Source organism: Apodemus sylvaticus, chromosome 3 (assembly GCF_947179515.1).
Source record: "Apodemus sylvaticus chromosome 3, mApoSyl1.1, whole genome shotgun sequence".
Taxonomy (NCBI): domain Eukaryota; kingdom Metazoa; phylum Chordata; class Mammalia; order Rodentia; family Muridae; genus Apodemus; species Apodemus sylvaticus.
The window spans coordinates 29,712,527-29,856,705 of record NC_067474.1 but is presented as its reverse complement, the minus strand read 5'-3'; the positions used below and the strand labels follow the sequence as shown (position 1 = coordinate 29,856,705).

The following is a 144,179-nucleotide window of genomic DNA, read 5'->3' as shown; positions in this document are numbered from 1 at the left end:
TGCCCAACAAGGCCTTCCTCTGCCACATTTTTGGCTGGAACCATGTGTACCCCTTGGTTGATGGTTCACTCCCTGGGAGTCTTGGGGCATCTGGGTGGCCAAAATCAATGTTCTTTCCATGGGGCTGTAAACCCCTTCAGCTCCTCTGGACCATCCTCCAGCTCCTCCATTGGGGACCCCAGGCCCAGTACAATAGTCGGTTGTTAGCATCTGCCTCTGTATTTGTAAGGCTCTGGCAGGGCCCCTCTAGAAACAACCATAGCATGCTCCTTTTGATATATACATCTTGTCATCCATAGTAGTGTCAGGGTTTGTTGATTGTTTATAGGATGAGTCCCCAGGTAGGGCAGTCTCTGGGTGGCCTTTACTTTAGTCTCTACTCTACACATTGTCTCCCTTACTGCTCCTGTGTCTATTTTGTTCCCTTTCTTAGAGGAACTGAAGCACCCTCACTTAAGTCCTCCTTCTTCTTGAGCTTGGTGAATTGTAGCTTGTTTATTTTGAGCTTTTGGGCTAGCATCTGTTTATTAGTGAGTGCATACCATGTGCATTCTTTTGTGATTGGGTTGCCTCGCTCAGGATGACACTTTCTAGTTCCATCCATTTGCCTAAGAATTTCATGAATTCATTGTTTTTAATAGCTGAATAGTACTCCATTGTGTATATATACCATAGTTTCTGTATCCATTCCTCGGTTGAGGGACGTCTGGGTTCTATCCAGCTTCTGGCTATTATAAATAAGGCATCTATGAACATAGTGAAGCATGTGTCCTTATTACATGTAGGAGCATCTTCTGGGTCTATGCCCAGGAGTGGAATAGCTGGGTCTGCTGGTAGAACTATGTCTAATTTTCTGAGGAATCGCCAAACTGATTTCCAGAGTGGTTTTACCAGCTTGCAATCCCACCAATAATAGAGAAGTGTTCCTTTTCCCCCACATCCTCTCCAGCAACTACTGTCCCCTGAGTTTTTCATCTTACCCATTCTGACTGGTGTAAGGTGGAATCTCAGTGTTGTTTTAATTTGCATTTCCATGATAACTAAGGATGCTGTACATTTCTTTAAGTGCTTTAGAGCCATTTGAGTTTCCTCAGTTGAGAATTTCCTGTTTAGCTCTGTACCCCATTTTTAATAGGGTTATTTGACTCTTTGGAGAGTAACTTCTTGAGTTCTTTGTATACATTGGATATTAGCCCTCTATCGGATGTAGGGTTGGTAAAGATCTTTTCCCAATTTGTTGGTTGCTGTTTTTTCCTATGGACTGTGGGTCCTTTGCTTTACAGAAGCTTTGCAGTTTTATGAGGTAACTTTTGTCGATTCTTGTTCTTAGAGCATAAGCCATTGGTGTTCTGTTCAGGAACTTTTCCCCTGTGCCCATGTATTCAAGATTTGTCTCTACTTTCTCCTCTGGTTTTAAGTGTAGATCCTTGATCCACTTGGACTTGAGCACTGTACAAGAAGATAAGAATGGGTCAATTTGCATTTTTCTACATGCAGATCTCCAGTTGATCCAGCACCATTTGTTAAAAATGCTCTCTTTTTTTTCCACTGGATGTTTTTAGCTCCTTTGTCAAATGTCAAGTGACAGTACCTGTGGGTTCTTTTCTGGGTCTTCAATTCTATTCCATTGATCTTCCTGTCTGTCTACATACCAATGCCAAACAGTTTTTATCACTACTGCTCTGTAGTAGAGCTTGAGGTCAGGGATTGTGATTTCCCCCAGATCTTTTGTTGTGGAGAATAGTTTTTGCTATCCTGGGTTTTTTTTATTCCAGGTAAAATTGAGAATTGCTCTTTCTATGTCTATGAAGAATTGATTTGGGATTTTGATGGGGATTTCATTGAATCTGTAGATTGCTTTTAACAAGATGGCCATTTTTACTATATTGATTCTACCAATCCATGAACATGGGAGATGTTTCCACTTTCTGAGACTTTCTTCGATTTCTTTCTTCAGAGACTTCAAGTTCTTGTCATATAGATCTTTCACTTGCTTCATTAGGGTCATATCTAGGTTTGACATATTATTTGGGACTATTGTGAAGGGTGTCATTTCCCTAATTTCTTTCTCCTCTTGCTTATCCTTTGAGTAGAGGAAGGCTACTGATTGTTTGAGTTAATTTTATATCCAGCTACTTTTCTCAAGTTGTTTATCAGCTTTAGGAGTTCTGTGGTGGAAGTCTTGGGGTTGCTTAATTATACTATCATATCATCTGCAGTGATATTTTGACTTCTTCCTTTCTAATTTGTATACCTTTGACCTCTTTTTGCTGCCCGATTGCTCTGTCTAGCACTTCAAGTACTATATTGAATAGATAGGGAGAGAATGGGCAGCCTTGTCTGGTCCCCAATTTTAGTGGGATTGCTTCAAGTTTCTCTCCATTTAACTTGATGTTGGCTACCAGTTTGCAATATATTGCTTTCACTATGTTTAGGTATGAGCCTTGGACTCCCAATCTCTCCAAGACTTTGATCATGAAGGGATGCTGGATTTTGTCAAAAGCCTTTTCAGCATCTAATGAAATGACCATGTTTTTTTTTCCCTTTAGTTTGTTTATGTAGTGGATTACATTGACAGATTTCCGTATATTGAACTATCCCTTCATCCCTGGGATGAAACCTACCTGATCATGGTGAATTATACTTCTGATGCATTCTTGGATTCGGTTGGCCAGGGTTTTGTTCAATATTTTTGCATCAATGTTCATGAAGGAGATTTGTCTGAAGTTCTCCTTCCTTGTTTGTTCTTTGTTTGGTTTAGGTATAAGGATTATTGTGGCTTCATAGAATAATTTGGGTAGTGTTCCCTAAGTTTCTATTTCATGGAAAAGTTTGAAGAGTATCAGAATTAACTCTTCTTTGAAGATCTGATAGAATTCCCTGATAAAGCCATCTTGTCCTGGGTTTGTTTTTTTTTTAAGGGGAGACTATTAATGACTGATTCTATTTCCTCAGGACTTATGGGATTATTTGGATGATTTATCTGATCCTGTATTAACATTGGCACCTGGTATGGTTGCCAATCTAGAAAGTTGTCCATTTCATCCAGGTTTTCAAAACATGTTGAGTATAAACTCTTGTAGTAGGATCTGATGATTTTTTGAATTTCTGCAGTTTCTGCTGTTATGTCTCCCTTTTCATTTCTGATTTTATTAATTTGGATACAGTCTCTGTGCCCTCTGTTTAGTCTGGCTAAGGGTTTATGTATCTTGTTGATTTTTTTCAAAGAACCAGCTCCTTTGTTGATTCTTTGTGTACTTCTTTTTGTTTCTGTTTGGTAGATTTCAGCCCTACATATGATTATTTCCTGCCATCTACTCCTCTTGGGGATATTTGCTTCCTTTTGTTCTAGAACTTTCAAGTGCATCGTCAAACTGTTAGTGTAAGCTCTCTCCATTCTCTTTTTGGAGGCACTCAGAGCTATGAGTTTTCCTCTTAGCACTGCTTTCAATATGTCCCATAAATTCTGGTATGGTGGGTCATTTTCATTAAATTCTAAAAAGTTTTTCATTTCTTTCTTTATTCCTTCCTTGACCAAGCTATCATTGAGAAGAGCACTGTTCAAAGTCCATGTGTATGTGTGTTTTCCTTTGCTTATGTTTGAGCTTAAGACCAGCCTTAGGCCATGGTGATCGGATAAAATACATGGAATAATTTCAATATTTCTGTATCTGTTGAAGCCCATTTTGTGACCAATTATATGGTCAATTTAGAAGGTACCATGAGGTTCTGAGAAGAAGGTATATTCCTTTGCTTTACAGTCGAATGTTCTATTCTTATCTATTAGATCCATTTGGTCCATAACTTCAGTTAGTTTCATTATATCTCTGTATAGTTTCTGATTCCATGATTTGTCTATTTTTGAGAGTAGGGTGTTGATGTCTCCCACTATTATTGTGTGGGGTGCAATATGTGCTTTGAGCTTTATTAAAGTTTCTTTAATGAATGTGGGTGCCCCTGCATTTGGAGCATAGATGTTCAGAATTGAGAGTTCGTCTGGGTAGACTTTTCCTTTGACCAGTATGAAGTGGTCCTTATGACAGTATGACCACCTCATCTTTTTTGACAACTTTTGGTTGAAAGTCAATTTTATCTGATATAAGAATGGCCACTTCAGCTTGTTTCTTAGGACCATTTGCTTGGAAAATTGTTTTCAAACCTTTGACTCTTAAATAGTGACTGTCTTTGTCACTGAGGTGGGTTTCTTGTATGTAGCAAAACATTGGGTCCTGTTTATGTATCCAGTCTGTTAGTCTATGTCTTTTTATAGGGGAATTGAGACCACTGATATTAAGAGATGTTAAGGAAAAGTGATTTTTACTTACTGTTATCTTCTTAGTTAAAGGTGAAATTCTGGTTGTATATCTATCTTCTATTGGGTTTGTTGAAAGATTACCTTGTTGAATTTTCTACAGTCTGGTCTGCTGGCTTGTGTTGATATTTTCAACCCATTATCCTTTGCAGAGCTGGATTTGTGGAAAGATACTGTGTAAATTTGCTTTTGTCATGGAATGTCTTGTTTTCTCCATCTATGGTAATTGAAAGTTTTGCTGTGTATAGTAGTCTGGGCTTACATTTATGTTCTCTTAGGGTGTTTGACATCTGCCCAGGCTCTTCTGGCTTTCATAGTTTCTGGTGAAAAGTCTGGTGTAATTCTGATAGGTCTGCCTTTATATGTTACTTGACCTTTTTCTCTCACTGCTTTTAATATTCTTTCTTTGTTTAGTGCATTTGGTGTTTTAATTATTATGTGACAGGAGGTATTTCTGCTCTGGTCCAATCTGTTTGGAGTTCTGTAGGCTTCTTGTATGTTCATGGGCATCTCTTTACTTACTGTTATCTTCTTAGTTAAAGGTGAAATTCTGGTTGTATATCTATCTTCTATTGGGTTTGTTGAAAGATTACCTTGTTGAATTTTCTACAGTCTGGTCTGCTGGCTTGTGTTGATATTTTCAACCCATTATCCTTTGCAGAGCTGGATTTGTGGAAAGATACTGTGTAAATTTGCTTTTGTCATGGAATGTCTTGTTTTCTCCATCTATGGTAATTGAAAGTTTTGCTGTGTATAGTAGTCTGGGCTTACATTTATGTTCTCTTAGGGTGTTTGACATCTGCCCAGGCTCTTCTGGCTTTCATAGTTTCTGGTGAAAAGTCTGGTGTAATTCTGATAGGTCTGCCTTTATATGTTACTTGACCTTTTTCTCTCACTGCTTTTAATATTCTTTCTTTGTTTAGTGCATTTGGTGTTTTAATTATTATGTGACAGGAGGTATTTCTGCTCTGGTCCAATCTGTTTGGAGTTCTGTAGGCTTCTTGTATGTTCATGGGCATCTCTTTCTTTAGGCTAGGGAAGTTTTCATCTATAATTTTGGTGAAGCTATTTACTGGGCCTTTAGGATGTAAATCCTCACTTTCTTCTATACCTATAGTCCTTAGGTTTGGTCTTCTCATTGTGTTCTGGATTTCCTGGATGTTTGGGGGTAACAAATTGGTTGCATTTTGCATTTTCTTTGACTGTTGAGTCACTTTTTTTCTATGGAATCTTCAGCATCTGAGATTCTCTCTCTTGTATTCTATTGTTGATGCTTGTATATATGACTCCTGAGTTCTTTCCAAGGTTTTCTATCTTCAGGGATGTCTCACTTTGTGATTTGTTTATTCTATTTCCAGTTTCAGATCCTGGATAGTTTTGTTCAGTTCCTTCACTTGTTTGTTTGTTTTCTCCTGAAATTCTTTAAGGAATTTTTGTGATTCATCTTTAAGGGCTTCTACCTGTTGACCCATGATCTCCTGTGTTTCTTTAGAGATTTTTGCGATTCCTCTTTAAGGGCTTCTGCATGTTGACCCGTGTTCTCCCATAATTCCCTATGGGATTTTTGTATTGCCTCTTTAAGGGCTTCTACCTGTTGACTCATGTGTCACTGTTTCCCGAGTGATCATTCACTCTGTTGTTCCCTGTGTACCTGGCTGAGCTGGCTGTTTGGTCACAGGAGCCAAGATGGTCTCTTGCCAAGATTTTTAACATGAATGGATGTTGAAATTTGTCAAAGGTTTTTCCAGTATCTAGTGAGATGCTCATGTGGGTGTTTTCTTTCAGTTTATTTATATGGTGAATCCATATATGAATCCATATGTTGATGGATTTTCAAGTATTGAACCATCTCTTCATCCCTAGGATGAAGTCTACTTGGTCATGGTGGATGATTTTTTTTCTTTGATGGTTCAGTTTGCGACTATTTTATTGAGTATTTTTGCATCAATGTTTATAGGGGAAATTGATGTAAAATTATCCTTCTTTATTGTCTTCCTGTGGTTTAGGTATCAGGATGACTGTGGCCTCCTAAAGTGAGTTTAGCAATGGTCTTTCTATATCTATTCTATGGAATGGTTTAAGGAATATTGACACTAGCTCTTCTTTGAAAGTCTAGTAGAATTCTGTGTTAAATCATCTGGCCCTGGCATTGGGGGTGGAGTGGGAAATACTTAATGATTGCTTCTATTTCCTTATGGATTGTAGGACTATTTAAATAGTTTACCTGATTTTGATTTAACTTTGATAGAAAAACATCCATCTCATTAAGATTTTTCAATTTTATGGAATACAGATTTTTTTGAAGTAAGACCTAATTTTTTTTAATCTCAGTATCTGTTGTTATGTCCCCCTTTTAATTTCTGATTTTGTTTATTGGAATACTATCTCTCTGCCTTTTAGTTAATTAGGCTAACTAGAAGTTGATTTTCTCAAAGAACCAGCTCTTGGTTTTGTTGACTCTTTGTATTATTGTGTTTCTAGTTCATTGATTTTGGTCATGTGTTTGATTATTTTCTGCCATCTACTCCTGGGTGTGTTTGCTTCTTTTTGTTCTAGAGCTTTCAGGTGTGCTGTTGAGTTGTTGGTATGAGATCTCTCATATTTCTTTATGAAGGCACATAGTGCTATGAAATTTCCTCTTAGCACTGCTTTCATTGTGTCCCACAAGTTTGGGTATTCTGTGCCTTTATTTTCATTGAATTGTAGAAAGTTTAATTTCTTTTGTCATTTCTTCATTGACCCAGTAGTCAGTGAGCAGAGAGTTGTTCAGTTTCCATGTGTTTGTATGCTTTCTCTTGTTTCTGTTGTTGCTGAAGTTCTATTTTAATCCATGGCGATATAAAAAGATTCAAGGGATCATTTGAATCTTCTTTTATTTGTTATCTCTGGTATTTGTTGAGACTTGCTTTGTGACTGAGTATACGGTCAATTTTGGAGACGTTTCCATCATATACTGAGAAGAAAGTGTATTTTTTTGTGTTTGGGTAAAATATTCTTTGATATGTTAGGGCAATTTGATTCATAACATCAGTTAGTTTCATCATTTCTCTGTTCAGCTTCTATCTCAAGGGCCTCCCCACTGGTAAGAGTGGGATATTGAAGTCCCCCACTAATAATATGTGAGGATCTTTGTGCAATTTAAGCTTTAGGAATTTTTTTCTTTTACAAATATGTGTACCCTTACATTTGGGGCATAAGGTTCAGACTGAGGTTGTCATCTTGGTAGATTATCCCTTTGATGAGTATCAAGTGTTCTTTCCCATGTCTTTTGATTATTTTGGTTCAAAGTCTATTTTATTAGATATTAGAATGACTACACCAGCTTGTTTCTTGAGACTGTTTGCTTCAAAAACATTTTTCCAGGTCTTTACTCTGAGGTAGTTCCTGTCTCTGTGGCTGAGGTTTGTTTCTTGTATGCAGTAGAATTATGGATTCTGTTTACTCATCAACTCTGTTAATCTGTATCTTTTTGTTAGTGAATTGAGTCCATTGACATTGATGTTGAGAAATATTAATGGCAAATGCGTGTTAGTTTTTGTTATTTTGATGTTGGTGGTGTGTGTGTGTGTGTGTGTGTGTGTGTGTGTGTGTGTGTGTGTCTGTTTCTTTTCTTTTGGTTTGCTGTGAAATTATATATTTATTCTGTTTTCTTGAGAGTAGCTACCTTCGTTGTGTTGCAGTTTTCTTTCTGGTATCTTTGGTAGGGCTGGATTTGTAGAAAGATATTGTTTAAATTTAGTTTTGTCATGGAATATCTTGGTTTCTCCATGTATGATGATTGAGAGTTTTGATGGGTATAGTACTCTGGGATGACATCTCTGGTCTCTTAGGATCTGTAAGACATCTGTCCAGGCACTTCTGGCTCATAGAGTTTCTGTTCAGAAATCAGGTATAATTCTGATAGGTCTGCTTTTATGTTATTTGGCCTTTTCTCTTGCAGATTTTAGTATTTATTCTTTGTTACATACATTTAGTGTTTTATTATGTGGCAGGAAGATTTTATTTTCTGGTCCAATCTATTTGGTATTCTGTAAGCTTCTTGTACTTTATAGCCATCTCTTTCTTTGGGTTAGGGAAATTTTCTTCTATAAATTTCTGAAGATATTTTTTGCACCATTGATCATGGAATCTTCTCTTTCTATTCCTAATATTCTTAGGTTTGTTCTTTCCATAGTGTCCCATATTTCCTGGATAACTTACATTTGAAACATTTTATATTTGGCATTTTCTTTGACTGATGTGTCAATTTCTTCTATCATATTTTCTACACCTGAGATTTTCTCTTTTATTTCCAGTATTCTGTAGTTACAGTTCTCTTTCCTAGGTTTTCTATCTCTAGGGTTGCCTCTATCTGCATTTTCTTTATTCCTTCTATTTCCATTTTCAAGTCTTGAACAGTTTTATTCATTTCTGTCACCTATTTTATTGTATTTTCCTGTTTTATTGTATTTCTTTATATTTATCCATTTCTTCTTTAAAGATCACTATCTGTTTATTGTATTTTTCCTATATTTCTTTATGAGATTTATTTATACAGATATTTCACTTGTTTGGTTAGAGTCACACCAAGATACTTTATATTGTTTGTGGTTATTGTGAAGGGTGTCATTTCCCTAATTTCTTTCTGAGCCTGTTTATCCTTTGAGTATAGGAAGGCTACTGATTTGCTTGAGTTGATTTTATAACCAGTAACTTTGCTGAAGTTGTTTATCAGCTGTAGGAGTTCTCTAATAGAGTTTTTTGGGTCACTTAAGTATACTATCATATCATCTGCAAATAGTGATAGTTTGACTTCTTCCTTTCCAATTTATATCCCTTTGACCTCCATATGTTGTCTAATTGCTCTACCTAGAACTTCAAATACTATATTGAAAAGATATGGAGAGAAGGGGCAGCCTTGTCTAGTCCCTGATTTTAATGGGATTGCTTCAAGTTTCTCTCCATTTAGTTTGATGTTGGCTACTGGTTTGCTGTATATTGCTTTTACTATGTTTAGGTATGGGCCTTGAATTCCTGTTCTTTCCAAGACCTTTAGCATGAAAGGATGCTGAATTTTGTCAAATGCTTTTTCAGCATCTAATGAAATTACCATGTGGTTTTTTTCTTTGAGTTTGTTTATGTAGTGGATTGCATTGATGGATTTCCATATATTGAACAATCCCTGCATCCCTGGGATGAAGCCTACTTGATCATGGTGAATGATGATTTTAATGTGTTCTTGAGTGTTTTTGCATCAATATTCATAAGGGAAATTGGTCTGAAGTTCTCTTTCTTTGTTGGATCTTTGTGTGGTTTTGGTATCAGTGTAATTGTGAAGAAGGAAAGAGAGGGCCCTGGTCCTGGAAAGGCTTGATGCAGCATTGTAGGGTATTACCAAGACAGAGAAGTAGGAGGGGGGCAGAGGGAAGAGGGCTTATGGGACTTATGGGATGGGGGGAACCAGGAAAGGGGAAAACATTTGGAATGCCAACAAAGAATATAGAAGAGAGAGAGAGAGAGAGAGAGAGAGAGAGAGAGAGAGAGAGAGAGAGAGAGAGAGAGAGAGATTTCCTCTTTAAAGGCCTCTATTGTCTTCATCAGATGAGAGTCAAGGTCATTGTCTTGCTTCTCAGGTGTGTTGGGATATCCAGGGCTTGCTGTAGTAAGACAGCTGGATTCTGATGGTGCCATAATGCCCTGGCTTTTGCTGACTGCGTTCTTGCATTGGCCTTTAGCCATTTGGTTTTTGATGTTGGATGACCTAGTGATAGCCTCTGGGACTGCAAGTAGAGCCAGTAGTCCCTAATGGTAGCAGGCATCTGGTTATCCTGGGTGGCAACAGACCTCCAGGACAGCAAGCAGAGTTAGCTTTCTTGGGTGGCCTCAGGCCTCCAGGGAGTCAGGCAAGGTTGTGTCCCAGGGAATAGAATGCAGATCTTGGATTTCATGTACAGGTATAGACTGGAAGATGGAGTGCAAAGGGGAGGCAGCACTCACAGTTGATGGACTTGAGGAAATCCCAAGAGGCAGGGGATTGAGGCATGGGTATCTCACCTCTTGTACTGGATAGCAGCAGGCCTACAGGGAAGCAGGCATAGCTATGGCCCAAGGAATGGAGTGCAGATCTAGGATTAAATATAAATATTCTTGAACAAAAAATTAGTATCTCCATTTTGAGTACCATTCTTATAGTAAAAAATACACACACAACATCATTTTCAATTTGTTTGACAGTATTAGCCTTTTCCCCATCACTTTCATAAGTTCAGACAAAAAGTCAACAAATTAAAGCCTACATGTGAAATTGTACTTTTTCTGGTTTACAAAGTAGTATGCTTCCTTATTGTATTTTTATATGCATGTGTCATTGCACTTCATGCATAGTCCACCCACTATGCTCCCCTTTCCTTCCCTCCCGTATCACTACCCAAATATAACTCTACCTTTTCCTGTTATGCACATATTTATTTGATGTCATATATATATATATATATATATATATATATATATATATATATATATATATAAACCTGAATACCTTCCTTCTCTACATCTACCTTTCATGCTTCTCCCCTTTTAGATTCTTTTCTTCCCCTACACAATCCACTTTTACTTTTTGTCTTAAATAAACATACTTTTAAAGTTAGATTCTGTTTATGAGAGAACATGAACTAGTTGTCTTTTCATGTCTCTGGCATTTAAACTTCTAAGTAAACTTTTACTGGGATTCAGACACACTCAATGTTTCAGTACTGCTATTGTTGGTTGAGAAGTGCAGAAGTTTAATAACTGTGACAAAGACTTGATGGTCCTCAGTCCTAACATATCTACTGTCTATTCCTTCACAGAAATGCTTTAGCACATTCTGTTCTCCTCACTTCCTCCCCACCTGGAAACTTTTTTTTTCATTATCAGATTGATACCATAAGTGCAAATATGTCTTCCTGGTTAATAAAATACCCCTTCTGATGCTATAAAACCTTCCTCCAATAGTTTTATGTCCTTCATTTCTTCCATAAAATGCTCAATTACATGTACTTTGGTTAAAATGTGAGGAAGTGGACAACATAATGATTTTAGCATAACTCTTGACTATTGGGTTCAATCTTCCTGTAGAAGAGTTTAAACTTCTTACAGCAAATGGAAACCATCAAAGACTGGACTCAATGCAATGATGAATGTATCATAAGGAGACCATTTCCCAAATAATAAATCTGCATCTCAGATCTAGCATCTATGGCTCAAGGAACATCAAAAAAGAAGTAAAAAGATCCTAAGAGACAGAATATGAGGACGGCTGCTATGAAACAACAGAGATGCTAACAGAGAAGGGGAAATTTTTCAAGGAATAATACCTGTAAGCAAAGGACTATAGATAATTATTGATTACTGAAAGAGAATTACTATATCCAAGAAATGAACAACCTTATCAGTCATCAAATGCAAAACAGTCAGTCTTGAAACCATATACCTACACACAACAAAAAACAAACTCAACAGGCTATATATATTTGTGTACATATACATATATACATGTAAATATATAAACATGCTTTTATGCATTTTTTTATATGGAAGGCCCCAGAGGTATATGCACAGTTTTATAGTGATTATATCAGGGTGGTGGGCATTTGACTTTGACTTGCTTTGTTTGTTTTTTGTTTTTCTGCCACATGCTTTTTTATTCAACATTATTTTTTCTTTTTTTTTTAATTAGGTACCTTTTTATGTGGAGAAAGAGGAACACTCCTCCACTGCTGGTGGGGTTGCAAATTGGTACAACCACTCTGGAAATCAATTTGGTGGTTCTTCAGAAAACTGGGCATGTCACTTCAAGAAGATTCTGCTATACCATCCCTGGGCATATACTCAGAGGATTCCCCAGCATGTAATAAGGATATATGCCCCACTATGTTCATAGCAGCCCTATTTATAATAGCCAGAAACTGGAAAGAACCCAGGTATCCCTCAACAGAAGCATGGATGCAAAAAATATGGTATATATACACAATGGAGTACTATTCAGCCATTAGAAACAATGAATTCATGAAATTCTTAGGCAAATGGATGGAGTTGGAGAACATCATACTAAGTGAGGTAACCCAGTCTCAAAAGATCAATCATGATATGCACTCACTAATAAGTGGATATTAACATAGAAAACTGGAATACCCAAAACATAGTCCACACATCAAATGAGGTACAAGAAGAACGGAGGAGTGGCCCCTTGTTCGGAAAGACTCAGTGTAGCAGTATAGGGCAAAACCAGAACAGGGAAGTAGGAAGGGGTAGGTGGGAGAGCAGGGGGAGGGAAAGGGGTGTATGGGACTTTCGGGGATTGGGGGGCCAGAAAAGGGGAAATCATTTGAAATGTAAATAAAAAATATATAGAATTAAAAAAAGAAAAAAATTAGGTACCTTATTTACATTTCAAATGTTATCGCCTTTCCTAGTTTCCCCTCCAAAAGTACCCTATCTGAATCCCCTACGCCTAATCACCAACTACCCACTCCTTCTACCCTTTCCTGGCATTCCCCTATACTGGGGCATCAAGCCTTCTCAGGACCAAGGACCTCCCCTCCCTTTGATGACAAACAAGGCCAGCCTCTGCTTGAGTTTTGTTTGGTCTGTGAATTGTATCTTGGGTATTCCAAGTTTCTGGGCTAATATCTACTTATCAGTGTGTGCATACCATGTGTGTTGTTTAGTATTGGTTAAGTCACTAGAGATGATATTTTCTAGTTCCATCCACTTGCTTAAGAATTTCATGAATTCAGAATCCCCACGGCCATATTCACTGCCGGCCAGGGCAGAAGAGCTTCACTAGGTATTGTATCACCCTGAGCTTTAGATCTCTGGGAGTACAAACCCCCAGGGGTCTGCCTGCACTCAGGAACTGAGCACATAGGAGGTTCATCTGCCAGACCTCTGGGTTTGGAGCCTGTGTCCTGCCTGGAGACCAGAACAGAGAGAGAATCCCCACAGCCATATTCGCTGTTGGCCGGGTGGAAAAGAGCTTCACTAGGTACTGTATCACTCAGAGCTTTAGATCTCTGGGGGTGCAAATCACCAGGAGTCTGCCTGCACCCAAGATCAGAGCACATAGGCAGTTTGTCTGCCAGTCCACTGGACGTGGGGCCTGTGTCCTGCCTGGAGATCAGCAGAGAGAGAGAATCCCTGCGGCCATATTCATTGCCTACCAGAGCAGAAGAGCTTCACTAGGTACTGTATCACCCCGAGCTTTAGATCTCTGGGGGTGCAAACTGTCAGAGGTCTGCCTGCACCCAGGACCTGAGCACACATGTGATTCATCTCCCAGCTGGTAGGTCATGGGGCCTGTATCCTTCCAGGAGAACAGCAGAGGGAGCAACTCCCGTGGTCATCTTTGTGGCCTGCCAGGGCAGAAAAACATCACTAGGTACTGTATTATCCTGAGCTTAAGATCTCTGGGGGTGCAAATCTCCAGGGGTCTGCCTGAGCTCAGGACCTGAGAACATAGGTGGTTTATCTGCAAGCCAGTCGGTGATGGGGCCTCTATCCTACGGGAGAATCAACAGAGGGAGTGACCCCCCCACTCACCATCTTTGCTCCATAGCAGAGCAGTCTGAGAACACCTGGTTTACCTTGACAACCCAAGTATAACATTTCTTGAGGCAAGACTGAGCAGGACTCCAAAGGCACAAAAGAGGAAGGCAGCATACCAATAATCTGTGCCAGAGGAAACCCAGTCATCCAGTGTCATGGAAATAGACCTAAAGGTTCACAATAGGTTGTGGCACCAGCCAGTGACAATAAGACCATCTAATACAAGGGAAAACTAGATGGCTAAAGGCAAGCATAGGAACATTACTAACAGAACCCTAGGCATTATGGTAGCCAATTTTCCAACAACAGCAAGTCCTGGATACCCCAACACACCAGAAAAACAAGAGTTGGATTTAAAAGCACTAGCAAGTATGCTGTTAGAGGAACACATAAAGGACAGAAATAAATCTCTTAAAGAAATTCAGGAGAAAAATGATGAAAAGCTAAAAGCACTTACAAGGGAAACACAAAAATCACTTAAAGAAATTCAAGACAATATGGGTCAGAAGTTTGTAGCCAATAAGGAAGAAATGCAAAAATCACTTTAAAAAATACAGGAGAACTTTGATCAATGGGTAGAAGTCATGAAAGAGGAAACACAAAAATCTCTCAAAGAATTAGAGGAAAACACAAGCAAGTGAATGACAGAACTGAGCAAAAACTTCCAGGATCTAAAAACAGAAGTAGAAACAACTAAGAAAGCACAAAGGGAGACAACTTTGGAGATAGAAAACCTTGGGAAGAAATCAGAAACCATAGATGCAAATATCAACAACAGAATACAAGAGATATAAGAAAGAATCTCAGATGCCGAAGATACCATAGAAACCATGGACTCAACAGTTAAAGAAAATGAAAAATGCTAAAAGCTTGTAACCCAAAACATCCAGGAAATCCAGGACACAATGAGAAAGCCAAATCTAAGGATTATAGGCATTGATGAGAATGAAGATTTACAACTTAAAGGGCCAGCAAATATCTTCAACAAAATTATGGAAAAAATTTCCCTAACCTAAAGAGAGAGATGCCCATGAATATACTAGAAGCCTACAGAACTCCAAACAGACTGGACCAGAACAGAAATACCTCCCGTCACATAATAATCAAAACACCAAATGTACTAAACAAAGAGAGAATACTTAGGGTAGTAAGAGAAAAGGGGCAAGTAACATATAAAGGAAGACCTATCAGAGTTACAACAGACTTCTCACCAGAGACCATGAAAGCTAGAAGCCTGGGCGGAGCTCATGCAGACTCTAAGAGAACAAAAATGCCAGCCAAGACTACTATACCCAGCGAAACTCTCAATCACTATAGTTGGAGAAACCAAGATATTACATGACATAACCAAATTTACAAAATATCTTTCCACAAACAAAGCCCTACAAAGGATAATAGGGGGAAAACACCAATGCAACGAGGGAAACTATACCCTGAAAAAAGCAGGATATTAAGCTTCTTTCATCAAACCCAAAAGAAGATAACCACACAAGTATAAAATTAACATCAAAAATGATGGGAAGCAATAACCACTACTCCTTAATATCTCTTAAAATCAATGGACTCAATTCCCCAATAAAGAGACATAGACTAACAGAATGGTTACCTAAACAGGACCCTACATTTTGCTACATACAGGAAACACACTTCAGTGTAAAAGACAAAAACTACCTTAGAGTAAAAGGCTGGAAGACACTTATACAAGCAAATGGTCTCAGGAAACAAGCCGGAGTTGCCATTTTAATATCAGATAAAATTGACTTTCAACCTAATGTCATCAAAAGAGACATGGAAGGTCACTTCTTGATGGTCAAAGGAAAAATCCAACAAGAACTCTCAATCCTGAACATCTATGCTCCAAATACAAGGGCGCCCTCGTTCATAAAAGAAACTTTACTAAAGCTCAAAGCACACATTGCACCTAACACAATAATTGTGGGGGACTTCAACACTCCACTCTCATCAATGAACCGATCAGGAAAACAGAAACTAAACAGGAAGACAGTGAAACTAATTGAAGCTTTAGACCAATTGGATTTAACTGATATATATAGAACTTTTCATCCCAAAGCAAAAGAATATACCTTTTTCTCAGCACCTCACGGTACTTTCTCCAAAATCGATCATATAGTTGGTCACAAGACAGACCTCAACAAATATAAGACTGAAATAATCCCATACCTCCTATCAGATCACTATGGAGTAAAAGTGGTATTTAATAACAATCGCACATATACATGGAAACTGAACAATACTCTACTCAATGATACCTTGGTAAAGGAAGAAATAAAGAAAGAAATCAAAGATTTTTTTAGAATTAAAAGAAATTGAAGGCACAACATACACAAATCTACGGGACACAATGAAAGCAGTACTAAGAAGAAAATTCATAGCTTTGAGTGCCTCCAAAAAGAAATTCGAAACAGCATATACTAGAAGATTAACAGAACAACTGAAAGCCCTGGAACAAAGAGAAGTTAATTCACCCAGGAAGAGGAGAAGACAGGAAATCATCAAACTCAGAGCTGAAATCAATCAAGTAGAAACCAAGAGAACCATACAAAGAATCAACAAAACCAGGAGCTGGTTCTTTGGAAAACTCAACAAGATAGATAAACACTTAGCCAGACTAACCAAAGGGCACAGAGAAAGTATCCAAATTAACAAAATTAGAAATGAAAAGGGAGATATTACAACAGAAACTGAGGAAATTCAAAAAATCATCAGATCCTACTACAAAAGCCTGTACTCAACACAACTGGAGAATCTGGAGGAAATGGACAATTTCTTAGACAGATACCAAATACCAAAATTAAACCAGGATCAAATAGATCATCTAAACAGACCCATAACCCCTAAAGAAATAGAAGGGGTCATAGATAGCCTTCAGACCAAAAAAAGCACAGGACCAGATGGTTTCAGTGCAGAATTCTATAAGACCTTCAAAGGAGACTTAACACCAATACTCTTCAAACTATTCCACCAAATAGAAACAGAAGGAACACTACCCAACTCCTTCTACGAAGCCACAATTACGCTGATACCAAAACCACACTAAGAAAGAGAATTTCAGGCCAATTTCACTTATGAATATCAATGCAAAAATACTCAATAAAATTCTTGCTCACCGAATCCAAGAACACATAAAACGATCATCCACCATGATCAAGTAGGCTTCATCCCAGGGATGCAGGGATGGTTCAATATAAGGAAATCCATCAATGCAATCCACTACATAAACAAATTCAAAGAAAAAGACACATGATCATTTCATTAGATGCTGAAAAAGCATTGGACAAAATTCAGCATCCTTTCATGCTAAAAGTCTTGGAAAGGACAGGAATTCAAGGCCGATATCTAAACATAGTAAAAGCAATATACAGCAAACCGGTAGCCAACATCAAACTAAATGGAGATAAACTTGAAGCAATCCCACTAAAATCAGGGACTAGACAAGACTGCCCCCCTCTCCATATCTTTTCAATAGAGTTCCTGAAGTCCTAGCTAGAGCAATTAGACAACATAAGGAGGTCAAAGGGATACAAATTGGAAAGGAAGAAGTCAAACTATCACTATTTGCAGATGATATGATAGTATACTTAAGTGACCCAAAAAAATCTATTAGAGAACTCCTATAGATGATAAACAACTTCAGCAAAGTGGCTGGCTACAAAATCAACTCAAGCAAATCAGTAGCCTTTATATACTCAAAGGATAAGCAGACTGAGAAAGAAATTAGGGAAATGACACTGTTCACAATAGCCACAAACACCATAAAGTATCTTGGGGTGACTCTAACCAAACAAGTGAAAGACCTATATGACAGAACTTCAGATCTCTGAAGAAGGAAATTGAAGAAGATCTCAGAAAATGGAAAAATCTTCCATGCTCATGGATTGGCAGGATTAATATAGTTAAAATGGCCATCTTGCCAAGGGCAATCTACAGATTCAATGCAATCCCCATCAAAATCCCAACTCAGTTCTTCACAGAGTTAGAAAGAGCAATGCTCAAATTCATCTGGAATAACAAAAAACCCAGGATAGCTAAAACTATTCTCAACAGTAAAAGAACTTCAGGGGGATTCAGTATCCCAGACCTCAAACTTTACTACAGAGCAATAGTGATAAAAACTGCATGGTATTGGTACAATATCAGACAAGCGGATCAATGGAATAGGATTGAAGACCCAGAAATGAACCCACACACCTATGGTCACTTGATCTTTGACAAAGGAGCTGAAAACATCCAGTGGATAAAGATAGCCTTTTCAACAAATGGTGCTGGTTCAATTGGAGGTCAGCACGCAGAAGAATGCGAATCAATCCATTCTTATCTCCTTGTACTAAGCTCAACTCCAATTGGATCAAGGACCTCCACATAAAACCTGACACACTGAAACTAATAGAAAAGAAACTGGGGAAGACCCTTGAGGACATGGGCACAGGGGAAGAGTTTCTGAATAGAACACCAATAGCTTATGCTCTAAGATCAAGAATTGACAAATGGGACCTCATAAAACTACAAAGTTTCTGTAAGGCAAAGGACACTGTCAAAAGGACAAAACGCCAACCAACAGATTGGGAAAGGATCTTCACCAACCCTAAATCTGACAGAGGGCTAGTATCTAATATATACAGAGAACTCAAGAATGTAGAACCTAGAGAACCAAACAGCCCCATTAAAAAGTGGGGTACCCTACATCTGATAGAGGGCTAATATCCAATATATACAAAGAACTCAAGAAGTTAGACCCCAGGGAACCAAATAACCCTATTAAAAATGGGGTACAGATCTAAACAAAGAATTTTCGCCTGAAGAAATTCAGATGGCCGAGAGGTACCTTAACAAGTGCTCAACATCATTACTCATTAGGGAAATGCAAATCAAAACAACCCTGAGATTTCACCTTATACCAGTCAGAATGGCTAAGGTTAAAAACTCAGGAGACAGCAGGTGTTGGTGAGGATGTGGAGAAAGAGGAACACTCCTCTACTGCTGGTGGGGCTGTAAGATAGTACAACCACTTTGTAAATCAATCTGGCAGTTCCTCAGAAAACTGGATATGACACTTCCAGAGGACCTTGCTATACCTCTCCTGGGCATATACCCAAAGGATTCCCCGGCATGCAATAAAGACACATGCTCCATTATGTTCATAGCTGCCTTATTTATAATAGCCAGAAGCTGGAAAGAACCCAGATGCCCCTCAAAGGAGGAATGGTTACAGAAAATGTGGTATATTTACACACTGGAATACTACTCAGCAATTAAAAACAATGAATTCACAAAATTTTTAGGCAAATTGTTTGATCTGGAAAATATCATCCTAAGTGAGGTAACCCAATCACAAAAGAATACACATGGAATGCAATCTCTGATAAGTGGATATTAATTAGCCCAGAAGCCCTGAATACTCAAGGCACAAATCACATAACAAATGACTCCCATGAAGAAGAATGGAGAGGGTCCTGATCCTGGAAAGGATTGACCTAGCATTGGAGGGGAATATAAGGACAGAGAAAAAGGAGGGAGGTGATCAGAGAATGGATGGAGAGAAGAAGGTTTATGGGACATATGGGGAGGGCGGATCCAGGAAAGGGGAAATCATTTGGAATGTAAACAAAGAATTTAGAAAATAAAAATATTTTTAAAAAATGTTCAACTTCATTAGTCATCAGGGAAATGCAAATCAAAACAACCCTGAGATTTTACCTTACACCAGTCAGAATGGCTAAGATTAAGAACTCAGGAGACAGCAGGTGTTAGCGAAGATGTGGAGAAAGAGGAACACTCCTCCACTGCTGGTGGGGTTGCAAATTGGTACAACCACTCTGGAAATCAGTCTGGCGGTTCCTCAGAAAACTGGGCACGTCACTTCAGTAAGATCCTCCTATACCACTCCTGGGCATATACCCAGAGGATTCCCCAGCCTGTAATAAAGATATATGCTCCACTATGTTCACAGCAGCCCTATTTATAATAGCCAGAAGCTGGAAAGAACCCAGGTATCCCTCAACAGAAGCATGGATGCAAAAATATGGTATATATACACAATGGAGTACTATTCAGCCATTAGAAACAATGAATTCATGAAATTCTTAGGCAAATGGATGAAGCTGGAGAACATCATACTAAGTGAGGTAACCCAGTCTCAAATGATCAATCATGGTATGCACTCACTAATAAGTGGATATTAACCTAGAAAACTGGAATGCCCAAAACATAATCCACACATCAAATGAGGTACAAGAAGAACAGAGGAGTGGCCCCTGGTTCTGGAAAGACTCAGTGTAGCAGTATAAGGCAAAACCAGAACAGGGAAGTGGGAAGGGGTGGGTGGGAGAACAGGGGGAGGGAAGGGGGCTTATATGACTTTCGGGGAGTGGGGGGCCAAAAAGGGGGAAATCATTTGAAATGTAAATAAAAAATATATCGAATAAAAAAAAAGAAATGTTCCACATCATTAATCATTAGGGAAATGCAAATCAAAACAACCCTGAGATTTCACCTCACACCGGTCAGAATGGCTAAGATTAAAAACTCAGGAGACAGCAGGTGTTGGCAAGGATGTGAAGGAAGAGGAACACTCCTCTACTACTGGTGGGATTGCAAGCTGGTACAACCACTTTGGAAATCAGTCTGGCAGTTCCTCAGAAAACTAGGCATGATACTTCCAGAGGACCCTGTTATAGCGTTCCTGGCCATATACCCAAAGGATTCCCCAGTATTCAATAAGGACACATTCTCCTCTATGTTCATAGCAGCCTTATTTATAACTTTTATTTATATCTTTCCAGAAGCTGGAAAGAACCCAGATGCCCCTCAATGGAGGAATGGACACAGAAAACGTGGTATATTTACACAATGGAATACTACTAAGCAATTAAAAATAATGAATTCATGAAATTCTTAGGCAAATGGTTGGAACTGGAAAATATCATCCTAAGTGAGGTAACCCAATCACAAAAGAATACACATGGAATTCAGACACTGATAAGTGGATATTAGCCCAGAAGCTATTGAATACTCAAGACTCAATTAACAGATCAAATGATTCCCAAGAAGGAAGGAAGGAGAGGGCCCTGGTCCTGGATAGGCTTGATGCAGCATTGTAGGGGATTGCCAGGACAGAGAAATGGGAGGGGTGATTGGGGAATGGGTGGAGGGAAGGAAGGCTTATGGGACTTATGGGGAGGGGGGAACCAGGAAAAGGGAAATCATTTGGAATGTAAACAAAGAATATAGAAAATAAAACAAAACAAAACAAAACAAACAAAATAAAACAAAAGAGGTAGATAAACCCTTAGCCAGAATAACAAGAGGGCACAGAGACAGTATCCAAATTAACAAAATTAGAAATGAAAAGGGAGATACAACAACAGAAATAGGGAATTTAAAAAATGATCAGATTCTCCTAGAAAAGCCTATCCTCCACAGAACTGGAAAATCTGGATGAAATGGACAATTTTCTAGACAGATACCAAATACCAAAATTAAATCAGGGTCTGATAAACCATCTAAACAGTCCCATAACTCCTAAAGAAATAGAAGCAGTCGTTGAAAGTCTCTCAACAAAAAAACAAAAAGAAACAGTACAGGACCAGATGCAGAATTCTATCAGACCTTCAAAGAAGACCTACCACCAATACTCTTCAAAATATTACACAAAATAGATACAGAAGGAACACTACCTAATTCATTCTACGACAACACAATTACACTAATACCAAAACCACACAAAGATCCAGCAAAGAAATAGAACTTCATACCAATTTCCCTTATGAATATTGATGCAAAAATACTCAACAAAATCCAAGAACACATCAAAATGATCATTCACCATGATCAAGCAGGCTTCATCCTAGGGGTGCAGGAATTGTTCAATATACAGAAACCCATCAATGTAATCCACCACATAAACAAACCCAAAGGAAAAACACCACATGGTCACTTCATTAGATGCTGAAAAGCATTTGAAAAAAATCAGCATCCTTTCATTTTAAAAGTCTTGGAAAGAACAGGAATTCAAGGCCCATACCTAAACATAGTAAAAGCAATATACAACAAACTGGTAGCCAACATCAAACTAAATGGAGATAAACTTGAAGCAATACCACTAAAATCAGGGACTAGATAAGGCTGCCCCCTCTCTCCATATCTTTTCAATATAGTACTTGAAGTTCTAGCTAGAGCAATTAGACAACAAAAGGAGGTCAAAGGGATACAAATTGGAAAGGAAGAAGTCAAATTATCATTATTTGCGGATGATATTATTGTATACTTAAGTGACCCAAAAAACATCATCAGAGAACACCTACAGCTCATAAACAACTTCAGCAAAGTGGTCAGACATAAAATTAACTCAAGCAAATCAGTAGCCTTCCTATACTCAAAGGATAAACAGGCTGAGAAAGAAATTATGGAAATGACACCCTTCACGATAGCCACAAACAAAATAAAGTATCTTGGTGTGACTCTAACCAAAAAAATGAAAGATCTATATGACAGGAGACTCAAGTCTCTGAAGGAAGAAATTGAAGAAGACCTCAGAAGATGGAAAGATCTCCCATACTCATGGAATGGCAGGATTAATACAGTAAAAATGGCCATCTTGCCAAAAAACAATCTACAGATTCAATGCAATTCCCATCAAAATTCCAACTCAATTTTTCACAGTTAAAGAGAGCAATTCTCAAATTCATCTAGAATAATAAAAAACCCAGAATAGCTAAAACTATTCTCAACAATAAAAGAACCTCTGGGGGAATCAGTATCCCCGACATCAAGCAGTACTACAGAGCAGTAGTGATAAAAACTGCATGGTATTGGTACAGTGATGGGCAGGTAGATCAATGGAATAGAATTGAAGACCCCAGAATGCACCCAAACACCTATGGTCACTTGGTCTTTGACAAAGGAGCTAAAACCATCCAGTGGAAAAAAGATAGCCTTTTCAACAAATGGTGCTGGTTCAACTGACAGTTATCATGCAAAAGAATGCAAATCAATCCATTCTTATCTCCTTATACAAATCTCAAGTCCAAGTGGATCAAGGACCGCCACATAAAACCAGATACACTGAAACTAATAGAAAAGAGCCTCAAGCACATGGGCACAGGGGAAATTTTCCTGAACAGAACACCAATAGCTTATGCACTAAGATCAAGAATTGACAAATGGGACCTTATATAAGTACACAGTTTCTGTAAGGCAAAGAACAATGTCAATAGGAAAAAATGGCAAGCAACAAATTGAGAAAAGATCTTTACCAGTCCTACATCTGACAGAGGGCTAATATCCAATATATACAAAGAACTCAAAAAGTTAAACTCCAGAGTACAAAATAACCCTATTAAAAAAATAGGGTACAGAGCTAAACAAAGAATTTTTAATTCGAGAGCGGCGGTGGCGGTGGCGGCAGTGCAGCAGTAGCTGGTCCAGCTGAAGGGCCATCAGCAGTGGAACCAAGGCGACACAGGGTCCAGTTATGCCCTGCGCCCACGACAACTGACCTTAGCTGACCAGCCGGGCTGCAAACAGCTGCGGATTTGTGGCACCTCTCGCTACACGGAAGCCACTTCAGAACTCAGCCTCCCGCCAGTCAGGAGAGGCTCACCTCCATCTTGGTTTCGAACTCCAGAGAGATCGCACAGACTGAGGTACACAAACATAACCCGAGGCCAACACCGCGGGGGTCTGAGCCCGACCGATGGGCGTTGGCCTCCACCCAGGCCCTGGGCTGTTCGGGGGGCCATCGGGGTGACAACCCAGCCAGGAGGTTTTTTTGCCCGCGCCAGCGCGTGCGCTGCCATTTTGTCTACAGGACGCCAGAGAGCTCTGGCGGGCAGAGCCAGCTAACAGGCATAGCCTGAGGCTAACAAAGCGGGGGTCTAGGCCCCAAAAGGCCCTGGACTGACCCTAAGAACTGGGCGGCTTGGTGGGCCATCTGTGTGTCAACCCGACCAGGAGGTTGTTAGCCCAGCAGACTCTCCCGGCACTTTCAGGGAGCGCGAGCGCACACGGCCGCCATCCTGGCCACCGGACAGACCCAATTAACAGTCATAGCCCGAGGGGAACATTGCTCGGACCTTGGCCTCCCAGGTTTTTACCTAGACTCAGGGCCTGAGCAGCCAGGCTAGCCTTGTGTGCACCAACCCGATTGGGAGATCTGCTGCCCAGCAGAGTGATCAGCAGGCAGAAAAGGTCCCGGCAGCATACACAATCAGCGATCCCTGGGGGTGCACACGGGCTCCTTCTGGTCCACAGACACAATCTGGGGCAAAGCACACTAGACCCGCAAGGGCACCCAAGAGGAGGACAGCACAGCAGCAATCTGCTACAGGGTAAACCCAGCCATATAGTGTTGCAGTAATAGCCCCAGAGCCCCTCAGGAGGCCCAAACACCAGCCAGGGACAAGACCAACTAAATCCAGAGAACAAGATGGCAAAGGGCAAACGCAGGAACACTACTAACAGAAATCTAGGCAATATGGCAGCATCTGAACTAAACTCTCCAACATCAGCAAGTCCTGGTTATACCAACACACCAGAGAAACAAGATTTGGATTTAAAATCACTGATCATGATGCTGCTAGAAGAACACAAAAAGGACATAAATGAATCTCTTAAAGAAATACAGGGGAACATGAATAAGCTAGAAGCCCGTATAATGGAAACAGAAAAATCACTTAAAGAAATGCAGGAGAATAAGGCTCAAGAGATAGAAGCCAATAAAGAAAAAAAGGCAAAAAAAACTTAAATGCAGGAGAACTTGAGTCAAGAGGCAGAAGTCACGAAAGAGGTAACACAAAAATCTCTTAAAGAATTACAGGAAAACACAAACAAACAAATGATGGAACTGAGCAAAACCATCCTGGATCTAAAAACAAAAGTAGAAACAACTAAGAAATCACAAAGGGAGACAACTTTGAAGATAGAAAACCTTGAGAAGAAATCAGGGGCCATAGATGCAAATATAAACAACAGAATACAAGAGATGGAAGAGAGAATTTCAGATGCTGAAGATACCATAGAAACCATTGACTCAACAGTCAAAGAAAATGCAAAATGCAAAAAGCTTGTATCCCATAACATCCATGAAATCCAGGATACAATGAGAAGACCAAACCTAAGGATTATAGGTATAGATGAGAGTGAAGATTTACAACTGAAAGGGCCAGCAAATATCTTTAATAAAATTATGGAAGAAAACTTTCCCAACTTAAAGAGAGAGATGCCTATGAATATACAAGAAGCCTACAGAACTCCAAACAGACTGGATCTGAGCAGAAATACCTCTTGCCACATAATAATTAAAACCCCAATTGCACTAAACAAAGAAAGAATATTAAAGGCAGTAAGAGAAAAAGGCCAAGTAACATATAAAGGAAGACCTATCAGAATCACACCAGACTTCTCACCAGAGACCATGAAAGCTAGAAGATCCTGGGCAGATCTCATGCAGACTCTAAGAGAACACAAATGTCAGCCAAGACTACTATACCCAGCAAAACTCTCAATCACAATAGATGGAGAAATCAAGACATTCCATGACAAAACCAAATTTACACAATATCTTTCCACAAACCCAGCTCTACAAAGAATAATAGGAGGAAAACTCCAATACAAGGAGGGAAACTACACCCTGGAAAAAGTAAGATAGTAACCTTCCTTCATCAAACCCAAAAGAAGATAATCACTCAAATATAAAAATAACATCAAAAATGACAGGAAGTAATAATCTCTATTCCTTAATATCTCTTAACATCAATGGACTCAATTCCCCAATAAAAAGACATAGACTAACAGACTGGATAAGGAAACAGGACCCTACATTTTGCTGCATACAGGAAACACACCTAAATGTCAAAGACAAAAACTACCTTAGAGTAAAAGGCTGGAAGACAATTTTACAAGCCAATGGTCTCGGGAAACGAGCCGGAGTAGCCATTGTAATATCAGATAAAATTGACTTTCAACCTAAAGTCATCAAAAGAGACAGTGAGGGACGCTTCTTGCTGGTCAAAGGAAAAATCCACCAAGAAGAATTTCAATTCTGAACATCTATGCGCCAAATGCAAGGGCACCCTCATTCATAAAAGAAACTTTACTAAAGCTCAAAGCACACATTGCACCTAACACAATAATTGTGGGGGACTTCAACACTCCACTCTCCTCAATGGACCGATCAGGAAAACAGAAACTAAACAGGGACACAGTAAAACTAATTGAAGCTTTGGACCAATTGGATTTGACTGATATCTATAGAACATTTCACCCTAAAGCAAAAGAATATTCCTTTTTCTCAGCACCTCATGGTACCTTCTCCAAAATCGACCATATAATTGGTCACAAGACAGACCTCAACAAATACAAGAAGATCGAACTACTCCCATGCCTCCTATCAGATCACTACGGTGTAAGAGTGGTTTTCAATAGCAACAAAAACAACAGAAAGCCCACATACACATGGAGGATGAACAATACTCTACTCAATGACACCTTGGCCAAAGAAGAAATAAAGAAAGAAATCAGAGACTTTTTAGAATTTAATGAAAATGAAGGCACAACATACGCAAATCTTTGGGACACAATGAAAGCAGTGCTAAGAGGAAAACTCATAGCCCTGAGTGCCTCCAAAAAGAAAATGGAGAGAGCATATACCAGCAGCTTAATGACACACCTGAAAGCCCTGGAACAAAAAGAAGCTATTTCACCCAAGAGGAGTAGAAGACAGGAAATCATCAAACTCAGGGCTGAAATCAATCAAGTGGAAACAAAGAGAACCATACAAAGAATCAACGAGTCCAGGAGGTGGTTCTTTGAGAAAATCAACAAGATAGATAAACCCTTAGCCAGACTGACCAAAGGCCACAGAGAAAGTATCCAAATTAACAAAATTAGAAATGAAAAGGGAGATATTACAACAGAAACTGAGGAAATCCAAAAAATCATTAGATCCTACTACAAGAGCCTATACTCAACACAACTGGAGAATCTGGAGGAAATGGACAATTTCCTTGACAGATAACAAATACCAAAATTAAATCAGGACCAAATAGATCATCTAAACAGTCCCATAACACCTAAAGAAATAGAAGGAGTCATAGAAAGTTTTCCAACCAAAAAAAGTACAGGACCAGATGGTTTCAGTGCAGAATTCTATCAGACCTTCAAAGAAGACCTAACACCAATACTTTTCAAACTATTCCACAAAATAGAAACAGAAGGAACCTTACCCAATTCCTTCTACGAAGCCACAATTACGCTGATACCAAAACCACACAAAGATCCAACAAAGAAAGAAAACTTCAGACCAGTCTCCCTTATGAACATCGATGCAAAAATACTCAATAAAATTCTTGCCAGCCGAATCCAAGAACACATCAAAACGATCATCCACCATGATCAAGTAGGCTTTATCCCAGAGATGCAGAGTTGGTTCAATATACGGAAATCCATCAATGCAATCCACTACATAAAGAAACTCAAAGAAAAAAACCACATGGTCATTTCATTGGATGCTGAAAAAGCATTTGACAAAATTCAGCATCCTTTCATGCTTAAAGTCTTGGAAAGAACAGGAATTCAAGGCCCATACCTAAACATCGTTAAAGCAATATATAGCAAACCGGTAGCCAGCATCAAACTAAATGGAGAGAAACATGAAGCAATCCCACTAAAATCAGGGACTAGACAGTGCTGCCCCCTTTCTCCTTATCTTTTCAATATTGTACTTGAGGTACTAGCTCGTGCGATTAGACAACATAAGAAGGTCAAAGGGATACAAATTGGAAAGGAAGAAGTCAAACTATCATTATTTGCAGATGACATGATAGTCTACCTAAGTAACCCAAAAAACTCCACTAGAGAACTCTTACAGCTGATAAACAACTTCAGCAAAGTGGCAGGTTATAAAATCAACTCAAGCAAATCAGTGGCCTTCCTATACTCAAAGGATAAGCAGGCTGAGAAAGAAATTAGGGAAATGACCTCCTTCACAATAGCCACAAACAGTATAAAGTACCTTGGGGTGACTCTTACCAAACATGTGAAAGATCTGTATGACAAGAACTTCAAGACTCTGAAGAAGGAAATGGAAGAAGACCTCAAAAAATGGGAAAACCACCCATGCTCATGGATCGGCAGGATCAATATAGTTAAAATGGCCATTTTGCCAAAAGCAATATACAGATTCAATGCAATACCCATCAAAATCCCAACTCAATTCTTCACAGAGTTAGAAAGAGCAATTCTCAAATTCATGTGGAATAACAAAAAACCCAGGATAGCTAAAACTATTCTCAGCAACAAAAGAAATTCCGGGGGAATCAGTATCCCTGACCTCAAGCAATACTACAGAGCAATAGTGTTAAAAACTGCATGGTATTGGTACAGTGACCGGCAGGCAGATCAATGGAACAGGATTAAAGATCCAGAAATGAACCCACAGACCTATGGCCACCTGATCCTCGACAAAGGGGCTGAAAACATCCAATGGAAAAAAAGATAGCCTTTTCAACAAATGGTGCTGGTTCAACTGGCGGTCAGCATACAGAAGAATGTGAATTGATCTATCCTTGTCTCCTTGTACTAAGCTCAAATCCAAATGGATCAAGGACCTCCACATAAAGCCAGACACTCTGAAGCTAATAGAAAAGAAACTGGGGAAGACCCTTGAGGACATCTGTATAGGGAACAGAACACCAATAGCATATGCTCTAAGATCAAGAACTGACAAATGGGACCTCATAAAATTACAAAGTTTCTGTAAGGCAAAGGACACCATCAAAAGGACAAATCAGCAACCAACAAATTGGGAAAAGATCTTCACCAATCCTACATCAGATAGAGGGCTAATATCCAATATATATAAAGAACTCAAGAAGTTAGACTCCAGAAAACCAAACAACCCTATTAAAAAATGGGGTACAGAGTTAAACAAAGAATTCTCACCTGAGGAACTTCGGATGGCAGAGAAACTTAAAAAATGCTCAACTTCATTAATCATTAGGGAAATGCAAATCAAAACAACCATGAGATTTCACCTTACACCAGTCAGAATGGCTAAGATTAAAAATTCAGGAGACAGCAGGTGTTGGAGAGGATGTGGAGAAAGAGGAACACTCCTCCACTGCTGGTGGGGTTGCAAATTGGTACAACCACTCTGGAAAGCAGTCTGGCGGTTCCTCCGAAAACTGGACACCTCACTTCCAGAAGATCCTGCTATACCACTCCTGGGCATATACCCAGAGGATTCCCCACCATGTAATAAGGATACATGCTCTACTATGTTCATAGAAGCCCTATTTATAATTGCCAGATGCTGGAAAGAACCCAGGTATCCCTCAACAGAAGAGTGGATGCAAAAAATGTGGTATATCTACACAATGGAGTACTATTCAGCCATTAGAAACAATGAATTCATGAAATTCTTAGGCAAATGGATGGAGCTAGAGAACATCATACTAAGTGAGGTAACCCAGACTCAAAAGGTGAATCATGGTATGCACTCACTAGTAAGTGGATATTAACCTAGAAAACTGGAATACCCAAAACATAATCCACACATCAAATGAGGTACAAGAAGAACAGAGGAGTGGCCCCTTGTTCTGAAAAGACTCAGTGAAGCAGTATAGAGCAAAATCAGAACAGGGAAGTTGGAAGGGTTGGGTGGGAAAACAGGGGGAGGGAAGCGGACTGATGGGACTTTCGGGGAGTGAGGGTCCAGAAAAGGGGAAATCATTTGAAATGTAAATAAATATATCAATAAATTAAAAAAAAAGAATTTTTAACTGAGGAATATCGAATGGCTGAGAAGCACCTAAAGAAATATTCAATGTCCTTAGTCACCAGGGAAATGCAAATGAAATGCAAATCTGCCCCTAGATTTCACCTTATACCAGTCAGAATGGCTAAGAACAAACCTCAGGAGACAGCAGGTGCTCAGAAGATGTGGAGAAAGAGAAACACTCCTCCACTGCTTGGTGTTTTTGCAGGCTGATACAACCACTTTGGAAATCAGCTTGGCAGTTCCTCAGAAAATTGGGCATAATATTATCAGAGGACCCTGCTATACCACTCCTGGGAATATACCCAGAGGTTTCTCCAGCATGCAATAAGGTCACATGCTCCACTATGTACTTAGAAGCCTTATTTATTTATTTATTTTTATTGAATATTGTCTTCATTTTCATTGCCAATGGTAAACCCTTTCCTGATATCCCCCCTCCCCTAAGACCCCCCAACCCCTCCTCCTCCTTCCCCCTGCCTACATGTATATGCCCCTCCACCCAACACACTCCCCCCTCACTCCTCTTCGGTTTTCCTTTGTTGGGACCTCTGTTGAACCTTTACCTGACCAAGGGCCATTCCTCCCACTGATGCCCAACAAGGTCTTCCTCTGCCACATTTTTGGCTGGAACCATGTGTGCCCCTTGGTTGATGGTGCAGGCCCTGGTGGTCTTGGAGCATCTGGGTGTCCGAAATCATTGTTCTTCCCATATGTCTGTAAACACCTTCAGCTCCTCTGGACCATCCTCCAGCTCCTCCATTGGGGACCCCATGCACAGTCCAATAGTTGATTGCTAGTATCTGCCTATGTATTTGTAAGACTCTGGCAGGAACCCTCCAGAGACAACCATGGCATGCTCCTTTTGGTATGCACTTCTTGTCATCCATAAAAGTGTTGGGGTTTGGTGAATATTTATAGGATGAATTCCCAAATGGGGCTGTCTCTTGGTGGCCTTTTCTTCAGTCGCTGCTCCACGCATTGTCTCCCTTATTGCTCCTGTGAGTATTTTGTTCCCTTTCCTGGAGGAACCAAAGCACCCTCACTAAGTCCTCCTCACTTCTCACTCCTGGGCATAATACCCCGAAGATGCTCCTACATGTAATAAGGACACATGCTCCACTATGTTCATAGCTGCCTTATTTATAATATCCAGAAGATGGAAAGAATCCAGATGTCCCTCAGTGGAGGAATGGATAAAGAAACTATGATATATATACACAATGGAGTACTATTCAGCTATTTTAACGAACTAGCTATACTTGTATTCTAGTTCATGATATGAATTCATGAAATTCTTAGGCAAATGGATGGAACTAGAAAGTGTCATCCTGAGTGAGGCAACCCAATCACAAAAGAACACACATAGTATGCACTCACTAATAAGCAGATGTTATCCCAAAAGCTCAAAATAAACAAGTTACAATTCACCCAGCACAGGAAGCTCACGAAGCAGCCTTATTTATAATTGCCAGAAGCTGGAAAGTATCCAGAAGTCCCTCAACAGAGGAATGGATAGAGAAGATGTGGTACATTTATACAATGGAATACTACTCAGCTATTAAAAACAATGAATTCATGAAATTCTTAGGCAAATGGATGGAATTAGAAAAATATCCTGAGTGAGGTAACCCAATAACAAAAGAACACACATGGTATGCTCTCACTGATAAGTAGATATTAGCCCAGAAGCTTGGAATACCCAAGACACAATTCACAGACCAAATCAAGCTCAAGAAGAAAGAAGAACAAAGTATGGATAGTCTGGTCCTTCTTAGAAGGGGGAATAAAATACCCATAGGAGGAGATACAGAGACATAGGGCGGAACAGAGACTGAGGGAAAGACCATCTAGAGACTGCCCCTCCTATACAATTACAAAACCCAGACACTATTGTGGACGCCAACAATTCTTGCTGACAGGAGCCTGTTATAACTCTCATCTGGGAGGCTATGCCAGTGCATGACAAATGCAAAGGGGGACACTCTCAGCCAACCAGTGAACTGAGCACAGAGTTCCCAATGGAGGAACTACGAAAGGAAAGGAACCAAGAAGCTGAAGAGATTTGTAGTGCCACAGGAGGAACAACAGTTTGAAACAACCAGTACACCTAATGCTCCCAGGGACTAAGCCAGGGACCAAAGAGTACACATTGAGGGATCTGTATATGCAGCAGATCCAGATGCATATGCAGCAGAGGATGGCCTTTTTGGACATCAAAGGGAAGGGAGTTCCTAGTCCTGATAAGGCTAGATACCCCAGTGTAGGGGGACTCCAGGACAGGGAAGTGGGAGTGGGTGGATTGGTGAGCAGGAGGGAGGGAGAGAAGGGCTAAGGGATTTTCAGGGGGGGGGGGGGACCAGGAAAGGGGACATTTGAAATGTAAATGAAGAATATATCTAATAAAAAATTTAAAAGAACAAAAAAATCTACAAGAGAAAAGACCAAATAATATATAAAGGCAGACCTATTAGAATAATACCTAACTTCTTAACTGAGACTCTAAAGGCCAGAAGGGTCTGGGACCCTCTAAGAGGCCAGAGATGCCATCCCACACTAGTATACCCACCAAAACTTTCAGTTACCATAGACAGAGAAAATATGCCATGATAAAGTTAAATTTAAACAATATTTTTCATAAAATCCAGACCCACAGAAGGTACTAGAAGGAAATCTCCAACCCAAAGAAGTTACCTATACCCATGAAAACACAGGAAATAATGTCACCAGCAAAACCAAGAAAAGGAAGTACACAGACCCATACACACACAAAACACACATTACCAACAGCAATACAATAACAGAAATTTACTTATATTGCTCATTAATATCTCTCAATGTCAATAAACTCAATTCCCCACTAAAAAGACGGGGCTTAACATTATGGAAACAAAAACAGGATACAACTTTCTACTGCACACGAAAAACACAACACACTATCAAAGATGGACATTACCTCAGAGTAAAGGGTTGCAAAAAGATTTTCCATGCAAATGGACTTAAGAAAGAGTCTGGTGTCATTATCTTAATATCTGACTAAATATACTTCAAACACATCAGAAAGGCATCATCCAGTGACTGATGGGAGCAGATGCAGAGACCCACAGATAAACATTAAGCAGCGCTTACAATCCAGTAGAAAAAGAGAAAAGAAAGGATTATAGAAAACAGAGCGATCAAGGATACCACAAAAAAAGGAAAAAGGAAATGCGCACACGCGCACACACACACACACACACAAAATCAACCAATCAATCAATCAATCAATCAATCAACCAGGGCTCATAGGGTCTTACAGAAACTAAAACCAACAACCAGGTAGCTTGCATAAGTCTGAGTTAGGTCCTCTGAATATATGTATGGTTGTGTAACTTGGTGTTCTTGGTGGGACTCCCAATAATAGAATCAGGGACTGTCTCTGGCTCTTTTTTCTGTTTTTAATGCCCTTTTCCTCTTACTGGGTTGTCTAGTCCAGTCTTAATATGAAGGCACGTGCCTACTTATATTGCAACTTGATTTGCCATGTTTGGTTGATAACCCTGGAAAGCCTGCCCTTTTCTGAAGAAAAATAGAGAAGTGGATCTGGGAAAGAGAGGAGATGAGAGTGTGTGTGTGTGTGTGTGTGTGTGTGTGTGTGTGTGTGCTTTCCTTTTATATTTTATATTTTATATTTTATATTTTATATACAATTATGATGGAGATGTGGCTTAAAAATATTTTTAGGTTGTATTTATGTATTGAGAAATTAAACTATTGAGAGTTGGAAAATACACATATGCAGTAGCAACTAAAAAAAGTTATCATGACAAGAAGTGCTTACCAAAAGGAGCATGCCATGGTTATCTCCAAAGGGACCCTGCCAGAGTCTTATACATACAGAGGCAGATGCTAGCAGCCAACCATTGGTCTGGGTGTTGGGTCCCCAATGGAGGAGCTGAAGGGGTTTACAGCCAGCCCCATGGGAAGAATAATGATTTCAGCCATCCAGACACCCCAGGTCTCCCAGGGACCAATCCATCAATCAAGGGGTACAAATGGTTCCAGCTAACAATGTGGCAGAGGAATGCCTTGTCAGGCATAAGTGGGAGGAGTGGTCCTTGGTCAGGTGAAGGCTCAATAGGTGCCCCAACAAAGGAAAATGCGGGGGTAGGGAGGTGAAGAATTCAAGCTACCAAGGGGTTAGAGTACCAAGGGGAAGGGGTGTTTTCCCAGAGCACTTTGAACATTTGTATATTTTGTTCTACCAGCCTAGATTCATTCACATAAAAGCAACATTCCTCCCCCAGCAAAATACAAGTCCCTCCCTGTTCAGTAGTCAGTAAACCCAGGGCTCTCCGGTTTTGGAGAGCAAATCCTGCTAAGGAAGTTATCTGGTGTTGAAGAGACTTGAGGCTGTCTGTAGTTGAAGCCATTGGCTGGTCAAGCTTGTCTTGTGAGTGACTAGCCAGATGTTGTGTTTGGACAAGAGATGCTCCAGAGGTTCCTGTCACACCCAGTGAGAGAGCAAGACCTAGTCCAATGAGCACAGGGATGAAGATCTTGCTTTCTCTCATCTGCAAGGCACATTCTTCAGGTTCATAGAGATAAACCTGGGGGACAATTATCACAGGGGTTCAGGAATCTTGAAAAGTTCACTCAGTGAGAAAGGAACATGTACTCTAACAAAACCATCCACCCTAGCAACTTCCCTTAGAGGAAAGGCCAATGCTGGGTCAGGTGTCCCTGGAAGAGAAGGACCTGGGGGGTTGCCTATGGCCTTAGAGCATGTGGTAGGAAGGGTAAAGGATGGTGCCAATGCAGGGTGACTGAAGTGACCTGCAGCTGGCACAGGAGTAGTGAAGGAGTCTGGCGAGGTCAAGCTAGTAGGCTCTGGGGTGGTGTCCTGGTGAAAAGGAGAAACTGAGAAGCAGTTTGGGTTTTCAGTGGTGTGAAAACAGGTGGGAAGGATGTGGTTTGTTAGCCGCATCAAGGGTTGTAGAGTTATCTAGTAGACATTGTGTAGGTTTCATGGCTAGGAGAAGTTGGGTTGGGGAACAAGCAGAACACATAGACAGGTGGGAGCGAAGACAGATGACTGCCTCACATAAGGAACCTCTTTCCATTCACCAGACCGCTGGCAGTATTATGAAGATCCCTTAAAATAATTGGATCTAGTGTGCCATTAAGTACTCATTTGGAGCTATTATTATTATTATATAATTATTATTAATATTATTATATTATTGGGTATTGAATCTAGACTTTATTGCAGAGGTATACTAGTTTTGATGCCTCCAAGTCAGGCATTAACTCCCAGTGGGGTACCTGAGGATACGTTCAAAAGCAATTCAGCACCCATTGGGTGATGGGGATATTACTGAACTATTCATTCTTGAGTCCTGAGAAGAGTTCAGTAATAGGTTATGAGCATATAGCCAGGCTGGATGTTCAGGTCATCATGTGAATATCCAGAGTCTACAGCAAAGTTCCAGTCTTGCCAGAAAGCAGTCCAACCTAGATCTAGGAATTTCAGAATGGCTGCAAGAGCCCAAGGAATTGATTATGAACTGCTTTCGAGAAGGGAAGTCATTCAAGGGTCTAAGTCTTATCTCATAGGTCAGCTAGGAGGCCTAGCATAAGGACTGCAGCATTGAAATGCCAACCCCTTAGCACCCTCCCAAAAAGGATGGTCAGGCCCTATCTGGGCATTTAGGGTCCCTCCTGCTGATTGGTGAGAAAAGCCTCACCAATATGCTGGTGTGTATTCGAGGGTTTTTGTTGTCTGGTAGCAGGTATGGTTGGTATGGACCTGTCCGACTGCATAACCCACATGGCAGCTGCTGAACCCCTTATTCAAGAGTCAAAAAACTAATATTGGGGTTGCCTATAACTGTCCTCTCTTCTCATAACCTCTCACAGCTCCTAACTTACAAAGGCTTACAGACTCTACCTCCAGGGTTCTTTCTCTTCAGGTAGCACTAATAGAAGACTCCACACTCACCTTCCAATCATGCCCACCTCTTAATATTTCCAATCTTCTTCTTCAACCAAATACTAACCATTCCTTATCCCATTCCTGCACTGAAACTTTAGAGGAACCATTACCTCATCCTTCACACATACAGGAGGGCACATTACCTCAGGCCATCTATACCTGGTACACAGATGGAAGCTCCTTTCTATATGAAGGGGCCAGAACAGCTGCCTATGCCATAGTGTCAGACACCCGTGGTATCTGACACACAGGCCTTTCCTGCACGCACCACTAATCAACAGTTTTAACTAACAGACCTTACCTGTGCCTTTCAACTGGCACAGGGACAATCCCTCAACATCTACACAGATTCCAAATATGCTTTCCATATCCTCCTGTCCCATGCCACTTCTGGAAGGAGCTTGGGTTGGTTTTTGTTTGTTTGTTTGCTTGCTTTTACCAAAAAAGAGCATCAGTAACTAATACAAACCAAATTATGTCCATGCTAAAGGCTTACCACCTCCCCACAGCTATTGGGATTGTTCACTGCATAGCCTACCAGATGGACAACTCTATCGTCTCCAAGGGAAACAACTAAGCCAACAAGGCAGTTAGAGATAAGGCCCTTATCCCACTACTTTGCCACCTCCATTCTCTCCTATGGAACTTTGCTAACCACCATCTACTTCAGCCACACAGTCTCCTGTCCATTAGACTCGTCTCACCCTCCCCAGGACATTCTTACACTGCGACCCACATCCCCACCTTTACACTCTGACACTCATCAAACTCTGTCCTAGCCTCACCAACTCTTTCATCCTAACAGCCGAGGTGTCTTATTTTATTAAGATCCACCTACAGCCTACTGCTGAGGACTTAAGTTTCTTAAGATCTATCACTGCTTCTTGCAAAATCTGTCAAATGTCAGACTCAAACTCAATGTATTGTAGCACCCCTTTTCCTACCCATCAGGCTAGAGGTTCCCTTCCTGGAACTGACTGGCAACTTGATTTACCCGCATGCACACTGTTAAACATGCCAAGCACCTCCTGTTCTTGGTGGACACCTTCTCAGGGTGGGTGGAGGCATTTCCACAACTGAGTAAAGGGCTCAGACAGTCTCTGATCCACTCCTCTGAGAGATAATTCTCTGATTTGGTGTCCCAGCCTCCCTCCAGTCAGACAAGGGTCCTGAATTTACTTCCTAAATTTCTCAAATTCTATTTAAGACCCTAGACATCCCCCTGGCATTTTCACATTCCCTACCACCCTTAATCTTCCCAGAATCCACTTGGTTCACCTCCTAACTTTATCTGTGTGTGGCTATGTCACTATCCAAATAAAAGGCAGACCCCTCTGACATCTCTCTCTCCACACCCCTCTTCTTTGCCGCCATCTTTGCTCTCTTACCCCACAATAATCCTCTGCCACATGGAACTGCTTTGGCCTGGTGTGGTCTGTCTGGACATGAGCCTTGATTCTAACATAACATATTCTTCATCTCAGAAACTCCTCATAGTCTTTAGCAGTCCCAGCTATGTTCAAAAGTCCAAGTCCTTCATGAGGCTCAAGACAAAGTCTTTGTAAAATAAAAAACTCTAGTTATATATGTCTAGTATACAATGGTGCAGATTAAGTATTCTTATGAGAAAAAAATAGAAAATAGCAAGGGAAGATTAGAACAAACAAGACTAGAATCCTGTAGAGCAAACATCAATTGCTGTAGGCTGCATATCCTGTATCCAGTGTTCTTGGAAGCATCATGTGGCATGGGTAGCCCTACCTCTCCAGTTACTTTCATGGGCTGACTCTACTCCCTGCCTGTAGCATCCTCAGCAGATGCTCCAGTTGTAGCATCTCCAGGATCCTCTGGTCTCCACTGAAACTTGAGCATCACTTTCACAGCATTCATGGGCTTTATAGCAAAAAAAAGAGCTCCAGAAGTTGATCTATCTGCTGACTTCAGGCTCAGTTCTATCAAACTTCAGGTTAATGATGTAAACTAATGACATGACCACTGCATGATATGGATAAGGGATAGGTTTTTATTGTGGATATATATGTAGATATGTGTGTGTGTGTGTGTGAGAGAGAGAGAGAGAGAGAGAGAGAGAGAGAGAAGGGAGAGAGAGAGAGAGGTGGGCTGTGCGCACATCCCTCTACTTTTCCCATAACTGTCAATAATTAAAGGCAATGCTTCAGAGTGTTGACTAGGAGCCATTAACATTTTCCTGCTCAAGGAAAATACCTTCCTTTTTTTTGCCATTAACTTCTTCCTCTGATGACTCCTTTTCTTGTGAGCATACAAATGATGTCATTGCTTTGTTTTTGCTACTACCTTTTCTCTCCCATTTTCTTATCCCTCTGACCTGCACACCTGTACTCCATCCTTTACAACAAAACTCCTAATGTACAGTTCTCTGCAGACAGGAACTCCAAGTCTGCACGCATTCTTGCAATTCTCAGCAGCCAGAGCCAAATGCTTTCTTTAATCAAGAGGAAATATTTCCTTCAAACACAGTTGCTGTGTTCCGTGGGCACTGAGTCCTCACTTTGGTGCAGCAGCAGCAACAGCTGAAGCGCTCACTTTTCTTTGAAGCACATGTATCACTGGGCTGCAGGACACCACATGGAGTCAGTTCTCTGTATCGCTTAGTGTTGTGGACCATTGTGCATATATCCATTTTCTTCACCCATTTCTCTGTTTTTAGACATGTAGATCCATCCCACAGCATAGCTATTGTGAATAGTGCTGCAATAAACTTTGATGATAATGTATTTTTGTGATATGTTGATTTGGTGAGTCCTTGGGGTAAATACCCAGGGATGATATAGCTGGATTATATGGTAGACTAATTTTAAGTTGTTCCCAGAGGCTTCCATATTGATTGCCATAGTAGCTACACTCTGTGTTCCCACCACAGTGGTCTGTTTCTCCACATATGTGCCAGCATTTGCTGTTCTTTGTTTTCTTAATTACTCCCACATTGAGATGACAGAATGAGAGAGAGAGAGAGAGATATGCAATTTGTTTCATTGTTCATTTCATCTCATTGTCCCATTCATTGATGAGATTGTTTAAGTTGTTGTTATTCAAACTTTAGTGTTCTTTTTGTCTTCCAGATATTAATCCTCTGGCATATATATATATATATATATATATATATATATATATATATATATTCTACCATTTAGACTTTTTCTTTACTTGATTAACTGTTCCTTTTACTTTGTAGTGCTTTTTAACTTTATGAGCTCCACTTTGTCAGTGGCCAGGATTATATCCTGAGCAACTGGAGTTTTATTGAAAAACTACATCTTAGTTAGGGTTACTATTACCCTGATGAAACACCATGACCAAAACTAACTTGGGCAGGAAAGGATTAATTTCACTCACAATTTCATATAACAGTTCATCTTCAAAAGTAATGAGGGCAGGAACTCAAGCAGGCTAGGAACCAGGGGGCAGGAGCTGATGCAGAGGCCATGGAGGGGTGCTGCTTATTGATTTGCTCCTCGTGGCTTGCTCAGTATGCTTTCTTACAGAAACTACAACCAAGGTCCCAGGGGTGGCCCTTCCACAGAGGGCTGGGCCTTCCCACATCAATCCTTAATAATAAAATACCCTACAGACTTGCCTTCAGCCTGACCTTATGGAGATATTTTCTCAGTTGAGCCTCCTTCCACTCTGATAAGTCTACCTGGGTCAACTTGACATAAAATTACCCCACACAAAGACCTTAACTATCCTGAACAGTGTTCCTTACTTTTTAATCTAAGTTTTAATTTCTCCCCTAAGTATTTCCAATCCACTGTATCAATGACATTCAATAAAATTCACCAGTCTGAAGTACTCTATTTTATGAGTTTACAACAACTAAGAATAAAAATTCATATTTTCTTTTCCTTTTGTAGTCAATCCATTCTCTGTCTCCATGTTTGCTAGAATATTACATAAATGGAATCACATGTTACATAATATTTTGATAATGGGATCTTTCGCTCACAGAATAGCATATTATTTCTTATTTTACCGAGTAGAACTCTATGCATAGATGTACAACTTATGCATTCTTAGTTGAGGAACATTTGGAATTCTCCTGAGGCTTTTGGACTTTTGTTGTTGTTATTGTTTTAATAATATTTATACTAATTCTTTGAGAATTAACACAGTGTATTTTGATCACATTTACTCTTTGGCCAACTCCTTACAGATTCATCATTCTGAGTCTCTTAACACCCTACCCATCAAATTTAAGAGCTTTCTTTTTTTAATTATGGAGTCCATGCATTACCTATCTACTCTTGGGGGTAGACCCTGTTCTGGAGTGTAGCCAACTTACCTAGGGTCACACCACTAAAGAAAACTGATTTTCCCTCTCCCAGCAGCAATCATTTGCCAACAGCTCCTTAGATACTGATGGGATTCTGTAGCCATTCCCCCTCCACTTCCATGATGAAATTCTCCCTACCATGAACTTCCATGAGCATGCTGTTACAATTCCCGTAAGTTCTTATATGCAACTGCACTGCTGTGTCCAGAAAAACTATTTCCTTGAGGTTATATTTCTCTAGCTCTTATAACCTTTCTGCTTCCTCTCTGGCAAGATCCTAAAGCCACAGAAAAGGGTTGTGGTATGAATATTCTATGCATACTCCATGAACATTCATGCCACTGTTGTACTAATTGGATGTCTTGTCAGGCCATTCCTTGTCATAGCTTGCAAGGTACACAGCAGGGTAAGATTGATGATTACTTGTTCCCTCTGGTAGCAAGCACACACAGCATCTTCCCAGCACTAGGGAAGCTATCTAGTAAACACGAAGCATCCAGGAGAATACAAGCTTCATTTCTTCCTATTCTTTGACTCGTGTGTATGATTTCTTCAGCAATAGAATCTTATCATTGATTTCTAGAAGATAACCAAGAGTAATCACAATAGACTGTAATACTTTCTAATCTATATGATCTCAATGGCCAATAAGTAAAAATTAAGTAAAGCATTCTTGGTAGTAAGGTTCTTATTTGCTAGAATATGATGTCTACCTGAGATAGCTATTAAAAATAGAGCCAAAAAGATGGCTCAGTAATACTTGCTGCCAAACCTAACAATTTGAGTTTAAATTCTTAGACACAAATGTTCGAACAAACTACTACATTATCTTGGAAGCTTCATCCACATGCTGAGGCTTTCATATACATTCATGTATAATAAATTAATTAATTTAAAATATAAAAATAGTCACATGTCCCTCCTTAGTAGAAATACCACTCATAAATTTGATTTATTCTTCCTTAATAAACAACTTTGTATATCTCTTCATATCCTTATTTGTTGTTCATACAGTTTATTAATAAAATCTCTACAATTTTTTTCAAAATCTGTTTTTGCTACCAGATGTTTATCATTTATATTGAACTACAAGTTCTTTTTATATCATAGACATATCTATTATCAGATATGATTTTCCAAAATATTCTACTTTTGTATGTAGTATTGTATTTTGCAGGACAAATATTCTCTACCTAAATTAACTATTCTTTATCATATATTCCTCTATGATCCATTTACTAGGTAATCCCTAAGAAATAACAAGGTTGCAAAAGTATTGCCTATCTTTTAATCAGTAACAATTAATTTGAGATGAGAAAATTTTAGTTTCAAATTAATAACACATCTCAAGTCAAATGTTTCCAGTGTTGGGAATACAAGGATCATCTGATTCTGGTTACAAACGTCTGTTCTTTTTCTGCTTCCAGAGACTGTAATTGTATCAGCATAGGCTGGGATCCAGGAACAGGCATTTTGCAAGCACCCAGGCAGTTCTAAATGTATAATTGAAGAATCAAAATTCAGATGGAAAAAAATTCAGACAGCACTTCCAAGTTCAGATTGCTCTCACCGGGGTCTTTCTGCTTCCCCATCTTCATCTTAGGCATCTTCTTAATAATATTCAAAAGATCGTATGTATAAATGCAAAGCTCAAACCAACCACAAATGAAATTACCTGAAGAAAAATTATCTTCTGTCTATTCTGAATATGTATCCTCTTTATCCTCTAAACTACACAATACCCCAACTATTTACACAACATTTACACTGTATTCAGCACTCTAAGTAATCTAGAGATGCAATAACAGAGCAGGATGTGAACAGATTAGTGCAACTACTACATTGTTTTATGTGAGGCCTCACTGATCATGTGTGGATTTTAGCAGAACCAGTCCCCACAAACTCAAAGAGATAATTGCACATTCAGAAGAACCAAATTGAACATATACTATCCAGCATATATATTGTGAGTTCAAAATGAACTATTTGAAAAAACTCAAATAAAAACTTGAGAAATTAAATGGGAAAGTGCACCCCTCACCTCAACTACTTTAGCATAGCGTGGACTCTGAGAACCCTTTTGATTAGAAAACAGTGGCATGGGAAAACACGGCTTGCTGGGGGTTTGGGTACTTTTCACAGGAATTTGCTGTTTGGTTGTTTCCTTTCTTGCTTACTTCTTAAATATCAGAAAGCATCCAAGCATGCTCTTTATGAATGTCAGTCATAGGAGCTTGCATTTTATTTCAAGAACTCACAGGAAACTGCTCTCTTGTGCCACTCCCTTCTTCAGATAAACTGTTGAGTTCAAGATTGGAAAGAACTGATTCCATCAATCATGAGAACCACCTACTAAGAGGCTGCAGAGAAATGCCCAAAGGTGGACAAAAGGCACAGCATTTGGCCAGATTGAAACAGACCTTCTCAAACAGCCCTCTCCCCAGTACTCCTGTGAGCAGATGGCTCTGTGCTATGGAAGGCAAGCAACCCAGTGCTTGAATTTTCTGTATTCCTTGTGCCTCAGGCACATTTTCATCTGTGGCTCCAATCACTCTTAGTGCTTTGGGAGCCAGAGGAAAGACTGCATGTCCTAACAGGACTGGAACTGAGGACCAAGATTTCACATCTTGCCTGAGTGGGGCTACAAGGGTGATTAGTGAGTTCCTACTGGGCAGAGGACACAGGTCTTATATGTGAGGTCTTCTAGTCCCTCCATTCACTGAGCCTCCCCCACCTTCCTCCCAGCAGGAGAGAATCAAACTACCAATATAATATGAATGCATGTATACCTTTTTTAGAAGCACTGGTATTCTTGTTTTCCTCAAATTTCTAAAGACTTGGGGCAACATATTTGTTTCTTCAGTATCTTCTCTGTTTTCCACAAGATCACATTCTTAATCTTTAAAGGAGGAGTGGCCCCTGGTTCTGGAAAGACTCAGTGAAACAGTATTCCGCAAAACCAGAATGGGGAAGTGAGAAGGGGTGGGTGGGAGGACAGGGGAAGAGAAGGGGGCTTACGGGACTTTCGGGGAGTGGGGGGGGCTAGAAAAAGGAAATCATTTGAAATGTAAATAAATTATATCGAATAAAAAATTTAAAAAAAAATAAATAAAATAAAATAAAAAAAAAAGAAAGAAAGAAAGCAGAGCTTTTCCATAGCCATTCAGGTACCTTAATCCTGTGAAACATGACCTGAAATTTATCCTTATTCTTTCAGTTTTTATTAATTAATTTATTTACTTTATATACCTATAAGAGCATCCTTTCCCTCCTCTCCACCCAGTCCCCACCTCTCACCTCATCTCCCCCAATGCCCACCTCCCTTTCTCCTCAGAGAAGGGGAGACTTTCCATGGAAATCAAGCCTTGGCAATCAAGTTGTTGTAGGACTGGGCACATATTCTTCTATTGAGGCTAGACAAAGCTATCCAGTTAGGGAAATGGATCCAAAGACAAGCAACAGAGTCATAGATAGCCCCTGATCCTGTTGTTAGAGATCTCACAAGAGGACAAGGCAATATACAACTGTTACATATGTGTAGGGAGCCTAGGTCTGTCCCATGAATGCTCTCCAGTTGATAGCTGAACTCTATCCTTTACTCTCTAGTACAGGCATACCAGAGAATCCAAAAGACAATCTCATTATGATCCCTAATTATAGAGTAGCATGTCCAAAACCTACATTTGATTTTTCATGATTGGAGGATTTAAAATCTAAGCCAAAAATAATAAAAATAAAAGCCTGAAAACATGTTGTACCAGGAAAATAAATCTTCACAAAAGATGTCAACCTATAATTTAATGAGCTCAAAATTACTCTAATCTTTTTTTATCTCCAAATATCCTTCACTATTAAGACTATGAAAGTACGTATATGAATCAGAAGTGATTCACATGGGCACCTAGAGAATGTTGGATTTCTACCAGCTTCCTTAACTCTGTAGCTTTATTTTCTTCTCTATTCTTGCATAGAAATGAGAGTAAGAAGAAGTCCAGTATGGTTTTTGAGTGTTATTGCTGAGACTGAACTGGTTATAAATGTCTGGCCTCTCTAATGAGTCTCTTAAATAATGACTTTGGAGATATATTATTCATTTATTACAGGGTTGTAACTATTATAATATAAAAACATTTATTGTAGAACAATACAGAGTAGTCATGACACACAATGGAGGAGCTGGAGAAAGTACCAAACTAGCTGAAGGAGCTTGCAGCCCCATAGGAGGAACAACAATATGAACCATCCAGTACCCACAGAGCTCCCAGGGACTAAACCATCAACCAAAGAATACACATAGAGGAACCCATGGCTCCAGCTGCATATGTAGCCGAGGATGGCCTTGTTGGACATCAAAGGGAGGAGAGGCCCTTGGTCCTGAGAAGGCTCAATTCCCAAGTATAGGGGAATGGCAGGACAGGGAAGCAGGAGTGGGTGGATTGGTGAGCAGGGGGAGGGAAGGATGGGATTGGGTGTTTTCTGAAGGGAAACCAGGAAAGGGGATAACATTTCAAATGTAAATAAAGAAAATATCTAATAAAAATAAATAGCCACAAATGCAGCTTAAGGAAGGGTTTATTTTGGCTCACACTTTTAAGAGTACACTGTGTCATAACAAGGAAGTTATTTTAACAGAAGCTTGAAGGAGCTAGTCATGTTGAGTCACTATTCAAAAAGGAAAGAGCATTGACTGTGCTTAATTTACCTTCTCCCTTTTATTCAGTCTAAGACCCCAGCCTAAGAAATGGCACCACCCCCTTTGATTGGGGCAGAAAATCCCTCATGAGAATATCTAAAGGCTTTTCTCTACAAGAATTCTAGATTCTATCTAGTTATCTACTGTTCTAATTCACGTCCTATTTCACTAATAAATGTCATGACCAAAAGCAACTTGGTTGTGAGTGTGTGTGTGTGTGTGTGTGTGTGTGTGTGTATTTGGGGGGGTGTTGTGTTACAATCCATCATGAAGGGAAGTCAGGGTAGGAACTCAAGACTGCAGCCTAGAGGGAGGAAGAAAAGCAGAAACCATGAGGGAATGTTTCCTGCTTACTGGCATGCTCACTTGGCTTGTTCAGCTTGCCTATTTATATAACCAAGGGCCACCTGCAAAGGAGTAGTGCCTACAATAGGCTGAGCCCTCACACATCAGTAGTCAAGGAATGCTACACACACAACACACACACACACACACACACACACACACACACACACACACACACACACAGACTTCCTTGTAGGCCAATCTGATGGAGTTACTTTCTCAATTGAGGTTGCCTCTTCCCAGATGATCTTAATTTGTGTCAAGTTTACAAAAACTAAAGAACACAACTACCAACATTAACTGCCACAATTGTATATATGAATCTCCTTTGAGTATAGGAAGGCCACTGATTTGCTTGAGTTGATTTTATAACCTGCCACTTTGCTGAAGTTGTTTATCAGCTGTAGGAGTTCTCTGGTGGAGTTTTTTGGGTCACTTAGGTAGACTATCATATCTTCTGCAAATAATGATAGTTTGACTTCTTCCTTTCCAATTTGTATCCCTTTGACCTCCTTATATTGTCTAATTGCCAGAGCTAGTGCCTCAGGTACAATATTGAAAAGATAAGGAGAAAAGGGGCAGCCCTGTCTAGTCCCTGATTTTAATGGGATTGCTTCAAGTTTCTCTCCATTTAGTTTGATGCTGGCTACCGGTTTGTATATTGCTTTTACTATGTTTAGGTATGGGCCTTGAATTCCTGTTCTCTCCAAGACTTTAAGCATGAAATAATGCTGAATTTTGCTCCTCTCTGTTGCAAATTCCTTTATTAAAGTGGCATTGCAAGCCACCGGGTTTGCCCAAACAGCTTCATGTGCGAGCAGTTATTGCAACAAGTCATTGGCCTGATTCAAGGGTTCAGGTAAATGCTGGACTATTGCTGAGACTCATCTAGGGCACACTTGTTGCCCAGTGTCGGGGTGATCATACAGCTGGGGCAGGATCTGTGTGAGCTCCTGGCCCCTGTACACCTCCCTGCACTCAGCACTGGCTGCCTTGCTGGTCTTGGGGTGATCATGGGGGCAGTACCACAGCCCTGTGCTCTCCTCTGTGCAGCAGGGTCATCAGGACAAGCAACAGTTCAGTGCTGCAGGCTGGGCCCACTTGGCAACCACATGCTTCTTTGTCTGCTGCAGCTGTGCTCCTCTACCTCATGCTACTGCCACAACTCTAGTTTTTGCTTTTCTCCTCTTTGTGGGACTTGGTTCCATCATCTTCTTTTCCAATTTTATGAAGCCACATTTTTAAAACATCTTCCCATATGACATAACTTTTGTTCCAGAGATACTGCACTCTGTAGACTCATCCTCTGCTGCTACATCTCCCCTCCATGAGTCTCTCAGTTTCCTTGGAGTGACTTTGTGTGCCTTAGAACCCATACCTGATGCCATCTTGAATACACAATGGGGCAGAAAAACTTTTCAATAAAATTTAAAAATTTAGCCAGGCAGTGGTGGCGTACGCTTTTAATCCCAGCACTTAATCCCAGCAGAGGCAGGTGGATTTCTAAGTTCCAGGCCAGCCTGGTCTACAGAGTGAGTTCCAGGACAGCCAGGGCTACACAGAGAAACCCTGTATCAAAAAAAAAAAAAAAAAAAAAAAAAGAAAGAAAGAAAGAAAGAAAGAAAGAAAGAAAGAAAGAAAGAAAGAAAGAAAGAAAGAAAGAAGAACGAAAAATATTAAAAATTTAGAGAAACTGAAAAAAAAACCAATGACAAAAAAGAGTGCCCTTTTGGGAATCATACAGTTCTGACAAGTTCTTCTGAGGGATACCCATTCTGCACCAGTTTTTCAAGAGGCAACATAGAATATCTGAAGTGCCTTACTAGATGCTGTTGTCCAAGTAAAATTGATCTCTCTGGTACTCTCATATAACACTAAGCATATTAAGTTAAAAGAGAAGTGATTAAAGCTCTCATCTTTGTATAATTTCCTAATCCCTAATGCTACAAATATGTGCGTACCAAAAATAAATAATACAGTATTTTTCTGTTTTTAAAATTTTTAGTATTATATTGAATCATTAAAATAGTGTGCTGGAGGTACCAGAATGAAGGGAAAGAAGTAGAACTTCTTTGTAATATGAATATTTGCAATGCATTAAGACAAGGAAGCTTAACACATGAAAAAAATTGGACCGGGTCTAAAAAGAGGGGAAGAAGTAAAGGAAATTCGACACAAAGATGTAAAATTCAGGACTGTAAGGCACAGAATCCAGGGACAGAATCCAGAGTGCAGAAGAGACAACAAATGGTGTCAGGAAATGTGGAGGCACTTTCCCTAGCCTGCAGAGAGGAAAACTGTCCTTATTTCACAATCAGAGAGGAGACTAGGTACGCAGAAATGACTTAGCAGGGAAGGAGCACTTCCTGCTCTTGCAAAGGACCATAGTTCACCTTCCAACACCCATACCAAGTAGTTCTCAATCACTTGTAAGTCCAGCACGAGAGTCCTGAGCCCTCTTCTTTTAACAGACAAAATGTGAGAACAGAATCATTGTGGTTGGATCCAACAGACTTAAGTGTGGACACAGAATCCTTTAGCCCTTTGCTTGGTTCCAACAAACAAAAGGCCATACAATCATATCCTGCTGAGCCACAGTGACTCTGCCACAGTGACTGGAAATGCCTCTTATTCTTCTCATGGCTGTCAATCCATCCTACTCACAAAATCCTTCTTGATGTGTCATATCAGCTCCTTACAGTAAGTCTTTGTTTTGGACAGAATCAATTTTGTTCTCCAGAAAACATCTACATTTGGTATTATAAAGTAAAAATTAAAATAAAATAATAAAGCTTAAGTTCCCTTTATTTTAATCATCTCTTAAGTTATTATAGCCAGCCTTCTTAAGAAATTGATGTCAAATTTGTATTGTTTGAAATGGCTAATGAGTAACTCTATAACATTCTACACTAAATTACTTTACAAAAACCAAGATTATAGAGTTAACAATGCAATTCCAAAATATAACTCTTTCAATCCAGAGAAATCAACAAATGGTATCTTTTTGCCATCTTTCTTTGCCAGAGAACAAGAAAAGAGCCCACAGATTGGGAAGTATAAGAGTCAGAGAGTCAAGTCCAACACATCTGATTTTTATAAAGAAACCACAAAAACATACTGGAAAAACAGACAGTACCTTCAACAAATGGTGCTGGTCTAACTGGATATTTATGTGTAGAAGAAGGCAAATATATATGTACTTACCACCCTGCACAAAACTTAAGTCCAAGTGGATCAAAGACATCAATATAAAACCAGAAACTGAACCTGACAGACAAAAAAGTAGGGAATACTCTGAATGCAATGACACAGGAGACAACTCCTATCAGAACACCATGAGCACAGGCACTAAAATCAAAAATTAGAAAATGGGACCTCATGAACCAACAAGTTTCTGTAAGGCAAAGGGCACCATCATTCAGACATGGTGGTAGCCCACAGACTGGGAAAATATTTTCACCAATTTCACATTAGATGGAAGACTCATATCCAAAATATATAAGAACTGGAGAAACTAGATATCAAAAATCCAAATAATCTAATTAGCATATAGAGCACATATTTAAACAGAATTCTCAATAGAAGAAATTCAAATGGCTGGGAAACACTTAAAGAAATATTCAATGTCCTCAGCCATCAAGAAAATGCAAATCAAAACTACTTTGAGATTTCATATTACACCTGTCAGAATGCTTAAGATCAGTAATGCAGATGGCAGCTCATGCTGGCAAGGATGTGGAACAAGGGGAATACTTTACTATTGCTGGTGAGAGTGCAGAATTGTCTAGCCCCTATGGTAATAAATATGGTGTTACTTAGAAAACTAGGAATAGATCTACCTCAAAGTCCAGCTGAACAAGTCTCAGACATATACCCAAAGGACACTCCAACCTATCACATTGATTCATACATTCTATGTGATCAACCACATTCACTGTAGCTTTCCTCACAAAAGCCAAAAACAACCTAGATGTCCCTCAACAGAAGAATGAATAAAGAAAATGCAGTACATTTACCAATGGTGTAATACTCAGCTTTAAAAAAAAATAGCATCATGAAATTTATAGGCAAATTAACAGAACTAGAAAAAAATAACCCTGAATGAGGTATCCCAGGCCCAGAAAGACAAATATCATATGCACTGGCTTATAAGTGAACATTATCCACTAAGTACTGACAACCACGCTATAATTCATAGACCCAGAGAGGTCAGGAAAATAGAAGGGGTCTAAGAAGCATGCATGAATCTTCATGGAAGGAGAAAATAAAAGAGATTTTATGGGTAAAATAGAGGTGGGTGAAGACCAGAGTGAGGTGATCAGATATAGGGAGAGAGAGGTGGAGGGATAGTATAGAGAGAGATGGCTGGAGTTGATGAGAATTTGAAGGACAATATGGAAACCTAGTGGAGTGAAAACTTCCTGGAATGTAAGAAGGTGATTCTAATGAGAACCCCTAGTATTGAGAGATATGGAGTCTCAACTTGCCATCTCTTATAGTCAGGTGAGACTTTTGGTGACATTACTGGGTTGCATTCACTTGGTTTGTTGATTAGGTGTTCCCATGGAAATTCCAGAATAATCCAGACTGTTGCTACGATAAAGGGTTGCTTTCTGCAAATGAACATCACGGCCCCATTGCTGAGGAAAATAGCCACATAACACATTGAATACAGAAAAGTTGAGTTGGTGCCTAGATGGAACCTTCACCCCTAAGTTCTAGTCATTTTGGTGGGAAAGGTTCTCTACAGGCTCCCAAAAGAGAAATGGGGACATCAACCTAGTTACAAAACCTTTACCTACAATCTGTACAAAATATGCTAGGAAAATGGTGACACAGTACTTGTAGAAGTGGCCATCCAATGTCTGACTTGATTTAAAGGCCACCCACAAGAAGGAACCCATACCCAACAACACTGCCTGGAAAATCAAAAACTAGATACTAGACAATCCAGAGACCTAGGGTAAAATCCAATACTACTGGTCTAATATATATATATATTTGGATGGATAGATAGATAGATAGATAGATAGATAGATAGATAGATTGCTAATGGTATTCTGCTATACCCATAGTTTCATGGTGTATTAATTAGCCTTCCTATTGCTGCAAGGAAGCACCATGACCAAAACAAGTTGAGAATGAAAAGATTTATTTGCCTAACACTTGAGTTCATCATTGTAGGAAGTCAGGATATTAACTCAACCAGGGCTAGAATCTAGAGGCAAGAGCTGATACAGAAGCCATGATGGGGTGCTGCTTATTGGCTTGCTTCCCATAACTTGATCATCATGCTTTCTTATAGAATCTGGGGCCACCCACCCAGGGGGGACACCCCCACCAATAATCACTAACTGAGAAAATACCTTACAACTGGATATCATGGAAGCATTTCTTCAACTGCAGCTCCTTATTCTCCAAGGATTTTAGCTTGTGTCAAATTGACACACAAAATCAGCCAGTATAAGCACCTTATCCAGTAATATCAGAGAGCTCCTCCAGCAGCATATGGACTTAAATCCAGAGACTCATAAACATTTATACAAAGAGAAAGTCTAAATGGGAGGTCTCCATAAAATCCCTCCTCTCCCGGAGCTCAGAGAATCCTGAGGAAGAGAAGGTGAAGTAAAGGCCACCTAGAGACTGCCCTACCTGGGGATTCATTCTATAAATAGTTGCCAAACTCCTGACACTATTATGGATGACAAGAAGTGCATACCAAAAAGAGCATTCCATGTTTGTCTGGTGGGGGGAGCTGCCAGAGCCTTACACATACAGAGGCAGATGTTAGCAGCCAATTGGTCTGGGGAAGAGGCAGATGTTAGCAGCCAACCATTGGTTTGGGCATGGGGTCCCCAATGGAGGAGCTGGAGGGTGGTCCGGAGGAGCTGAAGGGGTCTACAGCCCCATGGGAATAACAACGATGTCGGCCACCCAGATGCCTCAGGACTCACAAGGACTAAACCATCAACCAAGAGGTATACATGGTTCCAGCCAGAAATGTGGCAGAGGAATGCCTTGTGGGGCATCAGTGGGAGGAGAGGTCAGGTGAAGATTCAATAAATGCCCCAACAAAGGGAAATCAAGGGGGAAAGGGAGGGGAAGAAGGTGGGGGAGGGTCATATACTTGGAGGCAGGGGGTAGGAGGAGAGGTTGGGGGGTTTTCAGGGAGGGGGAAACCGGGAAAGATTTTACCATTTGAAATGTAATGAAGATTATATTTAATTTTAAAAAAAAACGGAAAAAAGAAGAAAAGGAAAGATAAAAAAAAAAAAAGGCTAAACCTGAAAAAAAAAAAAAAAAAAAAAAAAAAGAGCCAGAGGGATTGAGGACACCAAGAGAACAAGGCCCTCAGACTTAACTAAGCAAGGTGCATATGCGTGCACAGAGACTGAAGCAGTAAGCACAGGGTCTGCATAGGTCTACTCCACACCCTCTTCATCTATACTATATATTTTAGCTTACTATTTTTATAGGACTCCTCACGATGATAAAAGTTGGTCTCTAATTCTTAGGCCTACTCTTGGGGCTCTTTCCTCTTGTTAGGTTGCCATGTCCAACTTCAATAGGATAGTTCTTGTTTCACCTTTTTATATTTTATTTGTTGTTTGGTTGTTATCACTTAGAAGTCTATTCTTTATGATAAGGGACAAAAAGGAGAGGATCTGTAGGGAAGAGGAAGTGGGGAGGAACTGGGAGAAGAAGAAGGAGGGAAACTATAATCAGGACGCATTATATGAGAAAAGAAAATATTTTCAATAAAAGGAAGATATGGAAGCAAAAACTACCTTGAGAATAACAAAATATTAACAATGATTATCTTAGCAGCAGTTCAGAGTGAACCTGTAGGAGACTTTAGAAAGGTGTGCCTATGAGTGTGTTTTTTTGTGCATAGATGTGACCCTTTCTTACAAAGGAATCCACATTGCCCCACCACTTGAAGAATTTATGCTGTAATTTCATGAATTTCTTCACTTAGAGAATCTTCTCAAGAAATTATCTGCTACTTGAAAATAATTAGGACAAAAGATGAGACATTATATAAACTATCCCTAGTATTTAAGGAGCCATTTATGGACTTGATGGGCATGCCTCTTTGTGGTAATTAATGCCTCCAACCTCCTCTCAGCTGCCCCAGACTCACGCCTCACAAGCCCATGAGAGCAAAAGCAAAAGCTTGCACAGGGAGAGCACTGCTCTCTGTTGTCTATTGCTGTGTCTCCAACATCTCCAAGGACACACAAGGCACAATGTGTGCTCTGTTTAAAAATTTTCCTTTTGGTTGCACCAATAACTGCCTTTGCTCTCTCCTACAGAGTGAGGGGTTTACACAGATGGACACATGACTAAGTCAATTGCTCCAGTTCAGAGATGAAACCTAATACAGTCACTGTGGCTGAACTCTTGAGCCAGGTGTTCTGGATACTTTTCCCCAGCACTAAAGCTGCTTTTTCTTTTCTATCTGCTATAAGTTTATCCCTTTCTTATCTCTAAGTTCAAGAGAAGATACTGATTATTGAACATTCTCAAACCCTAAAATTTTTATCATGAAAACATTTTATTTTATCTAAGCATGGTGCTATATGCCTCTTCCTCCCAGCAGTCAGAAGCCTGGGGCAGGAAAATTACAAGTTCAAGTCTAACTTGAAGTATAAAGAATTTCTTCCAAACACAACCAATTATTTTCAATAGATATTTTGTTGGAGAAATTTATCTGTACTTGTATCACACTCCCCCCCCCCAAAAAAAAAAAACAATGTACATGGTAAAACCTAACCCCCAGTGCATATCATAAGCCAGGGCCTTTGAGATTTGCTGAAGACATGTGGGAGTGTTCTCATGAGTGAGATAATCACCTTTATAAAAGAGGAATGCTGTACCCCATGACAGCAGCTAGAGAGCAGTACCAGTGATGACAAATGCAGGTCCTATGCAGACACCAGCACCTCGTCTATGTCTGCATCACCCTGACTTCCCAATCCCCAAACATGAGAAGTAAACTTAATATTTGTGAGTAAGCAGAAATTAGAAAAATATCAAACAACTAAATGAGAAGTGTAGATTATATGGTGTGTGTGTGTGTGTGTGTGTGTGTGTGTAAACAAATACCTGAATGATTATGGTCTGAATTTTCTAATCTAAAGACAACATTAGCAGACTGTATTAAAAAAAATCTGGTTATTGCCTACAAAAAGCATATCTCACAGACAAACTGAATACAGCCTTATGGTAAATAATAGGGAAAGATATTCTAAGCAAATGAACTTAAAAAGTAAGAAAATGTCACCATCATAATATCTAATAAAGGAGACAATTAGAAACATTAAATAAGGTAACTTTGTGTTGACTAAGAAAATACCGAGAACTTATTTTACATATATCTAATATTAGAGTACCCAATGTTATAAAAAACAAATTACTGCATGTAAAGGGACAGATAGGCCTCCATACAGTAAGAGGGGGCAACTTCAATACCACAGTCCCACCAGTAGATATGTCATCTAAGCCAAGGGGGAAAAAATCAATGAGAACTGTCAAAATTAAAGCTCACCATATATCAATGTCATTAAACGAGACATAAAACTGCATAAAACTAGACAAAACAATCTTAGAACTTACATAGAGATGTAAAATCCCAAGACAGCCAAAGCCATTGAGAGGAAAATAGAAAACAAAACAACAACAAAAACAAAACCCTCAAGAATTACACCTGGTTTCAAGTTATATAAAGAATATACCATCAGGATGATTTCACAAAAACCGATAGTATAAAGTAATGGAGAAAGAAAACAAACAGAATTGAATCTAGATAACTAACTAAGCCAAATGATTATTTCCAGGGATGCCAAATTCATACATACACTGGAGAAGAAAATCTTGCCTCTTCAACAAATGATGTGGGAAAACTAGAATCCACAGAAAGAAGAATTCATCTTAGTTCATATTTCACCCTGAACAAAACCCAACTCCAAATAGATCAGACATTTACAAACTCTAATAATCTGAAACTGTTAGAGGAAAGAGGGAATATAATACACTTTAATAAATAGGCATAGGCAAGTACTTTCTGTGGATCTCAAAAAGTCAGGAAATAAGACTAAAAAAACAAAAAGACTAAAAACTGATGAATGGGATTTCACAAAATTAAAGAGCTGTGCAGTAAATGAAATTATCATCAGAGGTTAAGGGATAACCCATCAAATGGAAGAAAAATCTTTGCTAGCCTTACTGTATAAAAGTTACTCTTGGTTGTCAACTTGATTGCATCTGGTTCAACTACATGTCCTGGAATGTCTGTGAGGTTATTTCTCAGGAGAATTTACTGCAGCTGAAAGACCCTCCATCTCCCAGAGACGGCAGCCCCTTCTGGCAGCAGCTACCATACAAACGGAAGCTTTGCTGTTTCTGCTCTCTTTCATTTGTTGCTGGTAAGTACAAAACTCTGATGCGGGTGCTGACCTTTGCTGATACCAGAATCCAGCTTCCTCAGTCTCCCACTATGGAAGGAAGACCAGTGACTCTTGGTGAATCTTCTAGGTTTCCCGTTCCAGATTAGGACTACTGCAACATACAACTTCATGGACTGAGAAGCTACCATGATTTCAACCTTTGCATTATGCAGATAGCCATTGCTGGACTAACTAGCCAATTAATAAATACCCTTTGTAATAAGTATAATGTGTTCATTCTATTGGTTCTGTTCTCCTAGAGAACTGTGACTAATACATCAAAAGCAGAGGAGGACAGGTCTGGAAATCTTCAGACTTGGAGGATTCAGGATTCCTTCCTACCCCTCCCCCACCCCATGGTCAGGGGCTCTGACCAGCCTGGCTTCTTGACATCCAGACTCTGCAAGTCAAGTAGAGAACACTGAGTTGCAGCTTCTGGGAGCTGTCACCCATGTTGGGGTAAGAATTTTGTCAATGTAGCTACAGTTGAGTCACCCTGCTGCTGTAAGGAACCCCAATAAAAATGAATTGGTTCACCAAAAAAACTTAAAAAAGCAAAAGCAAAGTTGTGAGTGGGAGGGAGGGAGGTTGTGGGAGAGTAAAGGGAAAATGGAAGAGGAAGAAAGATAGGGATCATGATGGCCAAATATATGTGATCATGTGATTCCCAACTGCCACCCATACAGACAAGTGAAACATGAGGTCCAGGACGACGCTAGAATTTTCACCAACATGTCTTGGAATGGCTTGTAGAGTCCTGGTATCTACTGTCTGGATCTTTTGCACAGATGCTAATAAGCAGCTCTATGTTTCTTTCAAAATGACACCAGGTTACCACACATGAGAAGCTAATTTAGACTACCACTGACCTCAGGGGTTATTCATAGCCTTTAAAAGAGAAAGGGTCACATCTCTGTGAGGAAGTCACTGGTTTTATCTTCCCTTCTTCCTAGAGCCCTCAGGCAGCAGGGCCACATGCCATGGACAACATTCAAACTAAATAAAACCTGAAAGACTACCATTGTTACTACAAGGAACTGGACATGTTGACATGAGGTAAACAGGATGAATTTACCTCTTTTCTTTTCCTAGCGGTCCAAACACTGCTGTCTAATGACTAGATCCTGCTAGACAGGTTAGACTCACTTACTCACTCATCTGAAAGCCAAAAATAAATAAATAAATAAATAAATCCCAGCAGTATATCCACAAGCAACAACATATCAACAAGAAACAAAATTACTCTTTAGAAGTTGTATGCAATTCATTTTAGATGTATTGTTAGCTAAATAGAAACCTGGTGGTTTAAGAAACTAGAATGATATCTAGTTATGTTAACCTGTAGCTTGAGCGACATAAACTTCCTGATTTTTAAATTATCAGATTTTATAAAGGTAATATGGCCTTGATATATATTTTAATGACCAGTTGGGCTAAAATCTGATTTAAACAATTAACCACATGCCTGAGTCCCATAGTGGAAGGGAAGAAACAAAACATGAAGAAAAAAAAGAAACAAAATAACACATACACACACAAACACAAAGACAGACAGACAGACAGACAGGCAGGCAGGCAGGCAGGCAGTCAAGAAGTCAGGCAGGCTGGCAGGCAGGCAGACAGACAGACAGGAAGACAGATAAGCTGGCACTCTGATAACCTAATGAGCTTTTAGGCAGCAGAAGTCCCTCCACATTCCTGAGAGCTCTCTTCCATGACGTAATTCCCTTTGGCTCTTGTCTATGTAGGACCCTGCTATCGCCCTGTAAGTGAATCATCAGTGTTCTACCAAGGCCAGGCCAACTGCTGCTTTCCACATGATCCTGTCTTGCTATTCAGAGCAGAACAAGTCACAAAACCAGTATTGCCTCAGAGATAAGTCTATGCCAAGTAGGCCAATGGCAGGAGATCAGAGGGCCTAGTATTTTAGTATTTAGAGGGAGTTTTATTCACCCATAGTTTGCTCATGGTTTATTCATCACATGGAGAACATCTATGTGTATATAAAGTTGGCTTTGATTTCAAATTCAAGCAATGACACATAGTGGCTAGGAGTGTAAATTTTGTTAGACAAAGCAAGAATCTGACTGGTTGTGCCACTTGTTAACCTGCACCATACTGAGAAAATATCTAAGTGCTATATACTATGGTGCTGTCAAAGTGCTGTAGTCAGATTAACTCAATTACTACCAGAAAAGCCCCATAAATGGGGTGGCAATATGGAAAGAGTAAATAGCACACTCAAGATCACAGAACTAATAAGATAAACAATTGGAATGAAAGTAGTTAGCTCCGTAATGGGAGACAACATTCTTACATTTCATTGGTGGTTTAAAAATCTTTAACCCATTGTATGAAATAGCAGGAATTATTTTTAATACAACCCACTACATAAATACATATTAACAACTATTATATACGTACTATCATATGTATACTTGAAACTAAAATTTTACGAAAGCATACCTACTCGTATTCCATGCAATGAACTGGTTATATCTCATGCTATTTCAAATTGCTCATAACTCCCCACAAAATTGATGAAAATCTTAATGAGCCATGACCTGACATTTGAAAAACACACGATTTCTTTTGACCACCATCAGAATTTTGACAGAATTAACTAAGACAATATATTCAAAGCACTAAATATAACCACCACACATGCCATGTGCTCAGTAGATGTTGATCTTGAAAATTAGCCATAGCTATGAGGAAATGGGGAAACCCTGGCATGGCTGTAGATAAACCTATTGCCAGTTAAGGTCTGTGCTTGGCAAAGGAGTGGGAATTTCCACAGTATTTTGAACCTGTACTTCAATGGAATCCAAGTCAGAAAGAGAACATGGTTGTGGTTAATCTGGTTTCCTCTTCTGCACTAAAAACAACCAGGTAACAGCTACTAGTCTTATCTGCTAAAATCCTTAGTTTCAACATATTGAATGGTCTGTGTTGACACCCAACATTGACACCACAGACACTGATACACAGAAAATTGATCAAAAAGAGTCTTCCTAGGGAGAAATAATAATGTCCTGTTGATATTCTTTCAAATTTTCACAAGCCTGCTGGTTTAAAACAATGTACTATCTTACTATCTTATAATTAATTCTAGCAGTCTGAATTAGGTTACAACATACTAAAATCAATGTCTTAGCAGGTGATCCTTTATAGAAGTCACAAGTAGCATTCATTTCCTTGCTTTTCTCTCCTCTTTTCTGGAAGATACCTTCAGTTCATGTCTCTTTTTCCTTTTTCTTTTTTCTATGCTGAAAGCCAGCAACAATAGTGGGTTGAATCCTTTTTGCATTTAATTCCCCTATCCCTGACACTGACACTGATGTCATGTTTCTTGCTACCTTTCCGTTTTGAATTCTCCATGTTTGAAAGACCTTTGTGATAATGTAGGGTTGAGCTGAATAACCCCAAATATCAGACATCTAAAAGATGCTTGACATAACCTCATCTTCTAAGTCCCCTTTCTAGTAAGATAAGAGGTTTGGAGGAGTCAGAAGTAAACATTTTTTTACTAATTCAGGAGAAGAGTTAAGCAACTATTTTGCAACACAGAAGATGAACCACAAAAAACAAAAAAAAAAAAAAAACAAAAAAAAAAAACAGTAGAACATATAACAGCAGAAATAACAAAGAACTTATCAAGCAGGTGATCTATCCAATGTGTCTCTTTCCTTCATTTGTTTCCCTGGCAAGAAATCAAAACTTTAAGAGATGTGACAAGTTGCTCAAAATTACATAGACAGGAGGTGACAAACCCAGATCTTCCTGACACCAAAAGTCATGCTCTCACTCTACATGGGTCACCGCATACAATGAAGTTCCAAATATATGCACATTTAATGATCCAAAACTGTTATGAATTATAATTTATTGTATTACTTTAAAAAAGCAAATATCTTATTCTGAGCAAAATCATGTATTTAATTATATTTTTATGAATCAAAGACAAACTTCCAGCCAAGCAGTTGTTTGGAGCCACAGACAGACAGATCTCAGAGTCTAAGGCCAGGCTGGTCTACCAGATGACTTCTAGGATAGCCAGGGCTCAAAAACAAAACAAACAAACAACAAAGCAACAGACAAACTTCCAACTGAAAGACTTTGCTTACATCTTTAAATCTTTTACGATTTATACAATCCAGGCCCGGATGCAACTTAATATTGTTTTTAATTTTGTATTTACTTAATGAGAGAGAGAGAGAGAGAGAGAGAGAGAGAGAGAGAGAGAGAGAGAGAGAGAAAGCAAAGTCATACCACTGAGTGTGTGAGGGGCACAAAGAACATTCTATAACAGTCAATTCACTCTCCTTTTACCATGTAGGTCTCAGGTTGCCCAGCTCACGTTGTCAGGATTGGAGGCAAGCACTTTTACCCAAATCTTCTAACATATTTTGCGTCATTTAGTAAAATAAAGACAGTAACTCAAATAGACATCCATAAATCAGATGAGATGAAGATGACTAGATTGAAATAATGACCTAAAAAGATTAAGAATAAGGAAATGGAAAACAATGGAAACAAAGAGGGAAAAAATTGGCATCTAACCTGACTCTCATAGAAACAGAAAGGTCAAGTAGGCCAAAGAAGAAGAATGATGTGGAGGAAGAGAAACAGCACACTCGGGAATGAGAAATGGGAAGCTTATTACAGAGAAATGAAAAGGAAATTGGATAAGGATAAGTAAAGCACTGAGGCTTTGAAAGTAGATGCATATGGCTCAATTTAACAAGGCATGTGGGGACATAACCTGAGAAGCTCCAAGAGAAGGAGTATTTAAGCCTGGGCAAGACAGCCATGGAATGGAGATAGAGAAGAAGGTAGAAAGTTGGAAACTAGCAATTGCTGACACCTTCTAGAAAGGAAACTATGTCACTAGACATGAGAGAGAGGTGGAGAATAAATTTTTATTCATACCCTTTATTCCTCTAAACTTCATACGATGTACATGTGTGAGCTGGAAACATGTTAAATAACATGCATATAAAATGATTTTTATAGACCCATAGTACTATGAAATAAAACCAAGTATCTGTTGATGTTTAATTTAGGGAGCTCAGTTTAAACTATAGTTTATTTATACTCCTGACATCCTCAACAGCCTGTTAAAGCATTTTAGCTGCCTTTTCCATCAGTGTAAAAATTACCCCTTCAGCTTCTGAACATCAGCTTCAAGATGAACCAGGGCCCAGTATTTTATAGATCCTTTGTACAGTTGCTCAACTTGGATGAGCGTCCATTTCATAACATTTCATTCCAACCTGTTACAGGATCCAGTCATTTACCCCAGGGAATAAAGCAAGTGAGTGATGGAGTCATAAGACAAACACAGGACAACCCATCCCAGTATTGTAGCTCAGATAATAACCACCATCCGGTTTCTTCCCAACCCTCTAATACTCCCACTTCATCAATGTTTATCAATATTTGTTGATATCAACATTTATCTTTTCAAATGAAGGCCCAAATGCAATTTTTGCCACATGAAGAACATGTTATTATATAGCTCTGTTTTGTTTATAAGAACTAACTAATGTGTAGTTTTCCCTACTATTCCTTCCAGCCTTCCCCTTTATCCCATCTCCATTCTTTGTGGCTCTTGATCATCTGGAAGAACAGCGTTCTGCTATGGGCACCACAGAGCCACACTTGGCTGGGACTTAGAAGGAACCTTAATCCTCCTCTACTTCCTCCACTGCAGTCTCTTCAGACCTTACAGTCTGTGTACCACCTGCCCATGTGAGCTCCTCCTCCTAGTTCACCTATATCCCCTTGGCATTCAGCCTCTGGCTGTAGAACCAGTGTCCAGGATATACCTCGTTCTTACCCATGACTCTTTTCAGCCACTCCTATTAGCTTACTCCATTGTTAATCCTCATTGACCTGCAGAACTACACTCTATCACTGCTACCAGACTCAGGTTGTAACTCAGAAACGCAACAGCTGCCACATTTAGCTAGGAACCAAAGTGGGCAACACCAACCAAAAAGTGGAGCACTGATCCAACAAGCATGTGATCTGATATCTACACCAAGAAAAACTTCAAACATCCTATGTACAGATGCCTATATCCCAGCTCAAAAACACAACTTGAGACACAATAATCCCAGAAAAATAATCCCAGAACAATCAAAAGACGAGGAAGAAAAACATGACGAAAATAAGAGGAATTAAATTAATAAACACTACTCATGACTAACTGTCAATATAGATGATCTCAAATTACAAATGAAAAGACTCAGACAGGGCAGCTGTGCAAGGCAGGTATGGCCAGGAGCTCAGAGAGCACAGGAGAGGCAGAGCAGCTGGAACAGGGTCCTTCCAGGCTCCATCTGCCCCCAGAGCAGGGCTGCCCCACAGCCCTCTGGCCCAGGAGAGAGCTGATCTCCTAGGGGTGCTGACAAGCTTGCAGGCCCACAGGAGGGACAAGCTCTAGCCAGAGACATCAGGACCAACTAACACCAGAGATAATCAGATGGCAAAAGGCAAACGCAGGGAAAATTGCCTACAGAAACCAGGGTGACATAGCATCATCTGAACCCAGTTGTCCCACTACAGCAAGTCCTGGATACCCCAACAGACCGGAAAAGCAAGATTTGGATTTAAAAAATCACAGCTCATGATGCTGATAGAAGACTTCAAGAAGGACATAAATAACTCACTTACAGAAATACAGGAGAACACAGTTAAACAGGTAGAAGGCCTTAAAGAGGAAACACAAAAGTCCCTTAAAGAAATTACAGGAAAACACAACCAAACATGTGAAGTAATTGAACAAAATCATCCAGGATCTAAAAATGGAAATAGAAACAATAAAGAAATTACAAAGAGAAACAACTCCAGAGATAGAAAAACTAGGAAAGGAATCAGGAGTCATAGATGCAAGCATCAACAACAGAATACAAGAGATCTAAGGTGCAGAAGATACCATAGAAAACATTAACACAAATGTCAAATAAAATGCAAAATAGAAATAGCTGCTAACCCAAAACATCCAGGAAATCCAGGACACAATGAGAAGAACAAACCTAAGGATAAAAGGTATACAAGAGAGCAAAGATTTCCAGCTTAAAGGGCCAGTAAATGTCTTCAACAAAATTATAGAAGAAAACTTCCCTAACCTAAAGACAGAGATGCCCATGAATGTACAAGAAGCCTACAGAATTCCAAATAGATTGGACCAGAAGAGAAATTCCTCCTGTCACATAATAATCAAAACACCAAATGCACTAAACAAAGAAAGAATATTAAAAGCAGTAAGGGAAAAAGGTCAAGTAACATATAAAGGCAGACCTATGAGAATTACATTAGACTTCTCGCCAGAGACTATGAAAACCAGAAGATCCTAGGCAGATGTCATACAGACACTAAGAGAACACAAATGCCAACCCAAGCTACTAAAACCAGCAAAACTCTCAATTACCATAGATTGAGAAACCAAGGTACTCCATGACAAAAAAAAAAAAATTTACACAATATGTTTCCACAAATCCAGCCCTTCAAGGATAATAAATGGAAGACACCAACACAAGGAGGGAAACTACCCTCTAGAAAAAGCAAGAAAATAATCTTCTTTTAACAAACCAAAAAGAAGAGAGCCACATAAACATAACTCTACCTCTAATAACAAAAATAACAGGAAGCAACAATCACTTTTCCTTAATATTTCTTAACATCAATGGATTCAATTCCCCAATAAAAAGACATAGTTAGACTAACAGACTGGAGAAGTAAACAGAACCCAACATTTTGCTGCATACAGGAAACTCATCTCAGGCACAATGACAGACACTATCTCGGAGTAAAAGGCTGGAAAACAATTTTTCAAGCAAATGGTCCCAAGAAACAAGTTGAAGTAGCCATTCTAAAATTGAATAAAATCAACTTTCAACCTAAAGTTATCAAAAATATAAGGAAGGACACTTCATACTCATCAAAGAAAAAAATCTACCAAGATACACTCTCAATTCTGAACATTTATGCTCCAAATGCAAGGGCACCCACATTCATAAAAAAAAAAAAAAAAACTTTACTAAAGCTCAAAGCACATATTGCACCTCATACAATAAGAGTGGGAAACTTCAAAACCCCATTCTCATCAATGGACAGATCATGAAAAGAGAAACTAAACAGAGACACAGTGAAACTAACAGAACTTATGAACCAAATGGATTTAACATATATAGAGAACATTTTATCCCAAAACAAAAGAATATACCTTCTTCTCAGCACCTCATGGTACCTTCCACAAAACTGGCCATATAATCAATCACAAAACAGAAAGCAGCAGATATAAGAAGATTGAAATAATCCCATGTACCTTAACAGATCACTAAGGAGTAAGTCTGGTCCTCAATAACAACCAAAACAACAGAAAGCCCACACACATGGAAACTGAACAACATTCTATTCAACAATAACTTGGTCAAGGAAGAAATAAAGAAAGAAATGAAAGACTTTTTAGAATTTAATGATAATGAAGGCACAACATACCCAAACTTATGGGACACAATGAAAGCAGTGCTAAGACGAAAACTCATAGCTCTGAGTGCCTCCAAAAAGAAACTGGAGAGAGCATACACTAGCGGCTTGACAGCACATCTGAGGGTTCTACAACAAAAAAAGAAGCAAATACGCTCAAGAGGAGTAGAGGCAGGAAATATAATCAAACTTGGGGGCTGAAATCAACCAAGTAGAAACAAAAAGAACTATAGAAAGAATCAACCAAACCAGGAGCTGGTTCTTTGAAAAAAGCCAAGATAAGTAAACCTTAGCCAAGCTTACCTGAGAGCACAGAGACAGTATCAAAATCAACAAAATCAGAAATGAAAAGGGAGACATAACAACAGATATTGAGGAAATCATCAGATCCTATTACAAAACGCTATACTCAACAAAACTCAAAATCTAGATGAAATGAGCAATTTTCTAGACAGGTACCAGGTACTAAATTGAAATGAGGATCAAGTAAAGAATATAATTGTCCCATAATCTCTAAAGAAATAGAAGCAGACATTAATAGTCTCCCAACCAAAAAAGCCCAGGACCAGATGGGTTTAACACAGAGTTCTATCAGACCTTCAAAGAAGACCTAATACCAATACTCTTCAACTATTCCACAAAATGGAAACAGAAGGAACACTACCCAATTTGTTCTATGAAGCCACAATTACTCTTATACCTAAACCACACAAAAACCTAACAAAGAAAGAAATTTTGACCAATTTCCCTTATGAATATTGATCCAGAAATACCGAATAAAATTCTTGACAGCCAAATCCAAGAACACATCAAAATGATGATCCACCATGGATTGAGTAGGCTTCATCCCAGGGATGCAGGGATGGTTCAATATGTAGAAATCCATCAATGTAATCCACTACACAAACAAAATCAAAGAAAAAAACCACAAGATTATTTCATTAGATGCTGAGAAAGCATTTGACAAAATCCAACATCCCTTCATGATAAAAGTCTTGGAAAGATGAGGAACTCAAGGCCCATACCTAAACACAGTAAAAGCAATATACAGCAAACCAGTAGCCAACATCAACCTAAATGGAGAGAAACTTGAAACAATCCCATTGAAATCAGGGACTAGACAAGGCTGTCCACTCTTACCCTCCCTGTTCAAAACAGTACTCCAAGTCCTAGCCAAAGCAATTAGACAACAAAAGATCAATGGGATACAAATTGGAAAGGTAGAAGTCAGTCAAACTATCACTATTTGCAGATGCTATGATAGTATATTTAAGTGACCCTAAAAATTTTACCACAGAACTAGTAAAGCTGATAAACTACTTCAGCAAAGTAGCTGGATATAAAACTAACTCAAACAAATCAGTAACCTTCCTCTATTCACAGGATAAACAGGCTGACAAACAAATTAGGGAAGTGACACCCTCCACAATAGTCACAAATAATATAAAATACCTTGGTGTGACTATAACCAAGCAAATGAAAAATTTGTATGACAAGAACTTCAAGTATCTGAAGAAAGAAATTGAAGATCTCAGAAGATGGAAAGATCTCTCATGCTCATGTATTTGTAGGGATAATGTAATAAAAGTGGTTATCTTGCTGAAAGCGATCTACAGATTCAATGAAATCCCCATCAAAATTCCAACTCAATTCTTCATAGAGTTAGAAAGAGCAATTTCCAAATTTATCTAGAATAACAACAACAAAAAAAAAACCAGAAGAGCAAAAACTATTCTCAACAATAAAAGAAACTGGCAGAATCACTATCCCTGACCTCAAGCTATACTACAGATCAATCATGATAAAAAGTGCATGGTATTGATATTCCATGGAATAGAATTGAAGAACCAGAAACAAACCCACACACCTATGGACACTTGATCATTGGCAAAGGAGCTAAAACCATCCAGTGGAAAACAGAATTTTCAACAAATGGTGCTGGTTCAACTGGCAGTCAACATGTAGAATACAGATCTATCCATTCTTACCTCCCTGTACAAGGCTCAAGTCCAAGTGGATCAAGGACCTCCACATGAAACCAGATACACTGAATGTAATAAAAGAGAAAGTGCAAGAACACATCAAAATGATCATCCACCATGATCAAGTAGGCTTCATCCCAGGGATGCAGGGATAGTTCAATATATGGAAATCCATCAATGCTATCCACTATATAAACAAACTCAAAGAAAAAAAACACATGATCATTTCATTAGATGCTGAAAAAGCATTTGACAAAATTCAGCATCCTTTCATGCTAAAAGTCTTGGAAAAAAACAGGAATTCAAGTCCCATACCTAAACATAGTAAAAGCAATATACAGCAAACCGGTAGCCAACATCAAACTAAATTGAGAGAAACTTGAAGCAATCCCATTAAAATTAGGGACTAGACAAGGCTGCCCCCTCTCTCCATATATTTTCAATATAGTTCTTGAAGTCCTAGCTAAAGCAATTAGACAACATAAGAAGGTCAAAGGGATACAAATTGGAAAGGAAGAAGTCAAACTATTATTATTTGCAGATGATATGATAGTATACTTAAGTGGTCCAAAAAAACTCTCCCAGAGAACTTCTACAGCTGATAAACAACTTCAGCAAAGTGGCTGGTTACAAAATCAACTCAAGCAAATCAGTAGCCTTTCTATATTCAAAGGATAAGCAGACTGAGAAAGAAATTAGGGAAATGACCCCCTTCACAATAGCCACAAACAGCATAAAGTATCTTGGTGCGACTCTAACCAAACAAGTGAAAGATCTATACCACAAGAACTTCAGATCTCTGAAGAAGGAAATCAAAGAAGACCTCAGAAAATGGGAAAATCTTCTATGCTCGTGCATTGGCAGGATTAATATAGTTAAAATGGCCATCTTGCCAAAAGCAATCTACAGATGCAACACAATCCCCATCAAAATCCCAACCCAGTTCTTCATAGAGTTAGAGCAATTCTCAAATTCATCTGGAATAACAAAAAAACCCAGGATAGCTAAAATTATTCTCAACAGTAAAAGAAATTCTGGGGGAATCAGTATCCCAGACCTCAAACATTACTACAGAGCAATAGTGATAAAAACTGCATGGTATTGGTACAATGTCAGGCAAGTGGATCAATGGAATAGAATTGAAGACCCAGAAATTAACCCACACATCTATGGTCACTTGATCTTTGACAAAGGAGCTGAAAACATCCAGTGGAAAAAAGATAGTCTTTTCAACAAATGGTGTTTGTTCAGTTGGAGGTCAGCATGCAGAAGAATGCGAATTGATCCATTCTTATCTCCTTGTACTAAGCTCAACTCCAAGTGGATCAAGGGCCTCCACATAAAACCAGACACACTGAAACTAACAGAAAAGAAACCGGGGAAGATCCTTGAGGACATGGGCACAGGGAAAAAGTTCCTGAACAGAACACCAATAGCTTATGCTCTAAGATCAAGAATTGACAAATGGGACGTCATAAAATTATAAAGTTTCTGTAAGGCAAAGGACACTGTCAAAAGGACAAAACGGCAACCAACAGATTGGGAAATGATCTTCCCCAACCCTAAATCCGACAGAGGGCTAATATCCAACATATACAAAGAACTCAAGAATTTAGACCCCAGAGAACCAAATAACCCTATTAAAAATGGGGTACAGAGTTAAACAAAGAATTTTCACCTGAAGAACGTTGGATGACTGAGAAGCATCATCCTTAAAAAATGTTCAACATCATTAATCATTAGGGAAATGCAAATCAAAACAACCCTGAGATTTTACTTCACATCAGTCAGAATGGCTAAGTTAAAAACGCAGGAGACAGCAGGTGTTGGTGAGGATATGGAGAAAAAGGAACACTCCTCCACTGCTGGTGGGATTGCAAGATGGTATTACCACTTTGGAAATTAGTCTGGCGGTTCCTCAGAAAACTGAACATGACACTTCCGGAGGACCCTGTTATACCTCTCCTGGGCATATACCCAGAGGATTCCCAGCATGCAATAAGGACACATGCTCCACTATGTTCATAGCAGCCTTATTTATAATAGCCTGAAACTGGAAAGAACCAGATGTCTCTTAATGGAGGAATGGATAAAGAAAATGTGGTATATTTACACAATGCAATACTACACAGCAATTAAAAAACAATGAATTCATGAAATTCATAGGCAAATGGATAGAATCATCCTGAGTGAGGTAACCAAGTCACAAAAGAACACACATGGCATGTACTCACTGATAAATAGATATTAGTGCAAAAGCTACATATGTAGCAGAGGATGGACTTTTCATACATCAATGAGAGGAGAAGCCATTGGTCCTGTGAAAGTTTAATGCCCTAGAGTAGAGGAATACCAGGTCAGGAAAGTTGGGGGAGGAGGGTAAGCAGGGGAGGGGGGATGTGATAGGAGATTTTTGGAGGGGAAATGAGGAAAGGAGATAATATCTGGAATGTAAATAAAGCAAATATTTAAAGAAAAAATTAAAAAAAGAAAAGATAAGATACAGACAAATAGACTGAATTACAAAACAGAATCCATCCTTCTGCTGCATCTAAAAAAAGTACCTCATCACCAAGTACAGAAATCACCTTAGGGTAAAGACATTGAAAAGCAAGCAAGCATAGCTATTTTAATATCTTATAAAATAGACTTCAAACCAAAATTACTCAAAAGAAATAGGAAATATATTACATAATCATTACAAGAAAAATCCAAGAGGACCTTATCATTCTAAACATTTATTTACAAAACAGAAGGGCACCCAATATCATAAAAGATATCCTAGTGCAGCTAAAATCATATATTGACCCTAAGACAGAGACAAAGGATAGCTTTAATACCTTACTTTTGCCAATATATAGCTCATCCAGACAAAAATTAAACAGAGAAATGAGAAAGTCGAGTAATATCATAAATCCAATGTAGCTAACAAGCATCTACAGGACATTCCACTCAGCCTTTGGAATATTCTCAGAGCTAACCATATAATTCAAAGAAAGTCCCAATGAGTATTTAAAAATTGAAAGAATATACTACATCTTATCTGACTGCCATAGAGTAAAGATGGATATCAACAAGCCAAAAACTACAGAAAGCATTCAAATTCATGATAGCTGAACAAACCACTACTGAATGAAAACTGTGTAAAGACAGAAAACAAGAAGGAAATTGAAGACTATACAAAATTGAATGAAAATTATAACACCACATACCCAAACCTATGGGACAAAATTAAGGCAGTTGTAAGAGGCAAGTTCATAACATTAAAAAAAAAAAATACTGTAGAGGCCTAGAGAGATTGCTCAGACATTAAAAGTGAGGATCACAACCAAAATAATTTCAGAAACATCATATTAATAACTTAATCACATTCAAAAGCTCCAGAAAAACAAGAAGAAATAACACCAAAAAGAGTAGATGGGAAGAAATAATCAAACTCATGGCTAAAACCAATAAAATAGGAACAAACAAAATAATCTATTGAATCAATGAAACAAAAATTGGTTCTTTGAGAAAAATCAACAAGATTGATAAGATGTTAGGCAAATTATAAGACAAAAGAGATAATATCCAAATTAATAAAATTCGAGCGCAAACATAAGACACTACAACAGAGAATGAGGAAATTCAAAGAATTATAAGGGCATATTTTAAAAATAATTTTCTAGCAAACTGAGAAGCCTAAAAGAAATGCATCCCACTGTCCTGACCTGGCATTCCCCTACAATGGGGCATCGAGCCTTCACAGGACCAATGGCTTCTCCTCTCACTGATGTCTGAAAAGGCCATCCTGTGCTGCATATGTAGCTGGAACCATGGGCACCTCCATGTGTACTATTTGGTTGGTGGCTTAGTCCCTGGGAGCTCTGGGGGTACTGGTTAGTACATATTATTGTTCCTTCTATAGGGATGCAAACCCCTTCAGTTCCTTGGGTTCTTTCTCTAGCTCCTCCATTGGGGACCCTATGCTCAGTCCATTGCTTGACTGTGAGCCATGAGTATTTTGATCCCCCTTCTATGAAGTACCAAAGTATCCACACTTTGGTCTTCCTTCTTCTTGAGCTTCATGTGGTCTGTGAATTGTATTTTGGGTGTTCCAAGCTTTTTGGGCTAATATCCACTTATCAAGGAGTGCATACCACGTGTGTTCTTTTGTAATTGGCTACCTCACTTGGGATGATATTTTCTAGTTCCATCCATTTGCATAAGAATTTCATGAATTCATTATTTTTATTACTTGAGTAGTACCCCATTGTGTAAATGTCAAGAGACAAATTTTCTCTGCCTTGCATCTTATTAATTTGAAGTCTTGTATAGATAAACTAGTCAATATTTTATTTTCTGTCCTTTCACGTACAATAAATTGTCCATTCCCAGTTTATGATCTTCAGTTACCAGATAGTGGTCTCATTCCTGACCTAGAGGAAATGTTTTCCTAGATTTTAAAATTGTTCCAAGCCTGCTTTCTTTTCATAGTGCAATTAGCCCATGACACCTGAAGAGTTCTATATGCAGCTTTTGTTCTGTAGGGGGCTTGAGATTACTTCTATCAATTCAGGAGTTCTATAAAGTCATTAAGAGGAATTATGAAATCATCAATTCATTTACACAGCATTACACAGAAGATGTACATAGAAAGTACATCTTCATATTTATTCTACAGGAGATCGGCCCAATAGGGTGGGCTGCTGCCTAGGAATCATTAGGCTATGTAATCATGGCAGGAAAGGCATATCAACAGTGAGAAGCAATTCAGGGGAAAAGTCTCTGAAAACTTTGCATCTCAAAGAGCACCCATTGTATCCATGCAAAACAGTAGGCCATCTTCAGAAATACTTGCTTGTCATAACCTTTCCTAGATGGCTTCTGACACTTTGAGAATTAATCTTATTCCAATAAAAATGGCCAAGATCAATACAAAAAATGATAGCACATATTGACAAATATGTGGGGGGGGGAGCAAGACACTTATTCATTGCTGGTAGAGTGCAAACTAGTACTATGCAAATCAGTATGGTGTTTCCTCAAAATGCCAAAAATCCATCTATCACAAGCTCCAGCTATACCACTTTTGGATATATACCCAAAGAAGTTAATATCTTTCTATGGAGATACTTATTCATCCATGTTTATTGCTGCTCTACGTGAAATAATCAGAGTTCACCAGCTCATGAGTAGATAAGAAACCTATGTTGCATGTGCACTATGGGATATTATTCAGCTGTTAAGAAAATTGAAATTAACAGGTAAATAATAATCTTATTAGATAAGGTAACCCAAATCCAAACCGATAAATATTGCATTTTTATCTTATATGTGGATATTAGCTTTTAAGCTTTTGATGTGTATGTTTCAGTCAGAATAACAGCAGAAGTTAGTGAGCCTCTAAGGGACCAGGGGACAGGAGATCTTCCAAGGAAGGGGGAATAGTATATAATGTTATAAAGAGCTAAAAAAGAAACTAGGATGGAAGGTTAAATGTGAAGCAGGGTAGAAGGGCAAGGTAAAGGAGTGAATATGGAAAGGGACAATCAACACTAAAGACATTTTGAGAAGTCATAAGAGAATCAACCACTATAGAGGCTCTCTAAATATATATACATATATGAAAGAAATTTAAATTGAGTCACCATATAATGAGAAAGACAATGCCCTAACTAGACTTCATATGCCACCAAGTAAAATCTCCAGTATCAAGAATGAGTTACATCTTGCTGTTTCCTCAGCCAAAGGGGTCCCATAGACTGCCTGTCAAACATAACACTATTGCCAAGGCTACTGTTTACCTCCCACAACCTGATGGTAATGCTCTATTGATGAAAGCACCACTGATGTCATGGAGAAAACAATCTGGTGCCCAACTAGAGGCTTCACTTCTACTAACTAGCATCCATGGTGCTGGAAGGTGCTTCAAATGGAAAAGGAGAAAAATAGTCATCAACATCACCTAGCTATAAACCTTGAAACCTGTAACAATGACCTGCCTACAAGATATATGGGTACAATAGTGATACAAATGTTATGGTAGTAACCAGCCACATTTTGGTTAGATTTAAGGCTTATGAAACCCATACCCAATACTACCAAAGTGACCATGAACCTAAGACTAGATAGGTCATTGGCCCTAGGGGGAAACCTATTACTATTATACTGCTAAATGAATAAAATTACCCCTAATGACATATTACTATCCACATAGTTCAATTCCTCACTCATACCTAGGCAGAGAAGCTTCTTTACAGTAGAATTAACACAAAACTCCATAACTCTGTAGAGTTAGACACTTTGGAGTACTCAAGCATAAATGAGATGTTTTCACCACATGACTCCCTTAAGGCTCAGGGATCTTTATAAAAGAAAGGGCAGCGTTTCAGAAGCAGAGATGGTAGATGACTCCAAAGAACAGCATCCTCCAGCCACAACAAGGCTCCATATAGACAAACTTACATAGATTGACAACATGCACAAGACCTGAAAAGACTCAAGACAGAAAACAATTCCAACATCGAGAGGTGGGTATGGACACAAAGTTCCACCCCTAACCAAGAAGCGTACTGCCATTGGAACCTGCTAGCAAAAGAAAAACTAAATTAGGGTCATTGATTTTATCAACCCCACTCAAGGTCAGGTCCCATGCTCAAGGGTAGTGCCTGATTTTTCCTTTGTTTTACTTTGGCTTGATATTTTTTGTCTTTAGCTTGGTTGGTTGGCTGGTTGGTTGGTTGGTTGGTTGGTTGGTTGTTTTTATTTTTGTTTTGTTTTTGATGAAAGAGATGGAAAGAAAGAGGATAAAGAACATGGAATTTGGTAGGTAGGAAGGTGAGGAGGATTTGGGAGGACTTGAGGACAGAGAGAATATGATCAAAATATATAGTATCAGAATTTTTAAATAAAAAGAACAACTTTACCAACTAAAACACAAAAAAGAACTAAATAACTCAGTTATGCTTTTTAAGGGAAGATATTGACACTCTGCACTTTTTACATAATCTGTTTTCCTGCATATATAATATTAAAATGCTCAAGGCTCATGACAAGCATTTAGCAAAGCCTGGGTAGCCAATGGTGTGTGGGATGCTGTGAGCAGTAACTGCAGTAAACAAAAGGATGCAGAGTTCTTTGAATAGTTCGAGGTTCAAGGGAAGAAGTGCCTTAGAGGATGATTCCTTCATCACGCTCTGATTTATCTGCATTCAGAGACAAAGTATGAAACTCTTATGTGAGTCAGATGTTCTATATCAGGCTATATAAACAGGTACAAGTTATAGCGTGCATGGGAAAGACAATAAATCAAAACCAAACAGGTACAGCTAGACTTTGAAAGCCAGCTTGATTACTCTCTGCACATTGCCAATTCCCAGGTCTAAGATCACCTGCTGTGTGGTATGCATGAAAGTGTTACATCCTATTACCTGCTTTGCCTGTCACCCATATGGCTGTCAGCAGAGAAGTATTTATTGAGCCTCCCACAGATGAGTAATTTTAGAAACTATATTAACTAGAAAAGATCCAAGGGTATAATAATTACTAAGCTTCTTTAAGAAAAAATGACTGTTTTTTTAATCATTATTATTCCTAAAAAGCAACAAATCCTGTGTTCCTTATAAGAACCCAGCACGGAATTCACCCTCAAAACACCATGCTAGGCTACAATAAAGAAAACTTGGATGGCGAACAGACAGATCTGAAGTGAAGATTAACTGTGTTTGTGACGCCTTACCTTGCATATGCCTTATCTTATTCACACCTACTCCAACTCATAAATGATGAAAGCAAGTTTCAGCAAGAATGGGCGACATGGATAGCAAAGTAGACAGCCCAAACCAATCACAATCCTGTGAAAGATGGTTTTACACATATTACAAAGTTTGAGGACCCCAGGCAGTGAGTGATGGTGTATGAGTTTAATCCCAGCACTCAGGAGGCAGAGACAGGAGAATCGAGTTTGAGTCCAGCCTGGTCTACAGAAGGAGTTCTGGACATCTGGGGTCACACAGAGAAACCTGTCTCTTAAAAAAGAACGAAAGAACGAAAGAACGAAGGAAGGAAGGAAGGAAGGAAGGAAGGAAGGAAGGAAGGAAGGAAGGAAGGAAGGAAGGAAGGAAGGAAGGAAGGAAGGAAGGAGAGAGAGAAAGAGAGAGAGAGAGAGAGAGGAGGAGGAGGAAGGGAGGGAGGGAGGGAGGAAGGAAGGAAGGAAGGAAGGAAGGAAGGAAGGAAGGAAGAAAGGGGAGAGAAGGAAGGAAGGAAGGAAGAAAGGAGAGAGAAGGAAGGAAGGAAGAACAAACAAAAGAAAGAAAGAAAGAAAGAAAGAAAGAAAGAAAGAAAGAAAGAAAGAAAGAAAGAAAGAAAGAAAGAAAGAAAGAAAGAAAGAAAGAAAAACAAAGAAAGGAGACTAAGCACACACTGAGACTTTCAAAGCCTTTACCCACCTGCCTACCAACTCTAAACAGGGACTTACACATTCCTATTATGATACTCAACTCTTAATACACATTATTGCCCCAGAGTGTGACAGGAGCAAACCTGAAAAGCAGGACTACGGCTCCCTTGGAACATGAAGGCTCACCAGTAATTCTAAATGACCTTGTACTGAATCTTGGGATCGTGATCTTCTTTAAAATGTGCTACACGGGGTCTGGGAAAGCTTTCCTCATATCTTTGTGATGCAAACTGGCCTTTCCCTTTCAATTAAACCTTTAGATTATTTGGATAGATCCTTGGATTTGGCTTAATAACAGAATTCTACTAACTGTTCTTTACCACCTACCTCTGTCCTTGCCAATATCCTCACATGAACACAAACGTGTATCTCTCTTCTGTTTTTGTCAAGCACCTTTGCATATACTTATTATACTCTGCAGGCTTGGGTTTATGGGTTTATTTAAAGTTAGGAACTACTGTGGAAATCATCACCATCCCTCAGTCCTCTGTAGACTTCTATCAGGAGGAGAGCTGTTTTGTAAGAGCAACATTCTTCATCTCTCATGCGCCTTGAATTTCTCCTTCTTCTCAAGATCCAGTATTCCTCTCTAGGAAAAAAAAAATCTCACCAAGCCCTGAGTTTGGAAAAATGTCATCTCCTCTCCTTTCTCTGCAGAAACTTCTTGCCTTCATAAAGAATATTTTCTGCCTTACTCCTCCATGGAATACACATGCCAAGGGCAGGCCTCTAGAGGACAAGATCGGGTTTCTTCTGGCTATGATTGGGTGGTTACATCTAAATCATTGTCTTCAAATTCCACTTACAAAATTGATGTGCGGGTACCCATCCAATCAGTCTTTTGCAGACTTCCACAGCTGTTCTAAAGTTTGAGTGTAGAACATGATTTACTAGCACCGCCATATCACACTGGAGATAATAATCACCACAAAACTGCCATAAAAGCCAGGCACAGTGGGACACATCTATAACCTAGCCCTCAGGAGGCAGGGACGAGATCACAAAATCAAGGTCGGGTACTGGCTAGTTTTATGTCAACTTGCCACAACTACAGTGTGGAAATGTAAGCCAAATAAACCCTTTCCTCCCCAACTTGCTTTTTGGCCATGGTGTTTCCGCATAGCAATTGAAACCCTAACTAAGACAGTCAGTTTGGGCTGTAGAGCCAGTTCTAGACCAGCCGCTACATAACATGACTGTCTCAAAAGCAAGCAAACACACAAATGATTGCCTTAAAAAAATAATGTATTTGGTAGAGCATGAAGTATATTTTATATGTAAGCAATTCATATTTCAGTTTCATCATCTTTCACATATGCACTTCAAAATAATCTGATACGTTTATTCAGATGATTGATATTTGATGAAATCTAGCAAGAATACATTCCAGTTTAATATCTAACTATACTTGAAGCAAGATATTTTCAAACAAGTTTTCAGTTGTACAGGATTTATTTTTTTAATACATTAACATTATTTAAATTTCCCAAGTTAATATTAAATACCTCATTTAAATGCACTCTAGGGTTTTGAGAACTATGTAGATCTTAAGTACAAAGATGTATGTTTTTCAGTATTAAAGATCAGATCTTGAATGTAATACATGCTGGTAAGAACCCTACTGAGCCACATCCCCAGCTTAAAAATGTTTTATCTCTGTGAGTATGCACACAAGTGTGTGCATGTGTGTGTGTGTGTGCATGTGTGTGCATGTGCATGCATGTGTATGTGCATGTGCATGCATGTGTGTGTGCATGTGCATGCATGTGTGTGTGCATGTGTGTGCATTGTGTGTGTGCATTGCATGTATATGTTCGTGTGTATGTGTGTGTGTGTGTGTGTGTGTACAGGTACACAGCACATATGGAAATGTGTGGATCATCTTGAATATCCTCCTCTCTGTTTAAGATAGGGTCTTTTGTTGTTCACTGGGGACTATGCCAGGCTAGCTGGCCCTCAAGCACCCGTGTTTCTTCTGTCTTTATATCTGATTGCCTCATAAGAGAAATGGAATTACAGATATGCAGCACTGCATCCAGTCTTATGTGTCTTCTGGAGATCTCAGATTCTCAAACTTGCCCAATGTAGGAAACATTTTACCTACTGGGCCATCCCCCAACTCATATAATTTTAAAAATGAACTTGGTAACTGAGAAACTAAAACTTGAAATATGTATGTCTGGTAATCCTGCATGCTTTTAATCCAGGAATTGTTCCTGCATTTAATTCTACAAAGTTTAAGTTAGTGCTGACAATAAACTGTTATAGAGTCACACTAACACTTCAAGGTTGTTAGCCTACATATCTTTAACAGAGATCATCTTGCTTACAACTAAAACAAATCTTCATGTAACAGTGTACTAAGCAGCATCAAATCATTTATACTCTATTCTCAGTAGCCTCATAAAATTTTGATAGAAGAACTAGCCATATATAATGCAAAAATATGACTTCCTGAGTTCATAGCGGGACTATCTTATTTAACAGTTGGGGGACAATGTAGGGGGAAGTTCTGATGCTAAGGTCCTGTTCCCCAATTGGTTCCTGATCTGTCAGTAAAGAAAGCAGGGGGGGGGGGGGGGGCGGGGCAATTGATGGGTGGAAGGGACAGGTGGAACTTTCAGGTCCAGGAGGAAAAGGCAGATGCAAGGAAGGAAGCTATTGGCATACTTTGGATGGAGAAGAAGCCAGCAGCCATGTGAGTTCTCAGGAGGAGCTGGGGTCTGAGATACAATAAGGGCTGGCAGCTGGCTAATTACATCAACATTCTCTAGCCAAAGGCTGCAAGAGACCCCTCTACAGTGATGCAAAGCTGCATTTACTGATTCATACAAGCAGGGAAAACAAGCATCATGGGGACTCAGAGGGAATCTCAATACGACACTGTTAGGAAGAATTTCCAATAGGAGTTAAGCCTAGGGAGCATCCAAGGAAATGGGTATTCTCGTCAGACCTGATACTGTCTAGGAACAGGAATCATTCTGATTGAGTAGCTTAACTTTTTTTATCCAATCACTGAAAGACAAAAGCCAAGGTAATGCTAATTAGAAAAGAGGCAGTGGTCACTTGTTTGCTCATCTTCTTGGTTAGCAGTGTTCGTATTTTTGCCTGTTCAGACATTCCCATGAAGATTCTAATTCTGTCCAGCCTCATTACAGACTCTAAGTTGTCTTGGCTGAGATTAGTGTCCTGTGAAAGTGTTTACCTTCCCACAGGAGAGCACACATTCAGGCTAAGTACTTAAAAAGCTCCTGGCCAGCAGGACTTGTTTTCCTGTTTCTCAAACTGGATAAGAAAGTTTTGATCAAATGACAGGGCGGGTGAGAAATCAAGTAGCTATCATTGCTATCATATACCCTGTTGGGTTTAGTTTAAAGTTCTTTCTTTTATAATCATTATATAACTTGAGCCTCAGAACAATTCAAGTCAGTAGGACAGAGGGCCTTCTTCACTTACTCAACTCCAGAGGCCCAATAGATAATGTACTTTATTAAAATGACCCCCTCCTTGATGTAAAGACTGTCCTCTGAAGTTGTGATGCAATATTTCCCTGGGATGATACATATTTCAGTTCCTTTTAAGAACAATATTGGGTCACAGAGGCTTCAGGGTGCTTCTTATTTTCCAGCTAAACTTCAAGTTCTCCCTAGAAATCTGTTCGACTGCTGGTGTTGGATCTCTGATTAATCCCACTTCCTGCTTCCACTAGGCTGTGCTAGCTTGCCCTGTAAAGACCTAATTGCCACAGGCTACTTCAATGGGGACAGCTTTGCCTATTGTCTCCAGTCCTATCTCTGCCCCAAACAGGATCTTTAAAAGGGTCTAAGCTCACATCCTCTTTCACATAGTAGCTTCCTAAAGCGAAAATAACTGTGCTGCCTTAAAAGGTAATATACCTCAGCATGTTTTGCTTACAACTTTGGAATAACAGGGCACATGAATTTTGAGCTATGGAAAAAAATAGAAAAGCAAGCTATTCTGCTAAATTCAGGCACTGAAAATCCTAGATTTAGACCAATCAAGTAGTTATATATAAGTTCTTGCACATTTTGAGAAACCTGCCAAACAAAATCCCACAGGAAAACGGAAATTCCCAGGAAAATTTTGTACTAATGGACCTTTGTCCAGAACCATCTCTTTGTGTCTGGGAATTTCCCTAATCACTCTATTTCTCTCCCTAGACACTGTACAAAGTGAAAGTGAAAACAGAACACACCACCAGTTATCAGCAAGCCAAAGCAGTTCACAGAAAGAAAATGGACTCTGAGCCCAATAGATGTGCTCCAGCACCCTTAACCCTGCAGCCCACAACTGTTGCTTCCGGAAACTCACACTACCACTGTGAATGACACTTTTCTTAATTTGCCCATGGGTTTTTCCTGACACTAAGAGGAGAAGCCTCAACTTTCAGCAGAACCCTTACTGCCTTGTGAGCGCATTCTGGCCTCTGATCTTTCCAAGGACAGTCAAAGCATTTTGAATGCAGAGGCAACATTTATTTTCTTATTATTGTTCTTCTAGCCCTTAGGATAAAAGTATATTACATGTCTATTAAATGCCTATTAAATTTGTTGCCTTGGGGTATTGGGCTGAAGACATGAATTACCAGGCAGGTTGAATTTTCATTTGCACACCTCTTAATATCAATTGAATGCCATACACCACACCTATTTAAGTCACAGTAAAAATTATATTAATACAAATAAAATGGATAAAATGTTTCTAGTATATTATAGGCAACTAAATGTAATAAAGACGTAGTAGCTATTCAAAAACATATATCTCCCTTTTCTTTTAATCCCGTATCAAATCAGGAGATTTTGAAGCAAATTATTTTCTCTGTATTCTTTACCATAATAAGCCAAAAATAATTTGAGGACTAAAATACAGTTTTATCTAGAAAGATTTTTATTTATCAGGAAGAAATTATTAAGCACAGTTATTTCAGCTAATTTTATTGTATATCTCTCTGCTTTGAGAGTATATGGCAATCAACAAAGGAGTGGTTCATTGGTATTCTGATCTAGTGTTCTAACCTTACAGTCAGCTTTTTACAATGACACTGTAGGCCTAAGATATGGCTCAGCAGTTAAGAGCACCGACTGCTCTTCCAGAAGATTCCCTGCATCTGCATGGCAACTCATAGCTATCTGTAACTCCAAAAGGTCTTCTTTCCTTTTCTGGTCTCTGTGGGTACCAGGCATGGTGTACAGAAATACACAGAAAAATAAATTAAGAATTTTAGCCAACTGTGTTGGCAAATGCCTTCCATTCCAGCACTCAGGAGGTGATGCAGTTGGATCTCTGTGAGTTCAAGGCCAGCCTGGACTAATAGTGAGCTCTAGGAGAGCCAGGGCTGTGTAGAGAGACCCTGTCTCAAAAGAAAAAAAAAGAAATATAAAAAAAAATAATGAGGAAAACCTAAAATGTCCTTTGATGGATATATGATTAAACAATTACAATATACCCATACTATACAATACTACTCAGTAATTTATGAAAAGCTATAGATACAAACAAAATGTCACATGGACTTCAAGGATATGATTCTGAATAAACTAAAACAATCTGAAAACATTAGATATTTTACAATTCCATTAACAATTTATTGTTTGTATATGAAGTGGCCTTCCCAAAGCCCCATGCATTAAAGGCTTACTTCCCAGCTTGTAGCACTACTGAGAGGTGGTTAGATCATGAGGCCTGCTTCATTTATTGGTAATCTATTGATCAGCTCATAACTAAAGTACCTGACAGAAATCAGGGGCCTGCTTGAAGAAAGCAGGCCACTGCAGACATTGATCGTACGCTGTCTGTGAAAGACAAAGAGTGTCCCTCTCTTTAGTGACAGGTTTGCTCTTCACAGGATCTACTAGCTCATTCGGCCCCCAAAGCAGTGAAGATACCATCCATGGACCAATAGCTCTGAAACCATGAGGCAAAATAAACTCCTCTTCCTTCAGGTAGATTTTCTCAAGAAATGTGTCACAGTGACAGAAAAGCAATTTTGAATTGGCAAGATTAGATAAGGAAAACAGATTCGGTGTTTACAGAAATTTTCCTTCTGATAGCCATGAGGGATAATCGGTTCAGTTCCTCTCTCCTAGCCTGTGGTAACTTCAGTCATTCCTTGATTTACTGCAGGTGCCTTTGTTCCTGTGTCTTCACTCTGTTGTCTCCCTACGCATGGCCATCTTGGTATTTAAATATATATTCTCTATTATTGGGGGTTCCTACTAGATACCATATGCCCACAGGCTGACCCCAAATCCAGGAGCCTATTGCCTCAACCTCCCAAGTAATGGAATTGTGGGCACTTACCACCACATCTGATCCACTTTTTCCTACATCAACAGTCATCTTTGATGAAGGCCTAGACTTTAACTTAATTAGCTCTATCTTAGAAATGTTTTTACCCTGAAAAAGCAACCTATAGGAGGAAAAGTATTTTTTAGGCTCAGCTGGAAGGAAGGCACAATTGATCATAGCAAGGGAAGCAAGGGAGCAAGAGCTTAAAACAGGTGGTCAATTGTTCTCTATGAGAAGCGGGTGATGAATGCTTGTGCTTCTCATGAGTGGGGGCACAGTAAAGAAACCAAGAAAAATCTGGGGGCAAGGTTTATATTGTGGATAAGAGAAAAGGCAGTGGGGGCATTCAGAGGCATCTGGAAGATTCAGAGCTAAGGGAAACGGAAGCCTACTGGACATGGTGCGGAGTTACTTGGAAGGAAAGCAAGAATAGCAGAGGAGCATCAAGAGAGAATTTCAAGGATAGTGTGTGCATGAAGAGGGGGAGGACTTGCCATCATGTAGAGAACAAGAGGTATTCAGGGGGAGGGAATCCTGGCAATTACAACAGTCTGGGAGCTAGTCTGGAGGAGTGGTAGTAGGCAGACAGGGAATCAGAGTATAGATAATCAACAAGATAACAAGCAATCGTTTGGTTTTTCCCAAAAGTGTGACCTTTCTGGCTGACTTACCTGGGCATGTTCTAGGCAGGGCATGGATATGTCAAAGCTTGCACAGTGACCAAAGCTTCTATTTTCAAGCTGATCAATGCAAAAAGAGGGAGCAGGACCCCATCCTATGCCACCAAAATACTCAATCTTGCAGGGGAAAGCAGACTTCAGTTTCTATCTCCTCCCTACCTATGATCGGTCTATTCAGTTGTGACAAGTGTGTGTGTGTGTGTGTGTGTGTGTGTGTGTGTGTGTGCATGTGTGTGTGTGTGTGTATGCACGTATGTGCATGTGTGTGTGTGTGCATGGATGTGCATGTGTGTGTATAACACATACTTTAAGCAGAACTTGATACTTGATTGCCTGCTGTTGCTGTGATTTTTTTCTGTCTTTTAATTCTGTAATTGTTGGGGAAAACTAAACTCAGTCCACGACCCTGGATGGTAACATAAGCAGGTACCAACACCACTATACTTAACTTGAAACTGTGCTGTTTCTGAAAAAGTGCCTTCTTTTGTAAAATGTTTGTATCTTATTTCTAAGTGAGATGTGAATGTCTTAAAACTGCTATTTCCTAAATTAATGTAGTAAGGCACAAATAAACTTTATTCACAATAACATTTAGGTAGGATTTTGAATAAATGAGTTCGACATATAGACATGATGCTCATTTTTTAGGCTAATTTGTCTATTTTGTCTAAGTTTTTGTCCAGTAAATTTACTTCAATATTAATGCCTTAAGCTTGCTATCATTCGTTGATAATGAAAATTAAATGTATATATTCAAAAAATCCATGTATGAATGTATACATATATACATACATATATATTCTTAGTTGAGAATATATACACACATCATGTTGTGAGTACATATTTTTAAACTTTTATTTTTATTTATTTATTTATTTATTTTATTTATTTATGTGTATGTGCATTGCCTGCTGAAGTCAGAAGAGGTGGTCAGATTCCCTGGAGATGGAGAACAGGCAGCTGTGAGTCACTAGATTCTGTACTCATAATAAACCTCAGGTCCTCTGGAAGAAGAGCAAGCGCTCGCTCTTAATGGCTTACCCAAGACTCCAGCCCAAGAAAACACAATTACATAACATCGTATCCAGGGGGCCGCCCTGGGACCTAGGGCAGCGCAGCACCGGCCTTGACCAGAGTCTGGCGGAGCCGCTGAGCAGCCGGAGCCATGAACGGGGACGCCACCTGCAGCGCGCTGCCCCCCATGTACACTTGTAAAAAACTATTAAGAACTAAATTATAGGAAAGGAAATGTCGATGTTATTTATTACACTACTAATATAAGGAGCACAATTACATATTTCAGTATCCAGGTGGGTGTAGGATCATGGAACTAGATCACTCACAAATATGAGATAATTGCGCCAAACATCCGACTGCACAGTGTTTAAAAGGTGTTTGAAATTTAAAAAAAAAAAGATGAAATAATGCTGGGTTTTGGTTGTTTGATTTTGTTTTTGTCTTTGTTTTTCATTTTGGATAGAAGACTTCCCAAACACAAGAGATGGATCTAAATTTGCGTAGGCTTTAGGGAATAGAAGGACAAACAGTTTCCTGATAAGGGAGCAAGTCACAGAAGCTAAACACCTCAGTTTGTCACAGTGACAGCATGGGCCTCTCTGCCTCACTCTTCAAGTGGCAGCCTCTGAGTAAAGATTGGGGTGGAGGCACCAAATGGTGACAGCTCGGGAAGTGGGGCCTGAAGAAGTCACCAGGCTCCCCAGCAGGAGTCACCCCACACCCTATCACTTTGGGGGTGGGGGTGTTGGAAGCTAAGGAAGACGCGCGGGCCAAAGGAAAATCCGGCCGACCCACCTGACACGGGCCCGGAGGACTCCGGAGGGATTTTCCCCGGAGGAAAACTTTTCCAGGCCTCAGTGGTGCCCACTCGGCCGGTGGGAGGGAGGGAGGCCTCTGGACACGCCTTGGCTAACTTTAACTTTACCCGTCGAGCTGCAGACCGCAGAGCGGGCGGAGGTGGGAGTCTGCAGGGGGAGGAGCCTGGAGAGGGCGGAACCGGGAGAGGGCGGGGCCAGTGGTGGGAGGAGCGTGCAGGGGGAGGAGCCGGTGAAGGAGGAGTCTGTGGAGAAAGAAGCCTGTAGGGGGAGGAGCCTGTGAGACAGGAGCCTACAGAGGGAGAAGTCTGCAGAGGGAGAAGCCTGCAGGGGAGGAGCCGGCGAGGCAGAAGCCAGCAGAGGAAGAGCAGATGGAGGGAGGAGCCAATAGAGGGTGGAGCCTAAAGAGGGAGGAGCCGGCGGAGAGAGGAGATTGCAGAGGATGGAGCCAATGGTGGGAGGGGCCGACAGTGGGAGGGCCGGTGGGAGGGGCCGGTGGGAGGGGACGACGGAGGGCGGAGCCGACGGAGAGACGAACTGTCAGAGGTAGAAGCCGGGAGTTGCCGCCCAAAGAGGGCCGGCGGAGGGAGGAGCCCACGAAGCCCGGGAGGAGGGCGGAGGAAGGTCCGCCTCGGCGCGGCCGCAGACTCGACGGGCTCCCAGGCACAGCCGGCCGGGCCGGAACTGCAGCGGCCGCGCGAGAATGGGCCGCCCCGGGACCTAGCGCGGCGCAGCACGGGCCGCGGCCAGGGTCGGGCGGAGCCGCCGCGCAGCCGGAGCCATGAACGGGGACGCCATCTGCAGCGCGCTGCCCCACATCCCCTACCACAAGCTCGCCGACCTGCACTACCTCAGCCGCGGCGCCTCCGGCACCGTCTCGTCGGCGCGACACGCGGACTGGCGCGTGCGGGTGGCAGTGAAGCACCTGCACATCCACACGCCGCTGCTCGACAGGTAGGGCACCGGCGCGGGGCCCCACGCAGACGCGGCCCGGGGCGTCCACAGCCCGGACCGCACCGACCGCGATGCGCCGGCTCTGCCGCGGCGAGTCCCTAAACCCTTGGGCTAACCTGGTCCAAGGGTGAAACTGGCCTGGACGTGCGTCAGACTTTGCAACTCGCCCCTCCACCGCCCTGCCTCTCCTCCCGTCCGAGGTGTTCACTCTCTCTCCAAAAACCTGCAATCACGGCCACCTCTAAAAGCCTGTTTATTGAACCCGACATGTGTTGGTACAGTGTTTGTGGGCTTTGCTCTGTTTCAGCTAGCTGTTAGCCACAAGAGCTGTGGCGCTCTGGAAACCAAGTACGCAGTGAGTGCAAAACACACACCGGATTTTAAACATTTAGCACTGAAAAAAAAATTATATACCAGTGTTTTTATATTGATTAAACGTCAAAATATTTTTCTAGAGTTTTATGTGTGTTTCACTCCTGCTCCTGAGCCTATATATTATGGCTTGGTTTGCTTTGATTTGGTTGGTTTTGTTTTCTCTGCGGTTTATTACGTGCACTCGTGAAGTTCAGATATCAAATTCTACATTACCAGTTGTTATTCGAGCTCTTGCTTTGGAAGTCCCCAAAGGAAGTGTGCGATGTTTTTGTAACAGTAAAATGAATCAAAGGCTATTAAATGCTCAAAAATTGTGAAGATTAAAAATGTTTTGACGGTCCCATGTCCTGGTATTATTTGAGTCCAGCTCCCACACATTCAGAAGAAAGGGGGAAAAAAGTTGGTTTCTGTTTCCAGGAAAACATTACAACTAAATACCATAGCTCTGTGGCTGTATGTGTTAGTCAGTGGGTCTAGTCAGAACTCTTGTATGTTTCTCTTCCGTCAGAAATTGAACCAGACCTTCATTCAGTTCTTAGTGCACTTGCTAACATTGGTGGTTACAATGTTCTCTTCTCCTGCTGGATCTCCTGTGAAAATATAGAGATCATATCGGCCCTGTTGGTCAGAGGCTGTCAATGCTGGGTATCAGGGCAGATCCAGCATCAGATAACTAACTCTCTTGCTTCAGCCCTGATACAATGTTAGACTTTCATCTGCCTGTAGCTTTTTTTTTTCCCACTGTGGGCTTGATCACATTGTAATAGTCTGTGGAGCCAGTGCTGTGTGTGTGTGTGTGTGTGTGTGTGTGTATGTATGCGTGTATGTGTGTATGTGTGTGCACGCGCGCGCGCGGCGACTTGGAAGGCAGAGGCAGGCGAATTTCTGAGTTCAAGGCCAGCCTGGTCTACAGAGTGAGTTCCAGGACAGCCAGGGATACACAGAGAAACCCTGTCTCGAAAAATCTAAATAAATAAATAAATAAATAAATAAATAAATAAATAAATAAATAAGGTTGGTTAGTAACCAAGCAAACAAATAGTCTTTGGAAATGTAGCACTAATAGACCACTATGTATACTAAAGCTAATTGATTTCTCACTTTTGATTCTGCTTTCCAAGGCTATAATTTGCCTAAGATTTGCCTGTGCCATTTGTAGGTCAAGGGATAAAAATGGTGTTGCTTTCCCATATTCACCAACCACTTCATAGTATAATTTGGTTGAATTGGATAGGGCATTGCCTTTATAAGACCTACAAAATCCCCTTGCCTTACTGCATTGCATTCTTTTATCTTGCTGTCTAAGATATTACCATGAGCACAGGCCCAGGCTTATGCAACCGACTCTGAGGGTGTCTTACTTCCTCACCTATAAAATATGAATAATAAACACTGTCCGTATATTTGATGTGCTCTGGTATGGATAATGTACCCATTGTTCTTTCAGATTACCTGAAAAGAAAATAAGTTCATGTGATGTTGCATGTTATTTTAACAATTAGTGAGTCACTCTCCAATGAATGGACCTTCCATAGCTGTCTTCCAGCCTTAATGGACTGATGAGTCCTATTGGTTGTCCAAGTACCCTAGAGATGGATAGCTGTTTCCTATTGACATTTTGAGTTGGGTCATTTTTGTGAGATAATTATTGAAGCTGTATTTTACATTTTAAGTTTTTAAGTCTTTTGCTTTTATTTTCCACCCTCAATGTTGTTGAATTCTAACCTCACAAACTATCTGATTTGCTTTTCTCATCAAACAATAGAATAGAAAAACACAGACTTGAGAGTCCCAAGGCTACAATTTAAATCTTAGAGTCACTTTGTATTGTGATCATCAAAGAATCATTCTTTTTTCTGACTATAGATGCCTCTCTATGTAAAGTGTAAAGAATGAACCAGCTTTAGAGAATTGATTCAAGGGTTACAGTGCATATAAAATGTCAGACAGGGAGGATGAATTCATCATGCCTTTTCATGTGTGTACATGCATGTGTTTGTATTAGTACATACACATAGGAGATGCATGTACTGGTACACATTCATGATGTGTAGGCCAGAGGTCAACTTCCTCATGTTATTCCTCAGGACCATTAAGTAAGAGTGAGTGAGTGAGTAAGTGTGTGTGTGTGTGTGTGTGTGTGTGTGTGTGTTTAATGTTTTGAAGTATTCATTGTTGCTGGCATCTTTATGTGTATTCTTAGGAATTAAACTCAGATTCTCCTGCTTGTCTGGCAGTCACTTTACCCACTGTGCTGTCTCCTAATCCCTTATTTCATACTTTGGACAGAAAGATGAAAGACTGTCTTATATGTGTGCCACTGGAGCTTCCACACTGTGCCCTCTCATCTGCAGTGTCCGGGAATCTATGGGTTCATCCTGTAAGGCACTGCACAGGAACTGTCTTTGTTGACCCATATCTCTCGGGGCAAATATAGAACTTGAGAAACTGAAGGTTAATTAAATAGACTTCCCAGACTGATATAACTGGTTTCCTTTCAGTCAAGGTAAGGGACAGAGACTAGAGAAACTTTGCTTTATGTTGTCTTGCACCTCTTGAATTTAAAAGCATAAAATATTTTGCCCACTCAATGACTTAATAACTTCTTACTGTGGTTGGGTGTGTGTCTGTGTCTCTCTGTGTGCTTTAGGTAGTCTGATCAGGGATGCCTGTTGGTATTCTTATTTCAACAGCCATTCGTCCAGAGCTCGGGTTTCTCAAGAGCCAGCTCATCATCACCACTTACCCAATAGGCTTCTCCTGGAAGCCTTTCTATTTATGTCAGCGCTGCCAACACCCAGGCATCTGGGGAACTGACGATGACATCATTATCAGCTCTCCCCCATTGCTTTTGTTCACTTAAGTCCCTTGTAGCCAGTCCATCCCAGCTTCTACCATTCTTTTCAGCCAGTGTTTTCTTTTGTCTTTCCACTACTTTATTGGTACAGGCTCCCCTTGCTTTGTATCTGAACTACTGCTACAATCTTCAAATGTGTTCCCCTTTCTCTTAGTTCCATATCCTGCTCCTTTTACTGATTTCTTTTCTCTTGCTCAAAACCTTCCATTGCACCTGACTGTCAGACAAAGTGGTTTCAGGCATCTTAGGGTCCCAACATGCCATTAATGCCACCTTCCTCTTGCATACACTCTTTCCTATCTGAGCAGTCACTGTCTTACTTTCACTTCCTGAATTGATTTGACACGTGGCTGTTGGGCACGCACTGCGTGCTAGATACGGGGCATTGCTGTAAGTGCTGGAAATGGAGACACATATGGGCAAAAGAAAAGCAAGGTCTGACCTTTTGTGGAGGTACTTTCTGTGTCTTCTCTCTGATGTCAAAATCCTAGTCATGCTTCAAGTTCCACTGAAAGTCTACCTCTTTCAAGACGATGGTGACTCTACCATGCTCAGAATTCCCTCTCTTCTGAATGCCCCATAGTTTACTTTTCCTATTCCATATTTATGTCCGTGTATGTGTTAAGTGTACATATGTAAAATATATGGTAATTATCACATTCCTTTTATTATTTATTTATTTTTCTTATCTGAACTGTGGTCCTTTAAAGGCAAAGATGCTGCTCTGTCTTTGTATGTTGTAAATGCTGTCCACAGCTCTATTTGATAATCCCTTTTACTCACGATCATGTGGTATGCCAGGGGTTGGGCTATGAGTGCTCACCTGTTTGCTGTCCTTATCACAAGTTTGATGTGTAATTTCTATGTATTACTGACTTTGGTGTAGCTTATCATGATGCAGATCATCTTGTAAGCCAGGGGTTCTCAATCTCTGGGTCATGACCTTTGGGTCATGACCCCTTTAGGGGTCAAGCAACTCTTCCTCAGGGGTCACCTAATACCAATTGGAAAACACAGATATTTATATTACGATTCATTACAGTAACAAAATTACAGTTACAAAATTTTATGGTTGGAAGTCACCTCAACATAAGGAACTGTATTAAAGGATCACAGCATTAGGAAGGCTGAAAACCACTGATATAAGCAATTACATCTGCAATATTAGAGTGTTCTAGGATTCGTGTTTGGAAAACTTTTATATGGTATATAGCGATAAAATGTAATATTCTCCTAATCAAATATGTTTCTTTTAATATAAAATAACCTCGATAATTGAATTAGTTAAAGCATCAGTCACTCTAATATAGGTGGATTTTGGAGCTTCCTCTAGCTCTGTCCCTTCTCTTTCCTAGAAAAAGCGCAGTAACAACCCATGTGCTACCCATTTACCATTAGTGGAAAGTACAGTGACAGCCATGTGTGTAGCCCTCTTCCCACCAGTTTATAGAAGTTATTTTGACTGATCTCTAAACAGCCCAGAAGAATACATAGAGTGGATGATATCTCTATTTTAAATATGGTCAAACTAAGGGACACAGAAGTTGACAACTTACATGAAACTACATAGCTAATTAGTGAAAAAAATCTAAGCTTAATTAATCTGTGGGCATAGTCTTTGTATGTTTTTTCATTATCTGAAATAATTATCTTTTTTTCTTCCCTTAGTGAAAGAAATGATATCTTACGAGAAGCCGAAATATTACATAAAGCAAGATTTAGTTACATTCTTCCAATTTTGGGAATTTGCAATGAGCCTGAATTTTTGGGCATAGTTACTGAATACATGCCAAATGGATCATTAAATGAGCTTCTACACAGAGTAAGTGCTGCTTGTTTCCCATGATTTTAATCATTATATAGTCTACTCAAACTAAATATGATATTTTTGTTCTTCATTCAGTCACATTACTTTGCAGTGTATAAATGAACCATACCAGGTAGGAATGGGAAATAAAAGAAATTCATACTATATAATCTTTTTTTTTTTTTTTTTGGTTTTTTTGGATTTGGTTTTTTCGAGACAGGGTTTCTCTGTATAGCCCTGGCTGTCCTGGAACTCACTCTGTACACCAGGCTGGCCTCGAACTCAGAAATCTGCCTGTCTCTGCCTCCCAGAGTGCTGGGATTACAGGCTTGCGCCACCACCGCCAGGCTATATAATCTATTTTAAGCCATATTTTAATTTAGTGATGATTTAGGATCCAAATTAAGTATTAGCAGTTAATGAACCAAATAAATTAAGTTCAGTGACATGATATATGACATTTTTCTATCTATATCAGTTTGAGCCTTTACTGACTTATTTACAGAGGTATGAGTTATTCTGACTTTTATTTCTGAATGCTATCAACAAACACACTTGGGAGTCCCCATTCTTAAAATACATGAATTCTGTTTATTTTTGCTTTATCTTACACACTAATTTTTTTTCCAGTCTGCATTTCCTTTCAGAAATCTGTTTAGGTCAGATACTGCACTTTATGAGGATTTGAGCTAATTAAAATTGCATAATACCTGTGAATACCTATGGCCCTCCCACATTATACTATATCACAGTGCTTTCTACGCAGGCAAGGGAAGGTGGGCACCATTGTCAGCCACTCATGGAGTGACTTCCTCTTTGTTTCAGAATACATCGCATTCTATTCATGACTTGTGACCATCTGAAACAAAGACGGACAAAAGTAACTGGTGTCAGTCTGTAAGGTTTGTGTACCTGCCCCAGCAATCAACTTACAAAGATTCCATAAATCAGGGTTTTTTTGTTTGTTTGTTTGTTTTGTTTGAGAAATGAAGTTTAAGCAGAAATTCTGATGTTTTCTTTCCACATCCCTGTAGATACTCTGGCACCCAGATTTTGAGCCCATTGGAAATTCTGTAGCCTTCTCTAGGAGTATTGCTAACTCTTAGATGTGACCATAAAATATAGATTGCCACTCTGCCCTTGACTGCGTGGTGAAAAGCCTCCATATGGTGCTGCCATGCAGAGGCCCCGTTGTCCCATTAAACATCATAGTGTTTTGGAAAAGTTGCCTCTGTACAGACCAATAAAAGATTCACTTACTCCAGGGTATTGACTTTATGTGTCCCCAAGGAGATAATGCTCTACGTTGGTATTTCATATTCCTTTTCCTTCCTTAGTCTATTACACTAAATTGTACACTAGTTACTCACAGTGGAATTTATCTTGAAGCACTCATCCCTAACACCATAAAAGATCATTGAGGAAAATGGAAATGTACTATAAAAACAGCCTCAAATATTTTCAAGCATCTCCCTACCAATTAGTCACTAAAATTTAAGCAGATTTGTTTTCAGAATAAGAAGGCAGCTTTCGCACTTCCAAAAAAGTGACTTTTATTTAGTATTTTAAAAATGAACCCCTGGCTATGGCTCCTGATTGCCACTACCACCGTTTCCAAAGTGTCTGATTCTCCTGAGTGTATACATTCTCCTGGGAAACTGTCTTAACCTAACCTATTCAGAAAAAAAGTATTTTAAAGAAACTCAGGTGAATATAGATTTAGAAATAAAAGTGGTCTTTGATTTCACAAAAGGAAAATTCTTAAAAGTTAATGTTTCAAGAGGTAAAATCAATAAATTGTGTAATGAAAAGCATGAGATCCAGATCAGTGGAGTGACTCAGAAGGTACAGACACTTGCCAGCCAACAAGACAACCTTGACCTGAGGCTGAGCCCAAAGCCTGTGTAAAGGTTGAGGCAAGTACTCACTTCCGGAGGTTGACCTCTGACCCCACACACTCACAGTCTGGCACCCGTACCCTCTCACATGCACGCACAGGCACGCACGTATGCGCGCGCGCACACACACACACACACACTATAGTAACAAATTAAAAATTTTTCAGATATGACATACTGACACATCAAATAAATATAATATACTGTCAATTTCTAATTGATATAGAGATTATAGTAACAATTATAGTTTTAAATTAATGTAAAGGAGTTAAAATTTTGAATGAATGGTTTGGCATGTCAGAAGCAATTATATATATTTTTCTCTATGTGCGTGTGCTTATGGGTATAAGTGATTAGATGACGCCATGGAACTGGGCAGTGGATGGGAGTGCAAATACATGTGTCTGGCTATATATATATGTATATGTGTGTATATATATGTACACATATATATACATAAATAGCTGAGAGCTATCTCTGCTAAAGAAAAGACCATAATCCTGTTCAATTGTATGGCCAATATAAAAAGAAAAAATACGACTGCTATAGTTATCATAAGTAACTCCAAAACTTAAAATATAAGAATATTAAACAGAATGGAGGAGTTAGAGAAAGGACTGAAGGAGTTGAAGGGGTTTGCAGCCCCATAGGACGAGTAACAATATGAACCAACCAGTACCCCCCAGAGCTCCCAGGGACTAAATCACCAACCAAAGAGTACACATGGAGGGACCCATTGGCTCTAGCCTCAAATGTAGCAGAAGACTGTCTTGTCGGACATCAGTGGGAGGAGAGGCCCTTGCTCCTGTGAAGGCTAGATGTCCCAGAGTAGGGGAATGCCAGGGCAGGAGGTAGGAGTGGGTGGGTATTAGGGGAGCAGGGTCATAAAAGCACAGGGTTGAACGGTGGGATAGAGGATTTGCAGAGCGAAAACCGGCAAATGTTTGAAATGTAAATAAAGAAAATATCCAATAAAAGAAAAGAAAAAATGAAAAAAGATTATTAAACAGTATCAATTGATACTATGTTATAAAATTGAGTGTGTATTTCATCTTAGTTTGTAATCTGTTTCCTGGTGGATTTCTTAATTTTTAATGTAGTTCTTTTCATTTTATTTCTTTCACCCGTACAAAGAAAACTGAATATCCTGACATTGCATGGCCATTGCGATTCCGCATCCTGCATGAGATTGCTCTTGGTGTAAATTACCTGCACAATATGAATCCCCCTCTGCTTCATCATGACTTAAAGACTCAGAATATCTTGTTGGATAATGAATTTCATGTTAAGGTAACTATTTGGGGGGGGGGGTCTCTGGGTCTTTTTCTTAATAATTCTGAAAATTTAGTAGTATCTTAACTTCTGTCTTCAGTACCACCTCCCTGTGGCTTGGGGCTGGGAAACCTGACTAGGTAGGTGAAGGAATGAAGCAGTCTCAGGCTGTAAAGGAGGCTCCTCCAGGAGGAGGAGGCTCTAGTTCCTAGTGTTTGCAGTAGGATCAGGGGTTTTACATTCCTGTGGGTCTGAGGCATTGGGGGCTTCTTAACATGTTTATGCCTCTGTGTCAACAAAATTCATTCACTCTTCTCTCTATACTTTAGCCACTTTCATGAAGGGGTTCAGTTATTCTTGTTTGTTGTGGGTCCAGGGGAGTCGTGGGATGAGATGGGGGGTTAGGGGGAGGGCGACTGCGTGCTCCAGCACACATAGCTCTGTGAGCCCTCCACCTTTGTCCCACCGGAAGAGGTCAGATAGCCCTGTAGCCAGGTTAAACTTCCTCTTCCCTTATAAGACCATGTCTAGCAGCACCTGGAATTCATCCTTACTCAGATGAACCCTAATCACTCCCCTCCCCCAGGTTTAAAGAACCTTTGTTTCCCCAAGTTATCTCACTAATCTCACTGCCATCTGAGGCCTCTCATCAGCCAGACATCCCAAGACGCTCCCCCACGCTGACCTTCAATTTATATGAGGCAGGGTCTCACTGTGTATCCCTGGTTGGCCTGGAACTCACAGGAATCTCCTACTTCTGCCTTCCAAGTGCTGGGATTAAAGGCATGTACCACCACCACCACTGCTACCACCACCATTACCACCACCACCACCACCATTACCACCACCACCACCATTACCACCACCACCACCACCATTACCACCACCACCACCACCACCATTACCACCACCACCACCACCACCATTACCACCACCACCACCACCATTACCACCACCACCACCACCACCATTACCACCACCACCACCACCACCACCACCACCACCACCACCACCATGCCTGGCTTAAGGCTCCGTTATTCTTTTTTTTTTTTTAATTGGATATTTTCTTTATTTACATTTCAAATGTTATCCCTTTCCCTGCCCCCCCCCAGAAACCCCCTATCCCATCCCCTCTCCCCCTGCTTCTATGAGGGTATTCCCCTCCCCACCCACACATTCCCCTATGCTGAGGCATCGAGGCTCAGTTATTCTTAAACTTCGGAGGCAGAATTTGGTACAAAATAGCAGTTCACTGTGTTTCTTAGTTAAAATTGTCAAAAATGTGTTTACCGTTTTTCTTTTCTGTTTTAAAATTAGTCATAGGATGTTATAATACAACTTGTACCCACTGCCCAGTTTCCCTACATAATTAAAATATAGCTTTCAGACCAGAAATAGGACAAGGATTGGGGATGTTGAACGCCTGTTGCTGTGCTTCACCCTTGTAGCCTGTTCCATGAAAAACTTCTTCATGAGCCCCTTTCCTGTTTCATTTTCAACCACTCAATGTTAAGAACCCTGTATATATTTTGAATATGAGTCCTTCATTCATCAGATAATAATTTTCAAATATTTCTTTCAACTACGTCTCAGCTTGTATTGTTATCTGTGTGTTTGTGTGTGCGTACTGAATCATGGAGAGTGTGTGTGTGTGTGTGTGTGTGTGTGTGTGTGTGTGTGTGTGTGTGTGTGATTACTGGCTATTCTGGATGGCTAGTGACAGGGGATCCTCCCGTCTCCAGTTCCCTACTGCTTGGATTGCAGGTGCACCCTGCCACGCCTGGATTTTTTATGTGGAATCAGAGACATTAGACATGTTTGCCCGGCAGTACTTTACCACTGAGCCATTTCCTAGGCCTATTTTTATCCTTTTTAACAAAGCCTGTCACCAAGAAAGAGACTGAGCATTTATCCAGTTTGTGACTCTTCCCTTAGGCACCATGCTTTCGCTGTCCCTTTAAGGTCTGTTCTTTGAACTCTAGGGACTGGTTGGTTTCCTCTGTGTTACCTTCAATGGTTTCTTACTATTATGCTTTTATACTGGATTCTCATGTTTGTTTCTAACTTGGTTTTGTGTAAAGGGCAAGGGATACTGTAACCCTGAATAGAATGGGGGGACGGAAATAAGGAGTAACTTCCGAGTCGTTAATACTAACGCAACTCACTTTGTTCTTATTTCTATTTCTGTAGCATACAAAGCCAGAAGATGATCTGAAATATTAAAAATGTTCAAAGAAATACCTATTTCTCCATTACTTAATAGAGTAGTTGTACTAATAGGAAAAAAATTTATTAGATATTTGCTTTATTACATTTCAAATGGTATCCCCTTTCCTTATTACCCCCCCCCCAAAAAAAAACCCTATTTCATCCCCCCTTCCCCTGCTCACCTCTTTCCCCAATTTCCTGACTTGCATTACCCTATTTTGGGGAATTGAGCCAGTGGCCTCTCCTCTCAAGTTTAACAGAGAATCATGAGAAAAATTAAACTTAAACAATTACTGAATACACTTCCTTTTTTGGGCATAAAATGGTAGTTTGGAAAGAGAAAGAAAGGTCAAGCTTATGGCCCAGGCCTCCTGAGAAGGAGTGAGGGACTTTACACAAAACCTCATCCTTTCCTTTCCACGAGACCTTATGAGGACTCTGAGTCCTTGTGAGAATCCCTGCTCCCAGACTAGATACTCCATAGCAGAGGACTAGCATCCTTGTGAGTAACTGATACTTCCTTAAGTGACCAAACTTCCTTCCATGGGCTTTCATCCATTGGTCCTACCTCATTTTATTGGTAAATGTAATAAATTCAATTCTTCTCCAATACAAAGTCATTCTAATATTTGGGTAGTCCCTCTGCTTCTCATGTACACTAGGAAATTTCCCTTTTTTCTGCTAAATAGCTTTGCCTTCCTTAGTCAGTTCCTCATGGAACTTTAATCTCTTATGTTACTTGAACTCATGTTCTAGCTTTAATCTCAAATTTTGATCCCTAGAACTGGACAAAATACATCTAACATAACCTCATGAATATGGAATGGAATCAAAGAGTGATTTTTGTACTCCTAAATACTTAGTATAAGTTTCTTAGCCAAGCATGGTAGGTGAGTGCTGTCTGTGTGGATGAGGAGTCCAGAGCCAAGGGAACATGGACTTGGGTTTGAGGCCAGTCTGACTGCTGAGACCCTACCACAGGAAAAACAAAAAGGGGGGATTAGTGATTTACCAGATGCCCTGGGCAGTTATGACACTCAAATTGGACCAACAAGCAGAGGTCCCGAGAGGATTCTTTTTTATGTCTATGTTGTTATTCTTGTTCTTCATGTACTATTGTTTAGCTATCTCTCCTTATTGTGTACTTTTTAGAATTCCTTTTGTTCAGTATCAGATCTGATCGTGTTGTGTGGGCTAAGACTTCAGGCTCCATTCAGAACCGAGCAGCACAGTGTAGCTTTAAGCAGCCCTAAGAATCTCAGGACACATTAACCCAGTCTTTCTGTTAATCCATACTTTTAAGAAATCACCACTCGGCTTGTCAGGGACATACATTCCTAAAGGAGTCCTTGAGACTGTTTTTCACAAGTGTCTCAGTGGCTTACTCCGTCTGGACCTTCCATCATAGCCACCTAGTCACTCGCTATATCCTCAGCCCATGTTTCCCCATATTTCTCACCAACTGACTTAACTTTCATAATTAGCATGATTAACTTGAGTAGTAGTTTGACAGGTGTGGATGCCTGATAGCAACTGGCTAATTAGTTAAAAACAGAACAAACAAACAAAAGCCACCTTTTCTTGTGAAAGGTCTCATGCAGCCCAGACCAGCCACTCAGACTGTAAATTTCATGAAGAGAACAATGTAGCCTGGATCATTAACTTCACATGCTATACAGGAAGAAGTAAGCAAATGAATTCCAAATCTTCCCTCTATAATAAGTACATCTCCTCAGTTAATGGTCAAGTATGTCTTTGTAAAAGTAAACAAATTGTCCTGTAGATACCAACTTTTAAGTTGGTGGTATGGTAGCATGGTTATCAAAGAAATTTGTCTTCTTTGTTATTTGTGGGGCAACTTTGTTATGCAAAGTGTAAAACTTAGTACTGGTCTTTGTAATTTGTTTCTCATGAAGTCTTGCTGGTTTCTGCATTTTCTGCTTAGTTTTAAAGCCTCCCTTTTGATAACTTAAAATACCCTTTTGAAAACCTTTCTAAAGGTTTTGGGGTTTCTTTTGTTTTTGCTTTGTTTTTGTTTTTTATCTTGGTTAAAGGATTGTCTCTTAATAGGATGGACACTCACAAAATCAACTTCTTTTTTTCCTTTTTGAAAACTCAGACTGACATTACTTTCAATTTTTTTTCTTTTCAGTTTATAAATAATCTTTAGACATGCACACATTAGTAATAGTAACGCGCCTATGGATAGCACACCATGTGACAGTTTTCTTCTGAATCATTCCTTAGGAAGACCAGTTTGAATTTTCCCAACACACTTCTACAGGGTACATTACCCCCAGTTACAGATGAATGATGTAGGGCACAGAGACTAAACAGCTTCCAGCTTCCTCAGGGTCACACAGCAATCAGAGGTAGAATTAGACTGTAAACTGGAATAACCTTGACCCCCAAACCCAGCGTTCATAACTGAAGCTTCATTGCCCTTAGAACTAGCCAGGCCTGGCTTTCCATGTTCAGTACCATGTCTCCTCTTTATCTTTTCTAGCTTGTTTTCTTAAACTTACAGTAAATGTATGAAAGGTTTGTATATTCTATTTTTGATGAGGTAGGAACTGAAATGTTTATCTCATTAATCTAAACACAGATATGAATTATTTTTTCTATACACACAAGAGTTAAATATTCAAAATACTACTTATTCTGGATGGAGCCCACCCTGTCTTGTTAACATCTTCAGTATGTACTGTAAGTCTAAGTAATTTAAGTCTTCAGATTTTCCCATACTCCTTGGTCACTAAATAATATTTCTGGCCTTACATTTTACCTTTTAATTTTAAAAAGTAAGGAACCTTTTAAACATTAAGAAAGTTACATAGCCCATGTTATATAACATATATACACGATTACGACCAAAATAAAGCTGTAAAAGGCATACTAAAAATTTAAAAAAAAAAAAAAGTCTACCATTGATCAATTCCTTACCTGTGCATTCTTGGGGACATACACAGGTGTGATATATAGCCATCCAAAGTGACTCTTAATAGTGAACATAAAGCATATAATGGTGACTTTTACTATTATAAGATTTTACTTATTTTAACATTTAACAGCAACACTTTTAGACCAAGAACAATACCATAAAAACCTGAGCTGGCAAACCATCTCAACTATGCAAGTGTCTACTGCCAGGCCTAATGCTTGAAGCTCCATCCCCAGAGCCCACATGATGGAGAGAGAGGGGGTGGGCTCCTGAGCTGTCCTCTGGCCTTCCATGGCCACACATACACACATACACACACGAAGGAATAAATGTAATAAAAGGAATTATTAAGGACCATGTAGACCCCAATAGTAAGCCATGCATTGACATAGGAGGACTAGTCAATGGTAGGGATTGGAAAGCCTATTTTAAGGCTTCTTGCCATGAAAGCCAATACTGAGTGTATATACGTATTCACATTCTGAAACAAAGTTTTCCTGAAAAATGTGCAATATTCTGCTATGAACCTTACTAGGGTACATAGGAGTTATTGGTAATAGCACTATGGTATTTAATTTGGTAAGAGGTTGGAATATTAATAGTATATCGCTTTTTTGGGTATGATAGCCATTATAAATATAGTATATGAAAACAACAGCAGTTGACTCGAACATTTTTTAGAAAAATAATTATTTTAATTCAACTCCACCTACAGATTGCAGATTTTGGTTTATCAAAATGGCGTATGATGTCACTCTCTCAATCACGGAATTATAAATCTGCACCTGAAGGAGGAACAATCATTTATATGCCACCTGAGAACTATGAACCAGGACAGAAGTCAAGGGCCAGTGTGAAGCATGACATATACAGGTAAAGGGTGTTGTCATTGTTTCAGTAGAAACATAAGAGTAATCAGCCAGAATTTTCCAGCTACATTTTATTGTGAGATTTTCATCTAAGAACTTAACAATAAAAATAAATTAGAGTCCAAGATGTTTGATATTTTTCAAATTAAACCCTTTAACTTTAAGCAATTTCAACATTGTTTAAAAATATGAAGGTATTTAATTTGTCCTAGGAATATGTAACAATGCCAAAGGTTTTTATCTTAAGTAACTTAGGAAAGCATAGGTAAATAACAGTTGATGTTTAGTCACTGCTACTTACACATTATATCCATTTTTAAAGAGAAATAAGCAAACTGTGAAACCTATTAAGCATTTTTTTTGTTTAAATCAGCCCTAATATTTATATATGGATGAATCGTTTATACAGTGAATTAATTCATTTAATAGAATTATGGTTTCATGTTTCATTTACAACTACTTACAACCTCACAGTATAGTGTTAAGCATATTTCATACTTTTTATTAATTAAGCATGATTCATGTTTTTATTAATCTATTTTTATTAGATATATTCTTTATTTACATTTCAAATGATTTCCCCTTTTAATTCATGGTTTTTAATATTGCTTCTTTGACCAGAGAAAAGGAGGATGATAATTTATTATGTACAGTATTAGAATAAGGGAGCCTTTACCCCATGCATAATTCACATGTCTCTTTAACCTGCCAATGAATTGTGAAGTCAGGTTTCCTAAACTTATTTTAAACCCACCCTATAGCCCTTTCAAACAACTTTTTCTATCTTTAATAAATGATTAACAGTAAAAATGAAGGTGCTTTTAGTAGTAAAAATGTCTTGACTAGAAAGTTATGTAATCAGCTTATATACCTTTTTGTCAAGAAAAGATTTTCTTTATTTTTTAAATTATTTTAAATTATTTTATTTATTTACATTCCAAATGTTGCCCCACAACAGGAAAAGATTTTCTTACTACTTATTAAATCCAGTGGCAGCCAGTTCATGGGAGTGAGCATTTAGTATACATTCATATTGTCATATTAAAAAAAAATACTTCTTTTATTGTTCCTTAAGTCATTAAAATCAGCTACTGAGGAAAGAACAACAGAAAGAATTAATTCCTGCTACACAAAGCCTATATGATCTAGCCAAGACTTCCCAAACACTGCTTTGATTCTATAAAGCCAGACCATATGGGTTGATTTGGTTAGTTTGGTTTGGTTGGTTGTTTTTTTCCTGTATTGAAAAGATGGATTATGTGCTGGAACTACACTTATGATTTGCAACTGTTGACCCAACCTTGCATACCTGAAATAAAACCATCGTAATCATGGTGTATGATCTCTTTAATGTGTTTTTTAGTTTGATTTGCAAGAATTTTATTGAGAATTTTTTAATGTAATATTCGTTGAGGAAACTGGACTCTGGTTTCCTTTTTCTGTTGGTTCCCGGTCCAGTTTTGGTATCAGTGCAATATTATAGTAAAAAATACTTAAAATCCTGCCCCAGGGTTTCTAACCCACCTTTAGTTATTGGTTTCCCAAATTAAACACACACACACACATACACACACACACACACACACACACACCACACACACACACACATACACACAGTCTTTATATTTATAATATGCCTTATTCAGCACAGTAGCTAGGGAGGTACCTATCCTCCACGCTGTTAGAATCTACTTTCCTAACAATAATCCCAAAGTATCACTGTTTCATCTTGGCAGCTCTTAGCTCCAGTTGGGGACCCTCAGGGCCACACTCTCCTCTCTCTTAATCCATGGTCACTGTCCCCTCTCCTCCCCTGCTTGTTCTTCATTTATTCCATGGCCCATGGTAGCTTCTTCCTGCTCCTTCCCTCCTCGTGCGCCTCTCTACAAGCCCATGAAAGCCCAACCCCACCTATTTCTCTTCTGCCTGTCTATTGGCTGTTGGCATCTTTATTTACCAATCGCAATTAATTAGGGCATGTCACTCAGTGTTATGTGTGGACTCTCTTGTCTTTCAAGACAGGAGTCTGATATAGCTGTTTCCTGAGAGGCTCTGCCAGAGCCTGACAAATACAGAGGCAGATGCTTGCAGCCAACCATTAGACAAGCAGCATTAGGCCAACCCACTGCACCATATTGGCATCATAGAATGAGCTTGGTTATATTGCTTTGCTTTCCATTGTCTTAGTTAAGATTTCTATTGCTGCAATGGAAGAAACACTTAAGAAATGCAAGCGGGGGGTGGGGGTAGGGGGGAAGGGTTTATTTGGCTTATACTTCCACATCATAGTCTGCCATTGAAGGAATTTAGGACAGCAACTAAACAGGTTGAAAACCTGGAGACAGGAGCTGATACGGGGCAGTGAAGGGGGGCTGCTTACTGGCTTGCTTCCCCGTGGCTTACTCAGCTTGCTTTCTTATAGAACCAATGACCAGCAGCCCAGGAGTGGCCCCAACACACAATGTGCTGTGCCTTCCCCCATCAAAAAGCTTGATAGAATTTGACTGCGAATTCATCTAGTCCTGAGATTTTCCTCATTAGGAAGCATTACTATAGAATAGGTATCACTGATGGCTAGTGTGTGCGTGTGCACTTGTGTGTGTGTGCTTGCGTGTGTTTGTGTGTGAACATGTCTTGATTTAATTTTAGTTGGTCATATTTATCTAATAACTTGCCATTTCTTTTGGGTTTTTCCAGGAATTTTTTAAGATGACTTTTCAAGTACTTCCTAATGAGTCTTTGTATGTTATGGAAAATTAAAAAGTAGCCTACACTTTTCATCTCTAATTTTATTATTTTTGGTCTTCATTTCTTGACTATTGAGCTAAAAGTTTGACTGTCTTATTTGTTTTTATATATAGCTCTTGGGCTGGAGAGATGGCTTATCTGGCTAGACTCACAACAAAAATATATATTGTTGTGGTCTCCATTAAGTTCTGCGTTGATCGATCTTTGTCACCTTATTATTTGAGCTCTTTCTGGTTGTTAAAGCACTCCGTGTTGGCGGTTCATCTCCCTACAAAGGGGCCGCTTGCCCCTCCTCACTCTCTTCATCTCTTCTCTTGCTCCTCTTGCTCTTCCTCCCTTACCTTTTCCCCCTCTCTCCCCACTCATAGCCTGCCTTTCCTCTTCCTCTTCCCCCTCCTCCCCTTCCTCTTCTCCCTCCCCCTCCCCCTCCTCCTCTTCCTCCTCCTCCTCCTTCTTCTTCTCCCTCTCTCTCTCTCTCTCTCTCTCTCTCTCTCTCTCTCTCTCTCTCTCTCTCTCTTTCTCTCCTCTCTCTCTGTCTCTGGCATGTGCATGCTCTCACTCCCTCTTCCTCTCCACCCTTGCTCCCCCTCCTCCTCTGCTTTCTCTGTCTCTACTCCCTCAACTCCCCTCCCTCCCCATGCCATAATAAACTCCATTCTATACTACACCATCCTGTGGCTGGTACCTCAGGGGGAAGAGATGCCTCAGCATGGGCCTGCAGAGCCTCCCTCTTCCCCCACACCATAGCACACCTCCACCAAACATAACCCTGGCTTCTTTTCTTACCTTTTTATAAGAGACAACATTCATAACTAGAAATGTTCTTCTCACACCTATCTTGTAAGTTGAGCTCTCACTGTTTTTTTTTAAACTGGATATTTTCTTTATTTACATTTCAAATGTTATCCCCTTTTCAGGTTTCTCCCCTACCCCGAAACCCCTTATTTCATGCCCCTTCCCCTGGTTCTATTAAAGTGTTCCCCCACTTATCCACACACTCCCACCTCCCCACCCTTGAAGACCCCTACACTGAGGTATTGAGCCTTCATAGGACCAAGGACCTCTCCTCCCATTGATGCCCTACAAGGGCATCCTCTGCTACACATGCAGCTGGAGCCATGGGTCCCTTCCATGTATACTGCTTGGTTGGTGGTTTAGTCCCTAGGAGCTCTGGGGGGTCTGGTTGATTGATATTGTTCTTTCTATGGGGTTACAAACCCCTTCATTTCCTTCAGTCCTTTCTCCATTTCCTCCATTGGGAACCTCATGTTCAGTCCAATAGTTGGCTACAAGCATTTGCCTCTGGATTTGTCAGGCTCTGGCAGAGCCTCTCAGGAAACAGCTATATCAGTCTCCTGTCAGCATATACTTACTTCTTGGCATCCACAATACTGTCTGTGTTTGGTGTCTCTATATGGGATGGATCTCCAGGTGAGACAGTCTCTGGATGGCCTTTCCTTCTGTCTCTGTTTGATACTTTGTATTTGCTCCCATGAGTATTTTGTTCCCCCTTCTAAGAAAGACTAAAGCACCTACACTTTGGTCTTCCTTGTTCTTGAGTTTTTGTGGTCTGTGAATTGTATTTGGGTATGCTGAGCTTTTGGGCTAATATCTACTTATCAGTGAGTGCATACCATATGTGTTCTTTTGTGATTGGGTTACCTCACTCAGGATAATGAGCTATGTTCTAGTTCCATCCATTTGTGTAAGAACTTCATGATTTCGTTGTTTTTTTTTTTTGTCTTTTTTTTTATTCGATATATTTTTTATTTACATTTCAAATGATTTCCCCTTTTCTAGCTCCCCACTCCCCGAATGTCCCATAAGCCCCCTTTTCTCCCCCTGTCCTCCCACCCACCCCTTCCCACTTCCCCGTTCTGGTTTTACCCTATACTTCTTCACTTGAGTCTTTCTAGAACAAGGGGCCACTCCTCCTTTCTTCTTGTACCTCATTTGATGTATGGATTATGTTTGGGGTATTCCAGTTTTCTAGGTTAATATCCACTTATTAGTGAGTGCATACCATGAGTCACCTTTTGAGTCTGGGTTACCTCACTTAGTATGATGTTTTCTAGCTCCATCCATCTGCCTAAGAATTTCATGAATTCATTGTTTCTAATGGCTGAATAGTACTCCATTGTGTAGATATACCACATTTTTTGCATCCACTCTTCTGTTGAGGGATACCTGGGTTCTTTCCAGCATCTGGCAATTATAAATAGGGCTGCTATGAACATAGTAGAGCATGTATCCTTATTACATGGTGGGGAATCCTCTGGGTATATGCCCAGGAGTGGTATAGCAGGATCTTCTGGAAGTGAGGTGCCCAGTTTTCGGAGGAACCGCCAGACTGATTTCCAGAGTGGTTGTACCAATTTGCAACCCCACCAGCAGTGGAGGAGTGTTCCTCTTTCTCCACATCCTCTCCAACACCTGCTGTCTCCTGAATTTTTAATCTTAGCCATTCTGACTGGTGTAAGGTGAAATCTCAGGGTTGTTTTGATTTGCATTTCCCTAATGACTAATGAAGTTGAGCATTTTTTAAGATGCTTCTCCGCCATCCAAAGTTCTTCAGGTGAGAATTCCCTGTTTAACTCTGTACCCCATTTTTTAATAGGGTTGTTTGGTTTTCTGGAGTCTAACTTCTTAAGTTCTTTATATATATTGAATATTAGCCCTCTATCTGATGTAGGATTGGTGAAGATCTTTTCCCAATTTGTTGGTTGCCGATTTGTCCTTTTAATGGTGTCCTTTGCCGTAAACTTTGTAATTTTATGAGGTCCCATTTGTCAATTCTTGATCTTAGAACATACGCTATTGGTGTTCTGTTCAGAAATTTTCTCCCTGTACCAATGTCCTCAAGGGTCTTCCCCGGTTTCTTTTCTATTAGCTTCAGAGTGTCTGGCTTTATGTGGAGGTTCTTGATCCATTTGGATTTGAGCTTAGTACAAGGCGATAAAGATGGATCAATTCGCATTCTTCTGCATGCTGACCTCCAGTTGAACCAGCACCATTTGTTGAAAAGGCTATCTTTTTTCCATTGGATGTTTTCAGCCCCTTTGTCGAGGATCAAGTGGCCATAGGTGTGTGTGTTCATTTCTGGATCTTCAATCCTGTTCCATTGATCTGCCTGCCTGTCTCTGTACCAATACCATGCAGTTTTTAACACTATTGCTCTGTAGTATTGCTTGAGGTCAGGGATACTGATTCCCCCAGAATTTCTTTTGTTGCTGAGAATAGTTTTAGCTATCCTGGGTTTTTTGTTATTCCAGATGAATTTGTTAATTGCTTTTTCTAACTCTGTGAAGAATTGAGTTGGGATTTTGATGGGTATTGCATTGAATCTGTATATTGCTTTTGGCAAAATGGCCATTTTAACTATATTGATTCTGGTGATCCATGAGCATGGGAGGTTTTCCCATTTTTTGAGGTCTTCTTCCATTTCCTTCTTCAGAGTCTTGAAGTTCTTGTCTTGTAAAGATCTTTCACATGTTTGGTAAGAGTCACCCCAAGATACTTTATACTGTTTGTGGCTATTGTGAAGGGGGTCATTTCCCTAATTTTTTTCTCAGCCTGCTTATCCTTTGAGTATAGGAAAGCCACTGATTTGCTTGAGTTGATTTTATAACTTGCCACTTTGCTGAAGTTGTTTATCAGCTGTAGGAGTGCTCTGGTAGAGGTTTTTTTTTTATTCGATATATTTTTTATTTACATTTCAAATGATTTCCCTTTTCTAGCTCCCCACTCCCGAAAGTCCTGTAAGCCCTCTTCCCTCCCCCTGTTCTCCCATCCACCCCTTCCCACTTCCCTGTTCTGGTATTGCCCTATACTGCTACACTGAGTCTTTCCAGAACCAGGCCACTCCTCCGTTCTTCTTGTACATCATTTGATGTGTGGATTATGTTTTGGGTATTCCAATTTTCTAGGCTAATATCCACTTATTAGTGAGTGCATACCATGATTAATCTTTGAGACTGGGTTACCTCACATAGTATGATGTTCTCCAACTCCATCCATTTGTCTAAGAATTTCATGAATTTATTGTTTCTAATGGCTGAATAGTACTCCATTATGTATATATACCACATTTTTTGCATCCATTCTTCCCTTGAGGGATACCTGGGTTCTGTCCAGGTTCTGGCTCTTATAAATAGGGCTGTTATGAACATAGTAGAGCATGTATCCTTATTACCTGCAGGGGAATCCTCTGGGTATATGCCTAGAAGTGGTATAGCAGGATCCTCCGGAAATGACATGCCCAGTTTTCTGAGGAACCGCCAGCCAGACTGATTTCCAGAGTGGTTGTACCAATTTGCAACCCCACCAGCAGTGGAGGAGTGTTTCTCTTTCTCCACATCCTCGCCAACACCTGCAGTTTCCTGAGTTTTTAATCTTCACCATTCTGACTGGTGTAAGGTGAAATCTCAGGGTTGTTTTGATTTGCATTTCCCTAATGACTAATGAACTTGAGCATTTTTTTAAGATGCTTCTCAGCCATCCGAAGTTGTTCAGGTGAAAATTCTTTGTTTAACTCTGTACCCCACTTTTTAATAGGCTTATTTGGCTTTCTGGGGTCTAACTTCTTGAGTTCTTTCTATATATTGGATATTAGCCCTCTATCTGATATAGGGCTGGTGAAGATCTTTTCCCAATTTGTTGGTTGCCGATTTGTCCTTTTGATGGTGTCCTTTGCCTTACAGAAACTTTGTAATCTTATGAGTTACCATTTGTCTATTCTTGATCTTAGAGCATATGCTATTGATGTTCTGTTCATGAACTTTTCCCCTGCGCCCAAGTCCTCAAGGGTTTTCTCCAGTTTCTTTCTTATTAGTTTTAGTGTGTCTGGCTTTATGTGGAGATCCTTGATCCATTTGGAGTTGAGCTTAGTACAAGGAGATAAGGATGGATCAATTCGCATTCTTCTGCATGCTGACCTCCAGTTGAACCAGCACCATTTGTTAAAAAGGCTATCTTTTTTCCACTGGATGTTTTTGGCTCCTTTGTCAAAGATCAAGTGGCCATAGGTGTGTGGGTTCATTTCTGGATCTTCAATCCTATTCCATTGATCTGCCTGCCTGTCACTGTACCAATATCATGCAGTTTTTAACACTATTGCTCTGTAGTATTGTTTGAGGTCAGGGATACTGATTCCCCCAGAATTTCTTTTGTTATTGAGAATAGTTTTAGCTATCCTGGGTTTTTTGTTATTCCAGATGAATTTGAGAATTGTTCTTTCCAACTCTATGAAGAACTGAGTTGGGATTTTGATGGGTATTGCATTGAATCTGTAGATTACTTTTGGCAAAATGGCATTTTAACTATATTGATCCTGCCGATCCATGAGCATGGGAGGTTTTCCCATTTTTTGAGGTCTTCTTCCATTTCCTTCTTCAGAGTCTTGAAGTTCTTGTCATACAGATCTTTCACATGTTTGGTAAGTGTCACCCCAAGGTACTTTATACTGTTTGTGGCTATTGTGAAGGGGGTCATTTCCCTAATTTCTTTCTCAGCCTGCTTATCCTTTGAGTATAGGAAGGCTACTGATTTGCTTGAGTTGATTTTGTAACCTGCCACAATATTGCTGAAGTTGTTTATCAGCTGTAGCTCTCTAGTGGAGTTTTTTGGGTCACTTAGGTAGACTATCATATCATCTGCAAATAGTGATAGTTTGACTTCTTCCTTTCCAATTTGTATCCCTTTGACCTCCTTATGTTGTCTAATTGCCCAAGCTTGTACCTGAAGTACAATACTGAAAAGATAAGGAGAGAGGGGGCAGCCTTGTCTAGTCCCTGATTTTAGTGGGATTGCTTCAAGTTTCTCTCCATTTAGTTTGATGTTGGCTACTGGTTTGCTGTATATTGCTTTTACTATGTTTAGGTATGGGCCTTGAATTCCTGTTCTTTCCAAGACTTTAAGCATGAAAGGATGCTGAATTATATGAAATGCTTTTTCAGCATCCAATGAAATGACCATGTGGTTTTTTTTCTTTGAGTTTGTTTATGTAGTGGATTGCGTTGATGGATTTCCATATATTGAACCATCCCTTTATCCCTGGGATAAAACCTACTTGATCATGGTGGATGATCGTTTTGATATGTTCTTGGATTCGGTTGGCAAGAATTTTATTGAGTATTTTTGCATTGATGGTCATAAGGGAAATTGGTCTGAAATTCTCTTTCTTTGTTGGATCTTTGTGTGGTTTTGGTATCAGCGTAATTGTGGCTTCATAGAAGGAATTGGGTAGTGTTCCTTCCATTTCTATTTTGTGAAATAGTTTGAAGAGTATTGGTGTTAGGTCTTCTTTGAAGGTCTGATAGAATTCTGCACTGAAACCATCTGGTTCTGTCCTTTTTTTTTTTTTTTTTTTTGCGGGAAGACTTTCTATGACCCCTTCTATTTCTTTAGGGGTTATGGGATGGCTCACTGGACAGCCCAGGGCCTGGGTGCAGTCCAATGCCTGTCAGGCTTAGACCCCCGAGGCATTGGTCTCGGGCTATGACTGTTAGCTAGCTTTGCCTGCTAGAACTCTCTGGCATCCTGTAGCCAAAATGGCTGTGTGCACTTCCTTTAAGTGCTGGGACAGACTGCCTGGCAAACAACCTCATGGCTGGGTTGGCACACCGATGGCCCCAATCAGCCCAGGGCCTGTTGGGCTTAGACCCCTGCAATGTTGGCCTCGGGCTAAGTCTGCGTACCTCAGGCTGTCAGTTCTCTTGGGCGTCCAAGAGCCAAGATGGCAAAGAGCCTCTCTCTCGTAACTGACTGGTGGGAGGCAGAATTCTGATGTGGCTTCAGTGCGGTGAAAAGCGCTGTAACTCCGCAGCTTGCAGCCCGGCTGGCCAGCGATGGTCAGTGGTAGCAGGCGCAGGGCCTGCCTGGCCCCTGTCGCCTTGGTTCCACTGAGGGTGGCCCTTCCGCTGGATGAGCTGCTGCTGCCCCCGCCGCTGCCAGCACCGCTGCTCTGATTTCATTGTTCTTAATAGGTGATTTTAATAGCTGTTTTTAGTATCTGTTTAATAACTGTTTTTAATAGCTGATTTTAATTGTGTTAATGTACCACATTGTCTGTATCCATGCCTCTGTTGAAGGACATCTGGGTTCTTTCCAGCTTCTGGCCTTTATAAATAAGGCTGCTATGAACATAGTGAAGCATGTGTCTTTATTATATGTTGGAGCATCTTCTGGGTATATGCAGAGGAGTAGTATAGCTGGATCCTCAGGTAATACTATATCCAATTTTCTGAGGAACTGCCAGACTGAATTTCCAGAGTGATTGTACCAGCTTGCAATCCCACCAACAATGGAGGAGTGTTCCTCTTTCTCCACGTCCTTGCCACCCTCTGCTGTCACCTGAGTTTTTCATCTTAGCCATTCTGACTGGTTAAAGGAGGAATCTCAGGGTTGTTTTGATTTGCATTTCCCTGATGACTAAAGATGTTGGACATTTCTTTAGGTGCTCCTCAGACATTCTATATTCCTCAGTTGAAAATTCTTTGTTTAACTCTGCACCCCATTTTTAATAACGTTATTTGATTCTCTGGAGTCTACCTTCTTGAGTTCTTTGTATATATTGGGTATTAGCCTCCTATCAGATGTAGAATTGGTTAAGATCTTTTCCCAAAAGGGGAGAAACATGAAATATTTTTACTTGATTTGGGTGGTATTTTCTCTGTAATCCTCACTTTTCTCTAAGATAATCTGTTTGTACCTAATCAAGTTCACATATTGTTTTTGAACTCATTATTCATTTGAAGATATTGCAGAATTTCTGTTTTCTGCTTATTTATTCCAAATATAAACTATTCCAAATATAAACCAGGCAATTTGCAGCTGAACTGAAACTGTATCAAGAAAAAGTCAGTAGAACAGTACTATATTAGTCTTCTGTTACTGCTCTTAACTTTTTGTGAAAAATAAGGATGTCATATTAAAGGTTACATTTATCTTTATATTTAGAACAAATTTTCCCAAATATTTTTCCTGGTGAGTAGCAGCACTAGGCCATTATTATGGTAACTTCATATTCTTCATTAAAATTAATTATTTTTAAAATCAATTTCAGATATATATGAACATTCACCATTCTGACTGTACATGGTGATTCTTTACCTTATCATCTTCAAAAATGCTGTTGTATTTAAATAATGCTTTTCTAGTTTGTATACAAAGTTTGCTTATGATTTATAACTTTCTAACTTAAACAGCTATGCAGTTATCATGTGGGAAGTGTTATCCAGAAAACAGCCTTTTGAAGGTATGTATACTTTTATTCCAGAGGACAGCATGTGGGTGGTACACATGTCTCAAGTGTCTAAACCTCACCAGATTTTAGATATACTAGCCATTCATTTTGTACATAAAACACACTGTACAAACATAGCAGATTTTCAGTTGTGCATCTATTGCATATTATAAAGTATACTAGATTAAGGATCAGTTATGAAGAGTGTACTTGTCTTAAAGATCAGAAAAATTTAAATTCTAGTTCTTGTTCTAGCAATAACTAATTCTGTGGTCAAGCCACAAAATTTCATGTCCTCATTTTTGTCCTTTGCAAAATGAGAACTTTTTTTTTTTTAAGACAGAGTCTCACTATGTAATTCTGGCTATCCTGATTAAACTATGTAGACCAAGCTGGCCTTGAACTCACAGATTTGCTTGCCTCTGCCTCCCAAATGCTAAGATTAAAGGCACATGTCATTACACCTGTTTATTCCTATTTTCAAGATCATAATATTCATAAAACTCTGTGTGAAATTTAATTGTTATTTCTTCTATAAATACCACAAACACTGAAAAATAACCTTTGTCATTCCCAGATAGTGTTGGGGCATTTTCTTTCTTTTTTTTATTTTTTTTTTTTTTTTGAAGTTTGTAATGTTGAACTTGTTAAACCCTGAGTATCCTTAGCATTTCAGTAGTCTAAAAGACAGCATTTTTCTCTCATTCACATTAATTATTAGTTATTGTGCCTTGTTGGATATGCTAGGCTCTGTTGAGCTCTGCCTGGTTTGATTCTTCTCACATAGCAAATCAAATGACTTGTCTAAATACAGACTAGGGAGGAGGGACTGTAAATCCCTCCTATAAGAGGTGCACCAGATTTACTGGCTGGGAGGTCAATCCTCGTATCAAGAGACTGTGAATTGGACTAACACTTTTAAGATGTACTCATTTTTATTTGAGTTGTGTTAGTAGCATCTTTCCAGTTAATGAAATACATTTGTTTTGACAGAGGTCATCAATCCTTTGCAGATCATGTACAGTGTGTCTCAGGGACATCGGCCTGACACCAGTGAGGAGAATTTGCCATTTGATATACCTCATCGAGGTCTCATGATCTCTCTAATACAAAGTGGATGGGCACAAAACCCAGATGAAAGACCATCTTTCTTGAGTGAGTCAACAGTTTTAATCTAGACCTTTGAATGATAGAAATTATACATATACATCGATAAAGTTTTCCTTGAAAATTCATGCCTATCTTGAAACTGTTCTATACATTAATTTGCTCTTGTTGTTTGTTACATTTATATATAAGTAATGGCTCTTAGAAAAAGGTTGAGAATTCATAACAGAAAAGTGAAGTTGTTTGATAGTAGTAATGTTCCATTCCCTTAACCTGTCTTGCACTCCCTCCTCACTGGGATGAGCAGAGGGAGCAAAGAATAAATGTGACATCTCCTCAGTTTAACCTCCTTCTGGAGAAAGCATCAAGGGGATGAGTAAAGGATTAAGACGCAGCTTGTGAAGTCAGTCCTGTACTAAAACAAGCATCCTGGCCCATGAGGAGAATGGCAAAGGTTTTTAGGAGCTTGTATTTGAGTTCCTGTCGGAAGCTTGAAACAGAGCCAGTCATTCCCGGACTAAGCAGTTCCAGCAAAGAAAACATCCAAAGTGCAAATTCTGAAATGATAGGAAAATGTTTTGTGTTTTCGAGGAATAAAAGAAGAAGCCCGTGTATTTAGAGCGTCGTGAACCCAGACGACGGCGAAGATGCCATAGAGAGCAGGCCATAGAGAGCAGCCAGCCCCTCAGACCTATGCCCCATGTGTAGTGGAGAGCCACTCGCTCCTGTCTCCTCTGGTAGCAATGAGATCTAATTCAAGTTTAGGTCAAAATCCCTCTTGACTGCTGCATGGGGAAGTGACTGTGTGAGAACAGAGAAAACAGTTCGGAAACTCCCTCCGTAACTGTCCAATTCAAGTGACAGTTCTAGACACAGAAAAGTTATCCAAAGTTGGGACACATTTCAGAGGAAGAGGAAGATCAGACCTCTAAATATAAACAGGAGGACATCTTAAGACCTTGGCTAGGCAGCGTTCTTAGATTTGAATTCATAGGATCTAAAAAGACCATTTTTTTTCAATAAATAAATTTGGAGATTGAACTTTTAAAAATTAGAACTTTGTACTTGAATAAAGAACCAGCTGGAGAGCTGGCTTACAGGAGAAAGTGCTTGCCACACTGGCCTGAGGACAGGAGCTTGGATTCTCCACACCCATATAAATACTATACAGGTGTGCTGCAGCCTGCCTGTAATCCTGGCACTTGGGAGGTGGAGACTGGGGCCCCAGAATAAGCTGGCTAGATAGACTAGCCTAGGTCGCTAGACTAGGTCACTAGACTAGACTAATCTAGCTAGCCTAGTGAGCTCTGGGTTCAAGAGAGAGACCTGGCGTGGCCTCAGTATAGAAAGCAGAGAGCAACCCTTTGCAGATGCACATACATGAATACATCATATATGTTCACATCACACACACACACACACACACACACACACACACACAAATAAATTACTAAGACATGAAAAGTCAAGCCACAGGTAGTTGGAATATATTTTCATATCATATATCTATTAAAAGGACTTGTGTCTGGAAATACAAAGCATTCTGACTAATCCAATAATAAGACAAATAGTAGTTTTTAAAATTATAAATTAGGATTTCACCAAAGAAAATATGCAGTTGGCTGAAAAACATATAAAGGGGTTGTTCACGTCACTAGAAAATACAAAGGGAGAGATACCAGTCCAAAGCCATTAAAACCGCTCTGGTAAAAAAGACAGATAATAAGATATTGGCCTTGATTTGAAGTAATGAAATCCCTCACACATTGCCAATTGTGTATGAACATGTACAGACATGGTTCATATAACCAACAAGTAGAAGGAATTATAATTACTGCTACTACTATAATGACATGTAAATATTTTTATCTAAGGAAGAATCTAAGACTCATGATGTAAAATCAGGTGTTGCTAACACAAGTAATTTAGACTAGATCACCCTAGATAGAGAATTTAGCCCTTCAGCAAAGACTAAATATCCATATTAGTCCTCTGAGGCATTTCTTAGAAATTGTATAGAGGAACAATTTTTACAAAGAAAGACTAGAGTATCTTTGTCTAAGAAGGAATGCTCTAAGGAGGGTGTGGTCGGTCAGTCATGTCTACTCTGACTATAGGTCATGTAATCAAGCCTTTAGCTGAGTGTGGTGGAGAGAGACTGAAATAGAAGAATATATTGAACTCAGGAGTTTGAGCTCACCTGTGCACACACATGTGTGAGTATGTGTCTGCATGTATGTATATGTGAGTGCTTATGTTCCTGCCTGTGTGTCTACATGGATGTGCCTGTGTGTGTGTGTGTGTGTGTGTATGTGTGTGTGTGTGTGTGTGCATGTGTGTGTGCGCACACAAATACACATACTTGGGCGTGAGTGGGGGTGGGGTATATAAGTGTATTCTGTCAGTGATTAGTAGACAACTTTCAAGACTTGATTCTTGCCTGCTGCTGGGATCAGGCTACGACAGTCAGTCTTCACAGCAAGTGCTTTTACCCACTGAGCCATCGTCCTGACCCACCCTGGCAGAGTGCTTCCCTCATGCTACATGCAAGCCCATTACCAGATACTCAACTTGAAATATGTTCTCCTACTCCTGCCCTGTGGCTTTGCTTCCCATTTTTTCTTAAGGATGTCTTCTCTCTAGAGCCTGGTTCTCAACCTTCCTAATACTGAGACCCTTTAAATTGGTTACTCATGTTGTGGTAATCCCAAACCTTAAAATTATTTTTGTTGCTACTTCATAGCTTTTGCTACTGTTATGAATCATAATGTAAATATCTATTATGTAGGATAGCTGATGAGCAAGCCCTGAAAATGGTCATTCAACCCCCAATAGGGCCATGGCCCCCAGGTTGAGGACCACTGCCCTAGAGTCCAATGTTCAAGTTTGTTTTTGGAAGTCTAGTTGTTGGGTTTCTAGAAATCTTACTTTTGATCTCACATCTAAGGATTTTCCCTAACTCGAGGTTTTGAATATTTGCTCTTGTTTATATTTAAGTGAATGATCTATTTTGACTTAATTTTTATATATCGCATACAATAAGGTTATAAATGACCTATTTTAATATGGGTATTCAAATGTTTTAGTGAGTTTACTTTCAAAGGCTATTCTTGCCTTGTGGAATTTAAGGCCCTCTATTGAAAATCAGTGTCCCAGAATGGTGACAGTTCTTTTGAAGGCTGCTAATTCAGTTCTGTTGGTCTTCATGTCTGTTTATGCCAGCAATAAAATTCCTTAAGATAATTGGATGTTATCATTTTATTGAAAGATTGACATGGAGCCTTATAAGATAAATGTTGACATTTCGGTTTAATTATTAGAAGTGATCTGAACTTAAAATTGTTGGGTTTTTGTTTTTCGGTTTTGTTTCTTCCTTTTTAGGCCCTCTATTGAAAATCAGTGTCCCAGAATGGTGACAGTTCTTTTGAAGGCTGCTAATTCAGTTCTGTTGGTCTTCATGTCTGTTTATGCCAGCAATAAAATTCCTTAAGATAATTGGATGTTATCATTTTATTGAAAGATTGACATGGAGCCTTATAAGATAAATGTTGACATTTCGGTTTAATTATTAGAAGTGATCTGAACTTAAAATTGTTGGGTTTTTGTTTTTCGGTTTTGTTTCTTCCTTTTTAGAATGCTTAATAGAACTTGAACCAGTTCTGAGAACATTTGAAGACATAACTTTTCTTGAGGCTGTTATCCAGCTAAAAAAAGCAAAGGTAAATCGCCCTTTGAAATTTTTTAACTTAGAGCTTTACAAAACCGTATGTCACTCATGAAGTCTTAATTTAGTTTCCAAGAAACAAACCGGAGTTGGAGGTGGGAGAATTTACGAGGGTCTTGATTACTGCCTTTTTCTTTGTCACTAATGGGCATTTCCATTTCATTCAAATGGGCCATCTTCAGATTTAACAACTTCAGAATCTGAAGCATATCAGGTGTGAACTTAGACTCTGTCCTAAGGCCCCTATGCACAGCAAACCCCCTGTGTCACTCACAGCCATGCATGTGATAAGTGTTGGTCTGTATTTACTTCTGCTAAGTATTGACACCTCTGGGGGTTAGTTCCTACTCTTCTTTAAAGTACTTGGGCTGTTTGTTTGTTTTGTTTGAGATTTATCATGAAGTAAAATTGTCACACGTTATATTTGAGCCTCCAAAGTATACTTTTATTCCTTGGTTTTTATATTTTCTCACTCAAAGACGTTGCATACGCCAACCTATCAGAAAAGTTCGTGTAAGTTACCTGGGACAGCTGTGTGATCAGTGTAGCTCTTGTGAATCAGAACAACTGAGGATTTATAAGCATCCATAGATCCTTAGAGCGAAGTAAGCACAGGCTAGCACTCCCTGGGTTTTGTTCAATTGTGCTGTGTATATGATAATCAGATTGCCAGCTAGCCCAACCCTTGGGCAATAGATCAAGCATGATCTATTGTTTCTTTATTGACTGACAGTTTGTTTTCCCCTCCTACTTTGCTGGACCTACTAGCATAACATTTAAAGATTAATATATAAAAGAAACAACCATTCATAATCAAACTAAAGATTTACCATAGCAATATTAATATCCAAGTTTTCCATTTGATTCCATTGATTGACAAACATATCTTTTTGTTGCAAATACCATGGAGAGTATCCAAATTTTAGAGGATCTAAATATGAACTCTGAATTCTTTTCCTAACTTCTCCAATTTCTGGGTAGGGTACAGCCTTTTTCAGAGATACCAGTGCAATACAGACTGCTAAGAATGCTTCCTTTTGTCTTTTCTTTTCTTTTCCTATTTTCTCCTTACAAGTTTCTCTTTTTTTAATCTCTCTCTAAACAAAGCTAGATGAGTAGGGACCTGGTGGTACCATGCTGTACTCCTGTCTCCTGGTAGGCTAAGAGGAGGATTGCAGATGCAAGGTGTGCCTGGCCTACCATGTGAGCTCAAGGCCAGCATAGGTAAGTTAGCTAGCACTGTCTCAAAACTAAAAATGAAAAGAGGGAGGGGACCAAGGGTAGAGTTCAGTGGTAGATCATTAAACAAAAATGAAACAGATACAAAGGCCTGTTGTCTTGACTATGAGGAGAGAAAGAACTGTCCCACACCCCTTTCCTGTCTTCAAACAGTTTAAACACTCACAGACTATATATAAGACTTGATGTTTAAAAGTTATATCTTAAGTATACATTTTCAGATATACATTTAGTATACATTTAGTAATCACCCAATGAGTCATCATTGTTGTTATGTCACAGTATTATTTTTACATAAAGTTACAGTTGTGGGTGGGGTGAAATGCTGGCTTCTTTAGATGAGATTATTGCAGTATAGAAAGATGGTCACACAACACCCCACATACAGTAGAATAAAAGGTTAAAAGCCAAGCACGGTGGTGTGCTTCTAGTGCCAGCTGCTCTACAGGCAGAGGCTGTAGAACTGAATTTGAAGCCAGGGCAGTCTGAGAATCAGGAGCAACATGATGAGACTCTGTCCTACACAAACGCACACATACACATTTAATATTTCTCTATCTAGAATGGTTGGTTTTACTTGCATTTTCTATATTTTTGAATTATAGAAAATTTTAAAATTCTAGTTCTTACTATTGGGATTTTTCCAAGTAAGTGTTTCCTGTATGTTAAAAAATAAAAACTGAACCAAAGAAGTTTTCTTTTTTGTTTTTGTTTTTTTTGTTGTTGTTGTTGTTTTTTGTTTTGTTTTGTTTTTTTAGTTTTTTGGTTTTTTTGAGAAAGGGTTTCTCTGTATAGCCCTGGCTGTCCTGGAACTCATTCTGTAGACCAAGCTGGCCTCAAACTCAGACATCTGCCTGCCTCTGCCTCCCAGGTGCTGGAATTAAAAGTGTGCACCACCACCACCACCCAACTAGAAGTTTTCTTTAATAGTTTCTTGTATTTTCTTCTTTAGGAATGATTCGCTAGTACATAAACAATTTGAATTATCATACCTCATTGGGTTTTTTTTTCTAAACAAAAATAGGTATTACTAATAAAGAGCTGTATTAGAAATGTTTCAGTAAAAAGTCAGGAAAGCTTTACATAACAGACATAACCAAAACTAATTTAAAGATGCAGATAAAGTTTTTTGTGGTGTGGTGGTACATGTCTTTAGCCCCAGCACTCAGATGACAGAGGCAGGTAGATCTCTGTACCTTCAGTAGAAAGACCCAGCTCCTCAAGGGTCACATAGTCTCAATCCATACACAAACACTTGCTGAACTACAGCTTACTGAGTAATAAACTAGACACACTGTGTATGCAGATGGCTATCAGTCCTTTCCTCCAAATGCAGCAGGAAGTTGTAGTAGGAAATGGGGAGCTGGGTGCAGAACCCACTGGCTTCTAATGTTCTGAAGAACAATTAATACTATGCTGATATAGAGAGGAAAAGTAGACTTTAGACTTAGCTATGTGTGGTGTTTTTCACCTGTAGTCACAGCATTCCAGAAGCAGGGGCAGGTAGATTGCTCTGAGTTTGAGGCCACCATAGTCTACATAGTAAAAGCCAGGCTATCCTGTCCCTAACTACAGAGTGAGATTCTGTGTGAAAATGGAGTTGAGGCAGGGGGTAGACTTCCAGATTGGTTTTTGAATGACTTAGTGATGACAGCCTAAGATTAGTTTATGGAGCCGAAAGTAAATCACTTTAGTATTTACTGTACTTAAGGAAACAAATCACCCGTTCAGCAGCTACCTTTTATTGAATACCTGCAAGTAATCTTAGTGCCCTTTGACATGCATTGCCTCTAATTTTCTTTATAGTAACCCTGGTAAATTAGTATCCTTATCTCTATGTACAAACAGGAAAATTAATGTTAAGTTTCACCCCCCAGCCCATGCACATGCAAGCAACCCTAAGTAAACTCAGTAGAATAATAGGTAGGTAGGTAGGTAGGTAGATAGATAGATAGATAGATAGATAGATAGATAGATAGATAGATATTATATAGAGATACAGTTTTTTTATTTTTTTCAGTGTTCTTACTCAGTTATTTTTATTTTTTATTAGATATTTACTTTATTTGCATTTCAAACATTATCCCCTTGTTAGCCCTCTGAAAACTCTCATCCTATCTCCCCTACCCCTGCTTACCAGCTTCTCCTCCCACTTTCCTGACCTGGCATTCCCTTACACTGGGGCATTGAGCCTTCACAGGACCAATAGCCTCTTCTCTCATTGATGTCTGAAAAGGCCATCCTCTGCTACATATGCAGCTGGAGCCATGGGTCCCTCCATGTGTACTCTTTGGTTAGTGGTTTAGTCCCTGGGAACTCTGGGGGTACTGGTTGGTCATTTTATTGTTCCTCCTATGGGGATGTCCTTTCTCTAGCTCCTCCATTGGGGACCCTATGCTCAGTTTATTGGTTGGCTATGAGCCATGGGTATTTTGATTCCACTTCTAAGAAGGATCAAAGTATCCACACTTTGGTCTTCTTCTTCTTGAGCTTCATGTGGTCTGTGTATCCTTGGGTATTCGAAGCTTTTGGGCTAATATCCACTTATGAGCAAGTGCATACCATGTGTATTCTTTTGTGATTGGGTTACCTCACTCAGGATGATATTTTGTAGTTCCATCCACTTGCCTAACAAGTTCATGAATTCATTGTTTTTAATAGCTGACTAGTACTCCATTGTTTGTTTGTTTTTTAATTTTTAAGACATGAAAGTAGGAAAGAGGACAAAATGAGAAGTAGAATTTCAAAGGGAGTAGGAGGGACATAAGAGAAGGAAATGGAGTGGTGATGGGGCCAATATACATTATATATATTTGGGGGTCAGTTAGTTACACATCCCTGGGCTCTAGACTTGACCATCATACACACATGCACACACAAACACACTGTACCATGGTAATGCACTACCACCTTTACATTGACCCATCCTTGGTTTCTTTTCAGTACAAATAGTCATATAATTTAAAATATAGTCCTTGAAATGCAGTTTTGCATAATAACAATTATGGATAGATAAAGCACAATGCATTGAATAACTGGCTTGAATCAAATGCTTTATTATTTCAATCTTTAAATAGTCTTGTTTGTAAGCATTAAAGATGAAGCTGTAACACTCTTGAGATACTAGTTACTAAAACAGTTAATATGGGGCAGAGTGCAAAGTCTATTCTCTAAGCATTTCTTGTTCTTGTACTGTCTCTACCTAAGTAAGTTATATATTCCCAAATGATGTAGATTTTGTTTCCTTTGATTTTTCTGTAAACCTAAAACATGTGTATGGTCATTCCAGATACAGAGAGCATCGAGTACTGTTCACTTATGTGATAAGAAAATGGATTTATCGCCGAACATACCTGCAAACCATCCTCCACAGGAGGTACAAATATACTTCTATTATATTAAACTGGAATGTGAGAATATTAAAAAATAATTTAGTCAAACCCCTTTTGTATAGCTGGAAAACTAAAGTACAGGAAGCATTTATAATTAGCTAAGTAGTCATGACAATCTCTAACTTGAAATATCACTCTGCTCTCTCTCTGGATGATGCTCTAGGGTAGTGTATAGGTAAATCATAGGTAATAATTTCACTACTGTTTTATAGCACCCTTCCACCTCTTACAGTAAGTAATAAGTTTCTGTTGCTCTCCAAGAGTTATTTCTTTAACTGGTCATTTTTATGAATCATTTCAAGATTATATATCCACTTTATAGGTTCATAAAAGTAAAGTACATGCAAAAGACCATTAAAACGCACCACATAGTTTGTTTACATTTGTTTACACAGCATGTGTCCATGTGGATATATGAATGTGTGTTAAAGGATAACTTGCAGAAATCCATTCTCTCCTTTACTATGTGGTTCTCAAGGATCAAAATCAGGTTATCCACTTGGCTACCCTCTGAGACACCACACTGACCCATAATACATAGTTGCAAAAGCACTTTTATATAAAGCATCTAATTTGATCCTCGAGTAATAAGCTAATTTTTATTGGATATTTTCTTATTTACATTTCAGTGTTTCCCCTTTCCAGGTGTCCCTTCAGAAGCCTCCATCCCATCCCCCCTCCCCCTGCTTCTATGGGGGTAATAAGCTCATTTTTGATGAAACATTAAAGCCCAGGGTGTCAGTGAAGTTTTGGAAGGCAGTAAGCACTTCAGTGGCAGAGCTAGGAGTGAAGATGTGCACAGTTCCTCCAAGCACCTTTCTGTGCCTTCGGGTTGAAAGAGCCGGAGACAAGCATTGCTCTCATCGGTGGACAACCACGTTTCTTATTCATCGTTACAGCCACTGTCAGGCGCTCTGAGTCATAAAGGCCGCATGATTGTTCCCAGTACATAGCTGCTGTCCCGTCCTAGTGCATAGCTGCTGCCCATCCTTTCCATTTGAGTTGATAAAGACATTAAACTTAGAGATTGAGGGAATAGCTCAGTGGTAGAGCACTCACCTAGCATATCTGGGGCCCTAGGCTCAATCCTTAGTAGATGAAAGTGTAGAAAAGAATTACATTTATGTGTGGTGGTTTTATACCTTATTTATTTTGTTCCATAAACTATAATTTATAGTAGTTCTAGGTTTCCATTTTAATAAGCAAGACTCTAGAAACTATAGCCATGTAATTTTAATGACAATGCCTTTCTACAAAACTTTATGTATACAGCCCCCCCTCAACCTGTTGGTCCTCTGTTTACTTTAGGAATCGTGTGGATCCTCTCTGCTCCCTAGAAACACTGACTCTCCTGGGACCTCCAGGTCCCTATCAGCTCCTCAAGACAAAGGTTTTTTATCGGGTATGTCAATTTTCCAATCAGTGTGGTTACATAACCATTTCACTTTCTTTCAAATTATACCCTTGGCAGACAGCTGTTGTGCATGGAACACATTTCTCATTGACATTCATGATCCAGTTTTTTATAGTATCAAGGCTACAAATGTAAAGGTAGCAGTGGCATGATGAACAAATATGTTTCTATTAAAAGCATTCTGTGGTATGATGGAAAGGGTGTTTTTCTTCATCTCACAAGAAAAAAAGAGAAATGTTTCAAAGTTACCATAGTAACTATATTTTAAGAGGGATATACATATATATATACATATATATATCACTGCAGGAAACAAGACACATTCTTAAAGTATTTTTAATAGCTGTGTGAGGGAGCTAGTTTTAGTCCTTGTTTACAGATTATGAACTCTCTGGATTACATAGCAAGAAGCTAGCAAATCCAAGACTTTGGTAATGCCAGGCTCTTTGATGAATACTTTCATCTTACTCTGTTATGTCTTCATGAAGACTGTATTTCTGATTAAGGCTGACCTCCACTTATGACAGATAGACATTCCATAAAAAGAACAATATAGAGTCCAGAAGCAAGGAAACGGGTAACAGTGGGTAATTTTGTTTGTCTTGTAGATAGAGTGAAAATAAAGAGATAAAAGATTAAGGATTACAGTAGTATTAACAAGAATTCCTTGGGACTGGAGAGAGCTCAGTGGGAAAGAGTACTCCTTGCTCTTCCAGAGCAATCAGGGTCTCAGAACCGCCACAACTCCAGGTCCAAAGCACCTGCCTGGCCATAGACACCAAGCATGCACACTCTATAGGCATAAATGCAGAACAAAATGCTTATACATATATATTTTTAATTAAAAAAATAATCAATTAAAAAAAAGAATTCCTACATTCTGCTAAGCTAATTTAGGCTTTTAAGTTCAGGAGGGAATAACTCTTGAAGAAGAGTATCAGATACAGATTTTTGTTTTAGGAAGGTTCATCATGGCTGAAATTAGAAAAAAATTTAAATTTATTGTTTGGAGTGGGCAGCACAGTGCACATGTACAGATCAGAAGTCATCCTTGGAGAGTCATTTATCTCCTTCCACTGTGGAGTCTGAGACTCAAATTCAAGTGAAGCAAGTACCTTGGCCCACTGAGCCACCATGATGGCCCTGCAGAAGCCACTTGAAGAGGAGACGGAGTGAGGGCAGTGAAAAAGGAAAACACGGAAGGCAGTGTAAGAGATTACGGCGGCTCCCTGACACCTTATGACTGCTCACCTTAGCTGAGGGAGAAGGCCATGAAGCTGAACTATGTTATTAAGCTGTGAAAACACTTTGTAATTTTATGAGGTCCCATTTGTCAGTTCTTGATCTTAGAGCATAAGCTATTGGTGTTCTGTTCAGGAACTTTCCCCCTGTACCAATGTCCTCAAGGGTCTTCCCCAGTTTCTTTTCTATTAGCTTCAGAGTGTCTGGCTTTATGTGGAGGTCCTTGATCCACTTGGAGTTGAGCTTAGTACAAGGAGATAAGAATGGATCAGTTCGCATTCTCCTGCATGCTGACCTCCAATTGAACCAGCACCATTTGTTGAAAAGGCTATCTTTTATCCACTGGATGTTTTCAGCTCCTTTGTCAAAGATCAAGTGACCATAGGTGTGTGGATTCATTTCTGGGTCTTCAATCCTTTTCCATTGATCCACCTGCCTGTCACTGTACTAATACCATGCAGTTTTAACACTATTGCTCTGTAGTATTGCTTAAGGTCAGGGATACTGATCCCCCCAGAAGTTCTTTTACTGTTGAGAATAGTTTTAGCTATCCTGGGTTTTTTGTTGTTACAGATGAATTTGAGAATTGTTCTTTCTAACTCTATGAAGCACTGAGTTGGGATTTTGATGGGGATTGCATTGAATCTGTATATTGCTTTTGGCAAGATGGCCATTTTAACTATATTAATCCTGCCAACGCACGAGCATGAAAGATTTTTCCACTTTCTAAGGTCTTCTTCCATTTCCTTCTTCAGAGACTTGAAGTTCTTGTTATACAGATCTTTCACTTGATTGGTTAAAGTCACACCAAGATACTTTATATTGTTTGTGGCTATTGTGAAGGGTGTCGTTTCCCTAATTTCTTTCTCAACCTGCTTATCCTTTGAGTACAGGAAGGCTACTGAAAACACACAGCTGTTAGAACTAAGAACTGAAATGGGGTTTAGAGTGAAGACGGATGATGATTACGACTTACATCTTTTTTTTTTTTAATGTTATGTTTCTTTGGGACGTCTTCAATGCCTGTTGGGGAGGTGATGTGCAGTAAGCCTCTGAGAATGTTGAAGGTTCAGAGGGCTCAATGGTGACACAAAGATAATTACAGAAACTCGAAGTAGGGTAAATATTTGGAGCACTCAACTTGTATTCTAGAGGAGAAAGTACAAAACACATGTCAAATATAGATTTATTGCACTTAAAAGTCTGTGTCTGTGACAAACATACATAAGACACATTTAATGTGGAAAGGGGGAATTCACAGGGAAGAAGCATGGAACTGTGAGAAGATGAGAAACTTTATGACTTACAAGCATAGACCAAGCAAGCACTAACAGTAGTATTAAAAAAAAAAAACTATTCAGTTTGAATGTTTATTGCTCTAAAAAGTATTTGCAGGGCTGGCAAGATGACTGTGTGAAAAGTACTTCCTGCCATGCAGGCAACATGGGTTTGATCATCTGAACTCACATGGTAGAGAGCTGACTCCTACATGTTGACCTCTGACATTCACACACACACACACACACACACACACACACACAAAGAAATATTTCAAGTATTTTCAGAATTGGATTTCTGAAGTAGCATCAATGACAGTGCAAAATGAAAGCCATTAGAGCCTGCCTTCTGTGTGACCCACCTGTTGGTATTTTATCTAATGAAAACTCTACCTGTAATGAACTGTTCTATAGGTGCACCTCAAGACTGTGCTTCATTGAAGGCACACCACTGTCCTGGAAACCACAGCTGGGATGGTATCGTTTCTGTATCACAAGGGGCAACCCTCTGTGATCGCAGGACCACCTCGTGCTCCTTGGCTGTAATCAGTCCACTCTTGGTTGAGAAAAGTTCAGGTGAGTATATGCTGTGAGTTACACTGCAAATGCTAATGCGTACCTTACAGGTACACTATACATAGATTCACCATATACCAAGTTTTCTTAGTTTTCACTCCATACTTCAGTAAATATTTGTTTAAGTAGGAAAGCATTTCTGAACTCAGTGCTGACCAAATGCATTCCAGGAATCTCTAACCTAGAAGGAAGTGGTAAGAAGCAGTATTACTTTCAATGTTAGTAAAGTAAAATGAAGCTATTTTCATTTCTCAGATAGGCAGGTATCCTTTATATTTGAAACAAAACAAAAATCAAAGTCATTTTGTTCTACAACATAGCATACAGAAATATATTCTTTCTGGAAGGTGAATAGGGAGCTAAAGCCCAAGTCTCTAGACAGTTCCTAGATAATAGAAGCATTTTCAAAAAATATTCTTCACAGTGGCACAGTCATACAGGAAGGAGTGTTCTGCTCAGTCACTTCCATGCAGAATCACACCCATTGCCTTTCTCTATCCTCAGCTCTGTAATTCTCATGCATTGCTTTTCTGCAGAGCGCCTGCAAGCTGGTATAGCACAACAGTGGATCCAGAGTAAGAGGGAAGCCATTGTGAGCCAGATGACTGAAGCCTGCCTTAACCAATCACTGGATGCCCTTCTCTCTCGGGACCTGATCATGAAGGAGGATTATGAACTCATTAGCACCAAACCTACAAGGACCTCAAAAGTCAGACAGCTGCTAGATACCTCTGACATCCAAGGAGAAGAATTTGCCAAAGTTATAGTACAGAAGTTGAAAGATAACAAGCAGATGGGGCTTCAGCCTTACCCGGAAGTACCTGTGGTTTCCAGAACACCGGCTTCAAATTTCCTTCAAAATAAAAGTTTATAAGGGGGCCATCTTTGAGAGGAAAGTCAGTTTACAAATGGTTATTTATATTTCTGTTACCTGTATAATATTTGTATAAAAACATGAAAGTATTAGATGCTTCACTGAAGGTTTTTGGAAGAGTCTCTTCCCATATTGCAGTATTTTTTTTAAATTAATATAAGTAAAAAGTTTGCTTTATGCTATGTAGTTCAGTTTTTATGTCAGTTTCACTACTTGAACATTTTTATGTAATAATTACATTTCTCTTGTATGTAACAGTGCCTTAAAGTGGTCTTTGTTTCTGACAGAAGGCACTTTCTCACTCACCTTCTCTGCAGATTCTTTATTACCCTCTAAAGTACAGTCTGACTTTACACAACAGTGATGCAGGATCCCCACTCGCCAATCCCAGGTTCAGATCCCCAAAGACTTACTCATTTTTAAATTTGATTTAGAAAATTCTTTAGAAGGTAGTTTCATGGCATGCAGAGCATAATGAAGAAAACAGAAGAATCTTCTATTAACACTGGCCACCGTGCACCTCTGCTTACCCGTTGCCCCCTGTCTGTCTCCAGAGCCAGCAGCCCATTGTGTGTCCTGCTGCAGCCTGCTTCCCGCTACTGCTTCAAGCACCGCTGGTTGGGAGGAGGCCGGCCTTTGCTTAGCTGTTTGCTTTGTGACGCACCACGGTGTTTTAACTGAAAGGTACAGCAGGTGTGCTCCTCCACACATCTAACTCACTCCATTCAGTGACCGCACATCAGCCACACCTCTCTGTGTTGGAGTTTCCAAGCTTGCTCACACCAACTTCACAAGAAACAATAAAAAGGCAACACAGTGTGCATTGTTTTTATCTTCTGGTTGTTAGCTTGTGTAAGTAAATGGACCCTATATGAAATGATGCCTTTTTCTGAAAACTGTTTAACAGAGTTAGAAGAAAGTGAGAAAAGGGATGAATTTGAAAGCTCTTAACTTGCAAGACCCACCGGATTCATAATCTAAAACAATATGAACATGGAATAAAAGGACTTAGACCATATGGAGACAATGGAATATTCCTTAATTTGAAATAAGGATTTAAACACCAAGGTTGGAGAGATGCATAAGCACAGCGTTTAAGAGTGCTGACTGCTCTGGGAGAAGACCCAGGTTCTGTCCCTAGCACCCACATGATACCTCACAACCATCAATAACTCCAGCTCCAGGGGCTAGAACCTTCTGGCCTCTACAGGCTGCCAGGCAGGTGTGCAGTCCACTTACCTGCAGGCAGCACACACACACACATACATATATCTAATAAAAGGGGAAAAGTCTTTAAAGAATTTAAATGACATTTTAAAATGATAACTTTTCATGTGACTTTTACAGGCCTTTCAGAAACACAGAAATTTAAAGAGAAAAATAAAAATCAATTAGACTCATGAGTTGCGATTAAATTCCTTTAAAAGTAAGAAAATAAAAACTGGGGTGTAGTGGCACACCTGTTATCTCAGAACTTTGGGGATGGAAGCACTCAGATCAAGAGTTCAGAGTCAGCCGGGCAGTGGTGGCGCACACCTTTAATCCCAGCACTCTGGGAGGCAGAGACAGGCAGATTTCTGAGTTCAAGACTAGCCTGGTCTACAGAGTGAGTTCCAGGACAGCTAGGGATACACAGAGAAACCCTGTCTCAAAAAACCAAAAAAAAAAAAAAAGATCTTCAGAGTCATCTGTCATCCTTAGCTACATAACAAGGTCAAAGCAAGCCTGGGCTATCTGAGACCCTGTCTCCAATAGACAGACAACAAAAAAAGATTTAACTTGGGAATTAAAAAAGAGGAAGGGTTTTTTTTAATTACTCTCTTTTAGTCTCTTGTCTCTCCCTCTCTCTTCCTCTAACCCTCCCTCCCTCCTCTCTTATATTGATGATGTTTGATATATGTAGATTGAAAAAATGAAGTTTATCCTGCTCTTTTGCTGTAAAGTCTACAATTCATAATGTGGTTACATGTTTATAACCCACCTTTTGTTCTCCTATGACTTACTGTAAGGGATACACATGTACAGTCATGCATTGTCACAGCTCCACAACTTTCTATATGAATAGAGCACACTGAACAATAAGAAGATGGTGTCACTGGGCAGTCATGTCACATGCCTTTAATCCTAGGACTAGGAAAGCAGAGGCAGGCAGATCTCTTGAATTTGAGGCCAGCCTGATCTACAAAGTGAGTTCCAGGACAACCAGGGCTACACAGAAAAAGTTGTCTTGGACCACCCCTGGCCAAAATAAATAAATAAATAAATAAATAATAAAAACCTAAGGTGTTAACAATCAACAATCAAGATGAATTTTCAATAAGCTGTCCGCCTTTGGTAGTATTACTGGTCTCAGGATGATTTTCACTGTGACCTATACTGAATGCTTGCATGTTCTTGTTTTGAGGGAAGTGATACAGTGTGCTAAGGATGACCAGTCAGCATATAACAAAGCCTGGCATAGAGTAGGCACTTTATAAATGACGCTAATGAATAGTGAAAGGAACGCTGTAGAATAGGGCAAGATGCTCGCTTTACGTCCTACTTCCCAAGATTTATGCAAAGACAGACAGTGGTAAGTAGAACAGAGATTCAGAGATATCATTTGCACTATATGATAATAGTCTTTGTTTTGTTTTGAACCTTCTCATTAGGGAAAGGAGAAAGGCTTAATTTTTTTTTTTTTTTATTTTCAAATCCTATTTTTTTTTGTCTTTTTTTTTATTTGATATAATTTATTTACATTTCAAATGATTTCCCCTTTTCTAGCCCCCCCCCCCACTCCCCGAAAGTCCCGTAAGCCCCCTTCTCTTCCCCTGTCCTCCCTCCCACCCCTTCCCAGTTCCCCGTTCTGGTTTTGCCAAATACTGTTTCACTGAGTCTTTCCAGAACCAGGGACCACTCCTGCTTTCTTCTTGTATCTCATTTGATGTGTGGATTATGTTTTGGGTATTCCAGTTTTCTAGGTTAATAACCACTTATTAGTGAGTGCATACCATGATTCACCTTTTGAGTCTGGGTTACCTCACTTAGTATGATGTTCTCTAGCTCCATCCATTTGCCTAAGAATTTCATGAATTCATTGTTTCTAATGGCTGAATAGTACTCCATTGTGTAGATATACCACATTTTTTGTATCCACTCTTCTGTTGAGGGATACCTGGGTTCTTTCCAGCATCTGGCAATTATAAATAGGGCTGCTATGAACATAGTAGAGCATGTATCCTTATTACATGGTGGGGAATCCTCTGGGTATATGCCCAGGAGTGGTATAGCAGGATCTTCTGGAAGTGAGGTGCCCAGTTTTCGGAGGAACCGCCAGACTGCTTTCCAGAGTGGTTGTACCAATTTGCAACCCCACCAGCAGTGGAGGAGTGTTCCTCTTTCTCCGCACCCTCTCCAACACCTGCTGTCTCCTGAATTTTTAATCTTAGCCATTCTGACTGGTGTAAGATGAAATCTTAGGGTTGTTTTGATTTGCATTTCCCTAATGACTAATGAAGTGGAGCATTTTTTAAGATGCTTCTCCGCCATCCGAAGTTCTTCAGGTGAGAATTCTTTGTTTAACTCTGTACCCCATTTTTTAATAGGGTTGTTCGGTTTTCTGGAGTCTAACTTCTTGAGTTCTTTATATATATTGGATATTAGCCCTCTATCTGATGTAGGATTGGTGAAGATCTTTTCCCAATTTGTTGGTTGCCGATCTGTCCTCTTGACGGTGTCCTTTGCCTTACAGAAACTCTGTAACCTTATGAGGTCCCATTTGTCAATTCTTGCTCTTAGAGCATACGCTATTGGTGTTCTGTTCAGAAACTTTCTCCCTGTACCGATGTCCTCAAGGGTCTTCCCCAGTTTCTTTTCTATTAGCTTCAGAGTGTCTGGCTTTATGTGGAGGTCCTTGATCCATTTGGATTTGAGCTTAGTACAAGGAGACAAGGATGGATCAATTCACATTCTTCTGCATGCTGACCTCCAGTTGAACCAGCACCATTTGTTGAAAAGGCTATCTTTTTTCCATTGGATGTTTTCAGCCTCTTTGTCGAGGATCAAGTGGCCATAGGTGTGTGGGTTCATTTCTGGATCTTCAATCCTGTTCCATTGATCCTCCTGCCTGTCACTGTACCAATACCATGCAGTTTTTAACACTATTGCTCTGTAGTATTGCTTGAGGTCAGGGATACTGATTCCCCCAGATTTTCTTTTGTTGCTGAGAATAGTTTTAGCTATCCTGGGTTTTTTGTTGTTCCAGATGAATTTGATAATTGCTCTTTCTAACTCTGTGAAGAATTGAGTTGGGATTTTGATGGGTATTGCATTGAATCTGTATAGTGCTTTAGGCAAAATGGCCATTTTAACTATATTGATTCTACCGATCCATGAGCATGGGAGGTTTTCCCATTTTTTGAGGTCTTCTTCCATTTCCTTCTTCAGAGTCTTGAAGTTCTTGCCATACAGATCTTTCGCATGTTTGGTAAGAGTCACCCCAAGATACTTTATACTGTTTGTGGCTATTGTGAAGGGGGTCATTTCCCTAATTTCTTTCTCAGCCTGCTTATCCTTTGAGTATAGGAAGGCCACTGATTTGCTTGAGTTGATTTTGTAACCTGCCACTTTGCTGAAGTTGTTTATCAGCTGTAGGAGCTCTCTAGTGGAGTTCTTTGGGTCACTTAGGTAGACGATCATGTCGTCTGCAAATAATGATAGTTTGACTTCCTCCTTTCCAATTTGTATCCCTTTGACCTCCTTATGTTGTCGAATTGCCCGAGCTAGTACCTCAAGTACAATATTGAAAAGATAAGGAGAAAGGGGGCAGCCTTGTCTGGTCCCTGATTTCAGTGGGATTGCTTCAAGTTTCTCTCCGTTTAGTTTGATGCTGGCTACCGGTTTGCTGTATATTGCTTTTACTATGTTTAGGTATGGGCCTTGAATTCCTGTTCTCTCCAAGACTTTAAGCATGAAAGGATGCTGAATTTTGTCAAATGCTTTTTCAGCATCCAATGAAATGACCATATGGTTTTGTTCTTTGAGTTTGTTTATGTAGTGGATTGTATTGATGGATTTCCGTATATTGAACCAACCCTGCATTCCCGGGATAAAGCCTACTTGATCATGGTGGATGATCGTTTTGATGTGTTCTTGGATTCGGTTGGCAAGAATTTTGTTGAGTATTTTTGCATCGATGTTCATAAGGGAAATTGGTCTGAAGTTCTCTTTCTTTGTTGGATCTTTGTGTGGCTTTGGTATCAGCGTAATTGTGGCTTCGTAGAAGGAATTGGGTAGTGCTCCTTCTGTTTCTATTTTGTGGAATAGTTTGAAGAGTATTGGTGTTAACTCTTCTTTGAAGGTCTTTTTGATTGACCTCATTAAAGAAGAATTAAAGCACAGAACTTCAGAAGCAATACTCTACAAGAATTTCTATCCAGCAATGGCCTGTTTGTCTCTCTGTCATAATATAAAGTTTTTTATAATATCCAAATAAAATGACAGTATATGGTATTAAGTATATGGTGATAGGAACAGTTCATGACCATGCCAGCAATCACAGAAATAGCAGAATGAAACAAAGACTCACTCTAGGCCAACACTGACTAGTCTCTTCTTTAGACAATGGTAGATAGAGATGGTATCTCAGTAGTTCTTTTTTTGTTTGTTTGCTTGCTTGCTTGCTGCTATGTAGACCAGACTGGCCTCAAACTCACAGAGATTCACCTGCCACTACTGCCTAGCTAGTGCCTTTTATACCCTGCTACCTACAAATACAGTCCAGAGACCAGCATAGATAACACATTACCAGAACTGTGAATTCATGGCCTCTATCAGTGGGCCTGAAGTCCAGGAATATGTTTTAACAAAACCATGTAAGCAGTTCTTATCATGGCTAACATTCAAGGTGCTTGTTTGGAGAAACAATATGAAATGAGCTATAAAATAATGTCTCTTTAGGCTCACAGTTCTTTTTATGACACCTCATTACCACACTTATCTTGCAAATGTACACTCTCTGAGATTTGGTTGGGAAAAAATTAACTTATGTACCCAATTTACATTCTCAGAGTAACACTGGTCATGTTGCATTTTGGAAAGATCACTTAAACGTGATATTCAGACCAGATTCAGTTCCACAGTTCAGCTCTGTAAGGTAAGAGTTCAGAAGGCACAAACTCTTCAGTCCAGAAAGCAGAGAATCGAGTTGATGCAGAAAGAGCGTGAGGAAGGTTTTTGTTTGTCTGTGGGTGGTTGGATGAAACTAAATATTTTTGTTTACACTTATTTTTATTCTCTGAGAATTTCCCACATATATACAATGAAATATGATCCTATAGTCTCCATTTCCCTGCCGGTTTCCACTAGACCTCCCAACTCCTTTCTCTGCTAATTGTATGCTATATATGTTTCCCATTAAGTGCTGCCCTTGGCTGCATGGGTATGGGCTTAGTAGGAACCAACACTGGCGCACTGGAAACTGACCGGTGGCTGCACCCTGCAAGAATCATTCTCCCTGAGACTCCTTGCTATTTTTCTTCATTAATCTACACACCAGCAGTATCACAAGATACTATATTTTTTTATTTATGGAGAAAAGTTATGACCAACTGGGAAAGAATTAGTTTTCACTTTATGTTGGGCCACACTCACAAACGTCTTTTAATTTAAAGAAAATTCTATCACCCTCTATCTCATAGAGACCAATTCACAAATTATCTCTTACTTTTCCTTTCTTGGGTGAATGAAAAATTTTTCCTAATTTTTGAGACAGGATTTGTCTTTGTATCCCTGGCCTGTCCTGAAACTCTCTTTATAGAACAAGCTGGTCTCCGAGTCAGAGACCTGTCTGCTTCTGCCTCCCAAGTGCTGGGATTAAGGTGTGAACACCATGACAGGCAAGAATCATCTCGCTTTCATCTCAAGTACCCGTATTCCTTGTGAAAGCAAAATTCCTTCACTTGACCTGTGTATCTCTATTAATTTTTTCCTGAGAATTTAATCCATATTGATTCCATTTTGCTAGCGATTCCTTTCTAAATTGCATAAAATTTAAGGAGCCTTGTTGGTCTCATCAGTTGCTTAAAATATAATGTCATATAACTACTGAATGGATTAAAGTGAACAATTGTTAAAATGAACAATTATGCATCTGATGTTCCAAGCTCCTTTATGAAAAGAATGTTAATATACTGTATATCATAGTTAAATACGCCACTGATGAAGGAAACTGTATAAGCTCTTCATTAACTTCTCTCTACACAGTACCATTTGTGCATTGCTACATTGATTTCCCAAAACTGGGCAGAGAGCTCAGTAAGCAATCCCTCAACTGAGATCCCCTTCACGGGTGACTCTGAGGCTGTGTCAAGTTGGTAGGTAAAACTACCTCAGTCACTGTCTATAACTGCATTTGCCATTGTAGAAATTGCAACTTAGAAAACAAAAATATATTAGTATACATAAAGTAAAAAAGAGGTGTTGTCCCACAATGAAAAAATGGGTGATCAGTATTTTGCAGCTCTCTTTAAGAAAGACAAGTAGATGAAAACTGTTTTCTCCTATCTACCTTCAGTCTATTCAAAGTCACCCTCCTTTAGCCCCCATAGGGACCCCATTTTCTACATGTGAAGGAATGGCAGTTGGCAAGGCAGAATTGATAAAGGTTTAACCTCACTGGTCCCTACAGAGGTCCCAGGAATATTAGGAGCAAACATTGAAAGCAACAAAAACTTAGACTCAATATAAAATTGTAAATAGTTGAGGATATTACTAAGTGATCCTCTAAACTATTCAATGAGAACTCACACAATTCTGTTAGCAGAGTCAAAACCAGGTTGGGTACAAGGCATTGTTTCTGCTCATCTTATAGCATTTGAATAGAAGTAAGTACCTCTTCTGCCAAAAATAAGGCTCCCTTCCTGCACTCCTTATAGGGTGTTATCCTCTCCACCCACCACTGGCTCTCCCAGTCATGTTTATCACACACTCCTTCCTAATCTGAGCTTTTTCTCATTCTTGTTTTCCCCCATTTTCAGCCTGATTTGTTTTGTGCTATGCTCTCTAGGGTAAAAAGTTTGCAAGTACAGTCTTATAAAGTACACAGAGACTAAGTAGATCCTGCAGAACAGCCACATTTCAGTGTGTGATTGGATTCCAGCAGTGGGTTTTTGGATCTTCATTCCTTGGAATGCATCTTCATTTTAAACCACTACAGCTTATTCCATGATATGGACTCACCAATATTTAACATATTCCCTGTTAATGGATACTCTGATTTTTACATCTTTCTTCTATTAGAAACAGTTCAGACCTTTCACCTCAGACCATGGCCAAGTTCATCTCGGCAAAGGTCCTAGCACTGGGGAATGCTGCCATGACTTGCTGGAAGCTTCTATGGCCACACTATGCAGAGGTTGAGCTAGCTTCCCAGAACCCCTACTGAGCTCCCTCCAACTAGTCAGAGAGTGAAAAGAAGAAATTCACAGTGGTAAAATGGGTAGCTTCAAGCCCTCACCACTAAAGAAGATGTACTGAATGGTTTGGTGGCCACCAAGGTGTGGATGTGGTTTTATATTGGAGAGATCATAGACAAATATGGCAGTATTGGCTATGACGTTTAAAGACACATCTTTAATATTTGGTTTTTGAGTTCTTACTTGAATGTTCTTGAACCACATTAAATGAGACAACTATCTAAATAAAATAAAACAAACTAAACAATACAACCCAAGACAAAGCCCAGCCCTAAACAGGTCACATTTACCATGGTTCAGGAAACATTTTGAACCAGGGCATAAAGAAATATATAGGAGGTAGACTATAGGAAACGGGACTATAGAACTTCATTCCCTAGACTGAGTGTATCCACTTTAATTAGTGACACATCAACTTGTCCCTGAGCTGGGCCCCACAAGTAGCTCTATCAACAGTGAGTCAGGGAGTACAGAGAGCTCGTGGGCTCTACCTTTCCCTCTCCACTCCTCTAGGAAGTGGGTGCCACTGGCTTTAGTTGTATGCCCTTTTGAGCATACAGGGCTGTGATGGACAGCTGCAAACCCAATCACACAGATGGCTCTGGTTAATCTTGGCAAGATATAAAATAAGATAAATAGACATAAATATAGAAAGAGGTCTGTGGAGATGAGTGAAGGTGAACAGAGGTGGTAGAGAAGTGAAAAGGCCCGTGTGCCAGGAAGGTCAGTGTGCATATGTGAAATTGTTAAAAATAAAAATTATCATAAAAACTAATACTAATAAACATATGAATATTCTTTAGAAAACTTAAAATATTAGGAAACATATCTAGGAATTGAACTTCTTGGGTCCAAGACTAAGAACATTTTAAATGTCAGTGAATTTGAGCAAATTTTCTTGCACACGTCCAGAGCAATTTGCTGTCTTACTGGTACCTCCATGAGTTGTGGCCAGACATCACAGGGATGCTGTCTGTGAAAGTTCTCATTTTTGCATCACCCTAGTTAGTTCCTCCCTCATTCAATCCTCAATCATTTAATCTTCTATCTGTCTGAGCCACTCCCCTGAAACTGCTTTTGCCCTCAATGACTAACACATCCTCTTTGTTTCTAAACCTACAAAGCTTTCCAAACCTGCTCTCATGTGATGAGGCTGAACACTCCCTCCTTAGCTAGTGGTTTCACAGGGATGGAGGGCACCACCACCCTCTGCACTTTCCTCCTACTAGGTGGTCCTCCCCTGGTCAAGGGCTTTAGGCATTTTTCCTAGTTCAGTATGGGCCTTCTGGTTTTGGTGCTCTACATCATTTCCCTGACCAACCTCACCTCATCCCCCTTAAAGGTCCTCATAACCACCCAGACACCTGTGGCTCCCAAAGTCAATCCTTTGTCTTGAACTCCAGACTAACTTCCCTCTAGACCTGCCCACGTGACTGCTAGACCTGCCCACGTGACTGCTCCACCATAAGCTCCACATTCCAAAGCTGACCTGAACATTCCTCACTATCACATACAGCCAAATCAACTTGCTTCTCGTGTTTATTTTCTCAGAGATGAGTATCACCACCTACAGACAAGTTTGACTCTTCTGACCCTCTGCTTTTGCTTCAGACTACTTTTAAAACCCCCATCATCCATAACCATAAGTCCCCCAGTCCCCTGCATTCTATCTCCAAAGCACATCTTCATTCTGCAACCTTTTCCATCCCCTCTGCACTTTCCTATTGCTGATAGACAGCATCTATTTGCCAACTGCCTGGCATTTCAAAAGTAAATCCATCCAAGTCACCCACTAGAGTAATGCAGTTTGGCTCCTCGTTGTCTGTGAAATCTGAGTGTGCTGATCCCTTCCAGCTCAGGCCATATCACCTCCTTCCTTGTTCCTCTGAGGCTCACTGACACCGTCTCTCTTCCTTTCATAAATGAATCTTTATGGGACTCTTTTCCTGGCTTCTTACTCCTCAGTTCTCAACTCAAGCCTGTGAACTCTGAAAGGATGTCCCTGGGCAACAGCTGAGTAGTTTCCATTTACTCTCTAACATCGCTCTATGTGCTCCTTCAATACTATACCTCCAGGTGTAAATACTTGGTTTTATTATTATTATCTATTAGCCTTATTCTCAGTAAACACATTCCATAAATATAGGTGCAAACCATGTCTATCTTAATCTAGGTTTTTTATAATGTAATATTTCCTGGTAGTTCAAAATATACAAATTTCCCTAATACAATTTAAACCCTAGATCCAGGGACAACTGGGATGTCTGTCTCTCCCTTTGTTACCACTCTGTCATACATAGTCCTTTCCCCAGAACACAAAGGCCACAGACCTTCAAATTCTGGCTTCTGCTTTCCTGGTCTTCCCAATTCTGCTAGTGCTTCTATTATATTTGAACCACTCAGGCTATCTTGCTGTCCTCTGGGCCTCTTAATATTCTCTTTCCATTTCAAGTTGAATCTGAAAACTCTCACCTCCTAAGTCTTCCTTTGAGCCACCCATGCTGACCTGTATTACTCAGTAATGAACGCATCTCAGTCTAACCCGGGGAACCTGGAAAGGCCACCACAGATGACCAAAGATGTTCTATTGATGTGCTTCAAGTGGAGGATCTTGAGACAGGGAGATCGTCCTGGATCTCAGGAGTAGACAGTAAATGGAATCACAAGAGGCTAAAGCAGAAGTGAGAGGGAGTTTGAATTACAAAGGAGAGGAACATGTGTTCAGGAATGCCAGAGACATTTGGAGATGTTACACTGCTACTTTTAATGTGCAAGAAGGAGTCAAGAGCCAAGGAATTTCGACTTCTGGAAATTGAAAGAGAGAGACCAATTCTCCACCCTCCCACCCCCCAAACATAGGAGAAGGAGCCAGTGTGGCAAACACCTTGACATTAACTAGCCCAGGGAAATCAACACGGTGCTTTCCACCTGCAGGAGTAGACAAGGATAAGTCTATATTGTATTAAGTTCTTGAACTCATAGTGCCAACAAAACCTAATAAATCTGCCCAGGTACAATTGGAACTCTTTACCTTACAGTTGTTTTCTATTGGTCTATATCGCTCGTTAAGCCATAAACCGTGTTTAGAACAAGAAGAAGTAATTCTCATTTACAGTAGCTTTTTAAAAGCCAGCAGAGGGTACTGGAGAGGCAGCTCAGCAGTTAGAAAAGCTTCTTACTCTTGCAAAGCAAGCGAGTTCAGTTCCCAGCGCCACATTGAAAGATTCACAACTGACTGTAACTGGAGTTCCAGGAGAGTGTTGAGTCAATTTCTACATGCTCTCTAATTCAAGTATGTGCTATCTTGAGCAATAGGGTCTAACCATCAAATTCTGGAGGGCAACCAAAAGTACTGGCAGTAATGAAAATGTGGTGCATCATTTACAGAATGGAATTTTAATCAGCTATCAAGTGAACAAAATTATGATATTCACAAGTAAGGTAACCAAAACTCAGAGATCGCATGCTTTATTTCATATCTCGGTTAGCTTGGAATCTTGAGATCTGTATGTTTCATTTGTATTGCCCACTGTGTTAAGGAATATAGGAATGGTCTGTAGGGCCATGGCTTTCAAGTAGAGGAAGACAGAATGTAGTGGTATAAAGGGTTAAATGGAAAATGGAAGAAGAAGGGTTAAATGGGGTGGAGGATAGGAAGGAACAATGGAGGAGAGAATATGTGAATGGATAAGTAACGCTAAAGACCTTTTGAAAAACATCTTATGGATCCAGGCAGTAGTGGCACACACCTTTAAGCCCAGCACTCAGAAGGCAGAGGCAGACAGATCTCTGAGTTTGAGGTAAGCCTTGTCTACAAAGCAAACTGCAGTACAACTGGTGTTACACAGAGAACTTTGTCTCCTGGAGAAAGAGAGGAGTAGGAGGAGAGAAAGAGACAGACAGAGACAGAGACAGAGACAAAAAGTTCTATGAAAACTGACTACTATTAAAGCTTCTTAAAATACATACATACGCATATATTAAAACTATACAAATGGCACAAATAGCAAAGTGATACTACTCCTAAGAGACTCCACAGGCAAACAAATAAGAACCCTATGCCAGGAATGGGTTCCTCCTTCAGGAGTAAGATCCTACAGATGAACAATCATTACATTCAGTCCACTCCCTGCCTTATTGTATTAAATTGTAGAGCAACCCTGGGCAACTGGACACAATGGTCAGTGCTTTCCAATGACGTCAAGAGCACACTTTACGCTAAGGTTAAGTTTTTAAGAAAAGTCTAAGTTAGCTAGTCAGATGCTCTGCTGTGCGCACAGGTTATCATCTGACTCAGCTCATGCCCTATTCAAATTAACAGAAACAAAAGAACATGACTGGGGTTTCCCCAGAAGGAAGTTTATAACTATGAGTTTCAAACCACATAAGATGATTCTTTGACTGGAGTACATTTTTCCTTTTGGGGTTTCTAACTATATATAGCTAATGACTCTCTGTCTATAGAATTTTGGTTATTATTTTATTCACTTTATCTAGCTACAGAGCTTGACTGATTTGTAATGCGGTTAGATGATGCATGCGTGACTTATATGGTCAGAGGTTCTAGATGTTTACAAAAGAGATAAATACCTTGGGTAAAATATTGATTTATTTTTCTGTACTTTGGTAATCAAAATGATATTCCATTTCTTAACATTGTATTTTGATGTGACTTGTTAAGATAAAATTAATAATATCGCCCTAGATTTTCACAGGGGAAATTATGCTTTTTCTAGGCTTTTAAACCTTAATTTTTTATCTTAGTAAGATGGAATAAGACCTACACCATTTTCTGTACCACATCGAAGTTTTACTCCAACCCCTGCTGCAATTTCCTTTTGTCAACTTTCCATCCAATGCCCTTGTGGTGGCAATTTGCAGGGCATGTCTGGTCTCAATGAAAGTCCTTTTTAACTGTGATAAATGCAGACTGCTTCCAGACACTCAGAGAAATTTTTTCATGTGTCTGCATCCAGAGAAATTTGCATTTTGTGGTAATTATACTTGTACTCCATGAAAAAATATGCAAAACACTTCTTTAAATATTTGTTGAACTTTAAAAACAAAAATAGATTTATGTAAAGTGTTAGTATAGAAGAAATGCCACAAAAATAAATTGTAATGAATGTATGTTCATTTCCATTAATTCTGTAAGCATTTTCTTTACTTGTGTTGATTTGATTCACACACACCCCTCCCCTAACTCCTTCCAGATTCAGTTCTCATTCCTCAGCGTCCAACTTCATGTCTTTATTTTTGGCCAGCCCATTGAATCCAATCAATGTTGCCAACATGCTACTGAGCCTGCTGCTAGCCTCTAGAGCCCCAGGCACCACATCCTTAAGGAAAACTGATTGGATCTCTCTGAGAAACAGATGGTAATCAACAGCTTCTCACCTAGGAATGTAACTCCATGTCCACCATTCACTCTCTATGCTAGGATTTCTCCGTCTTGACTTTGCACACAGATCCTGCACTACCACAAGCAGAGTGAGTTCGTAAGTACAATTGCCCTGCTGGGTCCAGACAATAACACAATGATTTTCTTTTAGCTGTCCATTCCTTCTGACATTAACAATCTTTCTTTCTCCCTCTTAAGAATAATTCTTGAGACTCAGCAGGTGTGATGTGATAGCAATGTCCCATTTAAGTCCCTGTTTTGCTTAGTCTGTGTGCTTGGGTCAATTATGAGCCTCTGTTAATCATATCCTACTTGCAAAAATAAAATCTCTAATGAGATTTGAGAAAACACTATCTATGTGCATGACAATAATCCATTAGGACTCTATTTAATAGAGTATTAGTAGTGAGTTCTCCCCCAGGGCCTATGACCTATCTAGCTGCAGGTTCCTAGCCATAATAATTGTGCCATATATGGGTTCCATACCATGGAATGAACCTTAAATCAAATCACAAAATGACTGGCTAGCCTACAATTTTCATGTCACTATTGCACCAACAAGCATGTCTTTCCAGCACAGTCAGTCATTTTAGTCTTCTGAATTTCCAGTTGAGTAAGATTGCTGGTTATGTAGTGCAGCACTACAAAAGCTAGCTGATAGCGACCAAAACTTCCAGGAGAATGCCAGATAATTTCTTTGTGTTCTATGATTCAAGTATATGATATCTTCAACTCTAAAATCTAACCATCAAGTTCTGGATGCCAACCAGAGACAATGGCAAATAGCTTAGAATATTTTGGTTTCTGTGAAACCTCACTGGCTAACAGCTCCAATAAAAGAAAACCATTCCTGGCGTTGTTGTTGATGTTGTTTGTTTGTTTGTTCAGTAGCCTGTGGTTAACAAATCTCATATGTCCATTGCTAGCCCATCAGAAAGTAACTACATATACCTTATGTATATGCAGTAATTCTTAATAGCAAACTCTTTCCATCAGCCATGAAATACTCTACAACTTCCACGTTTTTTCAAGGAGGGCTGAGACGGTGCCAGGCCTTTCCACATACTGTAGCCACTGGTCTCCTCATCCAATCCCCACTCACTTCACATCATTAATTCTTCGTGATAGTCTGAGTAGGTTTGGCCCCCATAGACTCATGAGTTTGAATGCAAGGCCCATAGGGAGTGGCAAAATTAGGAGGTGGGGCCATATTGGAGGAGGTGTGGCTTCGTTCGAGGAAGTTTATCACTGTGGATTGGGATTCTGGGGTCTTACATGCTCATGCCCAGTGTGAAGAGAAAAAAAAAAAAAAACAGTCTCCTTCTGGATACCTTTAGAAGAAGCTATAGAACTCTTAGCTCCACCATGTCTGCCTGCATGCTGCCATGCTCCCCACCACAATGTAATAGACTAAACCTGTGAAACGGTAAGCCAGCCCCCAATTAAATGTTGTCCTTTATAAGAGTTTCTATGGTCATGATGTCTCTTCACAGCAATAGAAACCCTAACTAAGACACTCGGCTACATTATCTGTAAGTTATTCCTTCATATACTAATCCCAGCAAACCTTTCCTGAGTCCACACCTTGGAAACACTGGAACTGTTCTTCCTGCTCCCCTGGAGCAGGGTTTCCCTCTGTGACTCTCAAATGTACTTGTCTCAAGCTTCATTGAAACTATTAGTTAAACTACTTCTGTCTGCTCCAGAGCCCAAAGCCACAATGCCACACAGTTTCTTCTCAGACAAGAGCTAGCAATGACTCTCTATTGGTTCAGAGTTCCAGGGAAGAACTGATGTCCTTGCCAGGAAATGTATACCAAGGGAGCCTAGAATAAGCTGGATTTTGTGAATGCTATTACTTTTTCTTTTTCTTCCCCTTAGAGAGTTATCAATCCTTGGCAGCTTAAAACAGCATGAATTTGTTATCTCCTGTTTTTATAGGCTAGAAGTCCAACAGACTTCTCATGGGGATAAAATGCAGGTGTATCTGGGCTGTATTCTTTTGCAGGTGTGAAGGAGAGTTTGAGACTGCTTGCTCCCTTTTGCAGTTTCATAATTCATTCCTTAAGGTCATAAGACTGAGGTCTTTTTTGGCATTGCTGCCAGCTGATGGGTCAGCAAGTTCCATGGGCTGGCTACACTCGTTGGCTTCGTATGCTCTATTTCTAAGTTTAAAGCCAATAAAATCAGACAGAATGCATGTCACACTCCCCATCTCTGTCTCTTCTTTAGAGAACTCAGGGAATATCTCTTTATATTAAGGTCAGCAACCATTAACCTTCCACAACCATAAGTACTCCAATTCAACAGTTTCAATCGTAAAGTAAGAAATTCATGTTCAAGGGCCTAACAATAGGGCACAGATCACAGAGGTCAGAATCCTGCTTACAGAACTGTACTTATTTCAGGATTTTGTTCATTGCCAGCAAGAATAGGGTATGCCTTTTTTAAAACAGGAAACTTATCAACTCTCTGTAGCTATATCTATGCCATCTGAAAAAAACCTGACTTTTTAAAACAAAGATCATACCAAACATATTTCAGGATGGCAATTTCTTAATGCAGTAGAAAGAAAAATGAAGGGGAAAAAAAAGAAAGAAAAAGAAACTCTGGCAAAGCTTTTCTTAACTCTAGGGAGAATTTCCCTTTTGCCCACAAGAAATTCTTCATTTGGATGTGTTAATACTAATTTTCAAACTTTCCAACAGTGCAAGATCCCTCACACTGTGTTTTATTCTTAGGAATGTACCTTGGACATTTCTTTGGTCATTACCAATGTATCTGCCATGGATTGACTGACTAATGTGGTTTATGACAGCATCCTAGAAAGCCCCTCCCCTCCTGAAAACTAACACTGTTGCTGTGTTGAGTTTGAAGCATCCTACTGACCCTTTCTACAGAGAATTTTCGTAAAGGAAAAAATGTATCCCTTTTTGTGCTGGATAGAGGAGAGCCTCATAAATATTAAATATGTGAATACAATGGAATTTGGCATACTACTACAATTTGGATAGGTGCTTCCCTGTGTTTTGATGCCTAGCATATAGTAGTAGGATATGATGGAACTTTTTAGAGGTGGGGCTATGAAATGAATTCCAATAGAGTGGGAAGTATACCCTTGAAAGAAACATTGGATTCCCAGTCGCTTTCTGTCTTCTTCATGACCACCATGAGATGGGTAGCTTCCTCTGTTACATGCTCCATCATAATGTACTGCCATGGCATAGGCTTCAGTGGACAGGCTAAAGTAAGCTCAAAAGAATATACTTCTCTGGACCTCATACAACTTTCTCCAAAACTGACCACATACTTGGACACAAAGCAAATCACAACAGATACAACAAAATTAAAATAGCCCCACTTCTATCAGCTCAAACCCTCACTAATTAACACTGGATTTCAACAACAGAAACAACAGAAAGCTTACATACTCAAGGAAACTGAACAAAGGAGAAGAAGCAAACATATCCAAAAAGAGTAGATGGTAATGAATAGCCATATTTAAAGTTGAAATCAATAAAATAGAAACAAGAAAACACTGCAACAAATCAGTGAAACAAAGAGTTGGTTCTTTGAGAAAATCAAATAAGATCAACAGACTCTTTTCCAAATTAACTAAAAGGTGGAGAAAGAATGTACAAAATTGTGCCTACCCTGGCAGAGACTTGAAGTGCCAGCATGGAAGAACATCTGACGGAGGGGCAGTACCCTCTCGGAGGAGAAGGGGATAAGGATGGGGGAGAGAATCTGTGAGAGAGGAGCAAGGGGGCATTGTTTGATGTAAATAAATTAAGTAATTAAAGAAAAATAATATCAAAATTAATAAAATCAAAAATGAAAATAATAGACACCAAGAAAATGCAGAGAATTATAAGAACATACTTTAAAAACCTGTACTCCACTACTTTGGAAAATCTAAAAGAAATAGACACTTTTCTTGATAGGTACCACTTACCAGAGTTAAATCAAGATCAGTTAAATTGTTTAAATAGACCCTGATATCCAAACCACATAAAGACTTGACAAAGAATTGCAGATCAACATCTATTATGAACATAGATGCTAAAATACTTGCAAATCAAATATAAGAACAGAGCAAAAAGATCCTCCACCATGAACAAGTAGCCTTCTTCACAGAGATGCAGGGATAGTTCAATATAAGAAAACCAGTGGGGACTGGAGAGATGGCTCAGCAGTTAAGAGCACAGACTGCTCTTCCAGAGGTCCTCAGTTCAATTCCCAGCAACCACATGGTGGCTCACAACCATCTGTAATGGGATCTGGTGCTCTCTTCCACTGTGTCTGAAAACAGTGACAGTGTACTCATATACGTAAAATAAATAAATAAATCCTTAAAAAATTTAAAAAAAAAAGAAATCAGTAAATGGAATCCACCATATAAACAAACTGAAAGAAAAAAGGCTCACATCATCATCTCAATAGATATAGAAAACACCTTTAACAAGATACAAATCCCCTTCAGGATTGTATTCCACTAAAACAAGAAATTAGACAAGGTTAACCACTGTCTCCATACCTATTCAATAAAGTACTTGAAGTTTTAAGCTAGAGCAATTGCAAGGGTTACATCTCTGAGAAGAAAGGTTTCCCATATAGAAGTGTTGCAACTCTGAGGGGAAGTGTTGCAGGATTTTCCCTATCCAATCATATTAGGGCAATGGGAGGCCTGTGATTGGACAGGGAAAAGGGGGCAGCGCTAAGATTCGAGGAGAGAGGAGCATCTCAGGGTAAGAGGAGAAAGGAAAATGGCTGCTAATGTGTGTGTAAGCGCATGGCGATTTCCAGCTACAAGTAGCTATGATTTCACAAGATTAGAAATATTGGGATAAAGCTATTATCATTATCAATTGGATCTGAAATTTTTGTATTGGCATCTTGTAAATTGTGATTTTATTGATGCATAAATCTAACTGGTTAATTAAGCTTTAAGAGTCATTATCCTACCGGGTAATTATGTGTTGAGATGGCTGATGGTGGGGTGCATGGACACTGTGTGGTAGCTAGAGGAACTTGGGGGTGGGGGTGGGGCTTCTGGAGAGATGGCCCTGCGGGAGTGCTGTGGTCCAGCATGGACAGAGAGTTGGTGGGCCAACAGGAGCATGGGATTGTAGTCTGTCACTGCAGTTGGCAGGCTCATTTTTTAATATTTCCTGCAACAGGAAAGGCTTCCTCTTTGGAAGTGTTTCCGTTCTAACAGGAAAGGTCTCTCCAATTGAATTGTTGTAGCTTTGAAAGGAAAGGTATCCTGGCAGTCAGGAGCCAAGGTATACCACAAAGTCACACTGCACAACATACCTCACACTAGAGATTTATTGGAAGAGAGACAAGAGGGTGGCTGTTTCTGTTCAGTGAAGAAGCAACAGGTAAGTGAGCAGGAAGCAGGCTTTATATAGGGTTTCTTGTAGCTGGAGTTTTCCAGGTAGAGATTTCCAGAGTGGAGACTGATGGGATTTCAAGGCAAGCCCAGGGATTGGTGGAATTTTGAGCTGAGGAACTGGTGAGATTTTGCATCGGGGATTGGTGAGTTTTCGAGCTAAGGAACTGGTAGGTTCTTAGGCTCAGAAACTGGTGAATTTTCAAGCACAAGCATTGGTGGGGTTTAGTGAGCTTTCAAACCCAGAAGTAGGCTTGGACCTTTGACAGAATAGCAATAAGACAACTGAAAGAGGCCAAGGGGATATAAATTAGAAAGTCAAAGTATCTTATCATACTGATGATATGATAGTGTATTTACAAGTGACTCTAAAAATCCCACTAAGAACTCTTACAGCTGATAAATTCCTTTAGCAAAGAAGCTGGAAACAGAATCAATTCACAAAAATCAGTAGCCCTCCTATATACAAATGATAGATGGTCTGAGAAAATGATCAGGAAAACAATACCTGTTTTAATAACCTCAAATAATGTAAATTATCTTGGTGTAACTCCAGCCAAGCAAGTGAAAGACTTGTATGATCAAAACTTCAAGTCATTGAGGAAAGTAAAGAAGATATCAGAAAATGGAAAGATCGCCCATGCTCATGGACTGGTAGGAAGATTTTAATTCTAGGGACTGACTGATATCTGGTCTTGTCTTTGTTGGATGGGCCTTTGGTTCTTTAGTTTTTGTTGCTCTCTCAGGTTCTTAAAGTACGGTGACTGTTGCCTGGTAGGAAATGTGTTTCTAGGTTCGAGAACCAGATACTTAGGAATGGGGACTGAAGGATACTTAGGAATGGTTACAAGGGGGTTTGGGGAGTGGGGAGGTCTTAGCCATAGGATGAAGGAAAGCAGGACGTTTCACCAGGATCTGCTTAGAACCCCTGAGAATAGGCTCAGAAATTGAGGAGAGGCCAGTAACAGATAGTCTGCTACAGACCCAGGGATGAGACTGGGGGATTGAATAAGGAGAACAGAAAGGGTGAATATCTGAAGCACACCTACCTGCTTCACAGACATATTTGCTTCTGTGTCAGGCGTGGCTGGCAGGTTCCCAGGGAATGCCTGCTAGAGTTGGGGACCTGCTGAAAAAAGTTTTAGTGGAAATGAAGAATAGTCAAAATGTGTCTACAGGAGATGGGGGAGGGCAGAGAGGGAAGGTAGGTTATAGCAGGTGATCTGCTATAGACCTGGGGATTGGATTTGGAGAAGATGAAGTAAAGATCTGCACTTCGTCTTCCTGCTTCCCTGGCCTACATCAATAAAAGGTTGGCCTTTTTTGTTGTTTTGTTTTTCTTTAAAGACTTAATCATGCATGGGAAACACTTTTGATTCAAATAATGTGGAGGCAAAACTCATATCTCTGTGAGTTCAAGGCCAGCCTGGTCTACAAAACAAGTCCCAAGATAGCCAGGGCTACACAGAGAAACCCTGTCTCTAAACAATCAAAACAAAACAAAAATTCAATTATTCACATCATCCTACTTGCTATGGGTTTCTGCAATAAACAACATGATCAAATGCAGCTTATGGGGGAAAGGGTATATTTTTGCTAATTGATTGCACTCCATTACCCAGAAAAGCCAGGGAAAAGCCTCTAGGTAGGAACTTGGAAACAGGAACTAAAGCAGAAACTACAGGGGAATACTACTTTGTAGTTTCCATCCACGATTGTGCTCTTTCTTA

General features: G+C 39.7%; 1 protein-coding gene across 2 annotated transcripts; it reads left to right on the top strand.

The window, feature by feature from the left end:
- Window positions 1–82,748: 82,748 nt before the first annotated feature.
- Window positions 82,749–124,016, top strand: Ripk2 (receptor interacting serine/threonine kinase 2). Of its 2 annotated transcripts, none has more exons than XM_052176127.1 (11): window positions 82,749–83,135; window positions 88,036–88,189; window positions 91,207–91,362; window positions 97,209–97,366; window positions 108,315–108,364; window positions 109,346–109,507; window positions 113,093–113,178; window positions 117,712–117,798; window positions 119,123–119,216; window positions 122,162–122,323; window positions 122,860–124,016. In XM_052176127.1, the coding sequence occupies exons 1-11, from the start codon at window positions 82,963–82,965 to the stop codon at window positions 123,195–123,197; spliced, it is 1,620 nt and encodes a 539-aa protein (XP_052032087.1). In that variant the 5' UTR covers window positions 82,749–82,962; the 3' UTR covers window positions 123,198–124,016. The 2 variants fall into 2 exon arrangements, with proteins under 2 accessions (XP_052032087.1, XP_052032088.1); XM_052176128.1 differs by lacking the exon at window positions 82,749–83,135 and adding an exon at window positions 89,000–89,076 and having other exon boundaries at window positions 88,103–88,189.
- The last annotated feature ends 20,163 nt before the right edge of the window (window positions 124,017–144,179 follow it).

Bases quoted from the DNA above. Each gene is read 5' to 3' on its own strand.
- Ripk2 (XM_052176127.1), top strand. From the start codon at position 82,963: ATGAACGGGGACGCCATCTGCAGCGCGCTGCCCCACATCCCCTACCAC. The intron at 88,190-91,206 runs GTAAGTGCTGCT...ACCCGTACAAAG, and splicing joins TAAATGAGCTTCTACACAGA to AAAACTGAATATCCTGACAT. The intron at 108,365-109,345 runs GTATGTATACTT...TTGTTTTGACAG, and splicing joins CAGAAAACAGCCTTTTGAAG to AGGTCATCAATCCTTTGCAG.